Source organism: Mytilus californianus, unplaced genomic scaffold, assembly GCF_021869535.1.
Source record: "Mytilus californianus isolate M0D057914Y unplaced genomic scaffold, xbMytCali1.0.p SCAF_4, whole genome shotgun sequence".
Taxonomy (NCBI): Eukaryota; Metazoa; Mollusca; class Bivalvia; order Mytilida; family Mytilidae; genus Mytilus; species Mytilus californianus.
This window is the reverse complement of record NW_026262690.1, coordinates 121,700,652-121,844,830: the sequence shown is the minus strand read 5'-3', so window position 1 is coordinate 121,844,830 and position 144,179 is coordinate 121,700,652. Positions and strand designations below refer to the sequence as shown.

General features: G+C 32.0%; 5 protein-coding genes and 1 long non-coding RNA gene across 21 annotated transcripts; 3 read left to right on the top strand and 3 right to left on the bottom strand.

The window, feature by feature from the left end:
- Positions 1 to 32,051: 32,051 nt before the first annotated feature.
- Positions 32,052 to 45,923, bottom strand: LOC127739280 (cold-inducible RNA-binding protein-like). 3 transcript variants are annotated; one of them, XM_052250940.1, is made up of 6 exons: positions 45,773 to 45,923; positions 43,869 to 43,995; positions 43,245 to 43,328; positions 36,980 to 37,026; positions 35,603 to 35,968; positions 32,052 to 34,061 (listed from the first exon to the last, which is right to left on the bottom strand). In XM_052250940.1, the coding sequence occupies exons 2-6, from the start codon at positions 43,986 to 43,988 to the stop codon at positions 33,902 to 33,904; spliced, it is 777 nt and encodes a 258-aa protein (XP_052106900.1). In that variant the 5' UTR covers positions 43,989 to 43,995; positions 45,773 to 45,923; the 3' UTR covers positions 32,052 to 33,901. The 3 variants fall into 3 exon arrangements, with proteins under 3 accessions (XP_052106900.1, XP_052106899.1, XP_052106898.1); XM_052250939.1 differs by having other exon boundaries at positions 45,778 to 45,923; XM_052250938.1 differs by lacking the exon at positions 45,773 to 45,923 and adding an exon at positions 45,157 to 45,766.
- An 8,113-nt stretch (positions 45,924 to 54,036) lies between these two features.
- On the top strand, positions 54,037 to 78,828 carry LOC127739277 (U3 small nucleolar RNA-associated protein 25 homolog). Its single transcript, XM_052250932.1, has 21 exons — positions 54,037 to 54,178; positions 57,825 to 57,858; positions 58,363 to 58,435; positions 61,313 to 61,612; positions 62,178 to 62,266; positions 63,489 to 63,575; positions 64,774 to 64,834; positions 65,360 to 65,412; positions 66,107 to 66,192; positions 66,703 to 66,762; positions 67,772 to 67,886; positions 68,320 to 68,398; positions 69,119 to 69,275; positions 70,522 to 70,618; positions 70,958 to 71,043; positions 73,173 to 73,255; positions 74,848 to 74,924; positions 76,050 to 76,121; positions 76,341 to 76,465; positions 77,228 to 77,326; positions 78,580 to 78,828. Exons 1-21 carry the CDS (start codon positions 54,054 to 54,056, stop codon positions 78,809 to 78,811), a joined length of 2,190 nt encoding a protein of 729 aa, XP_052106892.1. The 5' UTR covers positions 54,037 to 54,053; the 3' UTR covers positions 78,812 to 78,828.
- Positions 78,829 to 80,238: 1,410 nt separating this feature from the next.
- LOC127739268 (solute carrier family 35 member F6-like) lies at positions 80,239 to 97,128 on the bottom strand. Of its 2 annotated transcripts, none has more exons than XM_052250925.1 (13): positions 96,831 to 96,937; positions 92,607 to 92,698; positions 90,688 to 90,755; positions 89,107 to 89,153; positions 88,647 to 88,708; positions 88,199 to 88,278; positions 87,058 to 87,193; positions 86,365 to 86,459; positions 85,741 to 85,785; positions 84,901 to 85,081; positions 83,519 to 83,601; positions 82,553 to 82,595; positions 80,239 to 81,704 (listed from the first exon to the last, which is right to left on the bottom strand). In XM_052250925.1, exons 1-13 carry the CDS (start codon positions 96,923 to 96,925, stop codon positions 81,511 to 81,513), a joined length of 1,221 nt encoding a protein of 406 aa, XP_052106885.1. In that variant the 5' UTR covers positions 96,926 to 96,937; the 3' UTR covers positions 80,239 to 81,510. The 2 variants fall into 2 exon arrangements, with proteins under 2 accessions (XP_052106885.1, XP_052106886.1); XM_052250926.1 differs by lacking the exon at positions 96,831 to 96,937 and adding an exon at positions 96,986 to 97,128 and having other exon boundaries at positions 80,240 to 81,704.
- On the top strand, positions 96,990 to 131,161 carry LOC127739267 (pleckstrin homology domain-containing family D member 1-like). 4 transcript variants are annotated; one of them, XM_052250922.1, is made up of 16 exons: positions 96,990 to 97,213; positions 98,831 to 98,924; positions 99,374 to 99,463; positions 100,936 to 101,012; positions 103,330 to 103,421; positions 104,092 to 104,144; positions 105,169 to 105,263; positions 106,780 to 106,873; positions 107,294 to 107,466; positions 112,715 to 112,805; positions 113,272 to 113,313; positions 113,771 to 113,921; positions 115,015 to 115,149; positions 118,208 to 118,255; positions 118,740 to 118,754; positions 125,347 to 125,454. In XM_052250922.1, exons 1-14 carry the CDS (start codon positions 97,038 to 97,040, stop codon positions 118,252 to 118,254), a joined length of 1,410 nt encoding a protein of 469 aa, XP_052106882.1. In that variant the 5' UTR covers positions 96,990 to 97,037; the 3' UTR covers position 118,255; positions 118,740 to 118,754; positions 125,347 to 125,454. The 4 variants fall into 4 exon arrangements, with proteins under 4 accessions (XP_052106882.1, XP_052106883.1, XP_052106884.1 ...); XM_052250923.1 differs by lacking the exon at positions 118,740 to 118,754 and having other exon boundaries at positions 125,347 to 125,485; XM_052250924.1 differs by lacking the exon at positions 118,208 to 118,255 and having other exon boundaries at positions 125,347 to 125,428.
- Positions 115,704 to 117,484, bottom strand: LOC127739274 (uncharacterized). Of its 10 annotated transcripts, XR_008000376.1 has the most exons (8): positions 117,466 to 117,484; positions 117,326 to 117,409; positions 116,999 to 117,138; positions 116,644 to 116,671; positions 116,504 to 116,531; positions 116,280 to 116,307; positions 116,140 to 116,195; positions 115,704 to 115,999 (listed from the first exon to the last, which is right to left on the bottom strand). It is a non-coding gene; the product is annotated as an uncharacterized LOC127739274 (long non-coding RNA). The 10 variants fall into 10 exon arrangements; XR_008000373.1 differs by having other exon boundaries at positions 116,168 to 116,195; positions 116,504 to 116,671; XR_008000374.1 differs by lacking the exon at positions 116,504 to 116,531 and having other exon boundaries at positions 116,280 to 116,335.
- A 3,713-nt stretch (positions 131,162 to 134,874) lies between the features above and the next one.
- LOC127739271 (barrier-to-autointegration factor-like) lies at positions 134,875 to 139,282 on the top strand. Its single transcript, XM_052250930.1, has 3 exons — positions 134,875 to 135,012; positions 136,060 to 136,189; positions 136,988 to 139,282. Exons 2-3 carry the CDS (start codon positions 136,064 to 136,066, stop codon positions 137,132 to 137,134), a joined length of 273 nt encoding a protein of 90 aa, XP_052106890.1. The 5' UTR covers positions 134,875 to 135,012; positions 136,060 to 136,063; the 3' UTR covers positions 137,135 to 139,282.
- The last annotated feature ends 4,897 nt before the right edge of the window (positions 139,283 to 144,179 follow it).

The following is a 144,179-nucleotide window of genomic DNA, read 5'->3' as shown; positions in this document are numbered from 1 at the left end:
GAACTTTATACCTTCTAATAAAAAAATTTGACAAAATGGTTCTATTTCTCCCTTTTTTACATCAACAAACGATGAACGATGTCTTTGGTCGTCGCTTGTGTAAATGTTTATTAAATAAATATTATTGTATTTGATAAAGTTTATATGTTTTTAAAGACTATATTTTTTAACACCGAAATTTTGAAAATGTCATGTTTTAAATACTATCATTCAATACACTAAATATAGTTGACCTATTGCTGATAAATTCTAAAAAACAGACTTATTGCATATAGTATTAGTAAAATTAAAAAAGAAAACATTATATTGTGCATTCGTCGACTTTGAAAAAGCGTTTGACACGATTTGGCGAGACGCAATGCTTTTGAATAATATGAATGGATGTATGTATACTGTTATTGTAAATATGTATCAAGGTACTAAGTCATGTATGTATTTCATATAACAATTCCGTGTCTGATTTTTCTCCATGTAATAACGGGGTTAGACAAGGCGAAAATTTATCGCCTTTTCTTTTTTCTGTATTTTTGAATGATCTTGATTCATTTTTCCAAACCTGTAATATAGAGGGTCTAAAATCAGTCTCAACAGAGCTTGAAGAAAAACTTGACATATTTTTAAAACTTTTTATTATTCTGTATGCTGATGATACTGTGTTGATGGCCGAATCCGCAACTGAACTCCAAAAACTATTAGATTGTTTTCTAGATTACTAATACACAGATGTATGGAGGCTAAAAGTAAAAGTTGATAAAACAAAAGTCGTGGTTTTTTCAAAGAGACGACCATCATGTAATTTTCAATGTTTCTTTAATGAAAAAAAACTGGATATCGTTGATGAATTTAACTATTTGGGCATAATTCTAACAAATACAGGTAATTTTAATAAAACGAAGCAATCAATGTAGAAAAGGCTACTAAGGCTTTTTACGAAGTGTTAAGACTAGGTCGTCTACATAATCTTTCTATATGTAGTCAGTTGGACTTATTTGATAAAATGGTGAAATCAATATTACTGTACGGTTGTGAATTATGGGGTATTGGAAATAATGAGATAATTGAAAAAGTACAACTAAAATTTTGTAAATTATTATTAGGTCTGAAAACATCAACACCCTCTTACATGATTTATGGGGAGCTTGGAAGATATCCTATAGACTTGGACATAAAAACTAGATTGATCTCATTTTGGGGGGAATTAAATTCTGGTAAAGAGACAAAACTATCATATACCCTATATGAATTATGTTATCACATGTCTATTAATGACAATGTGCATTTTTCATGGTTAAACAGAGTAAAGACTATTTTAAATGAATGTGGTATCCCCAATGTGTGGGAAACGCAATCTTTTACGAATTGTAAATGGTTAGTTTCATTCATCAAGGTCAGACTTAAAGATCAGTTTGTACAAGTCTGGCATTCTTTGCTTGAAAACTCACCAAAAGCACTTAATTATAAACTTTTTAAAGATTTTTTTGGAAAAGAAGATTATTTTGAAATTCTTGGGAACAAACTGTCTATTGATTTTTGTAGATTTAGGACCACAAATCACAAGCTCCCTATTGAACAGGGTAGATGGAATAATATAGTTAGAAGTAATAGATTGTGTCTTCTATGTAATAAAAATAACATTGGTGATGAATTTCATTACATATTAGAATGCAAATACTTTGAAGAAAACAGGAAACATTGTATGTCACATTATTATTTTAAAAATGCAAATACTGTTAAATACAAGCAGATTATGTCTTCAAAACACAAATCAGAACTGATTTAAACTTTGTAAATTTATAAAGATCATCAACACAGGTATATGTGCTCCTGGCTAAAATGTACTTCATATATTGTCTGAGCAATAGTTCTGTTTGTTCTGTCTTATTGTAAATATTGTACATAAATGTCTTCTCTATACCTATGTACATGTATATAGTTTATTGAGAATAAAGAAAAAGTATGAGAAAAAAAGACCAAAACTCAGAAACTTAATTTTGACAACTGAACCATGAAAATGAGGCCAAGGTTAGATGACACCTGCAAGCTAGACATGTACACCTTACAATCATTCCATACACCAAATATAGTCGACATCTTGCATACAGTATAAGAAAAACAGACCAAAACACAAAAACTTATCTATAACCACTGAACCATGAAAATGAGGTCAAGGTCACATGACACCTACCAGTTGGACATGTTCACCTTACAGTCCTTCCATATACCGAATATACTTGACCTATTGATTATAGTATCTGAGATATAGACTTGACCACCAAAACTTAACCTTGTTCACTGATCCATGAAATGAGGTCGAGGTCAAGTGAAAACTGTCTGACGGACATGAGGACCTTACAAGGTACGCAAATACAAAACATAGTTATCATGTTACTCATAATAAGAGAGAAATTATTATTACAAAAAATCTTAACTTTTTTTTCAAGTAGTCACTGAACCATGAAAATGAGGTAAAGGACAATGGACATGTGACAGACGGAAACTTCGTAACATGAGGCATCTATATACAAAGTTTGAAGCATCCAAGTCTTCCACCTTCTAAAATATAAAGCTTTTAAGAAGTTAGCTAACGGCCCCCTATGTCGAGCTTTCTGCGACAAAAGTCGCAGGCTCGACAAAAATCCAACTGGTTGTCTAAAAAGATAAGTCCTTCCTTAAATATATGCTAGTTTTCGAGTCAAAAGATATTATTAGAATAAAATATTTGAGAAAAAGATTGAACAGAAACCATAAGAATATAAATCTTTCAAAATTTCTTTTTCGTGCCTGAATTAAAATATTGTTTTGAACAGTCTCAAACAAACTTTTATTACTTTTTTCCTGTTATGTGAACATTAATTGGGGGCAGTTGTTATATATTAGCACTATAACAGGTAAAGCTTTGACAATCTTGTCACCTGTAATTACATTTACCTGTAAGAATAAAACGTTTTGGTTCAAGATTTAGAAACAGAACGAAGAGGTTTTCTCCTGTTTCTTAGCCACGGGTGTCATTCGGTTTATCGAGAGAAATGATAAAGAAAGAATATTTTACGGTGGTCAAGTATTGCGAGACGATCGTGGAATCTCTGGTACCGGATCGTGAATGTAATTAAATGTAAATTCTACTTCAGAATGTGTGAAAAAATCGCTGAATTTTCAAAATGCGGAACAAATCCGAACAAAAAAATATGTCTGTCAAAATGATTCAACTTCCTCAACATTACTGTGCAATAAGATAAAGAAAAGATGCAGTACTTTATGAAAAAACACAAAAGGCACAATGCATGTCTATGAGATTAATTAAAAAAACACGTTTTTTGTACCTATAATGGTCATATTTCAATATATCATGATATATTTGAAATTTAATCTTTGTTGTGTCCGAAAGTACAGTAAAATAAAAGTATGCTCTTCCCTTAAAATCGTTCATTTGTTTATGAAAACCTTGAATTTTGTTGATTTTTCATCAAACTTGATCGTGATAGATCAGGCAACGCATTATTTTGATCGTGAAAGATAATGCGTGACCAGACTTAATAATCAGAAATCAATATTTCTTTTACCATTTGATATACCTGCAACTGGTTGAAGCCAGTAACTTTTTTGATAAGAACGAACATGAAAGCTATCATTTGTCATTTGTTTTTTAAATTCAACACTTTACCTCTAAAGTTAAAAAAATTTAACTTAAAACGTGTCTAAATCAGTGTGAAAAATTCAGCTCTGAGAATCGGACTAGTACAAATCAGGCAGACCGCCATTATTTAGCCAATAATATGGGTATGCAACGTTCAAACCAAAAAGTTAACCATCAACCAAAATTATTTAGCAAAAACAGCATCTTTCATGAAAAATTTGAGATTGAACGATAACCAACATTTTGTTATATGTATCTTTGTATACAACGTAGCAGATGTGGATTGATTTCCAATGAGACAACTATATATTACAGAATAAAGTATACCAGAGCGCAAATGCTGAAATGTCTCGTCTGCTTTACTTATGATAGTATATTTGTTGAACTTCTGTAATATTAAGGGTTTTACTAGAAGTGTCACATACTCTTAAAATTGTCAATGATTCATAAAAAGAGGTCAAGGTCAGATGAACCATGACATACAGATCTCTACAAAAATCCAGTACACCAAATATAGGTGTTCCGATGCTTACAGTACCTTAGAAACTGACAAATGTCAAAGTTATGTTTGGCCAATTAATTCGGAACATGAGGTCGAAAGTATATGAACCCTGACCGACAGTCAGACACAGACATCTTACTATCATTCAATATATCAAATACAATTGACGTCATATATGAAACATGCAGACAGACATGTACACCATACACCAAATACCGTGGCCCTATAGCATACAGGTATGCAAGCTTTATAAATATAATGGGCATAAAGATGAGAATTCAAAGTTATAAATACAAAATAAAACATCTTAATGTATAAAAAAAAACAATACTTATGAAGGACGGACAAATGGACTGGTATTGATACAATTTACCAAGTCTGTGTGGTATTATAAGATATTAGATCCAATGGCATTGCACGATTATAGCCCTATTCACCAGCAAAAGAGACCCGGGTCAGTCATGCCAATCTAGTTTTTTTTAATACCAATAACAAACATTAATTATCATATAATTGAAGAATAATATGAACGTCTTCGTAGCATTAGATCTTTTACGATCCTTTTCACGATCTTCATAAACCAGTACGTGATCTTTCACGATCCGAAATATCAATTTTGTGTAAATATTTCTTTTTTACCAAGTTTCAGATTATGTTTATACAAAATAACTATGAGAACCATTTGATGCATTCAAATAGAATGCCCTTTTTCGAAGAAAAATTGTTTATTTTATTGGAATTTGTGAAAAAATCATGTTTGTTTACATTTTTGATGTCACTGAAATGTCGAGGAGCAATATGCCTTTTGTTGTTTTGTAAAAACTATGTACTTTAAAACTGGATTTTCTCACATACTGATCATAATGTTCGACCATTTTGACAGACAGTTTTATTTTGTTGTAAATTTGTCCGTGTAATTAATTAAATTAGATTATTTAATAACTTTGCATATGTCTTCTCGATTAAATTTCTTTCACGATCCGGTACCAGAGCTTTCACGATCGTCTCGCAATACTTGACCTCCGTTAGATATTCTTTCACGATCATTTCTCTCGATAAACCGAATGACACCCGTGTTAGCGAGTACACACACATTTTGTATTCAGACAATGTACATTTATTGTTTATATCCTACAATTAATAACTGGCGCTTTAAGGTTCGTGGCATATAAACTCTTATGTATTAAATTATTTTGAAAACAAAATGAAAATTATGTCTAATGAATAACCATGATGAAATAATTGTTTTTTCCATAATTGAATCGTGCATTTGTGTATTGGATTACTTAGTTGCCTTCTTTCTAGTGCTATTTATTTTGTTTACTGACAAATGACGAAATAACGCAATAGTTAAAATTAAATATTTACAAAACTTTGTCACGATTAAAAAATTAAAACCGACTGAATGAATTAAAATATGAGAATTCAATAATTATCGATGTCGAAATTAGCCGTCGGTAATAAACAGTCAGTTTGTGTAAAAGAAATAGCTACCAAATTTGTTTATTACGTATGTACAAAGTATATGTATATTGTATATAATCAGCCCTTCTGTATATTACTTGTTTTTATAATTGATTCAACAAATTTCGCTTGTCCAGGTGTCAATAACGGTGATGTTCACACCACGAGTAGTGGTAAATGACACAATAACAGCGATCGATCAGTAAAAATTGCGTGCCGTATGCTGAATGTCGCCCCTCCTCTGAAAAGGACGCTAATTTTTTTATAAAATCTCGCAAAATTATGACCCATATTTTGGCACATCCCCGTTCACCCAATAATAGGAAGTGAATTCGTCACCATCATGGTTTCAAAGAGAAAGTAAAACGTTAAACGCCGGATTCAGTGTCGTCCAATTAAAACACTCGTTACATTGTTCTTTTCTATATTTAGAATCCGAGATAAACCTAGATTTTCTCGAGAAATGAGATAATTCATTATCTGAAATTGAGAAAATTAATTATCTGGAGATAAATTAGGTTTATCTGAAAATCAATCAGAAAAACCTAGATTTTCTTAATATTTTGAGATAAATCAAGATTTTCTCCAGATAATGAATTTTCTGTATTTTCTGAGATAAACTAGGATTTTCTCGAATTTGAATTAAGCTGAGATAATCTTAGTTTATCTCAGATAAACTAGCATTATCTCACTATTTTACATTAAGCTCAGATAAACCGGGATTATCTCGATTTTTTTCAGATAATCCCGGTTTATCTCAGAATTTTAAGATAAACCGGGATTTTCTCGGCTTAATGCATATTTGAGATAATTCATTATATTCCTCACAAAATTAGATAAATAATTAACTGGAGAAAATCCGGGATTATCTGAAAATTCTGAGATAATCCGGGATTATCTGAGAATTTTGAGAAAATCGATTAACTGAAAAAAAGTAGCCAATAGAAAGCCACGACACATTGGAGGAAAATTTCATGGTCATAAGGGATAAGATATAGATACAATGGTGCATCTACACAGATAGAGAAGAATGAAAGATTACGCTCTTACGGGAAACGTTTTAGAGGTTTTAAATTTCCAAATTTGATAAAAATAACAATTGATTTATTCAGGATGTACATGTATGACAAGTGTATCGATAATAATGAAGATCAGAGGGATCTAGAATTTAGAAGGTTGTCTTGAGAGGTTTTTTTAAGAGAATTTGAATGTTATATCCGTATTTGTCTTTATGAAGATAGTGAAATATGTTACATAAATCTGGCATCCGCACAATTAACTAGGACAAATAACTAAAATGTTGAAATAAGTTAAGCAAAGTTGAAATACACCGTTTCGAAGTTCTAATTAGTTTCCTTTTAGAAAGTTATAATCTTTAAAAAAAAATATCACGCGCCGTTTTTCTTTCCTTAATTTTCCCTATTAAAAGAGTAAAATATGGTGCAGGAATTTATCATCTATTTATTGCAAAGTGTTACATTTTAGTACTTACTTGGTAAGTTGTATAAAGTGTTTGTTGTCAATTATATAATCTAATCATGATAATGACAAATGCCCAATACCTGAAATATTAAATACCTTACAACTCTATTATATTGTTAATCAGTTTGTTTTTTAACGACACGTGGCAAATGCATAATTAACCTTTAAACAAACGCTGTTAAAACAGGGTTTTGATCCCTGAAGGACGCCACACTTTGCAATGAATTAGATCTATATTTGTTAACGTTTTCAAATTAAAGAAACTGAATGGATTTCTTAGAATTCTCAAATGGCTTTAATATTATTACAAACAAAACGAAACGTTTATTTAACATTTTTTGCAACTTTTCTCTTTATTTTTGTTCGAAGAAAACCTTTCTTGCTTGGTTTACTAGTATGTGTTGATTACCTTCACTAATTACTAAAGATCAGACGACCTAATTAAGGATTTGTATAGACCTAATCAACATGATAATTGGTATCGAATATGATCATCGGTCATGCATGACATATTCCAAATAACGGCGCGTGTTAATAAACACTTCAATAACTTCTGAAATATTCAATTAATTTTATTCAAACAAAAATATTAAGATAGAAAAATAAATAATTTATCGGACGCATACCCTCAACGCCCACTAAAATATCTATTACATGTCCTGAGTGCCCTGATCGGTTTTAAAACGTACCGCAAAATTATTACTTAAAATAATTTTTGTTGACTGTTAAATGAAATACATTTCAATTCATGGAGTGTCAGTGAGTTATAATATATTTTACAAATGAGGGCCCAACTTTGGTAGTCCAACTTGAACACATTGAGCGACCGTATATATGCAATCAGGAACAGATGTATCCACGAAATTATATTAACATTTTATGAACTTGCATGCTTAAATAAATCATGTTTTAGTTATAACATACACTTTTAATGTACTATTATTTATAAATCAATGTTTAAAATTCACATATATGTGCTAAGATTAAAACTTCATGTAATATTTTAATACTTTTTTCTTGTAAAATTTTTCATTAATAAATACTGTTAAACTAAGATTAAAATTTCATGTGTCATACGGTCATTCCAAGTGTCATTCGGTCATTCGTGTTACGTATCTCCAGTACTTCTCTATGGATAAGAGCTAAAACTACCAAAAACAAGTTCACCAGAATTAATCGAAAACTTCCAGAAAAAGCTTATAATAAGCTTATACTCTCATTACCAACTTATGTAGCAGATCAGTGTTACTATCAACATCCTAAACGGAATACTACCAGTAGAAGCCCAACTACATATCCGAGTACTTGGACTATTGAACAACATCTGTAATCAGCCCGAAAAAAGCATAGATAAATTGCTAGCTGACGACAACTTAAACTGAAAAATAGCCAAAGTTCTAGTTGCGTGTCGCTATAAAACATATGCCCAAGAAGTACGATCTACAAATTTGTACATGGACAACACCGTCAAAAAAATATTATGGCCCTCCAACATCAAGAAAACAGTATAGAGCTACTAGTCTAAGAGTAACTTCAGTAAATAGCAACACTGTATTCTAGCTTCGAAGGCCGTACGGTGACCTATAGTTGTTAGTTTAAACATATTTTATTGTTCAAAAATGACAAATGGATTAGACACAAGTTTTTCAACTTAGTAACGTCTTCTCCTATTGTTGTCAATTTCTGTGTCATTTGGTCTCTTGTGGAGAGTTGTCTCATTGGCAATCATACCACATCTTCTTTTTAATTTCCAAAACGACGAGTGTAAAAAAAAAGCAAATATGTTAACATACAGACAGATTTATATTTACAACAAAAACAAAATGAAATACAGGAACAAAGACTCAATGAAACAATATGTCATGACGGAGGAAGGCACATGCAATTATTGAAGGGGCTAAAAAAAGGTCTCGTGCCAAACCATACCTTAAACTGAAACTGTACACATGGGATAAGACCGAAGTCAGAACTTAAAGTAAAAATTTGTTGAAAAAGGTCCAGGGTACCGTTTCACAAAGCCTTCGTAAGTCTACGTGTCATCGTACGTTCATCGTAAATAAATCGTAGGTTTAACAGCCGTTTCACAAAGCCGTCGTAAGTTAAGATGAGCGTAAATAATACGTAAATCCTGGCGTAACTTACTACAGCTATACCCAGTCGTATCTCGATCGTAGTTTTTCCGCGAATATGAATTAAACCATATCTAAGATGGCTTTATTCTCGATCAAGATGCCGCAAATGTTAAAAGACGAAGAAAAATCTTCAATATTAGAACCACACTTTCTTCGTTTGATCATTTTGAAAATGAAATAGATATTATATCCAGATACAGACTGGATAGACACAGTATCAATGAAATAACATTGGCAACTCCAGATATAAAACATGATACAAATAGGTCCCATGCACTTACTCCTGAAACGCAGGTTTTGTTAGCTATGCGCTACTCACTGGTTCTCCGGTAAAGCGCACATTTTTTGACGCTGATTTGTCCCACCGTAACAAAGCAAAACTAACGACTTCGAGTTATATACCCGTAGCTTGTTATACTTATATCTGAGATTTTTATATTTCTTTATTATCTATATTTTTAATTTTTATAAAGTTTAGTACGTAATGCACAACGATATACCGGCCGTCATAATGTTTTCTTCGTTAACCTGTAATTCCCGTTAACGGATAGAAGACCAAGCAAGACTTAATATTTAGCACAACATAGAGTGTGATATGAGTTAAATTTGATTATAAGGTTAGGGGACGACCATTTGATATTCTGGGGGGGGGGGGGGGGGGGGGGCAGGAGGATTTGTTGTGGATCGGTTATTTATTTTTGTAAACTAAGAGGACAGATTATCTATTTTCTGCACTATTGAAGCAAGATTTTTCATTTTCATTAAAGCTAGGGACTGATTATTTATTTTCACAACTATATTTATAATATTCGAAAACATACAATTTTTAAATTATTTGTTTATTATAAATAATTCATGTATAGTCAAGTCATTATGTACCATTTAATCAGAATTAATTATTATCCTCTGCAGAAATGAATCTTTTTATATCCCCCAATGCATATACATGTATTGCATACATACACAGTATTAAAGTTTGGTTGAAACTAAGGCTCTTCTAAAAGTATTGGCAAATGTGTTTCGCCGAGCGGAACGAGGCAAAATTTTTTTTGAAGGGTTTTTGAACCGCTGAAGGCCCAAGAAGCTATAGAACAAATGATGCAAAATCATGCCTTCTGGGTGTTCCCCAGACCCTTTCTTAAACTGAAAATGCAAGTTCTGTTTTAATAATTTTATGACAATATTTTGGTCTCAAAGCAAAATCACGTTATAGATTCAGTGTAAGACTTAAGTTTCTAGGAACAACATCAAAAGACAAATATGCATGATATTAAAAGCAAAAATGTAATTCACATAGTTAAGTCTGTGGCTGCTGTGTTTTTTTAAACTCATGATCAAGTTAATAATAAAATTACTAAATTACAAAATGAATGCAACACTAACATAATACAGAAGGGCAATCAATGAACAAAAGACAAATAAATAAGAAATATTGATCCCGAAAAATCAGGGGCTACGTCTGAGGGAGAACAGAACTTGCTTCTTGCAAGGCACTCACGGTGAACACAATTTGATATGGAGACAAGCGTTTGGTTTTGAAATTTCCTACATGAGGCATTTGTCTCAATGTAGTTACGGCCCTGATTTAATAAAAGTGAGGTAAGTGTTCCTGAGACAATTAACCTCAAGTTAAATGAAACCAATTTTCTGACATTTCAAGTATATTTAAATAATATTTATACTTTTATTATTAAAAGATATGGGAAGTGTTTCCCGATTTTTTTTTTTGGAAAAAAGATTAATTTATGAAGAATCTGGTGCCATCTCATACTTTCGATTAGACCTGCTGAGTTATTTATTTTCAATACATTGCAAGTCAGGTCATTTATTTTCAAACTACCACAGAACAAACCATTTATTTTTGTGATTATCAAGGCTGAGTTATTTATTTCTCAGCCTTGATAATCCCCCCCCCAGAATATCAAATGGTCGTCCCCTTACCATAAATAATTTTGTTAAATCGTCATTTATTCCAAATCATATCAGTCTTGAAAACTATAAAACAAAGTTGAAAACTGCAGAGATTTGTAAAGCATGTAATCTCCGTGGAATGGTATATCCTAAACAAACACCTATTTTGAAAATAAATTCTTCATCCAACAGATCGATATCGGTGTCAACATTCAATTTTAATACAGATCTTCAGATTCGCGTATTATGTTTTATGAATGACGAAATCATCGAAATGTAAACTCCGTGGAATGTAATCTCCGTTCACGTTTTTGTGAAGAGTGTTTTCTTTCACGTCCGTACTTCTATCGCCCACTTCTATCGAGTATGGCATGCCAAATAAACATTTTAGATAATAATTACGGATGGCGAATATATAAATTACAGATCAATAACTTACATTGTAATTCAGACGACATAAGAAGACACCATGTGACAATTTTAATTAGTCAATTGTTTTAGTGTAACAGAGTTGCTCTTTTTCTTAGATCTACCAAAAAAAAAAAAAAAAAAGAACTGGATGTTTTTATATCAATATTAATGCAAGTAAATAATTTTAACCCGTTTTCAACATTAAAGATCTGAAACTTTTATTATTAATATAAATTTGATACAGAATTTAATACGATTAAACAATTATGCAAGTAGTCATAAAAACTGCTCTGCCTAATGAGTTTAATAAATCATATTGCACAGCGAGAGAAGCTTTTAAATACTTTCTTTCATTAAAAATGAAATTACGACGTCGGCTGAGAGGGCATGGTATATATTGTCCGTTACATTTATTAACAACGCCTTGTACAAATATTCTTTTCGAAAATAAAAACAGTTAAATAGAACAAACAAAACTATCCGTCACAATGATATATGAGGGTCTGGATTAGGGGGGGGGGGGGTTTACATTTCTGTATTCTGTAATTCTTTTGGCCATTTTTCTCTATTCAGTAAGAAATATGCTTATTCTGTAAATTCTTGTGTTCAGACCGTGCATATGAAAATTTTCTGTTGTATCATGATTTTGACATGATAAGATCTTTTTGTCTGTATCAACGACATAAAAATATTTGAATCTACATTTTAAATTGATACAAAAAAATCAAAATTCTCTGATCTATAGATTTTCATAAATGGAGTTTTAAATATATCCAAAATAAATGCACTGTATCAAATGCATATATGAGAACAACTACTTATAAACTGCTACGCGTCGCATACTATGTATAGAGACATGCATCATAAATCTAAGTTAAAAGACAAATTATGAAGGAATTCTAAAAGCTTTCTTTGACAAATTTTATACTAACTTCATTTTAACAAGTTTAAATTACATTTTCTAAAATAGAGCTAAGAACTGTTTGTAATGTTGTAAATTTAATTCGTTTGAAATTTTTATTCAAATACGCTGTTGAAGATTACTAAGCGCCTATAGAATACAATAATTTTGTATTTTATAAATTAGTGTCTTCGAACAGTCTCATTATCATGTCGGTATTCGAAATGACTCGTTTCATTGTTATTACAAAAAATAGGTCATAATAACATGACAGAGTTTTGTTTGCTTCAGAATGTTCTAGATAAATATACAAAAAGCAAAGTTTAGACAATGTACCCTCATAAGCCTGGAAGTGGCTAGTCACATATAGTTAACAGCGTTTTTCTCACAATGATGTTCTACCTCCATAAGCCTGGAAATGTCGTGGCGGGTCACATATAATCAATCCTTCTGACTTCATAAATTTTGTTAGAGAGTCGGCTGAATTAAGACGTTATATGATGAAAATTAATTAATTTCCTTCCGTGAAAATGCATCGCATGTACAATAGAAATGAATCGCCCCTACAGTGAAAATTAAAGTCTGGTATCATTATTCGACAGTTAACATGAATCGCATAACGAAAACAGCATAGTGGAATTTAATTCAATATCAACAAGCTGAATAACAAAACCTGTTTTAAGTTATACAACATTGATAATTATGTTAAAAGGTACATTTTTCTGCAAATGAAACTTAACTGCTGCTTTAAATCTCTTGCACGCTCTGTTCGTGAACTATTCTTAATGTTTATCTATTTGTGTATCAATTTTACACCTGGATGGCTGTAGGCGCGATGAAAACCCGTCCGCATCTCATACCAATATCATGAATTTATAAAAACAGTACACATTATATCTTATTTCTTATTCTATTCAAAAATCATGAATTTGTCGTCTGTTTATTTATCATTCTACATTAAAAATTCATAACGGATAGAGTGAAAATGGTATTTCAGGATTCGCACATTATATACACTGGTTTTGTTTATTTTTATTGGGCTTTCTTTTAATTCTTTTTCAACGACAACGCATGCAACTTCTTATTTCTTGTTTGAAAATTCTTCTCTTGCTCATAAATATGCATGAAATATTTGCCACTGTACGTTCAGAAAACAGCAATCAATCAATCATATCTCCTCTAAAATTGCAGTACTAAAATAACTTTAGACATCAAATAATTGTTAAAGAATTCGTTTAATTCTTTGATCAGATATAAACACGTCTCGTCACTCACCTATTATTTCAAATTTCCGATACAAAGAAAAAAAGTATTATTGAAAATAAAAGGAAGTAACCCATCAAAGATACAAGGCTTGTGTTTCGTCTACAAATGAAAAACATACGAACACACCCACTCACTTGATTCGCTCGTCCTCACAAATATAAAAATTAAAAATATAAAAACAATTATATACAAAATAAAGGATAAGGTCACCCCGGATGCCGCAAAAATGAAAAGGCAACGAACGAGAAACCGGAAAGGACATACTTGGATACCAAACCGATACCGCTAAATGCCCAGCTGTATTCCTGGTAGAGGAAAGCCGAAAATCCTACAAAAAAGCATCTCGGAAAGAAACTACCGATCCATTAGAGGAACAACAGCTAAAACCCTCAGATATCAAATAGATTGGTCTGATAGTTTCCCACATGGAAACTACTAATGGATTCCATCTGACCACATGTCTCAAACAAACCTGAAAATATCTGCAGAAACTTTCCTCAACAAAAAAATATAATCCAAAATATAAAATATAAGATGTAAGGATTCTCTCTGCAAACATTTTTACGTCCGCTCTCATCGGCATGCTCGACTCATCGATCTGTGAAAGAAGAGTGTGCCATATTCCGATGTAAATAAACTACGATTCACACCTCCTGTTTACAGCTAGAGTTCCGTTTTACGATACACTTACGATGATACACAGTGCGTAACTTGCGATCAACTTAGTAGTCCTTTACGATGCCTGTGTGAAACACACGTAACGGGAACGTAGAACCACACGTAAACGGATCGTAAAATGATACGGTGATCGTAAGTTAAGAAGGCTTTGTGAAACGGTGGCCAGATCAACACAATACAGACAAAAAAAAATATACCAATAAATAGGACACAAAAGAACGATCTGATAGTACTAGCATTTTATAACCTAGTTCAACATGTTCAAAGTCAGTATACTTTGATAGATCATACAGAGTGGTGATAGATATGCAGAGTGGTAGTAGATGTAAAGAATGGTGATATATAAACGAAGTGGTGATAGATATACAGAAAGGTAGTAGCCATACAGAGTGTTGATAGATATAAAGAGTGGTGGTAGATATACAGAGTGGTGATAGATATACAGAGTGGTGATAGATATACATAGTGGAGATAGATATGCAGAAAGGTGGTAGATAAACAGAGTGGTGATATCTATACAAAGTGGTGATAGATATACAGAATGGTGATATATAAACGAAGTTGTGATAGATATACAGAATGGTGATAGATATACAGAGTGGTGATATATATATACAGGGTGGTGGTAGATAAACAGAGTTGAGATAGATATGCAGAGTGGTGATAGATATACAGAGTGGTGATAGATATACAGAGTGGGGGTAGATATACAGAGTGGTGGTAGATATACAAAATGGTGATAGATATATGAATTGGTGATAGATATGCAGAGTGGTGGTAGATATACAGAGTGGTGGTAGATATACAGAGTGTTGAAAGATATACAGAGTGGTGATATATATACAGAGTAGTGATAGATATACAGAGTGGTGATAGATATGCAGAGTGGTGGTAGATATAGAGTGGTGATAGATATACATAGTGGTGATAGATATACAGAGTGGTGATAGATAAACAAAATTGTGATAGATATATAAAATTGTGATAGATATGCAGAGTGGTGGTAGATATACAGAGTGGTGGTAGATATATAGAGGGGTGATAGATATACAGAGTAGTGATAGATATACAGAGTGGTGATAGATATGCAGAGTGGAGATATATAACGTGGTGAGAGATATGCAGAGTGGTGGTAGATATACATAGTGGTGGTAGATATAAAGAGGGATGGTAAATATATAGAGTGGTGATAGATATACAAAGTGGTGATAGATATACAGAGTGGAGATAGATATGCAGAGTGGTGGTATATATACAGAGTGGTGATAGATATACAGAGTGGTGATAGATATACAGAGTGGTGATATATAAACAAAGTGGTGATAGATATACAGAATGGTGATAGATATACAGAGTGGTAGTAGATATACAGAGTGTTGATAGATATACAGAGTGGTAGTAGAAATACAGAGTGGTGATAGATATACAAAGTGGTGATAGATATACAGAGTGAAGATAGATATGCAGAGTGGTGATAGATTTACAGAATGGTGATATATAAACAAAGTGGTGATAGATATACAGAATGGTGATAGATATACAGAGTGGTTGAAGATATACAGAGTGTTGATAGATATACAGCGTGGTGGTAGATATACAGAGTGTTGATAGATATACAGAGTGGTGGTAGATATACAGAGTGGTGATAGATATACAAAGTGGTGATAGATATACAGAGTGAAGAAAGATATGATGAGTGGTGATAGATATACAGAGTGGTGATATATATACAGAGTGGTGATAGATATACAAAGTGGTGATAGATATACAGAGTGGTGATAGATATACAGAATGTTGGTAGATATACAGGGTAGGGACAGATATACAGATTGGTGGTAGATATACAAAGTGAGGATAGATATACAAAGTGGTGATAGATATACAGAGTGTGGATAGATATACAGAGTGGTGGTAGATTAACAGAGTGGCGATATATATACAGAGTATTGATAGATATACAAACGAGAGATAGATACAGTGTAGGTAGATATACAGAGTGATGGAAGATATATACAGATTGGTGATAGATATGCAGAGTGGTGATAGATATACAGAGTGGTGATAGATATACAGAATGGTGATAGATATACAGAGTGGTGATCGATATACAGAGTAGTGATAGATATACAGAGTGGTGATAGATATACAGAATAGTAATAGTTATAGTAGGAACTTGTTGAATGTCTTATAGTGATGGCAAATACATGTTGAATGTCCTATATCTAAAGCAGGTACTTGTTGAATATCCTATTGGTATAGTAGGTACTTGTTGAATGTTCTATATAGTAGTATATAACAGGTACGTGTTGAATTCCTATTGTTATACTAGAAACTTGTTGAATGTCCTATAGTTATAGCAGTTCCTTGGTGAATGTCCCAAAGCTATAGCAGTTACTTGTTGAATGTCCTATAGTCATAGATGGTACTCGATGAATGTCCTATTGATTTCCCGTGTAGGTTATGGTTACCAGAAGTAGAGGTATGCATGGTATCTAAAATTACCCATAGCACTAGACCAGTAAACATTTTGAAGCAATAAGGTAGAAGGTGTCTGGTTTGTCACAACGACCACCTGAACTATTACCGGCTGTTGGCTATGATAGTAGGTAGAGATAGAGTTAGGCATTGACCTCTAAAATGGACCAAATCATTTATACATTTAAAAATTATAAACCAAATTCATGAAAGAATCCCACACAGTGATTTTTTTTCTGAGACTTATTTTTCGACATTCCAATACACTATGACAGCATGTTTTTTTGGTCTCGTAAACACCACAAAGAACCTACTTTGAGCACAAAAAAACACAATGTAACAGAAAGGACCACAAAGGAGTTTAAGAGCACAAAGGACCTTATAATCACTGTTTTGAAAGGAAATAGTATTTTTTTAAATCTGTATTTCAGAAATGTCAATATATGCTTTGCTTTATCAAATTTTATTTTGGACAAAAACAAAGAATCTACAGAAATGTTCTTACTTTATGAATCTTAATTTGCTGTGAGGAACAAAAAGTGCACATGGTGCAATAAAAAAAAGGTGCAATAAAAAAAGGATTGCACAGCTGTCTTTTGGGTATATGTTTCGTTGGGCTGTTTGATGAAATAGATAATATACCTGTCTAGATAACCTCGATATGTAATTGCAATAAAAGTATATCATCATTCCGTGAAATATATGGCCGTGAAGAATATATTTATGAAAACTCTCTGAACTTTATACCTTCTAATAAAAAATTTGACAAAATGGTTCCTATTTCTCCCTTATTTACATCAACAAACGATGAACGATGTCTTTGGTCGTCGCTTGTGTAAATGTTTATTAAATAAATATTATTGTATTTGATAAATTTTATATGTTTTTTAACACCGAAATTTTGAAAATGTCATATTTTAAATACTGTCATTCAATACACTAAATATAGTTGACCTATTGCTGATAAATTCTAAAAAACAGACTTATTGCATATAGTATTAGTAAAGTTAAAAAAGAAAACATTATTTTGTGCATTCGTCGACTTTGAAAAAGCGTTTGACACGATTTGGCGAGACGTAATGCTTTTGTATAATATGAATGGATGTATGTATAATGTTATTGTAAATATGTATCAAGGTACTAAGTAATGTATGTATTTCATATTACAATTCCGTGTCTGATTTTTTTCCCATGTAATAACGGGGTTAGACAAGGCGAAAATTTATCGCCTTTTCTTTTTTCTCTAGTTTTGAATGATCTTGATTCATTTTTTCAAACCTGTAATATAGAGGGCCTAAAATCAGTCTCAACAGAGCTTGAAGAAAAACTTGACATATTTTTAAAACTTTTTATTATTCTGTATGCTGATGATACTGTGTTGATGGCCGAATCCGCAACTGAACTCCAAAAACTATTAGATTGTTTTCTAGATAACTAATACACAGATGTATGGAGGCTAAAAGTAAATGTTGATAAAACAAATAGCTAACTCCCCCCTATGTCGAGCTTTCTGCGACAAAAGTCGCAGGCTCGACAAAAATCATACTAAAAAGATAAGTCCTTCCTTAAATATAATCAAAGAGACAGTTTTTTTATCACTGGATTGTGCTTTTATGTCTTGTGTTAAAATATACTAGTTTTCGAGTCAAAAGATATTATTAGAATAAAATATTAGAGAAAAAGATTGAACAGAAACCATAAGAATATAAATTTTTCAAAATTTCTTTTTCGTGCATGAATTAAAATATTGTTTTGAACAGTCTTAAACAAACTTTTATTACTTTTTTCCTGTTATGTGAACATTTATTGGGGCAGTTGTTATATATTAGCACTATAACAGGTAAAGCTTTGACAATCTTGGCACCTGTAATTACATTTACCTGTAAGAATAAAACGTTTTGGTTCAAGATTTAGAAACAGAACGAAGAGGTTTTCTCCTGTTTCTTAGCCACGGGTGTCATTCGGTTTATCGAGAGAAATGATAGTGAAAGAATATCTTACGGTGGTCAAGTATTGCGAGACGATCGTAAAAGCTCTGGTACCGGATCGTTAATGTAATTAAATGTAAATTCTACTTCAGAATGTGTGAAAAAAATCGCTGAATTTTCAAAATGCGGAACAAATCCGAACAAAAAAATATGTCTGTCAAAATGATTCAACTTCCTCAACATTACTGTGCAATAAGATAAAGAAAATATGCAGTACTTTATGAAAAAACACAAAAGGCACAATGCATGTCTATGGGATTATTTAAAAAACACGTTTTTTTTGTACCTATAATGGTCATATTTCAATATATCATGATATATTTGAAATTTAATCTTTGTTGTGTCCGAAAGAACAGTAAAATAAAAGTATGCTCTTCCCTTAAAATCGTTCATTTGTTTATGAAAACCTTGAATTTTGTTGATTTTTTCATCAAACTTGATCGTGATAGATCAGGCAACGCATTATTTTGATCGTGAAAGATAATGCGTGACCAGACTTAATAATCAGAAATCAATATTTCTTTTACCATTTGATATACCTGCAACTGGTTGAAGCCTGTAACTTTTTTTATAAGAACGAACATGAAAGCTATCATTTGTTTTTTAAATTCAACACTTTTATACCTCTAAAGTTAAAACAATTTAACTTAAAACGTGTCTAAATCAGTGTGAAAAATTCAGCTCTGAGAATCGGACTAGTACAAATCAGGCAGACCGCCATTATTTAACCAATAATATGGGTATGCAACGTTTAAACTAAAAAGTTAACCATCAACCAAAAACTTATAGCAAAAACAGCATCTTTCATGAAAAATTTGAGATTGAACGATAACCAACATTTTGTTATATGTATCTTTGTACACAACGTAGCAGATGTGGATTGACTTCCAATGAGATAACTATATATTACAGAATAAAGAATACCAGAGCGCAAATGCTGAAATGTCTCGTCTGCTTTACTTATGATAGTATATTTGTTGAACTTCTGTAATATTAAGGGTTTTACTAGAATTGTCACATACTCTTAAAATTGTCAATGATTCATAAAAAGAGGTCAAGGTCAGATGAACCATGATATACAGATCTCTACAAAAATCCCGTACACCAAATATAGGTGTTCCGATGCTTACAGTACCTTAGAAACTGACAAATGTAAAAGTTATGTTTGGCCAATTAATTCGGAACATGAGGTCGAAAGTATATGAACCCTGATCGACAGTCAGACAGACATCTTACTATCATTCAATATATCAAATACAATTGACGTCATATATGAAACATGCAGACAGACATGTACACCATACACCAAATACCGTGGCCCTATAGCATACAGGTATGTAAGCTTTATAAATATAATGGGCATACAAATGAGAATTCAAAGTTATAAATACAAAATAAAACATCTTAATGTATAAATAAAACAATACTTATGAAGGACGGACAAATGGACTGGTATTGATACAATTTACCAAGTCTGTGTGGTATTATAAGATATTAGATCCAATGGCATTGCACGATTATAGTCCTATTCACCAGCAAACGAGACCCGGGTCAGTCATGCCAATCTAGTTTTTTTTAATACCAATAACAAATATTAATTATCATATAATCGAAGAATAATATGAACGTCTTCGTAGCATTAGATCTTTCACGATCCTTTTCACGATCTTCAAAAACCGGTACGTGATCTTTCACGATCCGAAATATCAATTTCGTGTAAATATTTCTTTTTTTACCAAGTTTCAGATTATGTTTATACAAAATAACTATGAGAACCATTTGATGCATTCAAATAGAATGCCCTTTTTCGAAGAAAAATAGTTTATTTTATTGGAATTTGTGAAAAAATCATGTTTGTTTACATTTTTGATGTCACTGAAATGTCGAGGAGCAATATGCCTTTTGTTGTTTTGTAAAAACTATGTACTTTTAGAACTGGATTTTCTCACATACTGATCATAATGTTCAACCATTTTGACAGACACCCTTACTGAAAAATCAGCCTTCTGGCGAACTGTTGTTGCCGCAAACACTGCGGTAAGGTTGCTGCAAATAGTTTGCGGCAACTTCACCGCGACTTTTTACCATGCAAATGAAGGTTGCGGCAGACTTGCCGCAAAGTTTGATAGCCTTATATAGTTTGTGGTGAACTTCTGGCGACTATTTGTGGTGAATATCTGGCGAACTTTGATAGCCTTATATAGTTTGTGGCGAACTTCTGGCAATTTTTGTGGTGAACTTCAGGCAAACTTTCTAAGCCTTATATAGTTTGCGGTGAACTTCTGGCAAATCAAATGCTAATGATACCCTATGACTTCCTTCCTGTTAATTCTTTTTCAAAACTGTACGTCTCATTCAAAGCATGCACATATGGATCAAAATTTAAATTGTATTAATTATTATGATCAATAATTGTTATTTACCTGCTCACCTGCTGATCAAAATTTCATTTGTAAAGAAATGTGAAAGAGAGAAATAGAAACTGTGACCACAAAAAAACAGCATAGGTACATGTATATCTATTTATTTACTCGGTGCAGAATTCAGAATGAGCTAGCTGATTAATTCCTTAACAAATATGTATGAAAAAAATCAAGAACAGATCTGTTTTTATAAGGCCAATTAAAAAGAACTGGGACTACGGCATGACAACATTTATACTGTATTAAGCATAAAATTATATCTAAAATATTAATCAAATGTGATTTAACAATATTTAGCATTACAAATCATTTGAACATAAGAAGACCATTCCTGCAAAACATCATTATCCACAAAGTTTAAGTTTATAACTGTAATGATATTTCTCTAAGGGCAGTATAACACTATTGTTATTTTCAAAATGGGGGTTCTTTGACATAAATTTTGAACCAATAATACCAAATTAACATGAAAAAAATGTCTAAAATGACTTACAAAGAGATGATCAATGGTGCATTGCCTGTTCCAGGAACTAATTGAATCATATATAACTCAGACATCTATCATATTTATAACATCCTTTTACTTTTTACATGAAAACGCCAACATTAAAACTTCCCTCCTATTTCAAATTTAAAGAAGCAGAAAGTCTGATTTCAGTGCAGGGAGCATGCTCAGTATGCTATAAAGTTTGCGGCGAAGTTCCAGCAAACTTTAGGACTGCTGTAAAGTTTGTTTACAAAGTTCCTTCAATTTTAAGAAAGTTAAGAGTTTGCGGCAAACTTGCGGCACACTTTTACATCTGTTTGCCGAAAGGTCGCTGCTAGTGGCGAACACTGGTGAACAACTTTTAGGCCTTCTGGCGAACTAAAAAGATTGCCGCAAGTTTGCTGCAACCTTACCGCAAGGTTGCAGCAAAGTTTCTCTTTTCATAAGGGCAGTTTTATTTTGTTGTAAATTTGTCCGTGTAATTAATTAAATTAGATTATTTAATGACTTTTCATATGTCTTCTCGATTAAATTTCTTTCACGATCCGGTACCAGAGCTTTCACGATCGTCTCGCAATACTTGACCTCCGTTAGATATTCTTTCACGATCATTTCTCTCGATAAACCGAATGACACCCGTGTAAGCGAGTGCACACACATTTTGTATTCAGACAATGTACATTTATTGTTTATATCCTACAATTAATAACTGGCGCTTTAAGGTTCGTGGCATATAAACTCTCATGTATTTAATTATTTTGAAAACAAAATGAAAATTATGTCTAATGAATAACCATTATGAAATAATTGTTTTTCCATAATTGAATCGTGCATTATGTGTATTGGATTACTTAGTTGCCTTCTTTCTAGTGCTATCTATTTTGTTTACTGACAAATGACGAAATAATGCAATAGTTAAAATTAAATATTTTACAAAACTTTGTCACGATTAAAAAATTAAAACCGACTGAATGAATTAAAATATGAGAATTCAATTATCATCGATGTCGAAATTAGCCGTCGGTAATAAACAGTCAGTTTGTGTAAAAGAAATAGCTACCAAATTTGTTTATTATGTATGTAAAAAGTATATGTCTATTGTATATAATCAGCCCTTCTGTATATTACTTGTTTTTATAATTGATTCAACAAATTTCGCTTGTCCAGGTGTCAATAACGGTGATGTTCACACCACCAGTAGTGATAAATGACACAATAACACAGCGATCGATCAATAATATAAATAAAAATTGCGTGCAATATAATTGAATTCTCATATTTTAATTCATTCAGTCGGTTTTAATTTTTTAATCGTGACAAAGTTTTGTAAAATATTTAATTTTAACTATTGCATTATTTCGTCATTTGTCAGTAAACAAAATAGATAGCACTAGAAAGAAGGCAACTAAGTAATCCAATACACATAATGCACGATTCAATTATGGAAAAACAATTATTTCATAATGGTTATTCATTAGACATAATTTTCATTTTGTTTTCAAAATAATTAAATACATGAGAGTTTATATGATATGCTGAATGTCGCCCCTCCTCTACAAAAGCCGCTAATTTTTATATAAAATCTCGCAAAATTATGACCCATATTTTGGCACATCCCCGTTCACCCAATAATAGGAAGTGAATTCGTCACCATCATGGTTTCAAAGAGAAAGTAAAACGTTAAACGCCGGATTGTCGTCCAATTAAAACACTCGTTACACTGTTCTTTTGTATATTTAGAATCCGAGATAAACCTAGATTTTCTCGAGAAATGAGATAATTCATTATCTGAAATTGAGAACATTAATTATCTGGAGATAAATTAGGATTATCTGAAAATCGATCAGAAAAACCTAGATTTTCTTAATATTTTGAGATAAACCGGGATTTTCTCTAGATAATGAATTTTCTGTATTTTCTGAGATAAACTTGGATTTTCTCGAATTTGAATTAAGCTGAGATAATCTTAGTTTATCTGAGATAAACCGGGATTATCTGAGATAATCCTAGTTTATCTGAGATAATCCTAGTTTATCTGAGATAATCTAAGATTAATTAATAAAAGTGGTTCAGGCGTGCCATACATGTGCATGTAAAATTTTAAACTTTAATCTTAACAGTCACGTCGAAATATTGAATTCAACTGTCTCCTCTCAATTGGTTCTGGATTAAGGGAGCTTCCATTTTATTTTGATTGGGGGTGGGGGACTTGGATGAAACATTTTGTCCTGCATTTTTTTTTAGTTGTTATCTCTGTCCTGTCTTTCTATTTTTCAGTCTGTTAAGTCCTGACTATATTTATTAGTTTATCCTGATTTTTTTTACATAAATCGTCATCCTGCCTTTTTTTGGTCAAGTTGCTCACCCTGCCTTATCTTTTATTCAATGGACTTGATGAATTAACGTTGTACTTGAAATGAAACCGTACTTAACTACAAAAATAACCAAATTACATACTAAAGATATTGCTCGATTTTTATAGTAAATGGGTTTGTGTTATAAACTGTCATGTTCATTATTCATATTCTTTCACAAGTTTTAGGATAGTGTGATTTTTTTTCTGATTTAGTTTATTTTTTGAAAAAAAAATCCCGAAATTCTAAGTAAATTCAAAACATGTAACCAGCCATGCTTTGTTTAGAGAAAAAATGGAGATGGCAAACCATGGCACAGTGGAAGGGAATGTACTTTATAAACTCCAGCGATATACTTTCTTAATTTATAATTAACTGTTTTGCTATCCTCGGTTGAAAATTATATATTGTAAATATTTAAATAGTTGCATAGAAAACAATCAGTTTTAAACAGTGTGGTTATTCACTAAATGTATTGATAAAAGGTGACTTCATTTTTGTACATACTTTTACAGTAGTCATCCTTAATTTCTTAATATTTCGTTTATAAGTTTATCATACATGTATGATTTTGTAATCTTTTTAAATACGCACGCATGCCACACGTTACTTTGGTGGATAGTTCAACAATGTTATGCAAAGCTCTATTCTTACGGTATGAATTTCAGAAATTAAAGGAAACATTTTCAACCAATTAAAATCGAAAACAGTACATTTATATAGTTCCTTATAAACTACGACATTTCTCACAAGTATTTATTTTTTTTTTAGTTCCACACATGCAAAAATAAAATCTTCGCCGATGAAACATTTCAAACCTTTTTACACCAACATGCCTTCACTGAATTCATTTGAATTTCGTGGTGACCATGATAGTACATTGCATAGTACATCTATATTCACGTGCACACATGATACGATCTTTCGGGGACAATTTGCTCGTTTATGACACGTTATTTCTGAATGACCAAACGCTTAGCTACTTTATTTTCGTTTTATAGCATGAAAACAATAAAAGAGGAATGTGCAACCCATCATAAATTTGAAATGGATCAGTATTATGAGATCCTTATTATAAGTAACTACGACCAGGCGGAAACCCAGTTGAAATAGAACAAAAGAATCGAAGCTCTTTGTTAGAGAAGGCGATAAATGCTTACTGTAATGTTTACTATAGTAACAAAATTTTTAAAAGTTAATAGAAACAAATAAAATGACAGTTTTCGGCTAAATTACGAAGTATTTTATCATAAAAACACAATTTGCATAAGTTTTCAATTTATCTATTACATAATTAAGCAGAACAATTAGATATCAAGTTGACGACATGGGTGTCTATTCAGTTGGATCTAAAAAATGCATAACCTCCGATTTTTATTTTTTTTTTACCACGGACGGAGAACATATCAATCTTTTTGTTCCTAGATTTTTGTTCCTGCCCTTCCATTATGTAACTCAAGAAAAAATTCAAAAAAATGGGTAACAATTGCATCGATAAGATAAAATCGAGTGCACCTTTTTATGTTAGGGCGTGTTTGAGTTAAATATTTTGTCTTGAAAACGTATAATGCAAGAGTATTTGATACATCATCTCGCTTCAGATTCTATTATTTTTATATATCAAGGCTACAGGTTGACTTTATAACATCGAAAGTTCACAGTACTAAAAAATTAAATATATGGGTCAAGTGAAATACTTTTCTAATGAATCACAAAAACAGTGTAGGTGTGTTCGAATAGAAAATTTTTACTAAAAGTACTTGACGACTGACTTTTAAGTTGGATCTTAAAAATGCATATCTTCGAAAAAACTTCATTTTTTGTGTGTGACAATTAGGGTTTATAGTCTTCAACCACTGAAAATTTTTAGTCTGCCCTTCCACGAAATATTTAATTAGAATGTTTTTAAATGTTTATGAATTTCCGAAATTTCCACCTGACAACCGATCCGACAAAAGTTTTAAGTTGACTGAATGCAGACAAGTACATTAACTGATGCTCATTAGCTAGTAGATACATTTGTCTTTTAAAATACACCTGGCATATAAGGATCGTAATGGTGCTATGTGGATAAATTTATCGGTTTTCAAGAGCTAAATTGGAAACGCGTCATCGCTACAATGGCTTCCATTTTTACGATTGTAAAAATAACCTGGCGTAATGGGGAGATAATTTTGACGAAGTAGAACCCTGACTGCGACATTGTCAGGATAATAACCTAGCGTCAATATGAAAGAAATTGAAGTGGTTCATACATTCATCCGTATAAAAGCGGCACATGTATTTTATTTTATCCTTATATTTTTCATAGTACGGTACAAGTGCTGCATGCATAAAGAATATTACTTAACACAAATTATTAGTATAATATTTCGACCCCACTATTTGAAATTCACAAAATACTTATTTAATTATTTCGACTAAAAATCATTGTTTTTTACGTTCGTAGTAACGTCGTAGTACATTCCATTGTCGGTCACCTGTGTCAATTCACGTGCACACTACAATTGTTGTTGTATTTAAATCTTTCGGCCAATGAAATGAGACGTTACAAGTTGTTTGTTTGTGATACGCCAGAATGTTATCAATGAATTATCAATCGCTAAACTTGACTGCATTTCACTGTATGAGAATTAAGACCAAACCACAAAACTAAAAATTGTTCAATGAACCATGAAAATGACGTCAAGGGAAGATGAAACCTGCCAGGCAGATGTGTACATACGACAATCATTCTGTACACCAAATATAGTGGCCCTATTGCTTACAGTATGAGAAATAGACCAAACCACAAATAAACTGTTATCACAGAGATATGTGTCGCCTTTTTGTAATTTTGATAATGCAAATGTTGAAATTAAAATAGCAATACTTTAACATGCAAGTTATGCAAATATTCAAAGTCGATGAACCATGACTGAAGGTACATGGCTAAACAATCTCCATGGAATGAGATGTGCCAATGCTAATACAACTACATACCAAATACCACTTATTATAAGTCGTTCCCTTTAAACAAACCTATCCACAAACATTAACTTGTAAACTATGTAAAAGTTTCAAAGTCAATGAACCATGATCAGGGGTGGGGCTATATAATCTCCATGGAAACAATACTTGCAAATGCCAATAAATTTGCATACCAAATATCATTGACTTAACATTAGCAGTTCATCTTAAACTGATTTAATCACAAACTAATACATGTAAACTAAGCAAAAGTTTCAAAGTAAATAGACCATGACTGAGGGGGCGAGGCCAAATATTCTCCATGGAAATGAGATGTGCTAATGATAATACAACTGAATACCAATTAACATTGGCCTACCACTAATGGTTCCCCTTGAACTGACCTAATCACAAACTAATACATGTTAACTTATCAAAATTTTCAAAGTCTAGACCATGAATAAGGGGGCAGCGCCAAATAATCTACATGGAAATGAGATATGCCAATGCTTATACAACTGCATACCAAATATCACTGACCTACCACTAGTGGTTCCCCATAAATTGACCTAATCACAAACTAATACATGTAAACTTATGAAAAGTTTCAAAGTCAATAGACCTTGACTTAGGGGGTGGGCCCAAATAATCTCCATGGTAATGAGATGTGCCAATGCTTATAGAACTGCATACCAAATATCATTGACCTACCACTAGTGGTTCACCATGAACTAGACCTAATCACAAACTAATACATTGTTGACGCCGCCGCCGCTGCCGGAAACAGCATACCTATGTCTCGTTTTTTGACTCCGTCAAGGCGAGACAAAAATTAAACATCCATGGAATAAGGTCGAGGTCAGGAGAACTCTACCTGACAGGCATGTAGAAGCTTCAAGGAACCCATATACCAAATACAGTTATTCTATTACTCATAATAAGCGAGTATATCATCTAACAATAAACTGCTTCGCTGAGCGCAGCTAGATACGCCCGCAGAGGTCCAACCCTGAACAGTTTGGGCAAAAATGGACACAATATTCAAGCTTGATTCAGGTCTGAATTTGGATTGTAATTAAATATTTGACATATTATAGGTTTCTGAGTAAATGTAGTCAAAGATCTTGAAATTGGTTATATGAATTGAATTTATATTCAATTAAAGATTTCTTGCTGTTGTGCAATACTTTGTAAATCTGTTGTCAGACTATAAACAAATAAAGTTCAATTTATTCTCTATGTCATATTAGAAATTTATGAAAATAATAAAAGGCTCCGCAGGGCGCAGCTTGATACGACCGCAGAGGTCGAACCCTGAACAGTTGGGGCAAGTATGGACACAACATTCAAGCTTGATACAGCTCTGAATTTGGATTGTGATTAAATATTTGACACAGCATAGGTTTCTCACACAGAATGAATGTGGTCTAAGAACTTAAAAATTTTAAATTGGACATTCACCTATTATGGTCCAATATCCAAAATCTAAATACATGGTTAGATTCAGCATATCAAAGAACCCCAAGAATTCAATTTTTGCTAAAATCAAACTAAGTTTAATTTTGGACCCTTTGGACCTTAATGTAGACCAATTTAAAAAACGGGACTTAAAATTAAAAATCTAAATACACGGTTAGATTTGGAATATCAAAGAACCCCAATAATTCAATTTTTGATGAAATCAAACAAAGTTTAATTTTGGACCCTTTTGACCTCAATATGAACCAATTTGATAGCGGGGCCCACAAATAAAAAATCTAAATTCATGGTTAGATTCAGCATATCAAAGAACCCCATATATTCAATTTTTGTTGAAATCAAAAAAAGTTTAATTTTGGACCCCAACTTGGACAAACTTGAAAACTGGGCCCATAATCAAAAATCTAAACACATGTTTAGATTCAGCATATCAAAGAACCCCAAGAATTTAATTTTTGCTAAAATCAAACTAAGTTTAATTTTGGACCCTTTTGACCTCAATGTGGACAAAGTTGATAACAGGGCCCAAAAATAAAAAATCTAAATACATGGTTAGATTCAGCATATCAAAGAACCCAATATATTCAATTTTTGTTGAAATCAAACAAAGTTTAATTTTGGACCCCGATTTGGACCAACTTGAAAACTGGGCCCATAATCAAAAATCTAAATACATGTTTAGATTCAGCATATCAAAGAACCCTAAAAATTCAATTTTTGTTAAAATCAAACTAAGTTTAATTTTGGACCCTTTGGACCTTAATGTAGACCAATTTGAAAACGGAACCAAAAATTAAGAATCTAAATACACGGTTAGATTCGGCATATCAAAGAACCCCAATAATTCAATTTTTGATGAAATCAAACAAAGTTAAATTTTGGACCCTTTGGACCTCAATGTGGACCAATTTAAAAACAGGGCCCAAAATCCAAAAACTTAATACACGGTTAGATTCAGCATATTAAAGAACCCCAAGAATTCAAGAATAAAACTCATTGAAATTGATCAAGAAATAAGCAATTTATACGAAGTATCTTCTTTTGCACAAACAATACTGTGCAATTGAATATTTCTTGCTATTGCGCAATATTGTACAATTGACAATTTCTTGCTATTGCGCAATATTGTGCCAATGGATATTTCTTGCTATTGCGCAATACTGTGCAATTGAAGATTTCTTGCTATTGCGCAATACTGTGCAATTGAAGATTTCTTGCTATTGTGCAATACTGTGCAATACTGTGCAATTGAAAATTTCTTGCTATTGCACAATACTTATTATATAATAATTTACACATCCTGTTTGGTGTTTATCTCCTACCATATCATTAATTTTTGCTTTTAAATATAAATCAGAAATAACCAACTTAAAATGGAAAATTTTAAAAGAAAAAAAAAGGAAAAAAAGAAAAAAAAAAATCCCCCCCCCAAATTTTTTGAACCCCCTTATGATTCATCACCCCCAAACTCAATCCCAGCCTTCCCTTTGTGGTATGGTACCTTGCAGTACAATTTCAGAGAGATCCATACACTTGAACACAAGTTATTGTCTGGAAACTAGAAAAATGCTTATTTTTGGCCCCTTTTTGGCCCCCAATTCCTAAACGTTTCGGGCAATTACCCCCAAACTCAATTCCAGCTTTCCCTTTGTGATATGGAACCTTGTAGTACAATTTCAGATATATCCAAACACTTACACACAGGTTATTGTCATGAAACTAGAAAAATGCTTGTTTTTTGCCCCCTAATTCCTAAAATTTTGAGGCAATTACCCCCAAAATCAATTACAGCCTTCCTTTTGTGATATAGAACCTTGTGGTACAATGTCAGAGAGATCCATACACTTACACACAAGTTATTGTCTGGAAGTTACAAAAATGCTTATTTTTGGCCCCTAATTCCTTAACTGTTGGTACCATAACCCCCAAAATCAATCCCAACCTTCCTTTTGTGGTATTGAACCTTATGGTAAAATTTCATGGAGATCCATTCACTTAAACTAAAGTTAGAGTGCGAAAACCAATGTGTCTTCGGACGACGCCGGACGACGCCAACGTCATACCAATATACGACCAAAAAATTTTTTAATTTTTGCGGTCGTATAAAAAGGGAGCTTACATCAATAGATATAAACAATTCACTCAAGTTTCATGAGAATTGGTGACAGCATTTTTGAGTTATTGTCCGAAAACTGGAAAACCACCCCTTTTTTTAATGAATAAAACCCCACAACTCAGAAATGTAAAATTTATAAAATTCAAAAGGGAGCTTACATCAATACATACAAACAATTCACCAAAGTTTCATAAGAATTGCTGAAAGCATTTTTGAGTTTTTGTCCGAAAAACTGAAAAATTCACCCTTTTTTTATGAATAAAACCCTGCAACTCGGAAACGTAAAATCTAAAATTTATAAAAATCGAAAGGGAGCTCATGTCAATAGATATAAACAATTCACCACAATTTCTTGCAAGTTGGTGAATGCATTCTTGACTTGTCCAAAAACTGGAAAATCCCCTGTTTTTTAATGAATAAAACCCCATTACTCGGAAACATAAAATCAAAATTTTATAAAAAATGAAAGGGAGCTCACGTCAATAGATAAAAACAATTCACCAAAGTTTCATGCAAATTGGTTAAAGCATATTTGAGTTAATGTCCTACATGTTGACGACGGACAGACGGACAACGGTATACCATAATACGTCCCGTAAACGGGCGTGTAAAAAAACTGATTTTTTTCATGCAGTCACTAAACCGTGAATATGAGGTCAAGGACAATGACGGAAACTTCATAACATAAGGTATCTGCATACAAGGTATGAAGCATCCAGGTCTTCTACCTTCGAAAAATATAACGCTTTTAACAAATAGTTTAACTGTCGCTGGATTGTTGTACTGTCTAGCATACTGCGACTCTTTGCAGGCGAGACAAAAGTGACACGAATAAAGTTTAACCATTCTTTTTCTTACTCTAACAAATTAAGCTTACTGATTTTGTCATAATTGTCAGGATTTCTTTTTTGTTTAACCATGACCTGAATTTTTTTGCTTTAAAATATTGCAAAAAGTGGCATGAAAACTTTTTTTCTCTTTTGAATTGTACACATATCTCAAGTCTGGGCTTTAATAGCTGACCATAAGCATGGGTTTTATCATTGTATAAGGCTTTAATACAGTTACCAATAGTTACTTGTATCCCCGTCATTTGAACATGATCAGAAAGCTGTCTCATGTGGCAATCATACCACAACACATTATTTATATATGAAAAATGTCAGGGTATGACTAGCACATCTCTAACTTTGGTTTATAGTAGAATTGCAATTCTTACTTTCCTGAAACCATTGGAAAAAATGTTGGTTCTTCTGCTTTTACACCACTGTACTGGGTTAGGAAAGTTTTCAGTGAACAACAGACGACGAAGGACAAGTGATGAGATAATCTCATCTGGCACACACTAAAAAGAATAGACTACTTAGGACACTACCAATGGCGATTACTAAAAGTAACAAACAATTTCATACAAGTTTATTTTTATTTTATAACACTGTTGTCATGTTATTGGTGTGCAGACAACCAGATCATTTTATATCAAATCTTCTCGCAGTTCTCTCTGATAGTATACTGTCATTTGCAGCGAGTCCTTAGAAACAATAATGACAATGTGGACAAACTAAATGGATTTCTAATAAACTCAATGTGTTGATATATAATGAAATAAACACTCATTTAACTTGCTGCAATGTTTATTCTAAGGGAAAACTTGATATACTGCATTTGTAAAATATATCTAAATAGAATCACATTTCATGTGTTTCATTTAAAGATTGTGTAGTTCTTTGGTCTGTCTTAAACATGTACAATATATACACAATATACTGTTGTAAAAAATAAAATTCTCCAGATTAAAAGCAACCCCAGTTAAAAATACCATCATGTTTCCCCCTTCTTCTATCCCAGTTAACTTAAATTTGTATCTAGAATTTCTTGGGCTAATTTTTGTATTCAAGATTTATTGTGAGGCAGTCTGCACCAATATCTTTTCCAACTACTAGTCCAAAGAACAACATTCTGAATTTTTTTCCTGTGTCTAAAAGTTTTGCATACTTACTAGTCTGAATAAAATTTGACTAGTCTTGGGCATTGGACTAGTGACTAACATTGCAGACTGCTGAGATATGTACTTTGTATTCATTTACTTTTTGCAAGTATCAATGTTTGTGGATGAAGCATTGATTGTTGTTTGCTTAACATCAAGTCCTTTAGGTGGAGGAAAAATTGTCCACAACTTCTTCATACATCATGTACAGGCCTTTACTAAATTTGTAATGGACTCCCTTATACACATGAAAATAAGTATCCCAAGAATAATGAATTCAAAGTACACAAGTCTTAACATTTAATACTGGTTAATCACAAGGCATAAATTAAGTGAACTAGAGAATTACTTTATTCAAAACTATTTTTTCTTCTTCTTTGCTGACAACTTATAACAGTAGGGACCATTTCATTGTATCGATATGAAATCTATCCAAACATTTCATTTAGAATGAAATGAACAAATCATGGTAGAGACAAATGGACTTCAAATCATTTGATTGGTTAAAAAAGAAATCTGCTCTAGTCAAGTTAAAATCTTTTGGGAGACAATGTTTACAAAAACGGTCCCTTATCTCTTTTTGTCAATTCACTGGTGTTCAGTGGGGACTGTTTTCTCAGTTGAAAAATTAAATAAATATATCACCCAGCTAACTACTGAGTAAATTTAAACCTAGATCCAATAGGTATCCTTGGCCTCATTATCAACAGCGAGATATAAATATACATTATCCAAGGGGAACAACTCACATGCCTTATATAGATGTTTGACCTTTAAATTCTTCAGATTACAAAAGATTCTGCACTGTGATATTGATACAAAGGTTAAAGGTTAAAAATGTATTCAAAATCCTTTAAAGAAATGATAGTGAAATAATCATTCAAATATTGAACAATCATTAAGGGTCTACAAGCTGTAGCTAAGAAAAATAAAAATAAAATGAGATTATCTACTTCTTACACCTCAAAAGATTTAATAAAAGAGCACATGTAAGTACCTCACTTACAACCCTGTAACACTCAACTGACAGAACAATGTAAATAGCTCATACATATACACAAAATTCATGATATAAAAAAAGTTATGACAATTATACACTATGATTCATGTATGACAACAATGAACATATACAAAAAAATTGTTTAAGTACTTTGATCTCAAACAAACTAACAGGATAAACAAAACGAATATAAAAATGCCTTGGTCTGGTGGAAATTGGTTCCATGATTTGACGGAATAACAACACAAAATGATATGACTGGCTAAAAATAGTATGGTTCACTCTGTAAGAATCCTTGTGAAACTGATTTTTGTGTCTGTGGTGGCGGTGCGGGTTTCTTGTAAAATCTGTCATAATAATTATCAGCATCATGTCCATTTGAATATCCTGTTAGTCTGTCATCTTCTGGTCCTGGAGGAGGTCTACAAAGACAGTGAACCAGAATTAGTTACATGTCTATAAATAAACATTACTTAGATCCTTCAGATATTTGGCATTCCAATTTAATCATTTGAACTGCAATTTTATTTAATTTGAACTAAAGCTTGCTAAGTCAAAAAAGAAGTACAGCTTAAAATATAATTGTCAATTACTATTGAAATAATACAATCAATTTTTTTTCAGAAATCTTACTTTTACTCAAATTTGAAACTAAAAGCAAAAAATTTTCCATAATGCAAGTTAACATTTGTATCTATTATATCAAATCATGTATGTGCTAATTAGAAACACTTATTTTAACCAGCCATTTTACTAAAGTGCACCAGTCACCAGATACATGTACAATGTGTGACAATATCTTTCCCACACTATCTGATGCATTTGTCGTTTAGTTACTTGTCATTATACATAAGGTTCCAAGTTTTATAAATGCTCATGATGTTGTTAAATACTTAATAAAATAACATACTTCTAAAAGAAAAATATATTTCGAGTTAAAAACCTGAATTACTTTTTCATATTTCTGTGGACACTCTGAACTATTTAACTACAAGATAATTTAAGGGAAGTTCAATTTTGATTATTTAACTGGGCAATTGTTTATTCTTGAATTATAGCCTTTTTAGGAAACTCATTTCAAGAATCAAGAATTTCACTTTAAAATTATCAAAAATATGTCATTTCCCATGCCTAAAAGTAGCTCAATGAAGAATCAACAGTTCTCTTTAATTACTGCCTTCTTATTTTAAGAACAAATTTGGTTTTTAAATTGGATTAAAAATTATTTTCATATGGTATTCTGTCTTCCAACATACTTGTAATAAAATTTGATAATAAAGCTTCAATGTTTGTAAATAAAAGTAAAACATTGTTTTCTACTTTATTTCTCAGCCTTGTTCTGCACTGCAGCCAACAAGTATTTATACAAGTATACTTCCCAACAAGGCAAATAAGTTGTATTCAATTGTTATTTCAAAATCAGATTCTGGCTTTCAGAAGTGAGTTTCTACAAAGTCCTATGCAAGAATATAAATTTTTAATTAAAGACTCACCACTGATTAACATTGAATTAAAGTGTTGTGTGATAAAATGTCTATCAGTTACCCTTGTCTAGATAAACACTCAATTTCATATTATCAATTACCAGGCAAAAAGTCCTTCTTAATTGGTGAATGTACAATATAAAGACATAAAATTCATTTTAATAATTTGGTATGCCATTGCTTAGACACATTTGAGTCCATTACAACTTTATTTCCCTAAAACAATATTCTTGCAACAATAAATATAAATTATTTTTTTTAATAAAATATCAAAGCAAGAAATGAAATAAATGAAAAAGTTGAGGATGTTATGTATAAAAAGTAGGAGAATGCTCAATGCAAAGCAATGAAAAATAAACCAAACTAACAGTTCCAAATTCAAAGAGTTTTAAAGATAAACTTAGTGCCCTTGTTCTAATGCTAAAGATTTAGATAATAAAATCAAGCAAAAATAATAATAAAAAAGAATACTTACTTACCTTCTGTTGTAGTACTCGGGTGGGGGACGGGCAGCGGCACCACGGTCACTGTAGTATGGATCTCTTGCAGGGGGTCGGTCATACCTGTCATACTCACTACGGCGAGCGTCATAACTTCCATAGCCACCATAACCTCTGTCTCTATAGTCATCCATTGGTGGTGGCCGTCTGTCATAAGAATCATACCCTCTGCTAATAGGCATTCTGTCCCTTGATCCACCCCCATATCTGTCATAAGAATCTCTTCCACCACCACCACCGCCGCCATAAGGTGGTGGACGTCTGTATGGATCACCATATCCACCCCCACCACCACCGCCATATCTGTCTCCCCCTCTACCTCCACCACGGCCACCTCTCATTTTTCTACAAACAAAATTCGTCACTTTACATATTTTTTCTATTAAGATTCAGAGATACATGTATCATGCTTTATCTATTAAGACTAAGATCAGAAAAACTTTTTTCCCTGGTGGTCCTCGCTATTGAAAAATACCAAACTTCCGTCTGTATTTTGCAAAGTTTGGTGGTAAAAACTTTCTGACCACCACTTTTAGAGAACTTTGGACTATGACATACATTTTTATTATGCATCACAGATTTGTCTATGTGTGGTGATAAGTACCAAATAAACTGTCATGGTATTTTATAATGGTATGCCACCATTTATGTATGTATGTACCTATCTGCCACTATATGAAGTAACTGGCCACTATGAACCAATAACACTTTTCATTGATAACATTGAAACATCCTATTTTTCTACAATGATCTGCACAACTCAGGTCTTTTATGAATATGATTCTCATTTTGTTTTCTAAAACTAATAGTTTGGAATAAGCATTATGAATTTTCTGGTTCCAGATGTAAAAGTATACTAAAACTAAACATTTTTTTAGCTATTGCTTACTAATGTTAACCCCCGCTATAAGTTTTCATTTTATAAATGGCCATCATGCATAAAAATATACAAGTTTTCAGTAAGCAGGAAGTTGATGAGCATTGGATGAGAAAATGCATCATGGTAAAGCATTATATCTTAGGCCTGGGGAGAGTTCTAAAAATATACAAGTATTCAGTAAACAGTAAGTTGATGAGCATTGGATGAGAAAATGCATCATGGTAAAGCATTATATCTTAGGCCTGGGGAGAATTCTAAAATATACAAGTATTCAGTAAACAGTAAGTTGATGAGCATTGGATGAGAAAATGCATCATGGTAAAGCATTTTATCTTAGGCCTGGGGAGAATTCTAAAATATACAAGTATTCAGTAAACAGCAAGTTGATGAGCATTGGATGAGAAAATGCATCATGGTAAAGCATTATATCTTAGGCCTGGGGAGAATTCTGCAGATTGAACTGTCAAATAGCTTACCCTCCACCACCTCTGCCACCTCCTCTTGAAGACTTTCCTGTTGATTTCTGTAAAATAAACATTTAAATCTAAATAAATTGCTTTTACAATATGAAACACACAATATTAGGGAGAAGTTACGTATTTTTTTTTTATCTAAAAATATTTTTCACAACTATATCATGTATATACATGTGTAAAACAGAAAATAAAATATGTTATTCTTATTATTAAAGTAATTAAATAAAATGCTCCGCAGGGCGCAGCTTGATACGACCGCAGAGGTCGAACCCTGAACAGTTGGGGTAAGTATGGACACAACATTCAAGCTTGATACAGCTCTGAATTTGGATTGTGATTAAATATTTGACACAGCATAGGTTTCTGACACAGAATGAATGTGGTCTAAGAACTTAAAAATTTTAAATTGGACATTCACCTATTATGGTCCAATATCCAAAATCTAAATACATGGTTAGATTCAGCATATCAAAGAACCCCAAGAATTCAATTTTCGATGAAATCAAACAAAGTTTAATTTTGGACCCTTTTGACCTCAATGTGGACAAAGTTGATAACGGGGCTCAAAAATCAAAAATCTAAATACATGGTTAGATTCAGCATATCAAAGAACCCCATATATTTAATTTTTGTTGAAATCAAACAAAGTTTAATTTTGGACCCAGATTTGGACCAACTTAAAAACTGGGCCCATAATCAAAAATCTAAATACATGTTTAGATTCAGCATATCAAAGAACCCTAAGAATTCAATTTTTGTTAAAATCAAACTTAGTTTAATTTTGGACCCTTTGGACCTTAATGTAGACCAATTTGAAAACGGAACCAAAAATTAAGAATCTAAATACACGGTTAGATTCGGCATATCAAAGAACCCCAATAATTCAATTTTTGATGAAATCAAACAAAGTTTAATTTTGGACCCTTTGGACCTCAATGTGGACCAATTTAAAAACGGGGCCCAAAATCCAAAAACTTAATACACGGTTAGATTCAGCATATTAAAGAATTCAAGAATAAAACCCCATTGAAATTGGTCAAGAAATAAGCAATTTATACGAAGTATCTTCTTTTGCACAATACTGTGCAATTAAATATTTCTTGCTATTGCGCAATACTGCACAATTGACAATTTCTTGCTATTGCGCAATATTGTGCTATTGGATATTTCTTGCTATTGCGCAATACTGTGCAATTGAAGATTTCTTGCTATTGCGCAATACTGTGCAATTGAAGATTTCTTGCTATTGTGCAATACTGTGCAATTGAAAATTTCTTGCTATTGCACAATACTTATTATATAATAATTTACACATCCTGTTTGGTGTGTATCTCCTACCATATCATTATTATTTGCTATTAAATATAAATCAGAAATAACCAACTTAACATGGAAAATTTTAAAAGAAAAAAATTCGTAAGGGTTCCGCGGAACCCAGTGTCTCGCCTACTTTTTGCTGTTAATCACAGGCTCAACAATAAACTGCTTCGCTGAGCGCAGCTGGATACGCCCGCAGAGGTCCAACCCTGAACAGTTGGGGCAAAAATGGACACAATATTCAAGCTTGATACAGGTCTGAATTTGGATTGTAATTAAATATTTGACATATTACAGGTTTCTGAATAAATGTAGTCAAAGAACTTGAAATTGGTTATATGAATTGAATTTATATTCAATTAAAGATTTCTTGCTGTTGTGCAATACACTGTGCTGTTGCGCAATACTTAGTAAATCTGTTTTCAGACTATAAACAAATAAAGGTCAATTAATTCTCAATGTCATATTAGAAATTTATGAAAATCAAAAGGGAGCTTACATCAATAGATATAAACAATTCACCAAAGTTTCATGAGAATTGCTGACAGCATTTTTGAGTTATTGTCCGAAAACTGGAAAATCCCCCCTTTTTTAATGAATAAAACCCCATAACTCATAAATGTAAAATGTAAAATTTATAAAATTCTAAAGGGGGCTTACTTAAATAGATATAAACAATTCACCATAGTTTCATAAGAACTGCTGAAAGCATTTTTGAGTTTTTGTCAGAAAACTGGAAAATCCCCCTTTTTTATAAATAAAACCCTGTAACTGGGAAACGTAAAATCTAAAATTTATAAAAATCAAAAGGGAGCTCATGTCAATAGATATAAACAATCCACCACAATTTCTTGCAAGTTGGTGAAAGCATTCTTGAGTTATTGTCCGAAAACTGGAAAATCCCCCTTTTTTTAATGAATAAAACCCCATAACTCAGAAATGTAAAATTCAAAATTTATAAAAAACGAAAGGGAGCTCACATCAATAGATATAAACAATTCACCAAAGTTTTATGCAAATTGGTTAAAGCGTTTTTGAGTTAATGTCCGACATGTTGACGACGGACGGACAGACGGACGGACGGACGGACGGACAGACGGACAACGGTATACCATAATACGTCCCGTAAACGGGCGTATAAAAATGAGGAAAAAAATTAATAAAAATATTCCTCTCTATACTATCTTTTGATTGTAAGTAGCTTCTGTCCAAGTTTGGTAAAAATCCAGGATAGTTAATGAATCTAATAAATGTTTTAAAAACTTAAACTGCAGACTGTATGTAATGTTAACTGGAAGAAAAACTAAGTCCATTTATAAGTAAAATACGGAAAAAATGGAACAAAATTTCCTTCTAAATACTAGCTTTTAATCATAAACAAGCTTCTGTCCAAGTTTGGTACAAATCCAGGATAGTTTAAGAAAGTTGTTAAAATTTTAAAAACTTTAACCACAGAGTGAATGTAATGTTTCCTGGCAGAAAAACTAAGTCCATTTATAAGTAAAATACTGAAAAAATGGATTTTTTTTTTTACAAAATTTACTTTTGAATATCATCTTATGATCATAAAAAAGCTTCTGTCCAAGTTTGGTAGAAATCCAGGATAGTTTATGAAAGTTATTAAAATTTCAAAAACTTTAACCACAGAGTGAATGTAATGTTTCCTGGCAGAAAAACTAAGTCCATTTATAAGTAAAATACTGAAAAAATGGAATTTTTTTTTTACAAAATTTACTTTTGAATATTATCTTATGATCATAAACAAGCTTCTGTCCAAGTTTGGTAGAAATCCAGGATAGTTTAAGAAAGTTATTAAAATTTCAAAAACTTTAACCACAGAGTGAATATTTGTGGACGCCGCCGCCGCCGACGAAATGTAGGATCGCTATGTCTCGCTTTTTCAACAAAAGTCGAAGGCTCGACAAAAAAAAGGAAAAGAAGAAAAATAAAATGCTCCGCAGGGCGCAGCTTGATACGACCGCAGAGGTCGAACCCTGAACAGTTGGGGCAAGTATGGACACAACATTCAAGCTTGATACAGCTCTGAATTTGGATTGTGATTAAATATTTGACACAGCATAGGTTTCTGACACAGAATGAATGTGGTCTAAGAACTTAAAAATTTTAAATTGGACATTCACCTATTATGGTCCAATATCCAAAATCTAAATACATGGTTAGATTCAGCATATCAAAGAACCCCAAGAATTCAATTTTTGATGAAATCAAACAAAGTTTTATTTTGGACCCCGATTTGGACCAACTTGAAAACTGGGCCCATAATCAAAAATCTAAATACATGTTTAGATTCAGCATATCAAAGAACCCTAAAAATTCAATTTTTGTTAAAATCAAACTAAGTTTAATTTTGGACCCTTTGGACCTTAATGTAGACCAATTTGAAAACGGAACCAAAAATTAAGAATCTAAATACACGGTTAGATTCGGCATATCAAAGAACCCCAATAATTCAATTTTTGATGAAATCAAACAAAGTTAAATTTTGGACCCTTTTGACCTCAATGTGGACAAAGTTGATAACAGGGCCCAAAAATCAAAAATCTAAATACATGGTTAGATTCAGCATATCAAAGAACCCCATATATTCAATTTTTGTTGAAATCAAACAAAGTTTAATTTTGGACCCCGATTTGGACCAACTTGAAAACTGGGCCCATAATCAAAAATCTAAATACATGTTTAGATTCAGCATATCAAAGAACCCTAAAAATTCAATTTTTGTTAAAATCAAACTAAGTTTAATTTTGGACCCTTTGGACCTTAATGTAGACCAATTTGAAAACGGAACCAAAAATTAAGAATCTAAATACACGGTTAGATTCGGCATATCAAAGAACCCCAATAATTCAATTTTTGATGAAATCAAACAAAGTTAAATTTTGGACCCTTTGGACCTCAATGTGGACCAATTTAAAAACAGGGCCCAAAATCCAAAAACTTAATACACGGTTAGATTCAGCATATTAAAGAACCCCAAGAATTCAAGAATAAAACCCCATTGAAATTGATCAAGAAATAAGCAATTGATACAAAGTATCTTCTTTTGCACAATACTGTGCAATTGAATATTTCTTGCTATTGCGCAATACTGTACAATTGACAATTTCTTGCTATTGCGCAATATTGTGCTATTGGATATTTCTTGCTATTGCGCAATACTGTGCAATTGAAGATTTCTTGCTATTGCGCAATACTGTGCAATTGAAGATTTCTTGCTATTGTGCAATACTGTGCAATTGAAAATTTCTTGCTATTGCACAATACTTATTAGATAATAATTTACACATCCTGTTTGGTGTGTATCTCCTACCATATCATTATTATTTGCTTTTAAATATTAATCAGAAATAACCAACTTAAAATGGAAAATTTTAAAAGAAAAAAAAAAGGAAAAAAAGAAAAAAAAAGAAAAAAAAAAAATCCCCCCCCAAATTTTTTGAACCCCCTTATGATTCATCACCCCCAAACTCAATCCCAGCCTTCCCTTTGTGGTATGGTACCTTGCAGTACAATTTCAGAGAGATCCATACACTTGAACACAAGTTATTGTCTGGAAACTAGAAAAATGCTTATTTTTGGCCCCTTTTTGGCCCCCAATTCCTAAACGTTTCGGGCAATTACCCCCAAACTCAATTCCAGCTTTCCCTTTGTGATATGGAACCTTGTAGTACAATTTCAGAAATATCCAAACACTTACACACAAGTTATTGTCATGAAACTAGAAAAATGCTTGTTTTTTGCCCCTTTTTTGGCCCCTAATTCCTAAAATTTTGAGGCAATTACCTCCAAAATCAATTACAGCCTTTCCTTTGTGATATGGAACCTTGTGGTACAATGTCAGAGAGATCCATACACTTACACACAAGTTATTGTCTGGAAGTTACAAAAATGCTTATTTTTGGCCCCTTTTTGGCCCCTAATTCCTTAACTGTTGGTACCATAACCCCCAAAATCAATCCCAACCTTCCTTTCGTGGTATTGAACCTTATGGTAAAATTTCATGGAGATCCATTCACTTAAACTAAAGTTAGAGTGCGAAAACCAATGCGTCTTCGGACGACGCCGACGACGACGCCGCCGGACGACGACGACGCCAACGTCATACCAATATACGACCAAAAAATTTTTAATTTTTGCGGTCGTATAAAAAGGAAAAAAAATAAAAATCTCCCCCCCCCCCCCCAAGTTTTTTGAACCCCCTTATGATTCATCACCCCCAAACTCAATCCCAGCCTTCCCTTTGTGGTATGGTACCTTGCAGTACAATTTCAGAGAGATCCATACACTTGAACACAAGTTATTGTCTGGAAACTAGAAAAATGCTTATTTTTGGCCCTTTTTTGGCCCCTTATTCCTAAACGTTTAGGGCAATTACCCCCAAACTCAATTCCAGCTTCTCCTTTGAGATATGGAACCTTGTAGTACAATTTCAGAAAGATTCATACACTTTCACACAAGTTATTGTCATGAAACTAGAAAAATGCTTGTTTTTTGCCCCTTTTTTGGCCCCTAATTCCTAATATTTTGAGGCAATTACCCCCAAAATCAATCCCAGCATTCCCTTTGTGATATGGAACCTTGTGGTACAATGTCAGAGAGATCCATACACTAACACACAAGTTATGTCTGGAAGTTACAAAAATGCTTATTTTTGGCCCCTAATTCATTTACTGTTGGTACCATAACCCCCAAAATCAATCCCAACCTTCCTTTTGTGGTATTGAACCTTATGGTAAAATTTCATAGAGATCCATTCACTTAAACTAAAGTTAGAGTGCGAAAACCAATGTGTCTTCGGACGACGCCAGACGACGACGTCATACCAATATACGACCGCAAAAATTTTTGCGGTCGTATAAAAACAACATCTTTGCCATCAAAAACCAAACTAACGGAATTTAAAAATATATATCAATTTGGAATATACCTCCACTCTCATTCTGCTGCCTTTAACTGATGCTCCATCCAGTTCCTGAATAGCTTTTTCTGCCTCATCTGAACTTGCCATGTGCTGAAATACAATTTTTTCTGTTTACTAATTGATAACTTATTTTTCAATCAAAGGTCATGTATCTAACCATATGTTGAAATTATAACTGTAACAAATGACCAATTCAACAAATACAATTTCTATTTGACTGGAAACTACAGGTATACATGAAAATCCACATGTAAAGCTACATGTAATGTTAAGAATTCCTGATAGCTTGATAGGCTATGAAAAATTCCATTGGTCTTTCCAAAGTTGAAACATTAAACTAAATCTCTTAACCAGATATAATGCATAAGATAATATTTAATTAGCCCTATTGCCTATCTTCTCTTCTAATTTACTTTTCACACTTGAGCTGATCTGTAATCTAAAAGTATTACTGCATGATGATGTACAGATCCTACCCTTGGGTTTTTATGTTTGTTTTTAGGGGAAGTTTTGGCATTTAACATTAAATATATGAGCCTCATAAATGTATTATTGAAAAAAAATCATCAAATTTATTTACACTACTTCCATAACAAGTTTTTTAAAAGACGAGACTGACAATGAACTTACCACAAATCCATAGTTTTTCAATACATCACATTCTGTAACTTTTCCATATTTTTCAAACATCATCTGTATATCTTCCCTCGCCGTAGACTGGCTCAAGTTTCCCACAAATATCTTCACCATTTTCCAGCTAAAAAATAGAATCAGACCATGAGTATTCCGCATGTTTAAGCATTTGAAACCATTGTCCATCATTTTGAACATTTACCCAAGTATTTTAGTACTGTAATTTGAAATCTTTTAAGAACTGCATTGTTATTACATATATCAGTATATATACTACTTGTTACTTACATGACTTCTGACTTTATTTCAAAGAACAATTATTTTAATTTTAGCTTTCATCAAAAGTAATCTGAAACTACAATTACGTGTTTTTAAAAATAATAAACCAACACATAATTATCTTTTTAATTGGGTTGGAATTTTATAGTTATGTAAAAATTAAAACGGCACCACTTTTTTTCCAGCTTGAATTAAAGATGCAGAAGTTAACCTCTATTCATATGCAAGATTTGTAAAATTTTGTCAGAAGAGGATACATTGCACTTTTCCTTAAATCCTGAAAAAGTGTCTTCAGACTAAGTTTTTTCAGTAATAACTGAACTATTGCAAACACGTGTATCTTTTAAAACACTTTTCAATATACATTTACTTACGCTTATAGTTATTTTCCTGTGAATAAAATGAAGGAATTAAGGAATATGACACAACCTTCATTGTATAATGGACTGTATCTAGAACTTCAAATTCTAAATCAAAGTAGACATATTAAAGTTTCTAAAGTTCTTAGGATTCGATCTGTCCATCAAAACTGCCAAGTCTTGAAGATCAACAACTAACTATATTTGAGTTTCGTTTTTTTGTTGTTGCTAAAATGTTTAATAACTGATAAAAAAATTCAAAACAAATTTGAAGTTCTATCCATAGTGTTTGCAGATCAAACAAGCCGTATGCATTTTCCAGGATGTAAAAGCAAATATAAGGAAGCTAATTAGCCTACAGGATCAAGTATATAATTTATCTGTCAAGAAATTCTTATATTAAAAGAGTGAAATTTTAAAGTAAATTATGACTCATATTTTTTTACTTTTAAAACTGGTACACATTAGCTTCTATAAAGAAATCACAATCAAAACCACTGCATGCATACTTTCAATGTTAAGGGCAAGTCATGCTTGTATTTGCAAATTGAAATTATTGAAGATTTTCTTGACAGATAGAAATAGCAACATTCTTCCAGATGGTTTGTAGGACCTAAAATAGACCAAAATCAAAAGAAATGAATTACCATTGCATCTGTACTATGTTGGTGCAGCAAATTCATCATCTAATTAAATTTAAATAACTGTTGGCACTCAGAATGGTGTAACACTGGGCTACATCATGCTCAGAAGATATAAACGCATAATTGGTGGTCCCATAAGACAGCCAGTCACCAAATGAAAACTTTCGACAAATCAAGAAACGAATTTATGGGCAAAACTGCTGGAAAAATTTCATTATCGCTTCGCACATGTGCTGGACGACAGGAAGAGCCAGAAATCATTTATTCGGTTTTTATTCATACCAAATGTGATACCACTGAAGGTGTGATCGAAAACGGGACATTTAGGCAAAAGTATATCGGATCGAGTTTTCTTTGTTTGAACAGGTCCCAGTGTTGCCCAAAGCATTTAGAACAAAGCGATAACTGCTTCTGCAATTTGTCGAATATTTCTTTATTACAACAGTGAAACATATTTCGTGCAATCATAACGAGATAAATAAATTCTCCAATAGTGTAAAACAAAAATAATGAAAGTTCATGTATGACTCATTGGCCGAGACGAATTAAAATGGACGCCGGGCATAAATTAGAGAGGCGGCAAGGCTACTACAACTGATATCGACACAAAACAATATACATTACGGTGTTATCGAAAGCTTAACGATGCTTCTTGCTTCGGTAACTTCGGACGGTCCTCCTGTTTATCAAAGGCGTTCGGTTTCGGCTTGATCTTGTCGCATGTGTTATTGCAGTGATGGCGGCGTGCGGCTGGTATAGCTTGGTGTTGGAGAAAGGACAGATTTTGTTTAATTATTAGTATGTTAATTAGCTATATATCAATGGCATATAATACGTACTTGGCTGATTTTTGGGTTTAAATAGTTAAAATATTTTTAAAATGGGATATATCACATTTGCTTCATCTAAAAATCTCATATCTTAACTCAAATTAAAAATAGTTGTTTGGCTTGCAGCTTTCTTTCTTTCTACAGGTATGAATCGCCGTTCTATATCGGCGCACTCCTACATAGTAGGATGGCTAATGCGCTATATACAAATATACACCCGCACCCACTATAAACTCATATCAACACACAAAAGAACGTGCAACTAATCCACCAATTCATGCATATATCGGTAACGATAAAAGCGTGCTATACAAATACTTTGTTGTCATTTACATGTTTATACATCGTGCATTACAGTGCAATCGGTTAAGACGGACGAAAAGTTATGCGCTTAATGATCATCATTGCTCCATGCCTAAAATACTAGTTGCTATTATATGCTAGGTGTGCGGATATATACATTAACGTTATAGCAGTCTATATAGGTAAGCACTATAGGTTAACGTCTTCTACTTCAAATATACTGTTAATATATTGGATATATGCGTTCAACTGCAGTTGATGTAGAATATGTTCAACATTTAGGGCACATTAAAGCAACATGCGGCCAATACGCAGGAAACTGAAGAAAAAAGTTAAAGCACTATGTAGTAAAATGTCCAAATAGATAATAGGTAAATAGCCTCTTAAGCACTATAGAGAGAGATATGTTCTATAAATTTATATAAGGATTTCTCAAGCGGATTGTCGTTATTTTGGAAAAGATAAAATGCTTCTAGATATGCTTTACTACGCCCTCGCGCCTACCCTGCCATCTGTCTCCTTCTACTGGAATGCATTTAAATGTGACGTCACATTGTACGTCGATTTCTTCGGCTAACATATAATACGTTGTTCGGCTGTGCCTTTTTTATGTGCTGATTTATAGGTTGTTTTACGCATTCGTTTTTATTCTGTAGTTAGTCACCACATCGGTGTTAACATGTACATCTATTATATAGTCATTTTTTTAAATTTACTGTTTGCAAAAGTATGAATTATTCTAAATACGAAGGATTTTCTTATCCCAGGCATATAACCTTAGCCGTATTAATTTGGCACAACTTTTTGGAACTTTTGGTCCTCAATGCTCTTCAACTTTGTACTTGTTTTGGCTTTCGAACTTTTTTGATCTGAGCGTCACTGATGGGTCTTATGTAGACGAAACGCGCGTCTGGCGTATTAAATTATAAGCCTGCCGGGTACCTTTTGATAGCTATTATTTGCGTGTGTCTCTATCCTGTATGTTCTCCCATTTATTTGTATTGTAGTCCTGTCATGTAATCTTGTCATTTTAATGTTATAGTTAACATTGCCATAAAAGCGGGAGGCTTGGCTAGCCTGACAAAACCAGGTTGAACCCACCATTTTTTCTTAAAATGTCCTGTATCAAGTCAGGAAAATGGCCATTGTTATATTATAGTTCGTTTCTGTGTGTGTTGTATTTAAGTGTTGAATTTCTGTTGTGTTGTTGTTCTCCTCTTATATTTGATGTGTTTCCCTCACTGGTTTAGTTTGTAACCCGGATTTGTTTTTTTCTCAATCGATTTATGAATTTCGATTAGCGGTATACTACTGTTGCCTTTATTATGCATATCGTAGCAGAACAGCAGTGTGATGATAAGTTCTATGTATTGTTGTTGTTTCATATGGAATCCATAGTTAATGCTTTTGTGAGAACAGTCCAAAATATAAGCATGTCACTGCATGTCAACCAAGTTCTGATAGAGCCCATTCTTTAAGTTTTCCAGGTATGATTTTATTTTCTGGAGGTGCCTTTCACGTGTATGCTTATTTCTACTGCATGAGAGTATGCAGTGTTTAAGGTCTTCATCTGCTGTATTACACAATGTACGCAAGGATAGTGGCCATTCCTACTTTCAGTTTTTCATCAATATCAATTGTATTTTTTTCATTTCTGGTAATACCTAGATGTTTGGCAGTTGTACTTCTACCTATCTGAGAGATGCCAATGTTAACTACTCTCTCCTGCTTGGTATTACAAAAACAATGTATAGCATACAAGGTCCGATTTCTGTGGGTTGATTTTGACTAGGTCTCTCTGTGTATGGTGGTATACAATGTCCATAATGCCCTGCACTTCACTTTCAGAGTTTGCTAGTACTAATATCTGATCTGCACATGTTGGTGTAGCAATACCTATTGTCCCCATATGGCTTCCTAATTCACTTTCTGTTACACTATCTAGAATGGAATTATTAACGAATTTGTATAAGGAGGTTGAGAGTTTGCTCTTTGCTGAATTCCTTGGTTGACAGATATTTTGTCGGAAACAAGATCGTCCCATTTAATTATAATGCTAATTTCTCTATACATATAGAATCCACACGTCGCCGTCAATGCCATAGTGATATACCTTGCTGAATAATATTTTATGTTCCAGTTTATCAAAAGCCTTTTCTGCATCCAAACATAGTAGCAGGATTTCCTGTTCATCTTCACAAAATTGTATTATAACTTCCGATGCCAGGAATGCGGCAAATATCATGGATATATATATATATATGCATGGCTTCAGTGAATCCCCATTGTAGTTGGTTTTGGATTTGGTGGATCTTTATATCTATTCTGGATTTTAATAGACTCTGTAGGATTTTAGTGAAGATTTTGGCACTGTTATTCCTCTATAGTTTCCCGGGTTTTGACGGTCCTTATTTTTCTTCAATACTGGTGTCATTATTCCTCTTTTCAGCATCTGTGGGATGTCAAGTTGTTCTATTACTGTATTGAGGATATGTAACATGAGCGGTAGATGCTCGGCCTAAGCGTTTTTGTAGTGCTCGGCTGAAATTCCATCGATATCTGAAGATTTTCAGTTTTTCATTTTTTACAGCATCATGTATTTCCTCCTCTTTTATTGGTTCAATTTTAACTTTCCCCTTTTCTATCTTTACGATTATGATATTTTGCAGGGATGAGATCTCATATTTTTCGTATTCAAAATCCTGCTTATAAAATAAAATTGAGAATGGAAATGGGGAATGTGTCAAAGAGACAACAACCCGACCAAAGAGCAAAAAATAGCCGAAGGACTGCAATATGTCTGGATTCGATAGCTCGTGGAAATAACTTGTCCACATTTGAAGAATGTCCTCGTTTGTTTCAGCAATTTGGTTACCCCTTCGTAGAGTCTTGGTAAATCGGTTACCATCTGACCTTTGTGTTCCTAGTAATTTGTGTAAAAGTTTATTGTGCGAAGAAGTTGCTGTCATTATCTGGTTTGCCAATTTTTCTCTTTACGATGCATATGCCTGTAATAGCCTTTTGGTTGCTATTAGTTGTGATTTTAGTGGATTATTTTTGTCTTTTGGCAGCCCCAGATAATCAGTCAAATTATACGTTTTAAAAAGATTAAGAAATTCTATTATATAGATACAGTACGTATGATCTGGGATTTTAACATCTATTAGTCCAAGGTACGATAATTTACTGTAGTTCTAAAAATGATGATAATAAAAAGGGTACTGCGGTATAGATGTAATAAGTTTAAATGTATTGAAGGTCACTTGAACGATAATAGAACATATGTATGCATGTGCATGGTCTTCAATACTTAACCTTTTTAAATTTCAATATTGTTGTTTTGCATAATTCTAAATCATTACGAGTACATAATTTTACGCATCTTAATTCAGTAGGTTACAGTATACCGTTTGTAATCATGGTTTTTACAGAAAGTTAGTCTGAATGGTTGTGTGTGTAGACGACGCCGCGGTGAAATAGCTAACGTTTTGACCAATAGTTATGAAATATATATCCATATGAAATTTTTTAGTTATAAAATAACTTGGTTTATTAAATTCAAAGCCGTCAGTGTAAACACGCACGTAAAATGTACACCCACTGGATTTGAAAGAGACAACGGAATTATTAACACTAGTTCTATCATCATCAAAAAATGAAAAAAACTGATGTAAAAGAGGAAAAGAAAAGTTGTCCCGATTACCATAAATTTGGATTAAGACTACTATAACACAGTATAGAAGTCTCAGCTTTGGGTATAAATATTATCATGAAAAATAATTATCAGACGTGTTGAAATATATATCAAGTTAAATTTATAACTATAGGAGTGAGTTGGGGTTGATAGCTGATTTCGCTTGTATTTTTTTAGAATAACCTGGTTAGCTTATCTAGAATGTACTGTCTAAATATCTGCAGGTATTGTTATAGGTCACTGAAGTAGTGTATAATTTGGTCTTTATGAATTTTAGAAGAAGTCTAGTAATGGATTTCTGATACAGCCATACATAAAAACCTCTAAAGAACTTTTACACTCTTTGTCACAATATTTGATCAAGAGTTATTTAAAGGTTATCATTTAAGAGCATTTATCAGAAGAATCGAAATATATGTAGTTGAAAAAATGTAGACTGATAATCGATTTTTTTTAGCTTTCCTGTCATATATTTCATGGTGAAAACCTTGTGGCGTTCAGGTTTTAGTTCAATAGTTGTTTAGCTCATTAATCTATTCAGCTATGATAGAAGCTGCATAAACGTACTGTTATTATAGAAAAACAAAGGATATGGGGTATGCATCCATGACACAAAATCAGTAAATGCACAACAAAAAACACACAAAAAGCAAAGTATTCATCTCAAAGCCACAGTGAGGTATATACTTTAAATATACGACAAACAACGACAATGTTATTAGATGCTTTGTCTGCGGATACAAACACAAAACTCTTTTCCGGAGTATTTGATTTGTTTTTTATGTCTTGATATCGTTTTGTCAAAAAACGATTTTGTTATAATTACTTTCGAAATGTTCAAAACGATTGTAAACAAGTCAGTGAAGCGATACCCTCATGACCTAGTTGATATATTACCACCCTCCGCTAGCTCAGTTGGTAGAGCGGTGTCAGGGATTCAGATTTCCCTCCGGCTAATAAAGTAGTGATATTGAAGGGACACTCGTGCTACTTATAACGCCCATTTACGCAAACGTCGCTTTAATTTGGAAATAGTAGCGGTTGCAGTCGTAATCCAGTTCCTACTCAGATATCTTCATGGAACTTCAATCTGAAGTCATACTATTTTCACTAAACTTGAAAAGCTAAATGATAAGAGGATAATTTGATAACAATGATCAAAATTATCAGTTATGAAGAGCACACTTTTAATTTTGAGGTTTATAAATTTTCTCTGAAACCAATTCAAAATATCACGGGGAAAGGCATAAACACAGAAAGCAGGATAAAGCATGAAACACTTAACACAAAAGGCAGGATAAAGCTTGAAACACTTGTTCATTATCTCATTGTATTTGTGGGATCAAACTCAAAATTTATAATATTTTTTTCCTGTGTTAAATAGGTTATCAACTGATAACTCGATATTTTTTTGTAATTTAAACAACAATGTAATGTCGTTTGGAAAATATAGCGAAAATCTTCTGTCGTTAGCAGTTGATTTATGATAATGACACACAATACAGCTAGTTCAGTACAGATATGCCTCATGTCTTGATTTACATCTAGAAATTGACAACGAGAGTTGTGAAGAAACTTTTACGACAAAAGATATGATTTCATCTTCCAAATTGTGTGGCCATTTCCTATGTATAGCAACATATTATAGCAGCGCCTGCATATAGAGTTTACATCTCCCAGTTGATACGATATTCCAGAGCTTGCATTTCCTATAACGATTTCCTTGATAGAGGGTTGCTGCTTACAAGGAAGCTATTTAACCAGGAGTTCCAAGTAGTGACGTTGAAATCATCCTTTCGATAATTTTAAGGACACCATCCGTGACGAGTTGGTTGACCGTTAAGATGACAACGGATATGTTCCAAAAAGTAAAATAACAAAAAACCCGAACTCCAAGGAAAATTCAAAACGGAAAGTTCCTTATTAAGTTCCAATTGTCATAACCCGTCCTCTTTACCTCGAATGTGCCCATCGAATTAGACTTATCACCGGGTTTGTACTTGCATGAATAACACGACGGGTGCCACATGTGGAGCAGGATCTGCTAACCATTCCGTTCAACCTAAGATCATGTTGCTCAGACTTTAGTTTTCTATTATGTGTGTTGTGTACTGTTGTTTAACTTTTCGTTTTTTGACATGGTATTGCCAGTTTGTTTTCGCTTTATGAGATTGAATATCCCGGCTTTAGCCTCTCTTTTAGAGGCAGGAGGTGAGGTGAGGAAGTCGCTAACGTAAAATCTTGTTTTTTGCATCGTCAAAATGTGACATATCTTGGAAAGATTTCTTTTTCAATGATTTTAAGCATAAGTTTGAAATCGAGTTCATCATGGACCCCTGATTAAAAAAGGCACTGGCTACGGTTACATGGAAATGTAACAATAATATGAAAATTATTGTTACATTGGAGACTAATTGCCGGAATGCAGGGTTGGGTAAGGAACCGATTAATTACGAATGTAACAATACTATTTGGGTCTACGGTTACATTGCGTTATTGTTACATTAACGCACTGCAATGTACGATTGGACTGGTAATAAATATGTATTAAAATAAAACTTGAAAACTTTTATTTGATATTTACAATATTGCATACAATATTTTGATTTTTTATTTGTGCAATGACAGTTTCTACAAATCCAGTATGTTGTTTTTGGAGCATGTTTTAGGTCGACGCATTTTCGGTGAAACCACTCTAAGCAGCCATCACAAAACAGTGATACGGCAATGTGCACGCTCTATATTGCATACCGTACAATTCCATTCTGCATTTTCCCTTTATGAAGTTTAAGAAACTTTCAATGTCTGAATGCCATGCTTCAGGTGAAAAATATTTTGTTACTCTTGCGATGTTTACATTTTCGTCCAATATTTTTTTGGAAGCATGTTAGGTTGTTTGAATACAAGTCAATTGTGAAAGCAATTAATGTTGACATTTAGACCGTTGGTTTTCCCGTTTGAATGGTTTTACACTAGTAATTTTTTGGGGCCCTTTATAGCTTACTGTTCGGTGTGAGCCAAGGCTCCGTGTTGAAGCCCGTACTGTGACCTATAATGGTTTACTTTTATAAATTTTGACTTGGATGGAGAGCTGTCTCATTGGAACTCATACCACATCTTCTTATATCTATTTGCCGACAGATTGAAATTGGTGGAAACAGTGTTTTCATTTTCAGAGTTCAGATATTTTGTGATCTTATCAGTCGTGACAGTACATGCTCCATTGAACAGTTCATTAAGTATTCATCAATTGTGATATTGAACTAAACTGTAGTAGTCATGATTTTTAACAACACCAAAACAATCAATACTTATTCGCTGAATAATATTATTATTATTCATATTATCTAGTACATATCGAAGAATTAAGCAACATAACTATAGAAGGTTTAAGTTTAATAAATCTATCATACATTGCAGTCTCTAATGTAACAATAACGCAATGTAACCGTAGACCCAAATATTATTGTTACATTCGTAATTAATCGGTTCCTTACCCAACTCTGCATTCCGGCAATTAGTCTCCAATGTAACAATAATTTTTATATTATTGTTACATTTCCATGTAACCGTAGCCAGTACCTTTAAAAAAAGGAAGACATTTGGCTTAATTATGTAGGATTACAATTTTTAAGGGGGGAAATCACTTACGAATTATTTTTATAATATAAAAAATTAGATAAATAGATGTTCAGCGAAACATTACGGTTTCTTTTCTGAAATCGTGAAAATTAAATAGACAGGAAACATTACAAAACACACTTTTAATGTATATATACTAATACTAATGTAAAGAAGATATTTCAAAATGTTTTTACATAAAAAAACGCTCATGTATTTCTATCCAAAATTCACAAGTGTATTAATCTAATTTTTATCTCTAAAAGTAATACGTTTACATATTTGAATTGACCAGGTAAATAAATAGCTTGTAATGCGAATTTATTATATTTCAAAATAAAATCCGTGCTTTATTCATATGCATTCTTTATCAAGATACAAATAATTTGATTTGTTTGCATCCAGCTAATCAGGAGGCGTCTTTCAACAATCGGTTCGGGTCAACGTACAAGATGGCTCCGAAAAAGCATGGTTTCGGAAAAAGAAAACGAAAATCACAACGAAGTGGAACAAATGGCGTGAAAAAAGGCAAATACGCCAAAAGCATCAACCCGCTTTCAACAGAAAAACCCGAAAAGTATTGAATTGTTTCTTGCAATCGGGGAGAATAAATAAAAATGAATTTATTTTTATTATGAATCGGTATCGGGTCTGTTCGCTCCCATAACACGTTCGCCCCCTGGGTTCGTTAGCACTCAATTTTCATTCAGATACAGTTTGAATTAATAGATTTTTCAAGATCATAGATGTGTATCCTACCGTAGTCTAATATGAGGCAGGCGTTATCTGTGAAAGGGGACGAAGTCTGTATGAATTATTTTTTTTTAATTCAAACATATTTTAACTTCAAAATCTGTTCAAAAAAGAAACGGAAATACCCTTACGTTTCCGATTTCGGTTCTGTTGTTCGGAATTTTAGTTGTGACGTTATTTATGTTATGACGTCATATTCAATGTAAACAAAGAAACGCTATCAGGTATCATTTTTTCATATCAAGCCATTCAAGGATTTATTAAAAATGGAATTGGTATTGCGTTCCTTCCTATATTTTACTAGACTGATAAATATATGTTTTACTCAAAGACTCATGCAAACGAGACCAGAAAAAGGAAGTAGATTTCTGCGCAAATGCGGGAAAATAAAAAAGTCTGAAAATAAAAAAGTTAACGATTTTGAGTTCATTAGTAGAATGAAAATTTCGGGAAATTTTCCCGATTTTTTTTATTTTTTTTTTTATTGATTTTTCTACTGTAATAGGGGACTTCGTCCCCTTATAAACGGTCATATTGTTGGTTCGTTCGGATTTTGTTATTGTACTTATCACACGGGAAAACTCCACATTGACGTCACTACGCTAATACCAGCGTACAAAATTAGTGCAGAATACATTTTTCTACTCTTATAAATAAACAAACATTTCTAAAGATATGTTTTCATTGATATTCTAAAGTATTGTACAAAAATGCCAATTTTCTAATGGCCGTTTCAAACATGACTTCCGAATGCCTATAAACATTCCAGAACTTCAGAAATCCCCTCTTCCGGCCTCCATTACTTTGTTTACATTCCATTTAGCGTCATCAATCTTAATGGCAGACCAAACAGGCCAAGCAAATCGTATTTTTAAGAATTTCAAAATGTTAAGCACCTTACGTCTTACGCGATTTTCCCGCGAAAAAAACCCCATACAAATTGAAAGAAAAACCTTGGGGAAACAAACGATAATCATGCCATATTTTTGTTCAGGAATATAGAGTAGGTTAATAAAAAACAATATACATATATTTTTCATTAAAAAAAAAAATGGTTCAATATAAAGAGATCGATATTCTGACCATAAGTAAATATTCATATAAAATTCCATTGATATCAAATTTTATGGCTAATAATGAGGTTTCCTATTGAATAAACCCCAAATTTATTGCAAACTATTTCAAAGCAATATCATACAAACACATAATATAATTGCCTTGTACTAAAAAATCACCTAATTGACAGTAGAGCAATTTGATTGGATATAACGATTCAATGTGTCACGTGGTTTTGAAGCCATTAGAATTTGAATGTAAACAAACCAGGTCAGCTGCTGCAGTATTGAACAACATCGTACATTCAGTGACCGAGAAACAATTATGAGTAACCAAGCTTAACAATACACAGTAATAAAAAAACAAAGCTAAGTCTACAGAAAAATAAAATAAAACATGGCCTTAAGTGCACGACTTACCACCATTGCGGGATATATATATAATATATATATAATTGATATTTACAGAGCTAATTAATTTGGTATTATTGTTACGAGTTTTAAAATCTGAATGGTTTTATAACTAGCTTTGGTGTACATGTTACATGTAGTAACTAAATATTTCAGTGCTCGTTTTTATTTGTGCATGATTTGAATGATTGTGTGAGCTGTTGATGTTGATGTCAATGCTTCAAGCTTCAATGTCATTGTGTCTTTTATGATGAGTTTCATATCTTCCTCCTTTTTTTTACAAGTCTTAGATGAGTGAACTTGGCCTTTAATCATCATGTCAATTTTTATTTTTCCTTTTCGTCAAAATAATTCTCAAAACTCCAAAAGAATACCGTTTATGTTTTAAGAATGTTACTTTATTTTAAAACAAAAAAATCTTATCTTTATTTTGAAGCAAAACCAGGATTAAAGAATTATTCAACAAATAACCTTAAAAAGGGTGCAAATGTGAAAGAGTACGAATGTGAATGGGAGTGAACATGATTTTGGGCGTTTCCTATTTATATCGATATTTATGTTTATATCAAGTTACATGACCGTCTGCGATCTTCAGAGGTCACCTCGATGGTTAATTAGATGGCATCTACACTGAAATACACAGTAATGCTGATACATATATATATGCATCTTAAATTGTTTATTTTAGACTTTTAAACTTTTTATTATTTGGATATATACGTTTTAGTATGTTATAAAATCAAATATGAGAATTTGAGTCAAATTCGATGAACATAAATTTGACAGCTAATGCCCCTTTAACATGCTTTCTGAAAAACATATTAAAAATGTATGGGTTAATATCAGTTTATATTGTCAAACTTATTATTGCTGGACAAATTATTGTTGGCTGCTTAATCTGCTCGCTTTTACATTTTTTCATGTAATATTCCTGGATCATTAAGACGTTTAAAAAATATCTGCTTTGAAATAATATTAAGCCGCAGGGATTGAACTTAAGACTTTGGCAATGGTAGCCCACAGCTTAAATTTTGTAGCCCACATATATAGTCCTATACAAGAAAGGCAGAAATTTAAGTAGCCCACACCAAATTTTGGGGCCATTGGCAAGTGGGCCCCTGCTAATTTCAAACCCTGCGTATTACAGATACATTCCTAATGTACATGTACCATTTTGTTGTTTCAACAGGTTTGGAACAACCCCCCCCCTAATGAGGGACTGTCCCTCAGACAAGGGGTTATTTTTGCTGTTGTAGAAAAGATATAAGAAAAACTTAGCCTTTTTAAGTTAAAAGGGGTAAAATTCATTATATTTGGAACAACAATTATAAAAGAGGGGTCCTCTTATTTAGTACTTAGAAGTGATTTTAAACAAAGAATGATTTTTATCAATTGAAATTTACACCTTTTAAAAGGGAAGGTCATTGCCTTTAGGGGTTATTTCTCATTTGAGGGGTTGTTCCCAACCTGCTCAATGCTAAACAGATGCTGATATGGAAATTTTATAGAAAATCCACAGCCTTTCCTCTTGTATTCTCATATTTGACATTTGAGTACTTAATAGATGAGGGATTACTGCATGCAGTTCTAGCAATGATTTCCCTAAAACAAACTTTTAAATTAAGATATTAGTTAAAACAAGAACAAATATCGACCTATTCAAGCACACCTTCTAGGGTGTGGTCAACTTTAGTGACTCAGCACAAGGATTTTTGGATTGTAAAGGTTACATGTATTTAGGACTTTTTTTAATAATAAATGCTAGCACAACATGGACAAACAAGTGAGTAATCAATGTTTAAAATGATGGATTTGATGTAAAAATCTTGGCTTGATTTGCCACAAAAATCCTCATTTTGTATTGAATGCAATGAACGAAGTTTCCCTTTTGTATATTAACAAAATGGCCAGTCTCTGGTATTGAATATTTTTGCAAATTGAAAATTTCCTAACAAACAGGCCATCAGAAGGGGTCATTAACTTTAATTTCTATTTTGTTTTCAGATCGGTTATAGAGACAGAAGACTATCCCAGTCAGGTTTGTTTCTTCCTTTTTCTTCAATTTTATGAAAATGCTATGCAATAGTAAAAGCAATTATACATTCCTGTTACATGTATTTTAAAGCAAAAAGTACTTCCTATCTCATATATCATACATAACAGGTATTAAACAGTCATCCAAGTGTGATATAAATTTATTGTACAAAAAAAAATTATTTTGGATTTTAGAGGAAATATTACAACATGCATGTACATGTACTAAGTGCAAAAGAATACAGAAAAGCCAACGACCTTTGGTTAGCAACTTTTCTGGACACCTGATTGGAAGAAGGTGGCTATCAATTTATCATATAATAAGTTTCTAAAAAAAATTGCTATAAATCAAAAGTTGGTTCTAGAATTTTCCTGCTAAAATAAAAAATAAAATGTTATAGCACTTATTTTATATCCTATTAGGGTGATTAAATCCCAAATGAGATTATAACATTCTGGCATTGATTTATATAACCTTTATATTAATGTTATTGTTACTTTCTTTCAGTCAGATGATAGTTCTTCAGAAGAGGAAGTTAACCCATACCAAGAATTAGTGTCATCTTTAAAACAGCATTCAGGTATTCATCAATCTGATTAGAATACAGATCCTGTTCTCATGCTTTGAAAACCATTTTCTATTCTGGAAATTTTTATTTCAGCCAATCAAATTGCTTCCTCAAAATTTTTATGGTGTGTATCATTAGGCCAAAAAAAGTAATACATGTGTTTTTCCGCTAACGTGCTGAAAAAAAATAGGGTAGGTAGGAAGGCAATATTATTTTATAGGGAATCAGTCTGACTTAAACAGTGCTTGTTCCAAAATGGCATAAAAAGTGTTAGGGTAGGCACTAAAAATTAGGGTAGGTAGGGTTAGCGGAAACACATGTATTATTTTTTTTGGCCTTATGATGAAATTGGAGGATCCCGAAAGGTCTTTAAGAACAGAAAGTAGAATGGAACTTTGTTACATCCTTGTAAGCAAAACGAGGAAACAGGATCTGTATTTCAATTGAATTGGGTATTCATGTACTTAATTTATGAAACAAAGGTACCACAAGGGTTGACTGGTATATACATTTCTCCTGGCAGTAAAACATGTAGGTCAATAGGTAGCCTGTTGCAAGGCAAAATTTCTACCCCTATCAAACATACTCTTATTCTCTAGTAGCAGTCAAAATTTCAAGCCCTTAATCCTAGTTGTCACACCTTTCATAACCTTCCTATTGTATTGATTGTTTTCTCTTCCTGTATATACATGAAATATTTGCCACTGGAAGTTAAGCAAACAACAATCATTACAACAAAGGTAACCTCAAACCTAAAAAGTTATCTCCAACTTTACATGGAATATTTAAAAAAAAAACTGCAAAGTACTACTGTGGATTTTATTTATTTTCGTTTCCAAGTTTTGTGGATTGTGGAAAACTTGCATTTTCGTGGATTTTTGATTTCTTTGTTTTGCCAAAGTTTGGATACAGGCCTGTAGAAAATTTGTAATTCGTTGAAATTTTAAAATTGTGGTTGGTCTGTACACATGAAATCCATAAAAAAATTGGTATCCCACAAATAATAATATTAAATCTACATTAATGTGGAAAATTATGAACCATCCCTTATTATACTTGTTGCATGGGGTATAATGTTTTTGACCCATCCCTCTGTCTGTCAGTCCTGTTCTTGTCATCACAACTCCTCTGAAATCACACAACATAATTTCATGAAACTTTGTAGATAATAAGGACATACTATGTAGATATGCATATCGACAGAAAATTATGGTTCATTTCTTATACGACCGCAAAAAAAATTTGTGGTCGTATATTGGTATGACGTTGGCATTGTCGTCGTCTTCGTCGTCCGAAGACACATTGGTTTTGGCACTCTAACTTTAGTTTAAGTGAATGGATCTCTATGAAATTTAACCATAAGGTTCAATATCACAAAAGGAAGGTTGGGATTGATTTTGAGGGTTATGGTACTAACAGTTAAGGAATTAGGGGCCAAAAAGGGGCCAAAAATAAGCATTTTTGTAACTTCCAGACATAACTTGTGTGTTAGTGTATGGATCTCTCTGAAATTGTACCACAAGGTTCCATATCACAAAAGGAATGCTTGGATTGATTTTGGGGGTAATTGCCTCAAAATTTTAGGAATTAGGGGCTAAAAAAGGGGAAAAAAACGAGCATTTTTCTAGTTTCATGACAATAACTTGTGTGTAAGTCTATGGATCTTTCTGAAATTGTACTACAAGGTTCCATATCACAAAGGGAAAGCTGGAATTGAGTTTGGGGGTAATTGCCCTAAATGTTTAAGAATAAGGGACCAAAAAGGGGCCAAAAATAAGCATTTTTCTAGTTTCCAGACAATAATTTGTGTTCAAGTGTATGGATCTCTCTGAAATTGTACTGCAAGGTTCCATATCACAAAGGGAAAGCTGGAATTGAGTTTGGGGGTAATTGATCTAAACGTTTAGGAATAAGGGGCCAAAAATAAGCATTTTTCTAGTTTCCAGACAATAACTTTTGTGTAAGTCGATGGATCTTTCTGAAACTGTACTGCAAGGTTCCATATCACAAAAGGAAAGCTGGGTTTGAGTTTGGGGGTAATTGACCTAAATGTTTAGGAATTTGGGGTCAAAAAGGGGCCAAAAAACAAGCATTTTTCTAGTTTCCGGACAATAACTTGTGTTCAAGTGTATGGATCTCTCTGAAATTGTACTGCAAGGTACTATACCACAAAGGGAAGGCTGGGATTGAGTTTGGGGGTGATGAATCATAAGGGTGTTCAAAAAATTGTTGGGGGGGGATTTTTTTTCTTTAAAATTTTCCATTTTAAATTGGTTTTTTGTGATTTATATATAAAAGCAAATAATAATGATATGGTTTGAAAAGGTAAAATAAAAATTTTTAAGTTCTTAGACCACATTCATTCTGTGTCAGAAACCTATGCTGTGTCAAATATTTAATCACAATCCAAATTCAGTGCTGTATCAAGCTTGAATGTTGTGTCCATACTTGCCCCAACTGTTCAGGGTTCGACCTCTGCGGTCGTATCAAGCTGCGCCCAGCGGAACATTTTATTTTTCTAGGAGTTGTGCCCTTCGAACTTAGAATTTTGGCCTTAATAAACTACTGGAACAGTATGTCATTGCATCTTCTCTAAAACCACACAACAGAATTTCATGAAACTTTATAGATATTAAGGACATAATATGTAGATGTGCATATTCACAAAAAAATTTTATCAATTGACTTATGTAGAAATTATGAGTCTTTGTTTGCCCAGTGACAATGGAGGGCCGTGTGGTATGTGAGCGTGCTCACAAATGTTCTTTAATATTTTCTAAGGGTGACATATGGTTTTCTGCTTGCAAGAGTTATCTCCGTTTTTACATAGGAATGTTTCACCATTGATTGATTTTTGTTAGCATTTGTATATTGTATATCTTATTACAGATAGTGATAAAAGTGAGAATGAAAGTGATAGTGATGACTTGGAAGACAGCAATGATGATGTAGATAATAATAGTGAAGATGAGGATAGCATTGAAGGCAGCAATGACAATATTGATGAAGAGGATGGTAAGAAGAACAGAAAGACACCAAACAAATTAGATGATTCTGAACATGCCGTGTCGGAGAATGAATCAGACAACTCTGAGACATCTGACAAGTTAGAGTTAGATGATAGCGAGGAAGAAATAGATGAATCAGAGACAGAACAAGATGATGACGATTTAGATGCAAAAAATTTAGGTTTGTAAATCAGCTTTATTGAATTAGGACATATAGTGACGATTTTGTCTGTTCATTCATTCATTTGTTTTAATGAAACTTGCACAGTATATTTTGCAAATAGACAATAAATCGTTTCTTCCAAAATATAAAAGTATATTGTTGAATGTAAATTATGAGTAATTTTAGTGGATTTTATGACAGTAAAGTTGCAGTAGTATTCAGTACAAGTTAATTTGAAATATTTATAAATTTTGATCTCTGAAAAAGTAATGGACCATATAATATTGAGTTTTACAATCGTAAAGTGTATTTAGCAAACTTGTTTGTTAAAAGATTGCGTTATAGAAAAAAAAATTGGGGGGGTGCAAAGGTAAGTGAGACAGCAACCCAAATACAGAATAGGAAAACAGATACGTGGAACAATGTATTTCCTTCATTTTTAAGTTTTACAACAAAAACTAGCTTAGATAAAACTTTTTTGGGGGGGAACTACAACTACATATTTCAGTGAAATGAATATTGACATTTGTGACATTCGTTTGTTTTTATTTGACTTTCATATTGATATTTAGATTATTTACAGATCCATTTCTGGAGCATTTTGAAAAGGAGATATCTGAAGAGGATGTGACCAAGTTGGGCCAATCACAGTGGACAAAATCAGAAATGAAAGTAAGTTGGGCCAATCACATTGAACAATATCAGAAATGAAAGTGAGTTGGGCCAATCACATTGAACAATATCAGAAATGAAAGTAAGTTGGGCCAATCACAATGAACAATATCAGAAATGAAAATAAAATGGCTATAAATTGCTATCATATATATTAATATGTCTGATTATTTCCCTTTCTTTGCTTCTCGTAGTTTTTGGAAAACCCATTTTGAACCATGTTAAAAAACTTATAATGACAACATATTACAAAATTAGATATGTTTTTCTTTTTTATTGAAAGAAGAGGTGAAAAAAGAATGTGTTTAAATGCTTGGTATTCACATATGTATCTGTAAAAGCTAAACAAATAAAGAACAGATGGCTGTTCCATTAAAATGGACATTGGTTGTTGGTCATTTATGGTTGTAAATTCATTTGATGTTTGCAAAACTACTTAAAGAAAGTATGTTAGTTGTACTGGGAATTTGGAAGTCCTTTCATTCCCTTTCATTTTGATGAAATAGCTCTATTGTATAGAATATTTTCAACATGCTTTCTGTCTCAGATTGGCAAAATGTTTTATTTTGACTTGGTATGTCAGCAAAAACTGTTAAGGTTCATCATAACAAATGGACAAAAATGGCTGTATTTCCACCTCAAAAACTACTCTGAGTACAGACTAACCTGTGCAGTTGGAAAAGTTTTGATGCCTGGCATCCACTAGATATATAAAAGTTAAATAAATTTTGAGTTTCAGAAAGATAAAATCTTTTTTGGATTTTGATGGGCATTTTTTTTCATTCCTGTGGAATGTGTAAAAATAAACTAAGTTGGGATACAACTTTGAGATGCTCCCTCTCAGGTAAAAAGTATTGATTGTCCTTGATTGACATAGACGATAGACAGACAATAGATATCTACACAACTATAGGTGAGTTAAAGGGTTTAAATGAGTGGACAGTATCAAAGCAATTCAGGTGTTTGTTTATTTTTACACCTTCTGCAGAAAGGAAAAAAAATGCCCATCAAAATCCAAAAAAGATTATATCTTTCTGAAACACAAAATGCATCTACCTTTTATATATCTAGTGGATGCCAGGCCTTAAAACTTTTCCAACTGGACAGGTAAGTCTGTACTCAGAGTAGTTTTTGGGGTGTAAATACGGCCATTTTTGTCCATTTGTTATGATGAACCTTAAGTGATGAAAAAAACTTATTCCATTATGGTATTTGTTTACAGATTGCACACCTAGGTAAATATACAGTCAGAACCATTAAAGGACAACCACAGAAACCAGACAACTCTACTGACCTAAAGAAAATGCATGTAAGTTTTTATTAAGAACATATACTTATATTTCCTTAATTATAATTTTTTTCTACAGTTGCTATGGCTGAAAAAAAATGAGAATGTTTTGCTATTTTAATTGTTAGTTTGCTGAAATGACTTGGGTGACACCAAAGGTCCACACATTTGATTTCTGTCATTTGTTTAGGACTTTGAACTTTCAAGATAAAAATCAAGACAATTTTCTTTAAATAGTCAAATTTATTTGAGTACAATGTATCATGACATGAACAAACCTGTATTAATGGTTTTGCTGCATGAAATTTGGTACCTGTTTTTTGTTAAAAAAGAATAATTTGTGGTATCCATAGTTTTAAAACTGCAATGATTTTAATGATTTACTGGAAAACTGCAAATCCTCAGTAATTAATTGTGCAATTTCATTTTTAGAAACCAGAAGCTATCAAATGAACTATTAATTATGAATGACATCAAAATTACAAAACAATTCATCTTCTAACTAACAAATGCCAGAAAATCAACGTCTTAAGATATGAAAGATAATCCTTTTACTCATGTAATTTTACAAGAAATTGATGCATATTTTACAATTAAGCATCTTATATTGTACTCGTCAAGAAGATGGTGACACGAATGTGGTATGTGTCAGAAATTCTAAATTTCTGATGAACAAATATGAGTTGTCCCTGTAAATCTATGAATCTGAAAAAGATAATACCACTGTGTCATTCCAATTAGAAATTTCTCCCAATGGCTTTTAAGTTGTCTTAAAAATTTATGAATTCAGAATAGGTCTTATTCTATTAACTGTTGTTGTGGAATCATATGTGTTTTAAATTTTTCACTTCATTTTGTTATTAATCATCCATTTTGAAGTCACTGGATTATTTACAGGCAAAGCATGTCTTAACATTTTTATGCCCCATATACGATAGTATATCTTCAGGTTAAAGTTTTTGGTCAAGTTAGTTTTTGATGAAGTTGAAGTTCAATCAACTTGAAACTTAGTACCCATGTTCCATATGATATGATCTTTCTAATTTTAATGCCAAATTAGAGTTTTGACCTCAATTTCACGGTCCACTGAAAATAGAAAATGATAGTGTGAGTGGGGCATCCGTGTACTATGAACACATTCTTGTTTTAACTTTGTTTTTTTAGATTATATTAATTATAAAAATATAGATATGTTCTGATTTTCTTTTTTTTTTTTTAGGTAAAACAAAGTTTATGCAATGAGGTCAACACAACTAACATTAAACACTGTTCAGACAAAGGTACATAATGACATTTAAGCAAAGATTAGGAATCAGAATAAACTCGGGTAGGACAACATGGGTTTCTGAGGACCATTTCTTTTACTAAAAAATATGGTTTTGTTGTGTTTCACTTGGCAACTGCTGTCATTAGTAAACTTTTTATATTTTCATCTTCATATCTAAAACACTTGACCAACTTTAATCAAACTTGGCAGGTATGATGTATGGAAGGGTTCTTTACAAACAATTCTCACCTGCTTTCAAATGTTAAACAGGTGGCATACATTACAGCATTTGTGGCACATAGTTTCTATTTAAACTTTATTGAAAATCACATTTTCATCTTTCTTGAAATCACTAAGTGCCCACTAAAAACTAAAATATTTATTATTTATTTAACAAATAACAAACATATGTTACTACAGATTAAGAAAATTTAAGGAATAAAGAGTAGACAACTCATGAAAGTATCTGTAATAACACATATATGATATTTTCTCTAATAATCCTATAGAGTTATACCCTTGACTGTTTAATTTTCAGGAGATTTAAGCCCACTACAGCTAATGGTATTTAAAATTCTTAACCAATATCAGGTAAGAAATCTAAAAATATAAGAAGAGGTAAAAAAAGTACTATTCAAATTTGGAGAGAACAGACATTACCATGACAAAAAGAAAGAAAAAGATGACAAAAAGATCAATGTTTTGCAAAGCGTTACACAGAAAATTAAAGGTCAATGACCACAAAACCCTATTAAAAACTGACTGAACTCAAGAATTAATTCATGCTCAACTACTGCCATCCTAGGTGGTTCCCAGGTAACTTAAAAAGTTGTTAAAAAGGATCTTAGCCTTCATGGATTAAGTTTTTGATAAGATATTTTATACTGTGACAAGTTACTGTAAATTCAGAAATTATTGCGAGGTTTTTATTAATGCGAATAATGCGACTTGGTGATCATCGCAATAATAAGAACTCTGCATTCTGATATCTGATACAAAAATCTGTATGCAGATTTTTCCTGAAATTGCAATAATAAATCTCACATTTTTGTCCATTCTTTAAAAATCGCAATAATAAATGCACGCAATAATTTCTGAATTTACAGTATTTGTTGAATTCCAACATTTAAATGATACAATTTACTGTGAACATAGTTAAAAGTATAGACATTATGTATGTAAGTTGAAACATTTTAACGATTCTTCCATGTGAATTATGATTCAAAATAGATAAAAAACTATTGAAAGAGGAATGAAAAATTAAATATGTAATCATCTTTTTTAGGACTTGTATTACCCATGTAGAACACAGGAAACAGGAGAGCATCTCAGACTGGTTTATTGTTTACATGCATTGAATCATGTACTGAAGTAAGTATCTTTAATTAAGTACCAAGTTAAACAACAAATCAATAAATACAAAGATATGTGGGGTATATAAATCAAGGAGACACCAATTAAATGACACAAATGATCAAAAGGGCATCTTAAGGTCAATATAACAGTTCAACAAAAGACAGGTGGATTTAAAATATGTTATACCCCAAGGGCTTACTGGGGTATGAAAATAATGCCAGTTGCAAGGCTAAATTTCTGTCCCTATCCAATATACCCTCATTTTAAGGTGGCATTCAAAAAATCTCGCCGATCATCATGGTCAACCCCCTTTGCAGGACCTACCTTTTTGATTAATTGTATGTTTTCGTCCTGAACATGCATGAAATAGTTGCCACTGGACACAAAGCAAGCATCAATTAATTAATACAATATGTTATTTAAGTTCCAAAGATAAAAAGTATATTTGATCTCACATCATCTTGCTTATGTTTGAAAAGAACTTTTTTTTTTGATATGTAGCTTTATATTTTTTTTTGTTTATAGAAACAGAAAGCGTGTCATTTCACACAATACCAAGATGAAAATTCCAGGCAATGAAGACAAGTAAGTAAGGATTTGTACTTATCAACTTTATTTTCTCTGTTGGACATTCCTGTATTTTACCATATAAATTTCAATTGATCAAATATGTGACAAGTAATTTATGCAGTAGGTTTTCACCTTAGAACCATTTTGTCATGTACCCTGATATTTTCAATTGATAATATTGAGTTCACAATAGTGCTATAAATTAAGAATCAAAATGCTACCAAAAAAAGTTGTCAAGTAGGTGGGGGTCAGTGGAGATATTGACCAGCAAAGTGATATAAATTAAGCCATAACCAAGGTCAAACCGTTGTCCTAGCTTGGACCAAGGTTAATCCTTATGTCAGGAAAAGGCTATCTAGACATGTTACTTTTATATTTATTTCATTGAACTAAGCTTGTCTGGGGCAGAGGATGTGTAAAAATTTTGCTTTTTTTTGGGCTTAAATAATGATATGATTGCATGAATTTTAAAATATAAGGTCTTTCAAATAATATTCATATAGAATACAAATTTTGATTTTTTTTTCCAAAACAAAAATTCAAAGGGCTTTTCAATTATTTGGTATCTTCTTATTATAACAACTGCTATTGTGTTGTCAAGGATACTTTACTACTACTTGTTTATTTTCAGTTAAATTTGTTTTATCTCAACTTTAATAAAGACATAAATGTCGATCTTAGATTGAACCAAGTAAGCCTTTTGCTCACCCTGTTCATTGTTTTAAGTTTGAAAAATTTGTTTAAATATAGAATACCCAAACACTCTGATTGGATAACAACATTGTGAACATTGGATATTCTGCCAATGAGATTAGATCATTTTCATGGTGGTGTAAGAACAAAGAAAGTACCCATAGTCTTTAGATCTGAAACCAGACATTTATTTAATGTAATGAAAGATTAGCTTTTATAGATGATTTTTTTTTTTAATATTTATTGCTTAAATCTTCAGTCAGCAAATTTTTAGTTTTTTTTTGTATGTGTTTTGTGAGTTACTAATTGCTTTGGTATATGCTTATTTCAGGGATTACAGAGATCAGGGACTAGCCCGACCTAAAGTGTTGATAGTAATACCATTCAGGGAAGCAGCCTTACGTATTGTTGATATTATGATTAGTCTACTGAAATCTGACGAAAAGGTTAGTTTCATTAAAGTTTCATTGAAGTGTTGATAGTATACCATTGACAACATAATAAAAAGTGTGCTGTGGGCTATTCCATTAAAATTGATGTGAGAGGGTACTAGAGGACTCCAAAAATCCAACACAACCAAAATATTTTCTTTCTTTTATTTTGCTCACATCAAATGGATAGAATACCATAAAAGGCCCACAGCCCATGTCCAGAAATAAAACTTTCCTTCCTACCATCCCACCTTTTTTAAATGGAATAGCCCTGAAATATAGCATGTCATTTTGACCCAATATGCATGAATTATTTTATATCAAATAATTTTTGTATGAGATTTATTTACTTAATTGAGAAGGAAACGAGCCTAACGATGTCTGAAACTTGGATGTTCTCTATAATGAATATTAAGAATGTTGTAAAACTTAGATTGTTTTGTTTTAGAGCATGGTGAGTAACAAAAAGAGATTTTACACAGAATATAAATTGGATAATACAGACCAGAGAAGAGGAGTTAAACCTGGTATGTTTAAAATATTAAATGGCGGGACAAGAAAAGCATTTTGTTAAAAAGTTAAACCTTAGAAATGTATACTGAATATGAAAGATGAAGCATTTAGATAAATATTTAATCAAATATAAAAGTAGGAAATATCAATTGAATAGTAATATGAAAAAAGAAACAAGGAATTTGTTAAAATAGACAAATTAAGTTATGCAGAATTTTATTATAATGTGTGTTTTCATTTACTTTATGAATTAAGTTAATTTGCAAAAAAGCTTTCTAAAGAACCTCTTAAATAGAATTCATTTCTATTAAGAGGGAAAATAACTGTAAGAATGTCTTGGTGTTTTCACTAAAGTACACTCTTATTATATGACCACATTTCCTTTACAGAAGAAAGTCCATTTAAATTAGTGACATTGAATTGGTTGTCCTATATTGAAAGAATGCACGTATCTATGAACATTTAAGATTCAGAGGAAGAAAAAAATCTTAAGGGGTTCATTTTTGACCTTACTTAAAATGCTACCAATGCCATAGTTCATCACGGTTCCTCTTGGTCAAGTTATTTTGACACCCTGCCTATTTTATTTATGTAATATTTATTTCATCCTGATAATGCAAGTAATATTTGCCACTGAACTTTGAGTAGACAACAATCATTTGAACTAGGCTGAGGGACTAGGACTGCTGTATTGATCTAGTTTATTTCATGTGGTTTTATAAATATTTTTCCAGAGGACTACGAGTCAATCTTTACAGGAAATACTGATGATCATTTTCGGATTGGATTGGGTGTGGCTAAAAAGACATTAAAATTATACACCAATTTCTATGCTTCTGATATAATATTAGCATCACCATTGGGTCTAAGGACTATTATTGGATCTGAAGGGTAAGGACCATTTATTGTGAAAATTTATCAGAAAAATTCCATTCCAAAAATTTCTTTTTTTGTATCAGTTAAGTTTATGAAAATCAACAGACTGATTCTGAAATGTTTACCCCTATATAATCATGTTAAGTTTATATAGTGCTTTGTAAACTTTTTTATGCCCCGCCGTAGCGGAGGGGGCATTAAGTTTTACCCTTGTCCGTCTGTACGTACGTACGTACGTCCCAAAATTGGTTTCCGTTCTCTAACTTTAGTTTGCCTCAACCAAATGTTATGAAACTTATACACAATGCTTATTACCACAAAACACAGATCAAGTTTGAATTTTGGTGGTGTCACTTTTTCCATTCTAGAGTGATGCCCCTTTAGAAATGGAAAAATTGTAAAATTTTAATTTTCTTCTAAATATCAAGTAATTTTTAAAATTGGAGTTATCTTCCTTTGTCCATGATTATAGTTGAATCAACTACAATCAATGCTTTATACAATGCAATGTTTAATTTTGACTTCCACTGATAAAACACACATCAGGTTGAATTTGGGTAGTGTCACTTTAATCATTATTGAGTTATGCCCCTTTATAAATCGAAAGATTGCAAAATTTTTAGTTTCCATTCTGTAACTTAAGTTTGCCCCAACCAAACATTATGAAACCTATACACAATATTCATAACCACAAAACTAAGATCAAGTACAAATTTTTTGTTTCTGTTTTCTAACTTTAGTTTGCCTCAACCAAATGTTATGAAACTTATACACAATGCTTATTACTACATAATACAGATTAAGTACGAAATTTGGTTGCAACACTTATACCATTCTTGAGTTATGTCCCTTTATAAACATAAAAATTGCTGAATTTTTCGTTTCCGTTCTCTTACTTTATTGTCTTTTATCTTTATTTTGTTTTTGCCGATTTTTTTCAGGCTTTCTCAGACTTATGATTTTGATTATCACTCTGGTATCTCCCACCTCTTTATTTTGTCTCTTCTATCGGATATATTTTATACATAAACTTTTAAATTTTGTTTTTATTTGAATAAATATTGTCATAAATACTGCCATGGAAACATTTTCTCCCAATTGTTTTCTTCTATTAATTACTTCTAAATGACTCTGCACAATTTCTTTATGGGAACAAAACTGCACTTCAGTTTAAGTAGAAAATATATACGACTACTATATTATACAATATATTAGTGCACAAGTTAAAATAAACCATGATTATGACTTATTTTCTTTTCAGAGACAAGGAGAGAGACTATGATTTTCTGAGTTCAATAGAGATGTTGATATTTGACCAAGCAGACATTTTAATGATGCAGAACTGGGATCATATTATTGTAAGATTTGATTAATTGTCTGTTTTGATAAATTCTAGATGCATTAAAAAACAAAACTCTGCTGTAGGGGAAAATATTTTGACCAGGCAAATCTTTAATTGGTGTGGTATACACTGTAAATTCAGAAGTGTTTGCGATATTTCTGATATTGCAAAAATTGCAAAGAGATTGGATTCACAGAGAAAAAAAATGCATTTTATATTTTGCTAGCATTATTTTGTATGCAGCATTTCCTGAAAGAGCAATAACTAATATCACTCTTTTAGTCAAATTTTTTAACAATCACAATAATAAATGACTGCAAAAATTTTAACTTTACAGTAATTTGTTATTTTTCAGCATTTGATGAAACATTTTCACTTACAACCAAAAGAATCTCATGGAACAGATTTCTCAAGAGTTAGGATGTGGACATTAAATGGTTGGTAAGTTTCAAAACGTATACCGTTAAATTCGTTAAATAAGCCGCAGGTTTTTTTCTCTGTCATTGTCCCTGCGTGTTATACTCAGGTGCGCTTTATGTATGTATTTTTTTCAGTTTCAGGGCAAGCGTGAAAAAAAATATATATCTGTATTTTTTTTTATGGAGACCGTCAGATTGTCAAGTGCTTGCAGTGACTTGATAAATTGTTCATGTGGCATATTTTGTTATGAATAAAAATATATATACTTTATCATTTGTTCTTTATTTCATTGTTGGCTTACGGAGTTGATAACCATGTGTTTATTACATAAACAAAGAAAGATAACCGTGTTTGAAAGAGGTACCATACAGGATATTAATTGTGTATTTACAATAAATATGTAATTGTTTGTTGTTGTAATGTGTTTTTAAATAAAATCTTCTTTAGAAATAATAAAGGAAGTGATTGTGTTTCTTTCCAATATTTCAAGTCTCTTTTAATGACGATGGTGATAACCATGTGCTGAAATGAACCCTTTAAAGTGTTTCATAAACAAAGAAAGATAAGCGTGTTTGAAAAGAGGTACCATACAGGATATACTATTGAGGAGTAACTGCTTGTTGTTTTATTGTTTCAAAATGAAATATCTTTATGAAATATTGTAGCCACATATTGGTGTAAGAAATAAAAAAAATGAATATTAATTTTCATAATTCAATATGATAAGACATTTATATATCGCCGTCTTATTTGAATTCCCCTTTCCGTGGCCCATCTCACTTTCAGTTAAAAATAGACAATGACTTGCAGAAACTGAATGGTTTTGTTGCAGTTTTCAACCAAGTTTAAATTGAAAAATGTTTGTTACTTATAAAACTTAAACTTTTATTTTATAAACAACAATAAAATTCTTTAGATTTAATTTAATAATTTTTTTCCTGACTTATGGGTGAACAGTTTTCACACGTGGGTACAGGTAATTAAGTAGGTCATAATCAAGGTAAACAATGGCAGTTTTATGGCTTGGGTAACTTTTAATGAATACCTTTTCAAGATTAATTAAAATCCTTGATTCCAATTCAAACAATAAATAAGCAATCAACACCGAACTAATTTTAATCAAAACAACAAGGTTCAATGGACACCCAAGCTGTCAACACATGGCCATTGTTGACAAAAAACAACTAATAAATCTGGCATGATTAAAACAATAAGAAAATTATAATAATTTTATTAACATTTATTTATTTTAATATGAAACAAATAAATATATACAAAATGTCTTTCAACTTTCTCAACAATCTGAAAATAAAAATGAAACATGTTACGGAGTGAGTTACAAGAAGGAGTGAACATTCATTACGCTAAGGTCAGTAGAATGCATGTACGTTTTCTTCAGGGTGCGCTTTATATGCAGGTGCGTTTTATGTAAGGAAAAAAACAATCCTCACCCCCAAAAACGGCCGTGCGCCTTATTTAGGGGTGCGCTTTTTAATCCGCAAAATACGGTAATCCTTTTGAGGGAAAATTTCTTCTGTTTCATGAAGGAAACAGCCACTTATTGAAGAACTCTTTTGAATACAAAATCATGTCAGCTATGTTGAAATGAAAGAACATTAAACACCAAATTTAAAACTGGAGGAATTTAAACAAGAGCTTTATAGAATTTATGCTAGGGAAGGTAAAGGAAAAGTAGCCAGTTTCCTTTTGTTATGCAGAAATAATTTAAAAGTAAATATTTACAGTGGGTTTCATTTTGTTCAATCTGTGTTACATTATTGACTTAAACATATGCCATGTGGAATGGTTACACGTTTTTGTAAGATAAATGGTTACCAATTTGAAGCATGTCCTATTATGGATACATTGTAAACAACAAGTAAGAGCTGTTGCATTAAAACATACATGGTACCCAGGAAAGCATTTTTAAAATAGAAGCAACATTTTGAATGTATCTTGCATATCCAATGTACAAAAAAGTAGTTGACACCCACCTATAGTTGCTATTATGAAGTGCCTTCTCTTGGTCCCATGTATGTTTTAAGAACAGCCTTGAATCTGCCCTAAATATAATTGGTGTAAATGATTATTGCCTCATAGGGCAGAAGGACAAGAAAGCATTTGATTGGTTGGTTGTTTGTCTTTTTCAGGAGTAAATATTACAGACAGAATATTGTACTGAGTTCAGTTAGTGATCCACAGCTTCTATCATTGTTTAACAAACATTGCTGCAGTATCCTTTGATTATCTTCACTCAACCATCATCAACTTAAAGATTATATTTCATTTTTACATGCTTTTTAATTGGGATGTTAGAATAGATTTTTATGCCCCCGCCGTGGAGGAGGGGGCATTAAGTTTTACTCTTGTCCGTCTGTACGTACATAAGTAAGTCCCAAAATTGGTTTCTGTTCTCTAACTTGAGTTTGCCTCAACCAAATGTTATAAAACTTATACACAATGCTAATTACCACAAAACACAGATTAAGTTTGAATTTTTATGGCATCACTTTAACCGTTCTAGAGTTATGCCCCTTTATAAATGGAAAAATTGCAAAATGTTTAATTTCCGTTCTCTAACTTAAGTTTGCCTTAACCAAATATTATGAAACTTATACACAATGCTTATTACCACGAAATACAGATCAAGTTTGAATTTTGGTAGCATCACTCTAACCATTCTAGAGTTATGCCCCAAATAAATGAAAAAATTACAAAATTTTTAGTTTCCAATCTCTAACTTAAGTTTGCCTCAACCAAATGTTATGAAACTTATACACCATGCTTATTACCACAAAACACAGATCAAGTTTGAATTTTGGTGGCGTCACTTAAACCGTTTTAGAGTTATGCCCCTTTATAAATGGAAAAATTGCAAAATTTTTAGTTTCCATTCTCTAACTTAAGTTTGCCTCAACCAAATGTTATGAAACTTATACACAATGCTTGTTACCACAAAACACAGATCAAGATTGAATTTTGGTAGCATCACCCTAACTGTTCTAGAGTTATGCCCCTTTATAAATGGAAAAAAATGCAAAAATATTTAGTTTTCGTTCTCTAACTTAAGTTGCCTCAACCAAATGTTATGAAACTTATATACAATGCTTTTTACCACAAAACACAGATCAAGTTGAATTTTGGTAGCGTCACTTTAATCATTATCGAGTTATGCCCCTTTATAAATCGAAAAATTGCAAAATGTTTAGTTTTAGTTCTGTAACTTAAGTTTGCCTCAACCAAACATTATGAAACCTATACACAATACTTAATACCTTAAAACTCAGATCAAGTACAAATTTGGGTAGCGTCACTTTTATCGTTCTTGAGTTATGTCCCTTTATAATGTTGTATGCAAGTGGGGGCATCATCTGTGTCCATGGGGACACATTCTCCATTTATTTTAAGTATGCATTGAATAAATGTCATACGATGCTTAGCAACCACCAATTAGTGAAATATATATATGAATCTATAATGATTTCAGAATTACAGAATTTTGTTAAAAATGGAAAAAAGACCCTTTTGTAATTGATGGGCAGACAGAAGGCACTTCGATTAAAATTTGATGGGTAATAGTTAGTTAAAAAGATAGCCTAGACAACTCTAGGAAATTTTCTGCATGGCAGGGTCAAGTAAACAGCATCTTCTGGTCCCCCATACATTTATTTCTGGATCAATCAAAAGCAATGTATCACATCCTCACCCTTGTAACGCAATATGCATCTTATCATTAGGTAGGTGTATCATTACAGCCAGTAACTCTGCTTTTTTTTTAATAAACAAATTGAGTTCACACATTTTAGTCTTTAACATGCCATTTAGATTACAATGGTAAAATAACTTTACACAGACCAGAAACAAAGGGATCCATATCACAAGTAGTGGTCCAGCTACCTCAGGTAAAATTACTTTATACAGACCAGAAACAAAGGGATCCATATCACAAGTAGGGGTCCAGCTACCTCAGGTAAAATAACTTTATACAGACCAGAAACAAAGGGATCTATATCATAAGTAGTGGTCCAGCTACTTCAGGTAAAATAACTTTATACAGACCAGAAACAAAGGGATCTATATTACAAGTAGTGGTCCAGCTACCTCAGGTAAAATTACTTCATACAGACCAGAAACAAAGGGGTCTATATTACAAGTAGTTCATCTTGTGATCATTAACCTGTCAACATTGAGTTTGAACCTACTTGTGGCAAGGTGCGTTCTACTCTGATCTTAATTAACTGAGATAAGTAATTTTCCTGTTGAAGGGATATGATTATCTCCAGGTACTTAGGCTTCCTCCATCAATAAAAACTGTTTGCCATGATATAGCCAAGTGTGCTGAAAGTGGCATTGAACACAAACAAGTGTGCTGAAAGTGGCATTGAACACTAACAAGTGTGTTGAAAGTGGCACTGAACACAAACAAGTGTGTTGAAAGTGGCACTGAACACAAACAAGTGTGCTGAAAGTGGCACTGAACACAAACAAGTGTGCTGAAAGTGGCACTGAACACAAACGTGTGCTGAAAGTGGCATTGAACACAAACAAGTGTGCTGAAAGTGGCATTGAACACAAGTGTGTTGAAAGTGGCATTGAACACAAGTGTGTTGAAAGTGGCATTGAACACAAACAAGTGTGCTGAAAGTGGCATTGAACACAAAAAATAAATCAATTAAGATGACATGAATTGTACTGGTTCAAGCCAAAATTAAAGTATTCTTTTTTTTGCCTTCTCACAACTAACATCCTGTAATTAAAAAAGCATGTTTTCAGAAAGCATAGAAAATTTAGCCAATAAAAAAGAAGTAGAGAAATTGAAGTTCTTTGTTGGATACCAATTTTCGTTTATTGCGTGTTCAAAAAATTGCAAATTTTATATAGGCTTTCATGCAGACTTTGGCAAAACCATGAAATATCCATGAAAATGTAAGTTTTCCTCAATCCATAAAAACTAGTGCCCATGAAAATAAATGGATCCACAGTATGTAATCTTTTGATAATTTAGTAAAATAAATCTTCTTTTTCAGGTTTATCACAAGTTGAGTTGCAGTAGCTACAGTCAGTTAGCAGATGACAGATTTAATTTCTTTATTCAAAAAGTGAGTAAAGAAGTTTTGCTTTAAATATTATTGAAAAAGACAATCAATATTTACAGTTGGGATAATCATTTTGTAAAAGCTATGAATTATTTCGATAAAGAGATATTTTCCAACACAGAAACTGGTTTTTTATTTATTTTATATTTTTGCCCAGTCCTTTTCAGTTCATAAGAAATTGTTATGTTTTACTTGCTGATATGACTGTTTTGTGGCTTTCAGATTTTACCAACACACAAAGACCCAGTGTTAGCACAGACATTAATATATGTTCCATCTTACTTTGACTTTGTTAGATTGAGGAATTACTTTGTCAGAGAAGATTTAAGCTTTGTTTATATTAGCGAGTAAGTATATAGTGTTGGGATTGGATTAGATATACGTTTGTCAATGAAGAGTAAAGTTTTGTATATATTAAAAATAAGTTTATTTTGTAAGCAAAACATAACATTGTTGTAAAATTGTAAAGGCATATCTAGTGATCACACCCTTTAATAAGAAGGTAAATTTTATAAGTCATGGTAAGTAGCAGCAAAAACTTCTAGGTTATATCATGGAGAATAGTTTGTAAATAAATTAAATTGATGAAAATACATAATTACTAGGTTTATTATTACTTATTGTTGGTTAAGGTCAGTAGAAATGAATAATGACATTTTCCCCTTTGGTTCCATAGATTCTAACACTGTATTGAGTGTGATACTATATTTCTCCATATTTCAAAAGCAACGGCATACAGAGACTTTCAATATTCAAAGTTAAACTGTTGCGAGTGGAGAAATATCCTATCGCACTAGCTTTGTTGGTGTAATCTGCTTCTCTAATAACTTTCAGACAATATGTAGGCAAACTAAATCTTTTATGTTCTATGGTCTTCTATGTGACGTCATCAGGCATGGTGTCTTGTTTTGGGTGACTTCTTAAAAGCAAATTGAGGTGAAAGCAAGAAAATTTGACATCATAATTGAATTTTTACCCGTTAACAGCTGAGTTCTAAAGCTGAAACTGATGAAATTTGTGTTTTTTTAGAAAAAATATAGTTTGCAAGTATTATGAATATGAATAAATATTAAATTTTCTAAATCTGTAATTGTTCTTGTATTTTACAGATATACTAAAGATAAAACTCTGTCAAGATCTAGGAACCAGTTTTTCCATGGAAATGCTCATTTTATGTTGTATACAGAAAGAGTTCATTTTTATAGAAGGTAAAGTCAAAATAGTTATATATCATTAATTATTTCTGATAATAATTTTCAAGTAATATTAGCATATCCATAGTATGAAAGCTTAACGTCTAGTAGCAAATATAAAAAGCCTATTCATAATTCAGGATGAGATATGATTATACCATACTTTGTACTACACCTATACGCTGAACCAGAATTTTAATTTGCTAAATCACAAGGTAAAGTCATATCTACCTACCTGGACCTATTATTCTTACTGGAGGACAATCAATTGTTGATCTTCCTCCTAAAATGGACATGCTTGGTGCATAAGCAGTAAATTTTGATAATAAATATAAAAATAAGAAGATGTGGTATAATTGCCAATGAGACAATTCTCCACCAGAGACCAAATGACATAGATTTTAACAACTATAGGTCACAGTATGTACGTATAGGTCAAAAGACTGGTTTACAATGATTAAAGCTATCATTGCAATATTAGGGGCCAAATGGTCCGAGTACACAGTTATCGTCCTTTGATTTTCGTTGTCCACACATATAGTCCCTAGTGTGGACAGTGTGTTACTTGCCAGTTTTTTTTATACCCCTTCCAATTTTATTTCTCCATGTTTTATGCCTCAAATAGCAAGTAGGGGGATGAAATTACACTGTAAAAAAATTTGGGTCATGAATTTTAAGGTAAAGTAGTGATTTGGTCCAGCTGAAAAAGGTTAAAAATTAGCACTTCGGAAGCTGTCAAAAGATTTCAAGACCCCCTTAACATAAAATTGTCCATATTTTGAGTTAGAGCCGATGAAGTTTTCTATAATTTTGATATAATTTGTCCCAAAAGTAGTACAACACACTGTAAAAATATTATTGAGAAAGTGCAGGTGGGATTTTTTTAATTTTCATTTATTGTCTAAAAGAAATGCACTAAGAAATAACTGTGTACTCGGACCAAATGATGGCTAGTTTAAATACAGTAAATCAAACCTTAATTCAAGGATACATTTTAGAGGTTAAGTCCGTTCTAACTGACTTACTACAATTTATTTTTTAGTGATTTTCTAACTTTGATGTATTGATATAAATAGATCAAATTTTGATTTACTCATGTTAGTAGTCAAAAGAAATTGTTCCCACTAATTAGTTGCTTTACTGTAATATAATATGTATAAATATATTGCTATTTTTTTTAGTAACCACATGTTAAAAGTAAATTGTAAAAATGTTATTGTCTTATCATTTTGTATTGACATTTAATTGATATCCTCTCTCTATTTCAGATTTAAGGTTCGAGGAATTAAACACATTATATTCTATGAGTTGCCATTGTTTCCACATTTCTACAGTGAACTATGTAATATGTTGATAGAGAACAGACAGGAGAATTCATCATGTGCTGTTATGTATTCACAATATGATGTACAAAAATTGACAGAAATTGTGGGATCTGATAGAGCGTCACACATGATTACATCATCTAAACACATTCATATGTTTGTAACAGGGGAATAAAAGCTGATAACATTTTAGTTTTTAATATTGATATTTTATTGTTGGGTAAATGTTTCTTTCACAATAGTGATGATATTGTAGATTTTTATCTAAATAATTAAGAATTCATGGGAGCAATTTATTAACAAAAAAAACTCAGTAAGTCATGAAATATTTCATGGATTATTGGTTCTCTAATCACAAAATTTAGAGAAGGCCTGCAATAGACCATCAATACTTTGCAGTGTATATTTATCAATAATTCTGGAGTCCCAGTAGATAATAATTGTCTCCCTTTTCATTTATATGCAGTATGTCTTCAGTATATATTCGCCGCGATATAGCCTTTATGTGCTGATGCGGCGTAAAGCAATCACCAATCAATCAATCTTCAGTATATAACACAGCATTGTCATCTCTGGAAACTTGAATAATTATCAACGAGCATGATCTACCTTGTAACAATTATTCTGTAGTCCAGTTTTTTTTAGCTCACCTGGCCCAAAGGGCCAAGTGAGCTTTTCTCATCACTTGGCGTCCGTCGTCCGTCGTCGTTAACTTTTACAAAAATCTTCTCCTCTGAAACTACTTGGCCAAATTAAACCAAACTTGGCCACAATCATCATTGGGGTATCTAGTTTAAAAAATGTGTCCCGTGACCCGGCCAACCAACCAAGATTGCCACCATAATAAATGCACGCAATAATTCTGAATTTACAGTAATTCTTGTCACAATAACTCTAATTGGTCTCAATCATTTTGGTTTGATTGTTGGTTGCTTAATGTCAAGTGGCAAATATCTCATGCATGTTCAAGACGATAATTTTGGAATCCTGAAGTGTTTTATCACAATTCCTAGTTTACTAATAAGAAGTAATTCCAAGGGTATTGTATCTAGAAGAATTATCACAGAGCATTATCTCCAAAATCACAATAATGGGGAAATGCTGTCATAGGCATACTGATCAATAATTCATGAATCATGGTATTTTACAATTAATTGTCTTTCATCATCATCTCAAGTAGTCTTGAGAGAACCACAGTGCATTATTTCCCTTGAATCTATGAGGCTTGCAGTATACTTTAGATAATTATTTCAACATTTATGGTGAAGTCTCGTATTTAGCTCACCTGGCCCAAAGTGATACTATAAGCAGTAGGTTAACCATATTTGGTGTTTTGAAAGATTGTACCGTGTACATGTCTGTCTGGCAGGGTTTATATGACATTGACCTTATCATATTTCATCGGTCACTAGTTTTCTCCATTTCACAGATATTCCCTTGACATTGACCTCATTTTCATGGATCAAGTTAATGTGATACTTGTAGTAAAACTTCTTAAAAGACTTTAAAATAAAGTAGGAAAGATATTCCAGCACGTGCACTCTTTTTTTTTTTTTTTGAATTTATGTACTACTACTTGAAACTTACTCTAAACAATACTTCAGATCCATGTGCAAAGTGGAAAACTCAAAACGTTTTTGTTTAAAATTTTATTGGAATAAATAAATATTAACAAAAATATTTCAAATATAATCATGAAATATCTTGTGTACAACCTTTCATATACAATGAACATAATGCCTGTTTTTTATTTACACAACTCATTAAGAGCAAAAGGAGATGTAAAGGTGGTAACCAAACACAACACAAAAACACAAAAACATGAAAGTATTGCCCACAGAGTACTTGAATATACAATTTAACATTAATACCTGCATTTGGGAAGTCTTAATAAATTTGAGATTTTTATCAATTATAAACATTACTTCAGAAATATGTTGAAAATTTCCTATAACTTTTTAATTAATACATAGCTGAGTGGTCTAAATAGATCTATTAATCTATCACTAGCCTGTCAACACTGAGGTTGTGAGTTCCAGCCCTGCAGGTGGCAGGTCCGTTCAACTACCATCTTAATTGACTAGGATCACCAGTTTTCCTGTAAAAGGTTAGTGGTTCTCTCCAGGCACTCCATCTTCCTTCACCAATAAAAACTGACTGCCATGAAATAGCCAACAGTGCTGAAAGTGGTGTTAAAACACCATAAAGCAATCATCAATCATAGCCATTTTATCATCTTACATTGTAAGCAGTAACTTAACAAAAAATAGTGGTCGGGTAAACATCAATGGGACAGAAACATTATAAAGTGATTAAACCAGAAAAAACATCTTGAGAACAAACATACAGTATTCAACAATAGCTAAGAGTCTACCATATGCCAAGCTCCAATTGTTAATAATATTAACAGAGCAGCTTGCTAAGTATCAAAAGGCAAACATAAAAGGAGATGTGGGTATATATATATGTACTCTTAAAAAACATCATCAAATCAATTTTACAAAAATATCAGTTTTATAAAGATAAAGTTCACATTGCATAAATATATTACAGAAAAAAATTCTAAATTTGAGTATTTTGTGTATGATACTTAGTACAACCATTAAGACTTAACTTCTAATGCTACATAAAAACTGACCACAACAAAATAGCACAATGAAAGTGACGTCAAACACCAATCAATCAATCTAATGCTATATGATCCTTTCTTTAATGCTGTCATATAAGAACCCTTTTTCCCTTAGATTTTTCAAGGTGGAGAATTTTCTTTTGTACAAAAATTATTAAAAAAATATACAAAGCTTACAATGTTATAACTTTCATGATACAATTTGTATATAATTTTTTGTTTGATGAATGCCATAAAGTTAACTTTTATTTTTTATCTTGTAATAATGGTCTTGTTATGTCATCATCTGAGTCACTAGCATATTGTATGTTGCCACGGTGAGGAGTTTCCACATCTACTTCCTGTATTGGTACTGGTTTCCTCAAACAAGGTATACAGGGAACCACCACAAGTTCATTATATAGAGCAGTGCCAATCAGCAGAAAGAGGAATCCATCAACTAAAATAAAATCAGTGTAATTGATCAAGTTACAAATGAGTCAATGAAATCTTTTACTTCTAGTAAAAAAAAATAATTAGCTGAGCAATATAATCATTATTGTTGGCAGCATATTGATATATAATTGATGTATTTGAAGGATAGATTTACAACAATTGACCCCCTGACACTCAACTTCAACAGTCATTTTAATATTATCATATGTTTATAGTAGAAACAGATGATCATATTTGTATAATGGTATACTGTAAATTCAGAAATTATTGCGTGCATTTATTATTGCGATTTTGTCATTTTAGACTAAAATGCGATTTTAATTTTTGCGATATTGAGAAAAATCCTGTTTAATTCATATAAGAAATTTCAAAATGCGAGTTTTAATTATTGCGATTATAACCCTGTCGCATTTTTCGCAATAATAAAAACATCGCAATATTTATTTGTATAGTAAATTGCTGAATGCAGAATTTAGAAATCCAATGATAAACAAAATTACTGTGATTCTTTGATGGCTGCTTAACATCCAGTGGCAAATCTTACAGGCATATTCGGGACAACAGGTCAATGATAGGACTATACCCTGCTTTTCACAACAGAATGACATAATAACCTACTCTGACATATTCTGACTTTGGCCCAACCAGTCTTTTCTCCTATTCTAACATGCATCTATGTCATTTTGGCTTTGGTGGAGAGTTGTCTCATTGGCAATCATACCACGTCTTCCAATTTTTATATTGTGCTCGACAGAGAAGCAGCAAATACCTGCTTTAAAGCCTGCAAAATTTTCCAAACCTGAGATTGAACTCAAAGACCTCCAGCATGAGATTACAGACCAGTAGCATTACCTTGAAGTAGTCCATATGTCTTGTCAAAAGGTTCTCCAAAATCCTGCAAACAGAATAAAATAAGTAATGCATGTACAATTTGTTACTATATTAATTTGCTGGATGAATATTTACACATTTCAAATTCAGATAAATGTAGATAAAAAGAGATGTAGAGTTTCCATTGATGGACTGCAACCAAACAACAACAAACCACCTAGAGGTCAATATACAACCTTCAACAATAGACAAATATCCACACAATATGCAAAGCTTTAAATTGCTTTGCGTTTACAAAAGGTTTGAAGGAATTTAACAAAACACTGTAAAAATCTGTCTTCAACAAAATGAACCTCAGTAAGTTTGAATGAGTCTTGTGTCATTCATGATTGCTGCTGAGTACATTAACAAACATACAAGACTCTTGTTTCGGAGTTGGCTGATGATTTTAATGTTTTGGAGTTGGCTGATGATTTTAATGTTTTGGAGTTGGTTGATGATTTTAATGTTTTGGAGTTGGCTGATGATTTTAATGTTTTGGATATGTGTTGTCTTTCTATGTCCTGTAGATTAACGCTATTCCCCTTTTTGATAAATTTAATGGTGAACTTTGTTATCTTGTGTCCTATTACAGGATTCCTGTAGATTTAAAAAACAAAGCTTATCAAAGATACCAGGCTTTTAATTTTTCTACGCCAGACAAGCGTTTCCTCTACAACAGACTCATCAGTGTTGCTCAAATAAAAAAATTTAAAAGGCTAAATCAAGTATGAAGTTGAAGAGCACTGATGACCTAAAAATTCCGAAAGGTTTTGCCAAATAAAGCTAAGGTAATCGTTTCATGAGGGTAGAAATTCAATGTATAATACCCCTTTTTGATACAAGTTACTTTAATGTTTAAGATTTTTGTTGTCTTGCTATGTCCTGTATATTAGAGTTGTTTCCCTTCATTGGTTAATGCAGTACTGGTACTTTGTTGATATTTACCTTGTCAAAAGCATAAAAGATAAGTAGATCTACAACCCAAACCAATATAGTTCTACAGGCATCAATTAATGTTCTGTGTACAGCTACAAAATAAACACCAATAATCAACCTATTACTATTAATAAATGGTCCAATTTCATATCTCAATAACTACATAATTGAATATTGTAAACTATTTTACTGGATTGCAGACCAGATTTCAGACAGAACTAGGTCACTGTGACTTATTTTTTTTAATGACTGGTTAAGTATGCATTGACTTGTTTTTGTTAATATGTCTTTTGATTGAGTTAAGCCATTTCAATTGATATTTTATAGTGTGTCTTTCTATGTTGTGATGTTACACTATTGTTTCAGGTAGGGTGAAGGTTGGCGCCTATTAAAACGTTTAAACCTGCTGCATTTTTTTGCACCTGTCCTAAGTCATGAACCTGATGTTCAGTGGTTTTCGTTTGTTGATGTGGTTCTTAAGTGTTTCTTGTTTCTCGTTTTTTATATAGATTAAACCGTTTGTTTTCCTGTTTGAATGGTTTTACACTAGTCATTTTTGGGGCCCTTTATAGCTTGCTGTTTGGTGTGAGCCAAGGCTCCGTGTTGAAGGCCGTACTTTGACCTATAATGGTTTACTTTTACAAATTGTGACTTGGATGTTAAGTTGTCTCATTGGCCCTCATACCATATCTTCTTATATCTATTGAGATCATTTAAGCAAGTGCTAACCATTAAAAAAGGAGTTTTGGATCACAATTTTAAATTTCTACTTCCCTAACATTATATCTTTTAAACATATTTTGCAGAACAAGAAAATTCGGTAATAGTACATTTTTGATATATAGTTTTACAATCAGTAGTAACAGATAACCTATGAGTTTCAATCAAATTTACCTACTGTATACCGAATTATAGCCATGAGACGATTGAAAATTTATGAAAATTACCGGTATCTTAACCATTATTAATGCTCCTTGTGAATATATTAAGTGGCAAACATAAAAGAATCACATAGAGGAGTTTCCTTCCAACTGACCTACTGTTTCATGATTTCTATATTGGTTGATGATCTTATTACCTAATTACAGCCATTTATAATAGTAATTTGATTTAAACAATCCAAGAAAATAACAGATTAAATATTAGTTTCACCTTCATTTCATTTCATTACATGAAAATTGCAATTTTTGTCTCTGTCATACTCATCATGGCAAGATTTTGTTTTCTTTGACATTTTGACTTAATCATTGGTAATGCATTTAACATTATAAATTTCCTGTTGTATATTTATTATTGGATACATGTGGTGATTGACAGAACTAATCTGAACCAGTTACCTACAATACCAAGTCACTAAGGCCCCTCCCATACAATTTACATATATTCCATACCTGTTAAAGATTTAGTTACAGCCAATCCAAAGTAGTTATAAAATGCTATAGATAATAAATATAGAAGACAGAACACTAAAAGTCTTGGTTCACTGAATATCTGGTATATAGCATCTAAACTGTTCTCATAACTGTTATTAACATCTGATCCTGGTATAAAATACATTACTGGTAAAACTACCTACAAGGTATGAATGAAAGAATTTATCATAATTTTCAATTTTTAATGCTCTTCAACTTCATATTTGATAAGGATATCCAACTGTTTTGATTCGAGCACCACTGATGAGACTTATGTTAATGAAACACACATCCTGGTGAACCAAATCATAAGCCTGGTATCTTGGATAAGTTATTAAACCAGAGTCTTTCATTTTTGTTTATTAGATATGACTCTTAATTTCAAACTAATAAATAAACTGGAAAAGAAGTTGTGGTGCATGTATAATAGCATAGATACTATAGAACTAGATGAACTGTGAGCTACTGATCACTAATAATACACCTACTAGAAGTATTTGGTAAACAGGAAGTTGATAATTGATGTATATGAAATAGAATCACAGGGTAGAGCATGCTCACAAGAAGCTTGATATCAAATTGAAGGGAAATAATTTCTGAGAAAAATGGAAGGAAAATTTCATTGGAGGGACGGACAGAGGTAAATCTTTACGTCTAAGTATAATGACACTGGCACTTGTATCTCTCTTAACTATTAATTCCTGTGAAGGGCTTAAGTGTTCTGCATTCATGGATCAAATGATAACAACTTTCTAACAACCCCAAAATTAGGATCACCTATAGCTAGGTCATATTTGTAAAAGAATAGGCCAGACTTACCGCTATCATAAGTAGAGCACCAAAACTTCCTTCTGTCCCAACTACCTGTGAAAGACAATATCAAAATTTTGATATTTTACTATTTTAAAATTAAATAAAAAAATTATTAATATCTGAAATCAATTACAATTGTGATCCCAGAGAGTTGTCCTCAGAATAAAATTTGCTAAACGATATTTACCTAATATTCTTTAAGAAATGCTAAAATTCACAAATTTTAATAAACATTTTGCAGCCCATTTTAAAGTAATGGGTGCCTGGGTGGTAAATAAGTCTTTCGTTTCAACTGTTCAAACAGTATAAGAACAAATGAATTATAAAGAGTTAATTTCTATTAATATGAAAGTCAAACTTTTATAACAATAATGTTCTTGATAATTTTTCCAAGCGTCATATTAAACAGAAATCTAAAATAGGAAATTGACGATAAGAATACTATCGTGATACTAAGTACAATCTTTCTCTAGAAATGGGTGAAACATTTTTCCGCAGTTGATCATTGTGAAGCAATTATTTCAAACATCCAAATTGGAAAGTATTTTGGCCCATTGGTATTTGAAGTAACACAGCCTGTTGTGTATTCATTATAAGATTGTCTGTAAAGTTTTTTTATCTGCCACAAACCTGTAATGGATGGAGACTTCTCTTTTTCAGAAACATTTCTTCTATAACCATCTGACTAGCACTGACAACTTGACTAGCAAGAATTAATATTATACCTGAAAACAAATTTGAAAGTACAAACTTCAGTTTTAATATAATTCCACCTTATACAAAAAATCTGCATTTTCATTGGATTATAGCAATTGTGTTTAGTAAAAAGTTAATAAATTTCATTTTACTAGTAACAAATCCCACAGAACAAATGTATATGTTACAAAGGAATTCTACCTGTAGTTTTAAATTCGTGAGAAAATTGAGGATTCCATTAAGTTTTTACTTTTCATTACTAATTTACAAGTCTGAAATTGTTAATGTATTCTGTAATGATAACATGATGGCTCAATTGAATTTTATTATTTCCAACTGTCCCATAGTTGTCATAGTGGCCAAAACTTTCAAATGATCGACTTGAAAATACCATTTCCTTTCTCCATCAAAGGAATTGAGCATACAATACTTGGAAAAATAAGTGAAGCTGTTATATTCTACGTTTTACAAAATCTTAGGTTAAAGTTTAAGGGGATGTAGTTTATAGTTGCCCATAGTTGGCAGTTGGAAATGAAAAAAATCAACCTGTGCTATAGTGTATGTACAGGTCAAAAGTTTGTTAAGCAGGACATAAAATGATTGACTTCTAATTATAATAATGTATACCTAGAATAGTTTTAGAACCTTCAGCAGTATGTTGAGATTTAAATACACTGGAACATCCTACAAGGACCAATCCAATCATTGTTACTAACATACCACACCAGTGTACTACTCGTAACTTTCTTTTCAAAAATATTTTCTAAAATCAAAAAAGAACATTTAGTTAACATTTCAACACATTTATATCTTGTTCAAAGAAATAACTATGTGAATTTTAGACATGAAAAGAGAAAATTCTACAGTAAATTTACTGTTTCTGAATTTAATGCATTCTGGGTAATATTTTCAAAAGTGTACACCAAAATTTCTGAATGGTTAACATTGTCCTTAACAATGCATAACCAATGAATGTTGTAATATCCTTTTCATTTCAGTGTACCATCAATGAAATTACCCACTAGCTTAGATTCTAAAAAGGGTAAATTCAAGTGGAAAAATATTTAACAATCTTACAAGTGCAGTAAAAACAGAAGTACATGTGTATCAAAGAAACTATTTACATCAAAATCAAGAAAACTTAACTCAAAATTATGAAATGGAAAAAATGCATGAATGGGAAAACCCAACAATGATTCTGATCAAAAAGTAAAATAAAAGGTGTGCAATAGCATTATGTCATGAAGAATCTGTAAAAGTTTGATTGAAATCAATTCACTGGTTTAGGACCATTGAGGAATGCGGGATGTTAACCCTATAATATGAAAGGGGAAAAACCATGCTTTTGTTTGGGGAACCCCAAAAATAAAAAAATAAAAATGGTGCACAATGTCATTATGTGGTGAAAAATCCATGAAAGTTGATTGATTTCCATTCACTGGTTTTGGAAAAGGGCAAAGTCCATGATTTGGAAAGAGAAACCCCAGAAATTGATCAGATCAAAACGATAAATAAGAAATGCACAAGTACATTATGTTATTAGGATTATCCGAAAGTTTAGTCGACATATTCATTAAGTTTAGAAGAAATTAGTGTCAAAATTACAAATTTGGGGCAATTTAGACCTTGACATATAGTAAAGACACTTTTGTTTGGGTGTTGAGTTGCTATCTCAGAGACATATAGTTTACCCAATTTCCTGTAATACATAGAAACAATGATCATTTAGTAATATTCCTAACATTGTATTCTTGTTACCTTAACTTACTGATAAAATTCCTGCAAATATGATGATCGATCCTCGTAACATCTGCCACACTGATGCATCAACATATATAAGTCCTATTCCTACAAAATATAAACCAATCAACCATAATATCTACTGGCAATCACATTTAAATCTTTTTCATTTATTGTAAAAAGACAAAGTTCATGTTTCACCTAAAAATTCATTTTGAAATAAAAAAAAATAAATTTAGAAGTGCACAATGCCATTAGATACATAAGATTCCCTTAATGTTCTACTTAAATCTAGTTACTGATTTAGGAAGAGTTGTAGATACAAGTACAAAGCGCAGGCGCAAACAAATTAAGTTCTGAACAAATTACTGAACAAAATAGACCAACAACCATCACTCTACCCATGCTTCAGTAAGTGAAGTATAACCAGTCTGGTATTGAGTACAGGGGACAAGGTTAATATACAAAAAACATACCAGCTACTGATGTACCAATTAAGTCACACATGGTAGGTACTGCTATAATTAACTGTACTATTCTGAAAATATAAAATTGATATGACATGACCCTCAAAACTGGTTAGGTAAGTAGATATAAGGATTTTGTTTCAAAAATATTGTATAAACATTATTTAAGAGGAAACAATGTGGAAACAACCTGACTTTAATATTATTCCACCAAAACTCAGTAAAATAGTTCAGGGTAGGTTTAAGCTTTAAACAGACATATAATTTGTTGACTTCTAGATTGAGAGTAATCCTGAATTCAAGTTATAAATGAAATAAAAAAATGTAAATATTACTTAGACAAAAGCAAAGAACAAAATTAGTAACAATACATCTTGAAGAAAAGTTTTTTTCTGAACACACAAAAAATAGTTAAAAAATCAGCTTTATTCATAATATGCTGTACATTATATTGGTACAACTAAATTACCTTGGTTGAGGAGGAATATCTGTCATATCTTTGTTTTGTTCAGCATACTATAAATATAACAAAATAGATTTTACTTTGCATTTAAGTTAAACGCAACACTGTTTAACTCAGCATCTAACTAAGCATAAAAAAAATTGTCATATCTTAATTTTTTTCCCTTTATTTGGACTTCAGGGTATTTGTCCTGCCTTTTTTTTAGTTGTAATCTCTGTCCTGCCTTTTTATTTTTCACTCTATTCGGTCCTGCCTTTTTTTTTATTAGTTTATCCTGACTTTTTTTACATAAATTGTCATCCTGCCTTTTTTTCCCCCCAGTTGCTCATCCTGCCTTTTTTTTTACTCAAAACTCCTGTCCTGCCTTTTTTTCAAATTTCATTCTACCCCCCCATAAAAATCAAATGGTAGCTCCCTTACAGACTGTTTGTAAAATTGCCTTCTAGATTTATTTTGGTTGTTTTTGTTGTTGGGTTAGTGTCTGATTGACGTCTTCTACTCCTGTCCTTTTATTCATATCAAATAAGCAGCCATATTGAGTATGTTGCTTATTTTATTTGTCTGTATTTAACCTATTTTTTTTGAAAATATTAAAATCTAAGCAGTCATCATTTATATTGTTTACTTGGAAATACAGTTTCATTAAACATCTAATCTTAAGCTATAGAAAAATACATGAACAACACACTTATTAATGAATCAAGAATCTTTGTTTGGCAAAAGTTTATGACATATACCCCACTTCTATTCTCAGAAGGTGCCATAGTGGCCCAGTAATCTAAATAGTTCATCTCCTGTATCACTAGCGTGTCAACTTTGAGATTGCGAATTCAAACCCTGCACGTGGCTGGTATGTATGACTTCAAACTTAATTGACTAGGATTGTCAGTTTTCCTGCTGAAAGTCAGTGGTTCCATAGGGCACTTCTGCTTTTTCCACCAATAAAAACTGACCGCCACAATATAGCCAATAGTGCTGAAAGTGATGGCCCTTTAAACACCGACAATCAATCAATTAATCTGTTCTTACAAAACAATCAAGATCACCAGATACCTCAGGATGACACTTACTTCCCACCTGCAGAACAGCAGAAAAAAATAAGGTAATCGACAAATAAAACCGAATAAGATCTGTAACTCACCATTATACACCAAATAACCAAAAATTAGCTCAATATCTAGAGGCATAACAGCAAAATCCAGACAACCTTACGATTTAAGAGATGGAATGGCAGACATTGGTAACACAATATGAGGGTCTGGATGGAATTTACAGAATAGAGAAAAACATGCAAAATGTGCAGAATTAAGGGGAAAAAATAAAGAATAGAGAAAAATAGGCCCAAGAAAATAAAGAATGGAGAATAGCTGGGTATTAAATATAAAGAATATGAGAATAATGGTCTACAATATTAAAAAATAAAGAAATGAGGGACCCCAAATCCAGACTCTTGTACATTCCCAATGAGTGGTGGGGAAGGGAGGCTTGGAAAAAATCATCCAAAAAATGTTTGGCGTTAGAGATTAAGGATATTTTAGCATATTTAAAGTAAACAGTTTAATCCATTGTTTTTTGTGAAAAAGTTACCTCTTTTCTCCTTTTATCTCTTTCTTTCTTCCTTACAATACAATAACCACCTAAACATATCATCTCTCCTGAAAATACAACTTACTTTACAATCAGCTAAACAAAAGAGGGGATTTTGATGGTACATACTCCATCACCAAGACGTTTCTTGAATTCAATGTTTTCAATGTCAGAGGTATTTGGGAACTCATATTGTATAGTATCATTCGTTTTTTTGTGACAAGACTAGAAGAGAATTTTTCTATTATAGAATCACAGTGCACTCAATCTTCATTTGATTTGTAAGTAAATAAATAAAACAGTAGTTGGACTCATTTCGGAATTGTGCTATAAGACAAACCTTCCCAAAACAGATTTAAATCAGAGAGATTTTCTACTATCTATGTTTCAAATCTTCTTGTAATAAATGTTTTCCATTTAATTTCTTTTATGACCTTTGCTTGTCTTTTCATTTTTTTCTTTTGTCCATGTTTTTGTCTGTCCTGCATTGAAATATTTTTTTTTGTAATTTATCTTTGTTATTTTCTTACTTTCTTTTACAATACAACAAATCAATTGAGAATACAGTTACTGTGAGTTCTTTTACTTTTATTCGCTGGTGTCAATTTTTTAATAGTTTGAAAAATATATGCCAATTTGAGGGTATCATGTATTTAATTTTGTGATTTAACCAAAATTAACAAAAATTTATATTTTGAAAAGTTTTTAATTTCATCGATTTCCTCCTACCAACAAAATCCACAAGACTATTATCCCTCTAGAAATATTAATAAATCCACAGTACAAAATTTAGTTGGATTTTTGTCATTTAATTCTATTTTAATAAGTTTTGACAAATCAATTGAATTCCAGTTAACAGCAATAATTGGTGAAAGGGGATGCACAGTGGGTTTGAAAAGTGGATACATGAACATGATGTACTTATGTTTTTTTAATACACTAGAACTGTTGTTCAGAGTATGGCATGCATTATCGAACCAAACATTTAACTCCCAATTTTGATGCAGGGTTATCCCTGATTTTTACTCTCATCAGATACGGAGATGGATTTACATGGCTTTCTTTTCTTGAAAAAGGTGCACATAGACTCAATATAAAATAAATGGGGAATGTGTCCATGGGACACAGATGATGCCCCCGCTTGCATATCATATAAAGTTATAAAGGGACATAACTGAAGAACGGTAAAAGTGACCCTACCCAAATTTGTACTGGATCTGTGTTTTGTGGTAATAAGTATTGTGTATAAGTTTCATAACATTTGGTTGAGGCAAATGAAAGTTAGAGAAAGGAAACGAAAAATTCAGCAAATTTTCCATTTGTATAGGGGCATAACTCTAGAACGGTTAAAGTGACACCACCAAAATTCAAACTTGATGTGTGTTTTGTGGTAATAAGCATTTTGTATAAGTTTCATAACATTTGGTTGAGGCAAACTAAAGTTAGAGAACGGAAACCAACTTTGGGACATACGGATGTACGTACAGACGTACGGACGGACGTACGGACGGACGTACGGACAGACTAGCAGACAGACAGGGTAAAACTTAATGCCCCCTCAGCTACGGCGGGGGCATAAAAAAGTGTTTCATTTTTCATGCCAAAGATGAACACTAAAATATTGTCAACAGGAAAGATGTGTATTTTTTTTATCTTTTAGTACTAAAAGCTTGAAATTCTTGGAATGGAAAATACATTTGTATGTCACAGAAGGTATTGTTATACTTCAGTAATGTTTTGACTGTTAAAGGGTTAAGTATATATTTAAATATTTGAAGTAAAGAAAAATGTGTAAGTTTGTTGCAAAAGCCATATCTGAATATTCAATTTCAGTCCAAATGGGAGATAACTATTAAAAGAAAATTTGATTAAGGTTACAGAATTTTGCCTGGTATACAAAATGGTCACAATGTACTTACCAAAGAACATAATCAGTGTTTGGAACCATGGATGGTTAAATTCATGGACTGTTCTGGTATTGTTAGCACTTCTGTCAGGATATCCTTCTACTCTGTAAGATTTTTAAAAAAAGTGCACACACTGAAATGTCTCGCCTGTTTTACTTATCATTGAATTCATGTTGAAAGTCTGTAATATGAAGGTTTTACTACAAGTATCACATAAACTTAACATTATCAATTTTCTATGAAAATGAGGTCACGGTAAGATGAACCATGCCAGACAGACATGTACACCTAACAATCATTCCATCACTGATAATACCTGAGAAACAGAATAAACCACAAAATCTTAACATTGACCAATGAACCATGAAAATGAGTTTGAGGTCAGATGAAACCTGCCAGTCAGACATGTACACCTTATAATCATTCGATATACTAAATATAGTGGCCCTATTGTTCATAGTATCTGAGAAATAGACCAAACCACAAAAACTAAACAGTGTCCAATGAACCATGAAATTGAGGTCAAGGTAAGATGAAACCTGCCAGTCAGACATATACACCTTACAATCATTCCATACCGAAATATAGTTGATCCTCTACTTACAGTATCTGAATTATTGACTTGATCACGTAACTTTAACCTTGATCACTGATTCATGGAATAAGGTTGAGGTCAGTGAACCCTACCTGACAGACATGAAGACTTTGCAAGGAACCCATATGCCAAATATAGTTATCCTCTTACTCATAATAAGTGAGTATTTCATTTTTCAAAAAAAACTGTTATTTTTTTCAAGCAGTTACTGAACCATGAAAATGAGGTCAAGAACAACAGACATATAACAGACAGAAACTTTGTAACATAAGGTATCTGCATACAAGGTATGAAGCATCAAGGTCTTCTAGCTCCTGAAATATAAATCTTTATACAAATAGTTTAAGCTGTCACTGTCAGTGCATTCGCCGCCGGATTGTAATACCTCCAAGCAGACAAAAATTAAGATGAAAATCCAAATAAAGATATATTTGTGTATAAAAATTTTCTCTTTCAAAATTATAAATAAGTATGGTAGAAAAATAAATATTTTGAATGACTACCAAATTTGTTGTGATTAATTGTATTATTCATCTTTACCATGTTTTAACTTTTGTATTATTCATCTTTACCATGTTTAAACTTGTGAAGAAATAATCAAATTAATTGAATACTGACATGATTGCCTTCAATGAGTATTGACCTATTGGTCTTTCTTATCATGGTGAACCTTGATGTACATTGGTGCAGTCCATTGTGCACATTACAGGATTATGAAACGTAAAATGTGTTTGCAATTCTTTTTAATAATTGTGTAACACAGGGGTTACAGGGTCATGATTTTATTTGTAAAATCATTACAAAAACAATGAAGTCTTGAAGTGACCAATGCCAGGAACTAGTTATTGCAGTTGACAAAGATCCAACACATTCAAGTTATATCATTTAATGCCAAGTCCAAGTACTAGTATAAAATAGTATAGACAATACGACTCCTACTGTAATAGTTCTATTATGTTCTATGTTCGTTCTTTCTTACTTCTGATCGTTCTGATTTTATATAGTTTACAACAAATATTTATACTGAATATTGAAAATAGACAATACTCAATTACATTGTAACATGGCAATACTCCAATGACATTTCATAACCTTTAGCCATGAGTGACAGCTTTCACATTAATTAATATAAAAGATAATTTTAATCACTAATATTCATATAATTTCATTCTTTCAATTTTCCTTTACATTATTTCACACCTTTAGTATGAATTTAGGATTGAAGTCTTTCATATTTAAATTTCAGTAACTTCACAAATAAATAAATCTGTCACAAATATTTAAACATTAAATGTCACAAATTAAGACAATAATTCATAGTTTGTTTTGACATGTAAATTGCTTAACTTCTAAAACCATATTTTTCTAAAAGTCCAATTTCTTAATAAAATGATAAAATTAAAATTAATTCCAAATTAGCCTGGTGACAATTGCCTGCATATACTTTTATACCTACAAAATCCAGGTCAATATAGCAAAATTATAATAAGAAAAAATAAATAAACAACTGTATAATATGACACAGTATGATGAAATAAAAAATAAATAAATAATATATATTTCATGTAAATAGTCTTAAAGAGCTATGCCTTATAAAAAAGACTATGGAAATCTTCAGGAAAATAGTCCAATGAACAGAAGGAGTTACATGTACAAAATGTATGTCTAATTCAAAAATAATCTTAGGAAATTTACAGCTTATGATGCAAGAAATACACAAATTAACATATTTTTAAATCGAAACTAACTTTTTGTCTGAATGTAATTAAATAAGTACAAACATTATATTCCTACTAGTATGCAGATCTGTTATTTTAACTTTATACCATTGAACTCTATTCCTTGGGGCCTCACTGGCAGATTGGTCTATATAGTTTATATACTGTATACTGTATAGCTACATTTTTGTAGTCTGTCAACACTGAGGTTGTGAGTTTGAATATGCCAATAGTGCTGAAAGTGGTGTTAAACACAAACAATCAAACTCTATCCCTATTTACATGTATCAACCCAATATAGATTGCACCTTATGTAGCAAATTTAGGTGCCTAAAATAAATGAGTATTGGTAATGTACTACCAAACAGCATAAATTAGTTCTTTTACATGAAATATTATAGACAATGTCCCCAATTGCAGTATCTTTATCTTTATTCTTGTAAACCAAAATATAATGGTATCGAAACATACACAAATAAATTAACATACATAGTATAAAATTTAAGTCCAAATGTAAAGTAGACTTTTGTTACCTATTCTGACATCAGACTCGGACTTCTTTTTAACTGAGTTTTACTGTGCGTATTGCTGTGTGTTTGTTTATTCTTCATTGGATAGAGGTATAGGGGGAGGGTTGAGATCTCACAAAACAGGCTCCGTGTTGAAGACCGTACTGTGACCTATAATGGTTTACTTTTATAAATTTTGACTTGGATGGAGAGTTGTCTCATTGGCACTCATACCACATCTTCTTATTTCTATTAACCCGCCGCATTTTTGCGCCTGTCCCAAGTCAGGAGCCTCTGGCCTTTGGTAGTCTTGTATGTTTTTTAATTTTAGTTCATTTATATGTTTTGGAGTTTATTATGACGTCCATTTTCACTGAACTAGTACACATTTTTGTTAAGGGGCCAGCATAAACCTGCCTCGGGGTGCTGGATTTTCTCGCTGTGTTGAAGACCCACTGGTGGCCTTCGGCTGTTTTCTGCTCTTTAGTCGGGTTGTTTTCTCTTTGACACATTCCCCATTTCCATTCTCAATATTAGATACATAAAGTGGTTACCCAGGAGATTCTAGGCATTTAATAATTATTCGTATAAATTTGCACAGCTTGTTTAGTTCAGATGGTGTTGCTATTCATAAGACCTTGAAATTGTAAAATATTTGGTCTGTTTACAAAATGATGTTTTAGCAGCATTTGTCTACTTTGGTCTATTGCCGAACATTCTAAAACTTAATGAAACTTGTCGCCAATATCACATAAAGTACAAATACAATTTTCTCTCTGAATATTTTGCCATCTACCAATTTTGATTGGAATTTTTGTGTTCAAAGTTAGAAAAGTAAGAACATCAATTAAATGAAGAAAAAATCAATATATTAAAGAACTCAAAATTGTTATCATTTTTTCTTCCCAACTTTTACAGTTCCCACATTTGCACAGGATATCATAAAGTATTCTAAAGATTTATTGACTTCGTCCCCTTTCACAGGTCACACCTGCCTCATATTATTAAGACCAGCTATGTTTTATCAAATAGATTTTATTTTCTTAAAAAAAAATATTGATTACAAATCTAGATACTATTTATATATTTAGACTATTGTGTCAATGTGCGACTTTTTTTTTATAGAATGTGTTAAATCTTAAATAATGTAATTGTTGTTAATTGATAATATCTTCAAAAGTGCTTGTTATCTGTTGGCTTAGGAGAAATCATACAAAGGAAAAATCAAATCATCTTTAGTGCCTATCTATATTCTTTCTGAAGTTTTTCCTAGTGACAGTAGCTGGGAACAGTATATATGTTCCTGACAGTAGTGACTTGTTTTATCATTGGCACATCCCTTGCTTTCTAAAATAGGATTTCCCAGCCCTTGTGATGAAATAAGGCGTTCACTTAAAACCTGAAATTTCCCTACTTGCAATCATTTTGTGCTTTTTTACTGATAGTATTTATGCTTCCAGTAACCAGCATTCCAACCATCAAAACAATCTGAAAACAGGAGAGCGCCATTTTTAAATAATGTGACACTTTGTACACCTGACACGTGATTTAAAAGGGGGAGATAATTACCCGTTGTCGGTAGCTCAAGGAAGAATGAAGTAAAAAGCCGAGTATCTGTGGAATGGGTTGCTTGACAGGATGTTTTCATTCTGAACAAGGAAGTTATCATGACAATAGACCAAAAAACATGACCAACAATCGATCGTCTGAGGTTTTGGACTGGTCGAACGTTTCTCAGTTTAGTGGATATCTTTATAAAAAGCCATTTGGACATCCGTCAAATAAATGGTCTAAAAGGTGATCACAGTGTATTAAACGTTCCGTTATCAGATGTGTTATTTTTAGCCTAAGGGGATATTTATGTACATGCATGTAATTCAATAGGATAAGATATCAATCATGTCAATAATGGTATGAAACAAATTACCTGAGATTAATCAGAGACATATATACACATATATATATGTGTATATATGTCTCTGGATTAATTGAGAGGAATATTTGATTATATTTCATTTATAAACATCTTCTGATCCAGTTTTTCACGTAAGGGGTTTATATTTAAAGGCTTTTTGCAAATTTCTACTTTAAGTTTGTGAATTTTAAATATATTTAACAGAATAGAGCTAAAATTTACAAGTGTCAATCACATTCTTTAAACTTGTTTCAATATTGATCCATTGTATATACTGTCAAGAGACTGTTTAAATTAAATAGCTTTGAGAAGACTAGCTGCATGTGTTGCCAGGCACAACACACAGGACTGCATACATTCAATATTGATCTTGGTTCCTTATTTGGAAGAAGAAACACATTTTATTTCAGAAAATTAATCTTGATACAATGTCAATGTAATAGCTGAAAGTACAGTGGTTGCTTATTTGAAAATTTACCTCGTTTGTCATAACCCTATCACCTTATTAATTTGTAAATAAGGATGTACGAATGCTACATTTACATACGATGCTGTCGGGTAAATCCACCGGGTTCCACCCACATAAGGCTTTGATCATATGTATTTCTGCTTAATTATATACAAATTGTATCAAATTTAATATAAATCGATTCGCTGACAAATCAATTTTGAGTAGTTTTTCTCATTTCCCAAAAAACATCTGAAATAAATTTTATATAATATAGTGATAAAAAGAAAAAAAAGATTTCGTCTACATGTTTGGTACTTGGTGCTACCAACTCACTTACGGTAAGGGTTCATCGTTATTCATGATCAAACACTTTGGCAAAATGGTTGTGTTTACACCACTACGTTTACTTTGTGAACACTCATACATGTGCAACTTATAAGCTTCAAAGCCTGGCATGACCTTGATATAAAGCTTGTAATTTGGAAATGTATCAAATGAAATTCAGGAGTTTGTGATTTTACCATCATCTGTTTTGAGGAGGATAATGCACATAAATTGCAAAATCCAGGAAAGTTATAACTAAAAAACAACTTAAAATATGAACCTTTTTATGTCTAAGTTCTTCCAAAGTGTTAAGATGAATCTTTAAGTTATATAGACATTTTCTGGATATAGAAAATAAGTCTGTAATGCTTTTTAAAACTTTTCATGTAAGTGGAGAAAAGTATCTGAAGCACTTAGCTAGGTGATTAGGTTGCACGATTAGGATTTTAGTCTAGCTGCCTACAATGTATAATTGAAATATTGTTTGTTTTTGCTCTCCATCTAATCACATTTTCTTATCTGGATAGTTGCAGATAGGGAGGGAAATAATATTATATTATTTTCTGTCACTTTTTGTTAATAAATGTTATTTTTTGCAAAAGAGACTCTAAAATACAAAATAAAAATATATCAGTGAGCCTATTTACCTATTTATTTAAGGGAGAAAATGAAATTTAAATATAAGCCTTAATAGTCAGCTTTTGTATCTTCATTTTTATTTCAGATTTTTTGTTGTGAAAGATGGCTACCTGTTTTATTATACTGAACAAGAAAGAAAAGATATGGAAAAAAGAAAATGCATCAGTATTCATCCTAAGGCATGTTTTAATTGATTACCGAACAAGGAAGTAAAATAAATGAAATGTAAAACAAAATAAAACAAAAAAGATTTGTATTGAAACATGAAAGAAAAGAATAAAAAAGAGATATGATATAATTGCCATGGAGGCGACTATCCACCAGAGATCAAAAGATGAGGATGTAAACAACTATAAGTCACTGTACGGCCTTCAACGATGAGCAAGTTACCCATGCCATATAAAAAGCTATATTAGGCCTCAGCTTGAAAAAATGGGAAACAATTCAAATGAGAAAACCAATGGCTTGATTTATGTTAAAAACAATTACAGCAGACATGTATGTGTGAAAAACCTCAATGAGACAGCAAGCAAATATTACAATTGATGAGACAGATTTATCGTATGCTCATGGAGTAGTTGTTACTAGTATATATAAAGTGTAATAAAATGATGTTATTTTATTTTAGGGATTCATTCCTTTGGGAGAATCTGTTATTAGTATACATAATGAAGAAACACAATATTCAGCTTTCACAATCTGCAGTACTGAACTTAATGTAAGTGTAAAATACTATTTAGAGGGGTCCTTGTAGCCAACTAGTCAAAGTACAAATGTACTTCGTCAAAAGTGGTCTCTTTCCTGTGATGTAAACCCTGGTTAAAGCAGTATTTGGCGAGGTTAATTTGACTCCTATCTTTATTGACCAGGAATAATCAAGAATGGACAGTTGTCCTGCCGAAGATCAGTGGTTCTCTCAGGAAACTCTTGCTTCTTCTGCCAAAAAAAATTGGCTGCCATGATAATGCCAAGGTTGCTGAAAATTGGGTAAACTTCAATAAACGATATTTTCAGCATTTACCATCTGCAGCACAGCCCTCAATGTAAACAAATATTAAGCACTATCTACAATGAAGAAACTGTTTATGAAACACAAAATTTATTACATCCATTATCATCAGTATTCACAATTTACGGTACAAAATTTAATGTAAGCTAAACAAAATGTTAAGTATTCATAATTTTAGTTCATTTATATGTTTTGGAGTTTAGTGTGACATCCATTTTCACTGAACTAGCACACAATTTTATTTAGGGGCCAGCTGAGGACATCCTCCGGGTGTGGGATTTTCTCGCTGCATTGAAGACCCATTGGTGGCCTTTGGCTGTTGTCTGCTCTTTGGTCGGGTTGTTGTCTCTGACATATTCCCCATTTCCATTCTCAATTTTATAATTCACAGTACAAATTTCAATGTAAGTTACAACAAAATGTGTATTACTCACAATTCTCAGCACAAATTTAATATAACTAAACAAAGTGCAGAAGTCAAGGTAAAAAGTTGATAACAAGATTTTGCCAATTAAATAACAGTCCATTAAAGGTCAAAGGTAAAGAAAAGGGCCACTATGTGTTACAGTACTGTTTTTAACAAAAAGTAAAAACTTTCACTGTATGATTAGCTGTTAAATAGCCTCTTAATAACAAATGGAGGAAACAATTCAAAAGAACCTCTTAATAACAAAATGAGGAAACAATTCAAAAGAGCCTCTTAATAACAAAATGAGGAAACAATTCAAAAGAGCCTCTTAATTACAAAATGAGGAAACAATTGAAAAGAGCTTCTAAATAACAAAATGAGGAAACAATTCAAAAGAGCCTCTTAATAACAAAATGAGGAAACAATTCAAAAGAGCCTATTAATAACAAAATGAGGAAACAATTCAAAAGAGCCTCTTAATAACAAAACAAGGAAACAATTCAAAAGAGCCTCTTAATAACAAAATGAGGAAACAATTCAAAAGAGATAGTTGAAAACCTAATTTAAGTCAAAAACAATTAAATAAACAAATATGGCAACCAGACGACAAAATGAAAATACAGGCAGACTCCAGGCTTGGATCAGTCTGTATTTAACATGGATTATCTCCCATATTAAAGAGATATATGGGTATTTGACTAGGAAGTGATGATACACAGAAAGTGTACCACAATATATATTTGTTTTTAAAAATTTTGAATATATTTTACAGATGACCTATTTGTTAGGTACAGAAAGTAATTATGATAGAACTAAATGGTTGGAACATTTAGAAAAGGCACAGAAAATGTAAGACTTTGAATGATTCAACCTTTTTGTAAGGGCTATTCCATTAAAATGTATGTGGGAGGGTAGGAAGGGACTTTCAAAATATCCCTACAACCAAGAACCATCTTTTTGGTAATTTTGCATAATGGTAATAGAGGCATACTGAAAAAAGACCCATGACCCACATTCAATAATTAAACTTCCCTTCCTACCCTCCCACATACATTTTAATGGAATAGCCATAAACAGAGATTGTCAGTTATGATTGTTAGCCGCTATAAAAGCAATGTAAATGAATAAGTGTGGCAATAGATAATAAAAGAAAAAGAAAGGATTGTCTAATTTTAAATTGTTAACAATTAACAATACCAGTTTGGCATTTTATATACAGTGGATTCATTATTACTCGTGGGAAAACGAATTTTCATGGATTTCATTTGTATAGGTAAACCACGAATTTAGATGTTCAATGAAGAACAAAGTTTGTATAGACATGTATGCATATTTTGCGTAACTAGGAAATCAAATACATGTATCCATGAAAATGCTAATTTTCCTCAATCCACAAAAATTAGTTTCAACGAAAATAAATGAATCCACAGTTGGTTACTCTTACCTGTTTCAATTACTCCCCATCCACCAAGAAGAGCCTTTTGACCCCAATCATACCTTTGCCTTATGTAATTTTATTGTCGAGCCTGCGACTTTTGTCGCAGAAAGCTCGACATAGGGATAGTGATCCGGCGGCGGCGGCGTTAGCTAACTTCTTAAAAGCTTTATATTTTAGAAGGTGGAAGGTCTGGATGCTTCATACTTTGTATATGGATGCCTCATGTTACGAAGTTTCCGTCAGTCACATGTCCAATGTCCTTGACCTCATTTTCATGGTTCAGTGACTACTTGAAAAAAAAGTTCAGATTTTTGTAATGTTAGATTCTCTCTTATTATAAGTAATAGGATAACTATATTTGGTATGTGCGTACCTTGCAAGGTCCTCATGCCCGTCAGACAGTTTTCACTTGACCTCAACCTCATTTCATGGATCAGTGAACAAGGTTAAGTTTTGGTGGTCAAGTCCATATCTCAGATACTATAAGCAATAGGTCTTGTATATTCGGTGTATGGAAGGACTGTAAGGTGTACATGTCCAACTGGCAGGTGTCATCTGACCTTGACCTCATTTTCATGGTTCAGTGGTTATAGTTAAGTTTTTGTGTTTTGGTCTGTTTTTCTTATACTGTATGCCATAGGTCTACTATATTTGGTGTATGGAATGATTGTAAGGTGTACATGTCTAGCGGGCAGGTGTCATCTGACCATGACCTCATTTTCATGGTTCAGTGGTCAAAGTTAAGTTTTTTGAGTTTTGGTCTTTTTTTCTAATACTATACGCAATAGTTCAACTATATTTGGTGTATGGAAATATTTTATGATCTATTTGGCAGTCACGCAGGTTTATTTGACCTTGACCTCATTTTCAAGGTTCATTGCTCAGTGTTAAGTTTTTGTGTTTTGGTCTGTTTTTCTTAAACTATAAGCAATAGGTCAACTATATTTGTTGTATGGAAGAATTGTTAGCTGTACATGCCTGCCTAGCATGGTTCATCTGACCTTGACCTCATTTTCATGGTTCATTGGTCAATGTTTAGTTTACTTGGTTAATGTTAAGTTTATGTGACAGTTGTAATAAAGCTTTATATTTAGGACTATCAACATAATATCAATGATTAGTAAAGAAGGCGAGACATTTCAGCGTGTGCACTCTTGTTTCAGTTGGCTTTAAAAAAAAATAAATGAAAAGGCTGATGAACAAATCCGTTTTTGTTTTGTTTAGATTTCATGTCTATGTTCATTTGCCACTGGAAGTTGAGCAACCAACAATCAATCAACCATGTCTATGTTCATTTGCCACTGGACGTTAAGCAACCAACAATCAATCAACCATGTCTATGTTCATTTGCCACTGGACGTTAAGCAACCAACAATCAATCAACCATGTCTATGTTCATTTGCCACTGGACGTTAAGCAACCAACAATCAATCAACCATGTCTATGTTCATTTGCCACTGGACATTAAGCAACCAACAATCAATCAACCATGTCTATGTTCATTTGCCACTGGACGTTAAGCAACCAACAATCAATCAATCATGTCTATGTTCTTCAGTACAGTTATATATTTTCAGTGGTGAAAAACTGTTCTTTGATTCCTACTTTAAACTTTCATATTTGTTATATTTGATTTGAAATAAATTAGTTATCAAAATGTAGGAATGATTATTTATAGATCTGGTACCCTGATCTTAAAATTGAAATGAAATGTGTATTGTATTACAGAACCTGGAAAAATGCTCAGTTGATGGATAATATGATCAAACAGTTAGAAGATCAGGGATTACAAATGGCAAAACAAAAACAGGTGTATTTTGGTAGGTCTTGATGAAATAGTAAAATAACTAAAAAAAAACCAAAGTAATATGTTTAATCTCAGTTAGGGTTGATCTATTAATACATACATAGAACTTAGGGAAGGCACTGTGAAAATGGGTAATCACCTACAGAGGCAATTTCAGAAATTCACTCATATTTTCACAGCACACAAAAAAGTATTTGACAGCCATCCGTAGTTATGATTCGTTGTGCTTCCCATGGGTACCATGTAAGATTTTATGGAACTGCCCTTAATGCATTATATATATAGAGGCCTCAGTGGCTGAGTGGTCTAAGTCGTTGAACTACTGTATCACTAGCCTGTCAATACTGAGCTTGTGAGTTTGAACCCCATATATGGCAGGTGCATTTAACTGCAATTTTAATTGAATAGGATTGTCAGTTTTCCTTCCTTGCCATGAAACTTTAAACTTGATTTAATCAAATTAAACAGAACGAAAAATGTTGCCATGAATGTTCAGTCTTTCTGTCCAATCATCATTGATGTTACATTGACAGATTGGGTATACCCTACTATTTCATAGGACCATTACCGCATGTGCATTCATGCCATAACCTATCCTTTGAAAGATTATTGGTGATTATGTTATGCAGGTGACAGTTTGGAATAATATTTGAACTAAAATATGTATATTTCTTTCATTCCAGATAAACTACAGTCAGAGATTTCAGCTTTATCTGATGAAAAACAGAAAACTGAGGTATTTCATTATAGAAAAGGTTGGGTTAAGACATCACTGAGGTATTCATTATAGAAAAGGTTGGGTTAGGACAGCAGGATAAGGAATTCCTAATATATGATAGCATTCAATGTCTACAGATAACAAACTGTTGGGTTGTCTGTAGCAAATGATGGGCAAAAGTAGAGAAAACATGTGAAAAGTTAACTTTCAAATTTTTGTAACACTATTGCATTAAACATCAACAGTTTAGTTAACTGTCCCATTCTCTTTTCCTTTATTGTGATATCACTGAATGAATCTAATCAGAAAACTTTTACTAACCATGAGAAAATGATAGGTGCCACATCTGGAGCAAGATCTGCTTACCCTTCCATAGCACCTGAGATCATTCATGTTTTTGGTGGAGTTCTGGTTGCTCAGTCTGCAGTTTTCTTTAAAATGTATTTAAGAACTGTTTGTCTTTTTGTCAGTTTTTCGTTTCTTGCTTTAGGTTTTTTGGTTTCTGTTCTACTTATGAATTATAATTGTCCCTTTGTTATTTTCTGGCTCTTTTTCTTCTTCCGCCAAATATCTAAAAATGGTTTAACTATGAAATATGTAAGTGAAGTTATGGACAAGGCTATTGGTTGATGGCTAGTTCTATCCCTACAATGGTGATGTTATAGCTTCTTTGATAGAGTTTTAAACCCTTATCCATATTTCTTAACTCAAGTTGTCTGAGTAATGTAATTTCAGAAATTATTGCAAGGTTTTTATTAATGCGAATAATTTGACTGGGTGAGTAGCACAATAATAAGAACTCACATTCTGATTTCTGATACATATACCTGTATGCAGATTTCCAGAAATCACAATAATTAATCTCATATTTTTGTCCATTCTTCAAAAATCACAATAATAAATAAACACAATAATTTCTGAATTTACAGTCAGTTAATTATAACATATATACATATATAAATAAGAAAGATTGCAACTGCAGAGGATATTTTATTGTGCTTCAGAAACAATACATATTGAAATTTTTTACATGTTTCAACAGGAATTAGAGCAAGTAAACAGTGAATTGGCAAAAGAGAAAGCAAAACTAGAACAGTACCATGAAGATCTGATGAAAGATTATGAACAAATGAAAGAGTGAGTAATTAGTGTGGAAAACACAGTCAATTCCAAATATGAAGTACTAAAAACTAATGACAATTTAATTGCTTGTACACCACCATGGAAATAATGTGACAACATTCATTTGTTATTTTCTGTTTAGTGTACTATTTACCAACTACATCTTGGGTAGAAGAAGGTCTTTAACTTGTTACAAAAGTATGTACTTTTATTACTGAAATATAGATATGGCCTCTGAGATCAACATTTTGTCATTTTCTTTAAGTTTTATTCTTAATATTATTATATCTAAATTAGGAATTCTATCAATAATCATATTTAAAAAAAAAAATCTGGTATTCACCTAACTTTTTTTAACATTGGAAGGAATGTACAGATTTTTGTCGAGCCTTCGACTTTAGTCGAAAAAGCGAGACATAGCGATCCTACATTCCGTCGGCGTCGTCGTCGTCGTTGTCGTCGGCGGCGTCCACAAATATTCACTCTTGGTTAAAGTTTTTGAAATTTGAATAACTTTCTTAAACTATCCTGGATTTCTACCAAACTTGGACAGAAGCTTGTTTATGATCATAAGATAGTATCCAGAAGTAAATTTTGTAAAAATAAATTTCCATTTTTTCCGTTTTTTACTTATAAATGGACTTAGTTTTTCTGCCGGGAAATACTACATTCACTCTGTGGTTAAAGTTTTTAAAATTTTAATAACTTTCTTAAACTATCCTGGGTTTGTACCAAACTTGGACAGAAGCTTGTTTATGATCATAAGATAGTATCTAGAAGTAAATTTTGTAAAAAAATAAATCCATTTTTTCCTTATTTTACTTTTAAATGGACTTAGATTTTCTGCCAGGAAACAACACATTCACTCTGTGGTTAAAGTTTTTAAAATTTTAATAACTTTCTTATACTATTTTGGATTTGTACCAAACTTGGACAGAAGCTTGTTTATGATTAAAAGCTAGTATCTAGAAGGAAATTTTGTAAAAAATAAATTCATTTTTTCCGTATTTTACTTTTAAATAGACTTAGATTTTCTGCCAGGAAACAACATATTCACTCTGTGGTTAAAGTTTTTAAAATTTTAATAACTTTCTTATACTATTTTGGATTTGTACCAAACTTGGACAGAAGCTTGTTTATGATCAAATGCTAGTATCTAGAAGGAAATTTTGTTTTCTTCCAGTTAACATTACATTCAGTCTGCAGTTAAAGTTTTTAAACATTTATTAGATTCATAAACTATCCTGGAATTTTACCAAACTTGGACAGAAGCTTCTTACAATCAAAAGATAGTATCAAGAGGAATATTTTTATTGATTTACTTCCTCATTTTTGTTGAGCCTGCGATTAACAGAAAAAGTAGGCGAGACACTGGGTTCCGTGGAACCCTTACGAATTTTTTTTAACTGTTTCCAGGTTGAAAAATTATTGTTTTTAATTTTAAATGACAATATAGGAAATTAAATGTAGGGGTTGAGAATCTCTGAACATTAAATAAAATGACTTTGACAAGTGTATATATATCTTACAGTGAGTTAGATAATACCATAGAAAGTATGAAGACATTAGAGGCTGACAGTGTAGAATTGTCACAGACATTACAGGAAAAAGATACAATGTTACAGGTAACACATTTTATAGCTCACCTTGTCAAATAGTAATTACTATGAGGACTGGATTATACAAAATGACTCTCAGTGTCGTCGGTCCAAGTAAAATCCTTTGATTTTGAGCGTGAAATCATTTTAGATATATTCTCAGAATGGCTATAGCTTCATTTACATAGCTACAGCATTTGGGTAATCATTTTTGGGAAAATAATTCATTTAATATTTGAAATAAAATAAGCTTTGATTTACCAAAGAGAGGCAAAATATTCCAACAGGATATATATTCAAACTCATAAGTCGAAAAACAAACTAACAATGTCATGCCTTAAACTACCAAAATACAAACACCAGTATACAAAACACAACATAGAAAACTAAAGACCTTTACATACCTGTAAAATAAAATTAAATTACCTTTGTACAAAAACTTTTCAGAGTTTAGCCAAAGACAAAGACAGAGTGTTAACGCAACTACAGGATAAAGAAAATCTTATAAATAGAGAATTTGAAGATTTGTCTCAGACCAGGGAGGAATTAAAACTGGCGTTAAAACAGATAGAAGATGACACACAGACTTTGTTAGACGATAAATCTGTAGCTGAAGACAAGTAGGTATTCAAAGTAACTGTTGTGGGATATTCATGAACATTTTTGTTATCAGTGGTAGGCAGTCAGTGAAAACTAAAATGCTGAAAAGTTAAAAGGTTTATTAAAAGTATTTTGCTGATCCAATAGGAAGAATTGAAATGAAACAGCTTGAAATTTGCATTTTAAAAGCAGACTGTTGAAATTGATACGTCAGTTTCCTTATTATACAGTTAGCACATTGTTACAAAATAAGATTTGTTGTAGAGTACAGACAGGATATAATGTCATTTTTAACTGATTTTTTTTTTACTTTTGATTAACAAATTATATGAAGGCTTGTTATAAGCTCTCTATCATTGAAGTAGTCCAAATAATTATGACGTCTTGCAAGGCTATTTTATTTTTTTTCTGTGACGCCTTCCTACGACGTCATAACGCTGGCATGACGTCGTAGGAAGGCGTCACAGAAAAAAAAATAAAATAGCCTTGCAAGACGTCATAATTATTTGGACTATCATTGCAAATGTCAAATTCCATTTTATTTCTTTTATTATGCTAATGTAAAAAAAGGTGACCATACCTTATGATATAAAACAGATAGAACATAATTTTTGTTGAGCCTGCAACTTCTGTCGCAGAAAGCTTGACATTGGGATAGTGATCCAGCGGCAGCAGCGGCTGCGTTAACTAACTACTTAAATGCTTAATATTTTAAAAGGTTGAAGACCTGGATGCTTCATACTTTGTATATAGATGCCTTATGTTATGAAGTTTCTGTCTGTCATATGTCCATTGTCCTTGACCTCATTTTCATGGTTCAGTGACTACTTGAAAAAAAAGTTAAGATTTTTTGTAATGTTAATTTCTCTCTTATAATAAGTAATAGGATAACTATATTTATTTTGTGCGTACCTTGCAAGGTCCTCATGCCTGTCAGACAGTTTTCATTTGACCTCGACCTCATTTCATGGATCAGTGAAAAAGGTGAATTTTTTGTGGTCAAGTCCTTATATCAGATACTATAAGCAATAGGTATACTATATTTAGTGTATGGAATGATTGTAAGGTGTACATGTCCAACTGTCAGGTGTCATCTGACGATGACCTCATTTTCATGGTTAATTGGTTAAAGTTAAGTTTTTGTGTTTTGGTCTTTTTTTTTAATACTATTTGCAATAGGCAGCGTATAGGTCAACTATATTTGGTGTATGAAAATATTTTACAATGTACATGTCAGTCTGGCAGGTTTTATTTGACCTTGACTTTATTTTCACGGTTCATTGCTCAGTGTTAAGTTTTTGTGTATTGGTCTGTTTTTCTTATACTATAAGCAATAGGTCAACTATGTTTGGTGTATGAAATGATTGTATGATGTATATGTCTGTCTGGCAGGTATCATCTGACCTTGACCTCATTTTCATGGTTCATTGGTCAATGTTAAATTTTCATGGTTAAGTTTGTTTCTTAGATACTTTAAGCAATAGGTCAACTGTATTTAATGCATAGACTGATTGTAAGGTGTACATGTCTGACAGGGTTTCAGCTAGGATTTTGAGGGCTTTAGTCACTTTTGCGGGAGATGAAATAATCTTAATTTGGGTAACAGCAAGGGACACTCTGACTATTGACTAGGATCTTTGGAGGCCTTAGGCATGCTACAAATGTAGGCAGTTATTGCAAGATTTGACTGATGTAATGCTTAAATATGAAGATAAGAACAAGGATCCGGAAATCTAGTTCACAATTTCACTTCAGTTATTTTCAGGGGACATTCCTGTTCAATAAAAGCTGGGTTCCTATAATCATTACCCTTGTAAAAACTTTAAAATCGATATTTGGAATTCATTTCTTTAAAGTTGGAAACAAGGATTTGTATCAATCCTTATTGGAACGATTCTAATGACTGTAAAATGTAAATTAATAGAGAATAGATCATGTTTACTTTCGATTTTTAAATGAACTGAAAACGGGAAGTGACAAGTGGATAATAAATTCAGAATGAATCCGGATTCATTTACGGATATTTTCGTGTTTAACAAAAGTCAGGAAATTATAATTTTTATACGACCGCAAAAAATTTTTGGGGTCGTATATTGGTATGACGTTGGCGTCGTCGTCGTACGAAGACATATTGGTTTTTCGCACTCTAACTTTAGTTTAAGTGAATGGATCTCTATGAAATTTTACCATAAGGTTCAATACCACAAAAGGAAGGTGGGGATTGATTTTCGGGGTTATGGTACCAACAGTTAAGGAATTAGGGGCCAAAAAGGGGCCAAAAATAAGCATTTTCTAGTTTCCAGACAATAACTTGTGGAATGGTGTATGGATCTCCCTGAAATTATACCACAAGTTTCCATACCACAAAGGGATGGTTAGGATTTGCTTTGGGGGGGTTATGGCTCAAACCGTTTAGGAATTAGGGGCAAAAAAGGGGGGAAAACAAGGTTGTCCTGGTTAATGATAAATACTTTAGTACAAACATAATTTAAAGCAGTGTAACGGAGATAAATCAAATACAATATATGAATTACCTCCCTTACACTGCTTTTAAATTATGTATAAAGTAATGGTTAATGAACAATTAAGACAATTTAAAACAATGTAAGGGAGGTAATCCAATTACAACGTTTTGATTACTTCCCTTTCCATATGAAAGATTTGACACCATATTTTAAATTCTATTATAAAATAGATTACCGGTAAGTTAGCACTATGGTAAATTTAAATGGTTAATTGGAAATTTGAATTGCGATTATGACCATATCTTGAGGGAAAGAATTTTTTGGGGGGAAAAGGGGGGGGGGGGGGGGGGGGGGGGGGGTGGGTAAAAAGAAATTGTTGGGGGTCAATTTTTTTCTCATTTCAGATTTCAGAAATTAAAAAGAATTATTCTTCAAATATTTTTTTTTTCAAATTTCAAATATTGAAAAATTTCAAGAAGTAATCTTTAATTGCACTGTATGGCGCATTAGATTTGTAAAATCTTTGACCACATTTAGTTATGCCGAATCTAACCGTGTATTTAGATTTTTTTAATTTTGGGTCCAGTTTTCAAATTGGTCTACATTAAGGTCCAAAGGGTCCAAAATTAAACTTAGTTTGATTTTAACAACAATTGAATATATGGGGTTCTTTGATATGCTGAATCTAAACATGTATTTAGATTTTTGATTTTGGGCCGAGTTTTCAAGTTGGTCCAAATTGGGGTCCAAAATTAAACTTTGTTTGATTTCAACAAAAATTGAATATATGAGGTTCTTTGATATGCTGAATCTAACCATGTATTTAGATTTTTTATTTGTGGGCCCGCTATCAAATTGGTTCATATTGAGGTCAAAAGGGTCCAAAATTAAACTTTGTTTTATTTCATCAAAAATTGAATTATTGGGGTTCTTTGATATGCCAAATCTAATCGTGTATTTAGATTTTTAATTTTGGGTCCCGTTTTTTAAATTGGTCTACATTAAGGTCCAAAGGGTTCAAAATTAAACTTAGTTTGATTTTAACAAAAATTGAATTCTCGGGGTTCTTTGATATGCTGAATCTAAACATGTGTTTAGATTTTTGATTATGGGCCCAGTTTTCAAGTTGGTCCAAAATGGGGTCCAAAATTAAACTTTGTTTGATTTCAACAAAAATTGAATATATGGGGTTCTTTGATATGCTGAATCTAACCATGTATTTTGTTTTTTGGGCCCTGTTATCAAATTGGTCCACATTGAGGTCAAAAGGGTCCAAAATTAAACTTTGTTTGATTTCATCAAAAATTGAATTCTTTGGATTTTTTGATGTGCTGAATCTAACCATGTATTTAGATTTTGGATATTGGACCATAATAGGTAAATTAAAAAAATTTAAGTTCTTAGACCACATTCATTCTGTGTCAGAAACCTATGCTGTGTCAAATATTTAATCACAATCCAAATTCAGAGCTGTATCAAGCTTGAATGTTGTGTCCATACTTGCCCCAACTGTTCAAGGTTCGACCTCTGCGGTCATATCAAGCTGCGCCCAGCGGAGCATTTTATTGAAATTAATTTGATCAGTTAGAATTATATTTATCTCTCTCTTTTAATTTGATACTCAATGATTTCGTCTTTTACGTTTTAGAATCTATACATTTGTATAAATACTTTCACGCATGCGCAGTACATAGTAAAAGGAAGCACCTGTTTGACATTGTGAAAATATTTCTGGACGTGTTGAATCAGGATATACTGTTCCCATGTTGAATAAACTTCTATCTTTTTAATCGAAATTGACGAAAGTTTTTGATGAAAAGTAATATCAAATATGATGAAAATACTTTCATATGACGAAACTGCTACAAACGAACTGCAAATTGTGATAGTTTTGAGGAATATTGAAATAAAAATGCAAACTGTCAGGGGAAAACAATTTTGTTCAAATGACGAAACTACGAATTGTTGTCGTTTAAGAACTTTTGAAATTGAAATGCCGAGACTGACTGATTTTACTGGGAAAAATAATTATGATAATCAATTATGAGTTTTTTTTTAATAATTAATGGATTAGTGACCCATCTGATGGCGATAATCGGATTACCTGTCATCACAAATTTTAACGCTCTTGTAAACGTTAATTAGCTGAGGGGTCATAAACTTGTCAGAAACATGAAGACATGTATAATTATAGTATTTTCATGCGAAAATATTTTTACACTTTCCAAATTTAAGTGACGAAATTGGTTTGAAATACTTTCGTCATTTTGAAAACCATTTCGTAAATGACGAAAATGACAAGCTCTAGCAAAATCACTGATGTAAGTCTGACATGGTTCATCTGACCTTGACCTCTTTTTCATGGTTCATTGGTCAATGTTAAATTTTCCTGGTTAAGTTTGTTTCTTAGAAACTATAAGCAATAGGTCAAATATTTGTGTACGGAATGATTGTAAGGTATACATGTATTTCCGGTTTTGTTTATTTGACCTTGGCCTCATTTTCTTGGATCATGTTAAGTTTATGTGATACTTGTAGTAAAGCTTTATATTTATGACTATCAACATAAAATCAATGATCAGTAAAGCAGGCGAGACATTTCAGCGTGTGCACTTTTGTTTTATTTATGTATTATTTTCCAATGAAACAGCAAGTGATGCTTTTGTTTTGGTGGTATTACACTACAGGGAACAAGGAGTTATCTCCCATACATTTTAGGTTAACAAGTTATATCCCTTTAACTTAACAGATATAGACGAACAAAATATATCATGCAATAATGAGATGTTGCCCTTTATTATAGGTTGCAGGAAAATGAGTCTATCATACAGCAGCTTGAAGAAGAGAAAAAATCTATATGTGATCAGGCCACTGAGTTGAAAGAAACTATAAGGGTATGCTATTTACAAATTTTGGGAATGTCTTGACTTTTTTTCTTATTACTTGTTAATTACTTGTTAATTTAAATATACCTGTAGGGTATGATAAGTTGAATATTAATGATAAAATTTCCCAAAAAAGGTCTAATTTATGGTACGTTATTTCCTGATGTAATAGTGTTTAGTAATGAAAATACATGTATAATGTTCTTTAAAATCTGCAAACACAGGCATATCAAACCAACTGAGAAATATACACTCCAGAAGGAGGAGTCTAACTATGGTGAATGTGGGAGGCTTATTTTTTTACTTGTCCATCAACAAGTTTTTAGCGATTCACCATTTCAGAATGATATGTCCATTGTATAGAATTTGTAATTTAATCACAATATTGTGGTGTATGCTTTTGAAAATATTAATATGATTGTTGAACTTCTTAGACTTTCAGAATAATAAACCAAACTTTTTTTTCTTTTTTCAGGATTTAAGAACACAGAAAGAAATGACTGAGGCAGAACTAAAGGTAATTAATTATCCCCTTTTAATAGCTCATTTGGCTCATGAAATAGACATATTTACATTTAGGGGTATTTAGCTGAATTTGCTCTGAATTACCCTAGGTCTGTCTCCGAAAATAATCTTCTGGCATCATGCAACAATCACTTTTTAATTATGACGCAAATTTTACGGGAACTTGTTTGACTTTATGTAATGGGGGAAAAATTTTCATTCAAGTGTGAATACATCTATATTTTATCCCCTTGGCCCTTGGAACATGTTGGGATCTAGTGTTAAGCTCTTATGTCTTAGTATTTCTAACATAATGCATATGCTTATTTCTCTTCAAGGTTTTGAAAATGGATCAGTGCTAAAATTATTATAAGAAAGTGAGCAATGCAGCATGAAAATGTATATTTAACTGTTGGGTTTAAGTTTTGGTTTTAAAGATGTATAATGCATTACATGTGCTCCTATTTTAGGAGGAAATTGTGGCAAGAATGGCAGCAGAGAAGAAGCTACGAGATGCTAATATATCATTAGATAGACTAGATACAGCCGTGTCATTACAGACGCCTAATATAAACCATGAAATCAAAGAAGAAATGAAAACAAATGTAAAAAATCTTAAACGTAAGTTTTACATTTCACTTAGGTTTGATATGTGTTAGGGCTGTGAAAATTATAAACACCAGCTTAAATGAATACAGAATACATACAATTGGTAAAGCCTTTAAGAAAATCTTTTTTGGGGCAAGAAGACTTATAAGTCTTCTGAAATCCTATACTGCTGGCTGTTTCAAAAATCATGAACCATTCTGAGGAGTGTTACCCTATCCCTTTATGGCATAACAATTTTATAACTTCCATGCCTCATTACAATACAAATTTGTACATATGATCAGTTGTAAGTTTGTAAAATAGGGTCTGCATCATTTTATGAAACAAAGACGGAGAAACAATGTACAGTTAGGCTTAAATGACAGTCACTTACTTTAGTTTTCTAGATTCTCATGTTTTAATATCTTCCTTTTTATTTACATTAATTTTTATATTCATCTTACTTATCTTCAAAGATCTTCAATCTTTCATTTTTCGAATTTTTCTTTTTACTGTAATCAGACGTTTTTTAAGTAGATTTGGTAGAATACATGCATTAATTAAATTTGAAAACACAGTGACATTTTGGCTAGACTTTTACTAGATTCTTTTTATATACATCTAATTGTACTGCTGAAATAGACAGCTTAAACAACGTAAAAAGAGACCATCTTTATCAGACATTTTCGATTTTTGGAAGAAACAATATGTCAATAGCAACAATGGCACAGAGTAGGCTGGTTTGGTGTGGTCTGCTTTCATTATAATTCAAGTTATTCTTATATGTATCTTCCTCCCATCAGAGCTATCAGCTCTTTGATTATTAATTCTAAAATTTATGACATGGTTCATTAGTTTTATAAAGTTTAATCATCAAATGAAAACTAATTTAAAAAAAACCCACATGATTTAAGTTCTATATTTTATTGATGTTGTAACCATACATTCTTCCAACTTAAAAACAGCAAATTAAAGGGAGAAGTGAATATCACTTTAAAACTGAAGGCCATATCAGTGTTCTTACCAGTATGTCCAATCAGTTGGAAGAAAAGTAGTTAACACATGTATGTTTTATGCTTAGAAATGTTTTGCTTTGTTTCAGAAGTAATTTTTTTTTCAATTTTAGTTTTCTTCGAAGACTTGGCAACAGAGGCAGCCATTGACTCAGATAAACCTGTGATAGTTAAGAATTCTATACATGCCAGAAAAACTATAGCCAGACGTGTTAAAACAATGAAATTAGATAGACGGAAATCAAATAGTAAGTGAAGATCAATTATTTTTAGTTGAGCTTTAAATGTAGTATTTCTCTGCAAGAATGGTTTAACAGATTTCAGTATAGTACATATTCATTTTGATAACAAGTTATGTGTTTTAACAACATTTTTTCTTTATAAAGTAAGGTCATGATTGCAAAATTGTTTGTTTACCTTTTTGGGACTCTGTTTTATTGGTTATGGGAAGGTTCAAAAGCAAGTAGGCAAGTGAATTTTTTTCTAGAAACTGACATTTCATTAAATGTTCGAACAGCTCATTTCAGGAAATATTTTTATTATGAAGAAGACAATATTTTTTTAGATGGGTGAATTTATCTGTGTGACACTTCTTTTCTAAATGATACTCAAATTATATGAATTCTTTTTTATCACATTTACTTTTTGCAGAATATTAATTTCTTCTGGTTAATAAATTTGATAAGGCCTTCCGATATAATCAGGTAAAAGCATGGCTTGTTATGTGTTGTTCAGGAATCTAAATGCATTTTGACCCATGTTAGGATGTTTTAAATTATCTGTGTCAGCTATTAAGAATAATTGTTTCAAATGCCTTGGCTTTTTGATATTATGAATTTCACATTATTCCGAGTTTTGTTTATTTATCAGTAGCAACCTAAATTAATTTGATGGTCATGTCAGCCATCTTGTTTTCCTTATTAGGAGCTACCCTGGTTTTTTTTTTTAAAAACATTATTAAATTTGACTCAGTAAGTGAGTAAACCTATTTTTTTCACTTCACACTTTCAATAAATACAGCTGAAGCTACATCCTACACAATCTGGTTAAATCCTTACATCCTACACAACCTGGTTAAATCCTTACATCCTACACAACCTGGTTGAATCCCTTCATCCTACACAACTTGGTTAAATCCTTACATTCTACACAACCTGGTTAAATCCTTACATCCTACACAGCCAGGTTAAATCCCTACATCCTACACAACCTGGTTAAATCCTAACTTCCTACACAACCTGGTTAAATCCCTACATCCTACACAACCTGGTTAAATCCCTACATCCTACACAACCTGGTTAAATGCTTACATCCTACACAACCAGGTTAAATCCCTACATCCTACACAACCTGGTTGAATCCTTACATCCTACACAACCTGGTTAAATCCCTACATCCTACACAACCTAGTTAAATCCTTACATCCTACACAACCTGGATAAATCCCTACATCCTACACAACCTGGTTAAATCCCTACATCCTACACAACCAGGTTAAATCCCTACATCCTACACAACCTGGTTAAATCCCTACATCCTACACAACCTGGTTAAATCCTTACATACTGCACAGCCTGGTTAAATCCTTACATCCTACACAACCTGGTTAAATCCTTACATCCTACACAACCTGGTTAAATTCCTACATCCTACACAACCTGGTTAAATCCTTACATCCTACACAACCAGGTTAAATACTTACATCCTACACAACCTGGTTAAATCCCTACGTCCTACACAACCTGGTTAAATCCTTACATCCTACACAACCTGGTTATATCCTTACGTCCTACACAACCAGGTTAAATCCTTACATCCTACACAACCTGATTAAATCCCTATGTCCTACAACCTGGTTAAATCCCTACGTCCTACACAACCTGGTTAAATCTCTATGTCCTACACCAGCTGGTTAAATCCCTACGTCCAACATAACCTGGTTAAATCCCTACGTCCTGCACAACCTGTTTAAATCCCTACATCCTGCACAACCTGGTTAAATCCCTACGTCCTGCACAACCTGGTTATATCCTTATGTCCTAAACCAGCTGGTTAAAATCCTACACAACCATGTTAAATCCCTACATCCTACACAACCAGGTTAAATCCCTACATCCTACACAACCTGGTTAAATCCCTACATCCTACACAACCTGGTTAACTCCTTACATCCTACACAACCTGGTTAACTCCTTACATCCTACACAACCTGGTTAAATCCCTACATCCTACACAACCTGGTTAAATCCCTATGTCCTACAACCTGGTTAAATCCCTACTTCCTGCACAACCTGGTTAAATCCCTACGTCCTGCACAACCTGGTTATATCCTTATGTCCTAAACCAGCTGGTTAAAATCCTACACAACCATGTTAAATCCCTACATCCTACACAACCAGGTTAAACCCCTTCATCCTACACAACCTGGTTAAATCCCTACATCCTACACAACCTGGTTAAATCCCTACATCCTACACAACCTGGTTAAATCCTTACATCCTACACAACCTGGTTAACTCCTTACATCCTACACAACCTGATTAAATCCCTACATCCTACACAACCAGGTTAAATCCCTACATCCTACACAACCTGGTTAAATCCTTACATCGTACACAACCTGGTTAACTCCTTACATCCTACACAACCTGGTTAAATCCTTACATCCTACACAACCTGGTTAAATCCCTACATCCTACACAACCTGGTTAAATCCTTACATCCATATTATTTCTTAAAAGAATCTGACAGTAAAACATCTCTATACAAACTTTATATATAAATAATCATGCGATTTATTTTCTGCTTTTTTTTAAATTCAAATTTATAAAATAAAAAAAACTCATATATTTGTCTGCATTCAAGTTAATTGTTTGGCAAATGTTTTCCAATATATTTCATCTGTATTGGAACCTAGTAATGGCGATCTGGATGGGGTTTACAGAATAGAGAATTATGGGCAATACATAGAAAATAATGGGCAAATAAAATAAAGAATAGAGAAATATGGACCAATTGATATTAGAGAATAATGGGGTAGAAATATATTAGAAAATATAGAATAATGGGCCAAATGAATTAGAGAAACATGTCCTACAAATTAAAAGATAAATGAAATGAAGACCCCCCCCTCCCCCCAACCCCATTCAGTCCCTCAGTTATTTTGAAACTCATTAGCAAACTTTCTTTGTTCTCTATAAAATATTAACAAGTGGAAACTGTATCATTATGTATACTAATCACAGTTGACAACTGAAGCTTTTTGTGGGTATGGCATTTTTTTACTATTTCTATATAAATCTACAGGGATGACAGCACAAGATTTGTTTAGTAGTATGAGCACAGCTTTTTGATGTAAGTTCTAACTCTTCATAAACACCAACTAACATTGGTAAACAGGTACTAGGCTCAGGTATTTTAAATACATGTTGGAATAGTTTGTTGATTTTTATTCATATTTTTTAGTATAAATATTGTACATGAATATAAAAATACATGTGGCATTACAAACATTAGTTTATAATTAATTTTCATAATAATTCTTCTTGCCCTAGACTGTTGATCATGGTAGTTACAAATTGGGTAAGACCCTTGATTAATTGTGGGTGGATACACCTGAAAATTAGCAAGTATTTATTGACATTCATTTAAGTTGAGTACAATTGTTATTCCGACTTAATTATGAAGTTCTAGTTAGAGAACTTTGATTAAATTTCATATTCTGCATGAAAAAGTTCAACTTTTGATACATATTGCGGTAAAACAGACCCTTTTGTTCTCTGAAAGTTTTAATTATTGAATTGACATTTTAATGAACACTTTTAATTCATTTTGACAGCATTTTAGGTTCAAGGTAAAAAAAAGTGCCTTAATTCAAACATAATTGCGTTTAATCATATGCACATGTATTGCAGTTACTCATCTTTTCCATCATGCATGTTTGAAGTTTTGAAATGATATTTTGTTTAAACTTTTTATAATGTTGGTTGGTGAAAGCATATGAAGAGACTCCTTCCCTGTATTTATGTTATTAAGTCTGCCAGTCAGTAACAGAAATCTTCATAGCCATTGGTTACCAGTAATCACATTTATTCATTTAGTAACCATTGTAACCAATTGTTCATTATAAGCTTGTATGCTTTACTATGAAATGTCAATATTAAATGAAATAAGCTTTGAATTAACAAACTTTAATGTAAAATTTCTATAGGAAGTGAAATAAGCTTTGAATTAACAAACTTTGCCATATACATGTGAAAATGAGATACTATTGCTTTAGCGAATAAAAACTAATAGTCATGCTCCAAAAATTAAAAAAAATTGTTTATTCCAGGTTCTTTAGAAGCATAATATAAGGAACTAATTCTCCTATTGGAGAAAACACAATAATCACTACTGATATGCTTTATATAAAGAAATAGCTTCTTTTGGGACTATTCTTGTTATTTTCATTTCCATAATTTAGAATTTTGAACAAGAAAACTTATCGAGATCATTTTAGTCAAAAAGGTAAGGAGGACCCTAAATGTATATTTTCTGTCGATTTTATACTTGACAATCCTAAACTAATATCAAATCTCCCTAGGAAGTGTTCCCTCCACACAAACAAACACACATTCTATTAGCTCCATCAGAATTCTGTTACTGATTGATGTTCCCCTTTCGTTTTAGTCAGTTTTTGCCATAAACAAAAATATGAATAGTTTTGATAAAGGGAGATTATCTAAAACTTTAGCCAGACAAATGTTGAAGAGTAAATGTTTTTGTTTATGGCAAATCATTTCATTGTTTAAGAGTACAAAATTTCGCAGATTTATGTTCTACTAAACTTTTGACATCATGTTTTATAATTTGTTCAGTTTTATTTGTGTATTTTCTTTTGAAAATATGGAATCAACATGTGGAAATTTTGTACTCTATGTTTATAGTACTAATACTTTTTTATCTGCTAGAAATTTATTAAAGAAGATAACTATTTCTGTAGGAGACTTCTATAAAGACATTTGAATAAATGACTTGAATGTTAATGTGTGTCTCCAGAGGGTGTGTTTACTAGTAACGTGTAATAAATATTCTAATGCAATAATTTTGTATCAATGGTTCTGATTGATGACAGTAAGCGTACAATTCTCTATCTCCTTGTCTGTAACTAAGGAAGCCGACATTTTGAATTCCGGAATGTATTGACATGTAATTTCTCCAATAATAAGCAAAAAAACTTACATTTTGCACCTTCAAATTTTCTTTTTTATCAAGTTTTATTCCATTCTGATGCGGACAAGAAGCCAGAAAATGCCTGGTGTTTACGTTTGATGCCGAAAGCTTACCTATGACGTCACATAGTTTAAGCGCCAAAGAAGATAACATCATTTCGCGGAATTTTTTTTAATGAAAATTTTACACTGAAATAATGACTAAAATTCAACGATTTGTTTAATTTGCATTAGAATAGAGATAACTGTATTGTATTTGAAGCTTTGCGGACATCCATCGGTAGTTTTACTGTCGCAAATATCCGTTTACCTGTCTCCGCTACGCGTCGCCAGGTAAACTCAATTTGCGACAGTAAAACTACCGATGGCAAAGCTTCAAATACAATACAGTTATCACTTAAATGCATAATCAAGAATTATTAAAGAAAAATGTCTCAGTGGTCTCATGGTAGTGTGATTGTTTCAAGTGAGAGGGGTTGGGGATTTGATCCCTGGCCATATCAAACATAAGACTTTAAAATTGCATTATTATTTTGGTGTAATGTGGATTCATTTATTTTCGTGGGTACCAATTTTCATGGATTAAGGAAAAATTGCATGTCTGATGGTATTTAATTTCGTGATTTTGCCGATCTCTGCATACAATCCTAAAGAAGATAAGTCATTTGTTGAACATTTAATTTCGTGGTTCACTTGTACCCACGAAATCCACGAAATTGGTATCCAACGAATAATAATGAATCTACAGTAAGAGCAAAGACTTGTCGGTTTAAAGTCAGAAGTCAGAATAATGAGTCCGGATGGGTTGACATGTCTTCCTTCAGACTTACACTTAAACTCAGCATGCTGATCTAGTACAAAAAATGTATTTTTGTTTATTTCATGATAGAAACAAGTGTTTTCTTTGTTTCACCAGCAAAATGGAAGATGACTTGATAAGTTCGGGTCAAACTTATCAACATCGGTTCATTCATTATGACGTTGGTGATATGTCCGGGTCAAAGTTATTAAGGCTGGGTCAATGTATTTGACGTCACAAAGCTGTGATATGCAATTTTATTAAGACCTGAGCAGAGTGATACAGACAGTGGGAGGACTGATAAACATGTAATATTTGCCACTGCATGTTAAACACCAATCCATCTATCCACCCATATTATGTTGTGTTTCAGGTATCTTATTGATACTATAGATCATAGAAATAAGAATTATCGGTTCCATTTTCTTGGGCTTTCCTTCTAGATATTGTAAGAAATGTGGGTCGTCTGATATACACGGAACAGTACAGACTAAAAATGAAATATTCAGGTTCTATTTCAGCTGAGTTATGATTCATGTAATGCAAGAATGACAATGCAATGAATGTTAAGGGTTGGTGAACTTTTACATAGAACTTTTTTTGCATTGAAATTTGCATCTGGATTTTAGCAAAAAGTAGAAGAAAAATTCTTGACCTATGGTAGCGATTTGCTGTTCCATTTCTGTGGTTGTCTTTTGTTATAGCTTAATGGTATGGATGGCAGATCTTTGATAGTGTAAATGCAGAAATTATTGCGAGGTTTTTATTATTGCGAATAATGCGACTGGGTGGGTATCGCAGTAATAAGAACTCGCATTCTGATATCTGATACGCATATCTGTAAGCCAATATTCCTGAACTCGCAAAAATTAATCTCGCATTTTTGTCTTTTCTTCAAAAATTGCAATAATAAATGCACACAATAATTTATGAATTTACAGTAGTCTCATTTCAACTTTTGATTTTGAGCTTGTCATATAGTATATACACTTGTCTATTGTTAAAGACTGTATTTACCTCTAGATGTCTTAAGAACTCAGAAGTCAGCAAAGGGGCTCAGTAAAGGAAAAGTTTAAGCATTCAATAACAGCCCAGGGGTCAAAAATTTACCGAAAATATTAGCTGTATATTCCAACTGGGTTTCATTAGCTCATGAATTCATTACAGATTCCAAGCTAATTTCTTGATGCATGTAATTTAGTTGAATGTTCTGAATAAGTAGAAATATGATAGTTATAGTTTGGTTACACAACCTGCCTATGTACAGAGGCTTGCATGTCAAATATTCCTGTAAACTTTAGTATTTTATAAGTATGTATTAGGCTAGATCAGACCTTATTTATTCTATTACAAATAATATATTAAGACATTAAATTCACTGGTACAAGGGAGATATCTATTTCCTTCTTTGTATCCTGACTTCCTCTGCATGAAATAGGACATGTGACCTTGGATATGATTTGGTCAGTCACAACTGTTTTATTTGTTTTGAAAAATGTCACATTTCAGTAGAAGTATGGCTGGTTATATAAATATAGTATATATGTAACACTCCCAAACGTGTCCATCCCCCCAAACGTGTCCGATTCCCCCAAACGTGTCCGTAAGATCATAAATCGCCCAAACGTGTCTGATTTCACATCCCCCAAGTATGTCCGATAATTGTTATTCGCCAAAACGTGTCTACTTTAAGACGCCTGAACGTCTCAAAACTTTTAGCGCTATTATGTCCTCAGTGTCGTCAATAACGTTTACGGCAATTCAATTTTACGATTGTAGATGTTGGGATCCTAAAAAGATTAAAGCAGCATTCAAAGGACATAAATGCTGAAGTTTTTTGGGCACAATTACCAGAAATTAAAAAAGGAACAGAGTTGAAAGAAGAACATCCAAAATTTATTAGCACTAATTTGTTCAACGCCGGTTGTTCATATTTAGCATAATTGCAAGTTTAATTTGAAACATATCAATTAACTCTTTACTGTTGATTGCTTAATGTCCAATGACAAATATTTCATGCATATTTAGAGCGAACATAAACAAATTGCAATTAATTAGTTTTTATACGCCCGTCAAATTTTTGACGGGACGTATTATGGTATACAAATGTCCGGCGTCCGTCCGTCTGTCTGTCCGTCTGTCTGTCCGTCTGTCTGTCCGGCGTAAACATGTCACACCGTAACTTGAGAATGACTTATCCAAATTTCATGAAACTTAACATAGTTGTTTCTTATGATGGTCAAACGATCTGTATACTTTTTGGTGAAAATTAGATTAAAACTTTTTGAGTTACGGGACTTAGTAACTAAAATAAGGTGTGTGTTTTTTTTCACATGTCGCGACGTATCTCAGAAACAATTTATGATTATTGCTTTAAACTTTACACACTTCTTAGTTATATTAATCTTAAGATCTGTATACTTTTTGGTGATGATTCAAAATTTTATTTTAGAGATATTGAGTATTTTGTTAAAAAAGGGGGAGGGGTTTTTCACATGTCGCGCCGTATCTCAAAAACAGTTTATGATTATTGCTTAAAACTTTACACACTTTTTAGTTATATTAATCTTAAGATCTGTATACTTTTTGGTGATGATTCAAAATTTTATTTTTGAGTTATTGAGTATTTTGTAAAAAAAGGGGAGGGGTTTTTCACATGTCGCGCCGTATCTCAAAAACGATTTATGATTATTGCTTAAAATTTTACACACTTCTTAGTTATATTAATCTAAAGATCTGTATACTTTTTGGTTTTGAATCAAAATTTTATTTTTGAGATATTGATTTTTTTTTTTTTAAAGGGGGGGTTTTCACATGTCGCGCTGTATCTCAAAAACGATTTATGATTATTGCTTAAAATTTTACACACTTCTTAGTTATATTAATCTAAAGATCTGGATACTTCTTGGTTTTGATTCAAAATTTTGTTTTAGAGATATTGAGTTTTTTGTAAAAAAAAAAGGGGGTTTTGGCATGTCACGCCGTATGTCAGAAACTATTTATGCTTATTGCATAAAAATTCACACACAAGACGACGGGCGATACGTATCATGCGCTCATGGCGCAGCTGTTTATTACAGTTAAATTCATCGTTTACTAGGTGAATTCTTTTGTACCAATATACTCCTGTGATGTCTTACTACATGAATATTAATGATGTTTGAGAATATTGCACTGATTTTTTTAATCAGCTCTTCAAAGTATGTACTGGTATTAAGTTTTTGGGTTCGATCATCACTAAAGAGACAAAAACAAGAGGAATAAATTTGCATGTATCATTAGCATCCCTGATACCAACCTTATAATTCATAACCGTTATTACCTAAAGGTATCGTTAAAATACGTTAAAAACTGTATTCGTAAATTCCAATATTAAATGTAAGTAATTTTGAATGTGCATCATCCTTTTAACTGTCACATTACGTTAAATCAATTGTGAAAGAGGTAATAATGGACTAGGAAAAAATAAAAGATTAACTGATTGTTGCTTGTGACAATTATTTCATGCATATCTAAGACAATAAATTGATTGATTGATGGTTGCTAAACGTCCAGTGGCAGATATTTTATGCATATTCAAGACTAGAACATATTAACAATAAATACATTAGGTAGGTCTATCTCTTCCTACACGAGGTTTCAGGTTTAACATCCCCATTCTGACTGGACGTGGCTACGTACTTATACATCCCACATAGCCAAACTGACGCCCAACTTTCACAAGGATTTAACTGTCGGTTGGAAGAAGACCTTATTAACCATATTTCTGTTCTCCAGTCACGCTTGGAGGTAGGACAATAGATGAAAGAGTAAATTAAAAGGAGAATACGTCAATAGAAGAACAATAACAAAATTATATATTTAATATTGGTGGACATTTTATTGTTACTTGAAGGCCAAAAATTAACTTAATTAAATGGAGCGTTTATGCTTTATATGGACACGTTTGGGCGTTCTTAAAAATGACAGGTTTTGGCGCCCTTTAGCACCTAGACATGTTTTGCAGTTCAGCGACGTCATGTGGACACATTTGGGGAAATCGGACACGTTTGGGGGGATGGACACGTTTCTGAGTGTTACATATATTCTTACACTTTATTGTATATGGATGTAGATACAAAAAACAAGACTAAGTTAATATGGCAGTGATGTAAGAAATTTTCCTAATGTTCAAACCATTTTGTACTTTTTACCCCACGAGTTTGAGGAATGAGTTTTACTTGATTGACAAGAATTTGTAGTCATAAAATTTTTGTTTACAGGGTATATAAATATATAAATGCATTTGAAAATAAAACTCAGCTAAAATCAATTTGTGCTGAATTGAATAGAGATTACATTTGATAATGGATGAGTGTGCACTAAATGTTTGAGTTAAGAACATTATATAAATTGTAATTTTTATTTTGAAACAATTTTATTATATTTTATAGGTATACGTATAAGATCAACCACAATAGAACAAGTGAAGATGAAATTACCCAGGCGAGCTGCAACTACTTATATGAAAGGACCAATCAGTGATTCAGATCTGCAAGAACTTATGAACCCTACATCACGTGTGTCTATTAGTCCTAATGCTTCGATAAAAACTAAAGTTGTATTTACTGAACATTTATGATAGAAAACTCATATATAAATACATATATCAGAAGTCTTTCATCTGTTACCATACTTCCTTGCAACTACTGTAAATTCAGAAATTATTACGTGTATTTATTATTGTGATTGTTAGACAATCAACACAATTGTGAGTTTTATTGTTGCGATTTCCAGAAATGCTGCATACAAAAAAGATATCAAAATTCAAATGTGAGTTTTTATTCTTGCGATGAATAATTTGTTGCAATTATTGCAATGATAAAGATATCGCAAAAAGTTTCTGAATTTACAGTATTTAATTCTATTTATTTTGTTATCAGAATCTATTGTAGAAATTGTTTGAATAAGTATTTATTATTATAAAAACTTGAAATAACAAATGACCTTAAAATGAGATAAATCATTAGCAAATTTGGTAACCTGTCATATTAAAGAGGCTCATAAGTAATAACAAAAAGTAAAAATATTTTATTATCAAATCAGTTTGAATATATGTTGTCATAAAATGTTGCATATTTTTAAGAATCTATATACATGATATATACAGTATATTACATATCTTGTCTCAAACTACTGTGGATTCATTATTATTCGTTGGATACCAATTTTCATGGGTTTCGTGGGTGAAGGTGAACCACGAATTCAAATATTCAACGAATAACATATTTCCAATAGGCTTTATATACAGATATTGGCAAAACCACAAAATCATATATCCACGAATGTGCAAGTTTTCAGCAATCCACGAAAATTGATACCAACGAAAATAAATGAATCCACAGTATAGTCAATAATTCTTACCTGCCAACTTTTCAAAATCTCCATGGGGGATTTTAAGAGCAAGAGTACTTAATGCTCCTCTTATATGTCATAAGTGCTTTTAATTCACTTCTATTTTGTTTGGATGAGTATGTATGTGTTTAAATACCCTTTTAACTCATTTGAATGCCTGTTTTGAGGTGTTCAGTTTGTTTAATAAAGAATTTCAAAATTCAGATCAATACCTCTCATGGGGGATATCCCCCATAAATCGGGATAGTTGGCAGGTCTGATAATTATCCTTTTAACCAGTTTCAGAATCTAGAAGATTATGGGTAATTTCATTATTCATACACTGAATGGAAATAAAGTAATGTCATTTGTTGATTTCCATTGGTTAAAACATTACCCCAAATGCTTCAGATTATGAAATGGCACTATGTCTCAATATAGGGATAGTTATTTACAAAATAATTGTTAATTCCATATTTATTCATTTGAATCATCAATTGTTGCCTGAAATAGGAAAATTTATAAATAATGAGACTCAGAGCTTTTATTTGAAATTCCTTTTCCAGAATAAACTGTTACTTTTTGAGGTGTTTTCTTTGTTTTATAAGAAGAAATGTTCAACGGAAGAAACATTTTGTTAGTGATTCACCTGGATACAATGTAGTAAGGATTTTACATCCCACCCTAGTAATTTTAGATGTCTAATTAGTACTGTAAATTCAGAAATTATTGCGTGCATTTATCATTGCGATTTTGTCATTTTAGACTAAAATGCGATTTTATTTTTTGCGATATTGAGAAAATCCTGCTTAATTCATATAAAAAAAATTCAAAATGCGAGTTTAAATTATTGCGATTATAACCCTGTCGCATTTTTAGCAATAATAAAAACATCGCAATAATTTCTGAATTTACAGTAACTGATATCTTGTTGTTCTATGTGATGATCCTATTTTTGTTGTCTTGTTGATTGTTATTTAGGGTTGTGCTTTTTTGTCCGTTTTGATATTAGTAGACTTTTTTAAGCTAGAAATTAGAATAATTATGTTATCATGAACATAGTAGTAATAGTAAAACATGGAACCCATGCTCGACATGCCATTCATATTATTTTACTTTGAAAGTTTTGTACAGTTAAACCTTTCCATATCTATTTGTTACAGTGAAGAAAAAATGAATTTTTAAATCTTTTTTTACAAAGTAGATATCAAAATTAGACAAACGCTGGAGTTGATGTACTTTAACAGTAGATATTCTTAAATTTAACATTACGCATATGTACATTCAATGTGTGATTTAATACGATGACGTCACTGTTTGTATTTTTAAGAAAAGTTTGGATAATAATTCTACTTTTAAATCAGAAATTTACAAAAGAAACTAATGTCATATTTTTTAGGACTGTACCAAAAAAGAAAAAGAAAAATTAAGATAAACGTTCTCATTTTCTAGATAATATTAAGAAAAGTATTAATTAGCTATAATATCTACTTTGAACATTTTTCTGCCGAGTTATCCCCCCCTGATGATTTGGTTCTTTAATTCAGATGTATTATAAAATAATTTTTAAAAAGGGAATATGAAGTTTTATGCAAAAGACTTTCAAGTATAATGACTTCCCATTTTCCTCTTTATAATTTTCAATTTAGAAACGATATGATATCCAGTTTTAAAATGAAATAAAAAAATGACAACCCAATAGATGATCATTAGAAGACGTAGATATACTGTGTAGTTTTGTCTTGTATGAGTTTTTAAAGATGCTCAATGAAAGATGAATGTGTATTATCAGGTGCTGAATTTAAACTTATTAATTGTTATTTTTTACCATTACATACTGTCTCTAGACTGAAAGACTGAAATCCTCTGCAAATTTTCCAGCTGATGTAAGTTATGTCGAAGTGAATCTCTTAGTTTAGACCATAATAAAGATATTCTAACATTTATAAACATTTCTCATTCTGATCTCAAATGCAACATATTAGTTTTTTGTCTCAATAATTGTTTGAAAAGATTTTTTTTTTTAAATCAGATAAATTTTAGAGATCTGTTAGTTGTATCATATACGATATACCAGTTTGTTTACAAACAACAATGTATAGTTTTTATATCTTACCAATGTGATAATCTTAAGTATCCCTGAACTTATTTCATCAATGTAAATACAGAGCTTAGATTTTTTTTGTAAGTATAACCAAGAATACCCTATGACCTAAGTTATAGAAATAATTGTCTTTCTTGTTATAGAAGTGCTTTACATGTAAATTAATTGTACTTGTATATTGTAAATATTGTATTTGTTATAGTTAACTGCAAATCAATTCGCTTTTTAAATGTTTTATGGGATTACCTCCCTTTGTTTTTGTTTTAAAACTTGTTGTTAATACATTTGTAGTAGATACCCACTGTAAATTTTAGATATCTTGGTTTTCCTTTGTTCCCTTAATTTCAGATATCTTTCTTACAAAATTTGATGTAAAAACATTTTCTATTTAATTGGCACTTTTATTTTCATATATCACATCATATAATTAATTTCGTTAAAATTTTCTTTAAACATTCCTAAAAAAAAACAAAATCAGGAGAGTGCAATAGATATTTACATATCAAGTGAAGATTATTATAATGGCTTTTAGAACTACTTTGATAAAATGTCTTAACATTCTTAACTGGAAGACATAACAGAGAGATCTGGTGCTATTAAACTACGCAATCTTACAGTGCAAAATTTTCCTACCAATGTGAAGGGACATTACTCTCAAAATCACTTGCATGTTTTTGTCAAACATTTTCATGAATATTCTGTAAGCTTCAAAGTAACACAGATTAATCTCATTCTGTTTCCAAAGTATTGGCAAAAAAAAAAGCATTGCTTTAATTAAGACTGTACGGTGGCCTATAGTTGCTTTCATCCACATCCTTTGGTGTGTGGTAGACAGTTGCCTTATTTGCAATCATACCACATTTCCTTATATTTTAAGGGATTACCTCCCTTTGTATTTATGAAAGTTTTGTCTCATTAATTCAAAATAAAAGAATATCTAAAAGGCCAATAGTTGAAAACATATGTGTACTATTAATACTTGTTGGATATACACAATATATGTATGTATGTATGTATTTTAAAGATAACATTATTGCTGTGGAGAAATATTAATTCATAAGTTTATTTATACATATTAATGAAATTTGTAAGTAGTAAAATGAACTTTGAGGAGGTCAATTTCATAGTTTTTCTAATAATTACACAAATTTCTCAAAAGAGAGCTATTGCCAGTTTAAAAGTATCTACTATTCAATATATAGTTTTATAATTTTTTGTCAAATAGTACAATAAATCTATTTACTGTAAACCAACTTTTTTCTCGAGCGATTTGTTTTCACGTCTTTCCCGAGTTGAAAAATAACACGAATATAAATCTTCACGAATTTGTTAAACTTTTATCTTCCTTTATATAAATACGTCAAAATAATTTTAAAATCATGAAAATAAATAGCTGCAAAGTTGGCTACGAAGGGCTAAACACGAAATAAAGTATCCGCGAAAATAAGTTGGTTTACAGTATATTTGATGATGGGATTAGCTTCTAAAACAAACTGAAATGTGTGTTTTTTTGCTGTGCATATACTGATTTTGTGTCATGAATGGATACCCCATATCCTTTGTTTTTCTATTGAAATAGGGCTATTTTGGGGAGGTTCTCCCAAGATATTAATGAATTATACAATTGTTATGATATCCACCTTTTAGTTCATTGTTAGCCAATTACAACATATTGGTTTACACTTTTGATAATTCTACCCAGAATGCATTGGAATTGAATTGTAAATATACTAAAGTCTCCTTGCATTTATATTCTTGTTTGTAATCTTTATATACTAGTATGCTGCTTTCTGTTTTATTTGGACCCTCAGACTCAGTACAACGTGCTAGGATAGACACTTAAATTAGGCTAGGTCAGGAAACTTGAAACAGATATGTAACAACTTATACATATTTATCTATGCCTGTTTCATAACCAGATGTTATTTTATAATATGAAGTTAAATATTAACATTACACGTTATTAGATCTCTGTAATGATAAATGAAGTTGATTTGTAAATTTTCCAATGTTTTATCACCTTACAGACTGAGATAGAGCAAAACTTTGTTATTAGATTCTGTAGAATAATTCTTATGGTCCTTTATAATGATTCATTGTCTCACCTGCAATGAATGTAGCAGAATGCATCCCATATGGGTGCTCATCCTGCAGGGGCAACAACATAAATTATTTATATGATAGAATTCATATCCCGTATATAGATCTTTTTCTTTTTTTTCAAATACATGAATTATTTTTTTCCTTGTGACAAGAGATCAAGATTTACTAATAACGGTAACTATTTCAAAAGCGATTTTTTTTTTTTTTTTTTAAATACTTGATAATAGATTTATTGCACTAAGGCTGTTAACAATGTATACAGATCTTGATGGTTCAAAGTTTCCATCTGGCATAAAATATTGTATAAACACTTGTCCTAGATCTCATTTTTAAAGTTCAGTTACTGCTAAAGATACTGTATGGTTTTTACACATGATTTTTTTTTCAGTTATTGTGAATAAATTGTCTGTCTGACAGGATTCATCTGACCTTTACTTCCTTTTATTGGATCATTAATGATTTAAATTTTTTATGATACCTGTTATGTGATAAAGAATCAGATATTGTATATAATAATATAAAGGACAGTTGTGGACCATAAGAGCTATTGCTACAATGATTTAGATGTAGTATTTCTAGAAAGGTGTCTTAATGCTGTGATACACATACACAATGTTAACATATATATGACGAAAGTCTCAAGAATTAATAAATTTTATCTTACCTACTGTCATATTATTATTTATTATCACTTGGCCAGCACCCACCTCATTTTTAAATCCACACTGTTTATCCATTTGTTCTAAATGTTAGATATATTGTGGTGTTTCCTCAATATGACTGACTTGGTGGTTTTTAACGACCTTGACTGGCTGTTAAAAACCCTCACATGATCGGTCCTCAATATCGACGACGAGGGGAGTTTTTAACGACCTTGACTACCCATGAGGGTCTTGCACTGTCGGAAAATATATCCCGTGAGGCGGATTCAAACCACCGACCTAGATATTACTAGATTCTATACCACTACAGTCTCCCGCTCTACCAACTGAGATATCACGGGCTGATAATACCACCAATAGACTTTGAATATATACCTGGATGTCGTTGGTTCAGTGAACATGGGATGGTGCAAGCATGGCAAAGTGTCCTATAGACAAATATTCTTGTTTTTTTTTGTTTTTTTTGTCCCCCGCATAACGCATTGCGGGGGACATGGAAACACCGGGCGTCTGTCCATCTGCGTGTCCGTCTGGTCTTGTTAGCGCTCTCACAGGTACAATTCATGCCAGATTTTTATAAAACTTATACTATAGGTTAATATCAGCAATATCTCAGACAAGTTCTATAATGGTGGACGATCTGAATTTTGGTGGCGTCACTTTAACCGTTCTAGAGTTATGCCCCTTTATAAATGGAAAAATTGCAAAATTTTTAGTTTCAGTTCTCTAACTTAAGTTTGCCTCAACCAAATGTTATGAAACTTATACACAATGCTTATTACCACAAAACACAGATCAAGTTTGAATTTTGGTGTCGTCACTTTAACCGTTCTAGAGTTATGCCCCTTTATAAATGGAAAAATTGTAAAATTTTTATTTTCTTCTAAATATCAAGTAATTTTTAAAATTGGAGTTATCTTCCTTTGTCCATGATTATAGTTGAAACAACTACAATCAATGCTTTATACAATGCAATGTTTAATTTTGACTTCCACTGATAAAACACAGATCAATTTGAATTTGGGTAGTGTCACTTTAACCATTATTGAGTTATGCCCCTTTATAAATAGAAAGATTGCAAAATTTTTAGTTTCCATTCTGTAACTTAAGTTTGACCCAACCAAAAATTATGAAACCTATACACAATATTCATTACCAAAAAACTAAGATCAAGTACAAATTTTTTGTTTCCGTTTTCTAACTTTAGTTTGCCTCAACCAAATGTTATGAAACTTATACACAATGCTTATTACTACATAATACAGATTAAGTACGACCCAACCAGTTTGATCAAATTCAAACTTGATCTGTGTTTTGTGGTTATAAGCATTATGTACAAGTTTCATAACATTTGGTTGAGGCAAACTAAAGTTAGAGAACGGAAACCAACTTTGGGACATACGGACAGACAAGGGTAAAAATTAATGCGCCCTGCGCTACGGCGGGGGCATAAAAATTCAGGATATGCCCTAAGTAAATATAAAGTTTCATAAAATCTTAGCTTTTTGATATTTTTTTATGTATTATGGAAGACATTTCAAATAAATGTGGATAGTGTCCACATGTGGACACAGATGATGCCCCCGCTTGCATATCATATAGTTATAAAGGGACATATGCTTGTTTCCAAATGGACAAATTGCTGAATTTTTCGTTTCCCTTCTCTTACTGAAATTAACCTCAACCAAATGTTATGAAACTTATACACAATGCTTATTACCACAAAACACAGATCAAGTTTGAATTTTGGTGGTGTTACATGTACTTTTACTGTTCTTGAGTTATGCCCCTTTACAAACGGAAAAATTGCTGAATTTTTCGTTTTCGACTTCTCTAACTTAAGTTTGCCTCAACCAAATGTTATGAAACTTATACACAATACTTATTACCACGGAACTCAGATCAAGAACAAATTTGGGTAGTGTCACTTTTATCGTTCTTCGGTTATGTCTCTTTATAACTTTATATGGTATGCAAGCGGGGGCATCATCTGTGTCCCATCAGTTTCCTACTTTTTGGTCTCCCCTGCGACGAATGTCAATGAATGAGAGACATAGAGATTACAATCTGGCGGCAGTGTAAACTATCTGTATTCTGTATTGAGCTTTAAATTTCAGAGGGTATACTACCTTGAGACTTCACACCTTGTATACATACAGATGCCTTTAATGTTAAGATTTTTCTGTCTGTCATATGTCTATTGTCCTTGTCCTCATTTTCATGGTTCAGTGACTGCTTCAAAAAAAGTTTAGTTTTTTTGTCTTGTGAATTTCTCATTATTTATAGTACCAGGTAATAGGATAACTTATATTTGGTATATGGGTTCCTTGTCTGGTCTTTGTACATGTCAGTTAGACAGGTTTCACCTGACCTCGACCTCATTCATGATCATTCATGGATCAGTGATTAGGTCCATTTCTCAAATACAATAAGCAGTAGGTGAACTATATTTGGTGCATGGAATGATTGTAAGGTGTAGATGTCTATCTGGCTTGGTTTAATTGACCTTGACCTCATTTTCATGAATCATTGATCATAATGTTAAGTTTATGTGATACTTGTAAAACTTTATCTTCAAACCCTGACTATCTACATAAAATCAATTATGGTTAGTAAAGCAGGCGAGACATTTCAGCATGATGTGCTTCTTGTCTCAACAACATACAGGAACAAGAAAAAGAATTGAAATCAATTTCCATATTTATGCCTTTTCCTATATTTTCATTGGAAACAAACTATTATCTTTAGTCTCCAGCAGAAAAAAAAATGTGTTCTCAAGAATATTAGAATCAATGGTCAAGGCCTTTTTTTTGTATGTGTCCACAATGTGAAAAAAAATTGATGAAAAATTATCCTGAATGTGATGAGTCAAAAAGATAGGCAAAAAACAAACAAAAACAATGTTTTAATTGATGATTGATATGTAGAATATAATTTTAAAGTCAAATTTGTTTTTTCTCATATTTTAGATTAAAAGTCTAAGCAACACATAATTTTGCAATTTTTCTTCACCTTTAATAATAAAAAAGAAACAAACTATTTTATTCACTTTCCTTCATAAACATTTTTTTTTCTCAAGAAAATTAGAATCTGACAAATTATTCCCAAAAAATCTATTTTTTTCTTCTTTATTAAAAGGCCTATACCAATCCTTGCCTATACCAACTACCAAGGATGTATAACTAACATACCAATATACATCCTTGCCTATACGTACAAACTATTTACTTTCAGTTACTAACAGGAACAAGATTTGTTTTTTTTTTTAAACTGAATGTTGAAATGTTTTTCCTTATTTAAAATAAATTAAGTTTCAGTGGAAACAAACTCTTTGTTTCACTTCTTTTCTGAAACCTGGGACATAATTATTGACATATATTGATTTATATTAAACTATTCCCAGCTGAAACAAATTATTATTTGTTTTTGAATTTTGATAGAATCAGAGACATACATATACATGAATCAAACTGTTTATATAAAAAAAACATGTCTTTCCATAAAAGATGAATGGATGGTGCCTTATGTTTTACTAATTTAAAAGAAACTCGAAATAAGACAGTTCAAATATTCATTCAAATTACCTAGAACATAATATATCCCAGATGTTTTAAAAAAGCTGCGAAAAAAATAATATTTATATTTTTTTACGGTTCTCCTATTTGAGGAGAACAGATAAATTGAAAAAGGACAAGTCTGAGTCTTTTATACGTTTGTGTATAGTCGGAAAGACACTTCTGATTCAAGTCACCTTTATACATTGTCTACTTGTGAAAGCGCCAATATTTCCTGAAAACGAAACTCGATAAAACAGTACATACAGATATTCATCTTTTATTTGAAAAATTCCAACACAAGTTAGTACATTTATATTCTTGTAAACGAAGGATGTAACTATGAGGCGATAAAACTAATGGCAAATATAGAGAAAGTACACAATAATGCATTCCGACAGAAGTTTGTCCACTTTCGTTTTCCCCAAACATTAGTCATTAGAGTTTATGATACATGTATCGTACCTTTCCTCATCATTAATAACTTATAAGTTGTGTCAGGTATATGTTGTTTGATTCCAAATTCTTAATTCGTTAATGAGAAAAGGCAATGAATGAACACCCCTGTGACTTTTCCATATGTTAATGTGAACAAAGGGCAAAAACTCTTACAGAGCTATTAGTTATATGTGTAATGTTCATGTAAACCCGACTTAAAATAAAATAAAACATTCTTTTCTATTCTTTAAAAGGGATAAATTGGTGAACATACATGGATGGTACCAAAGAGATTCAAACCCTCAACCTTTTGATCTAAATGTGCAGTCTCTAACTGGCCGACCCAAACATGAAACAATATCTTCCATAAAGCAGCTAAGTTATACTTCCTGAGGTTCTCCATTTATACAGTACTCTTCCCCTATTTCTTAAATGTTTTTTTTTTTATCTAGCTCTGTATTATTCATCCAAGCAGCTGACAGGTCCACTACTGAACAGCTTCCAAGTTCCCTACTTTGAAGCTATCTGGTTGGTTCTTTATATGTCACCCAGACATGTCATGGTCATCACTTATAACCTGGTCATACCTCATGACCATATTTATATTTAACTGCCAGGCACTTGCTTACAGACATTCATATGTAATAAGATTGGTTTGATCTTACTACAAAAATTGGAAAACAATAAACTTAAAATAATGGCAATCTCTTGGATGCAAAACACTTGAAATATGATTTAAAAGTGTTCATTTAAATTTTCTAAAGCTTTTTAAGAAATACCACCATGACCACAACTGTATGTCCTGAATGGACAAAAAAATATTGAGAAACCAGTGTTTTCATACATGTAGTATCATTTGTAGAAAGAACAGTATATGTCTATTAAATTTTATGAAATTTCTTTATTTTGTAGCAAAATGTCGTCAACTTCTCAAAAACATAGAAATTTTGTAATGGAGCCTATGGGTGATAAACCTGTAACAGAGCTCGCAGGGATTGGTGAAGTTCTTGGTGGTAGACTCTCAGAGTCAGGCTTTGATTGTGTAAGTTTTATCTGATGATCATATAATATGGAATTGTAAATTGAATGAATGCACAGAAAGGCTTTTGAGTCCAGAAAGCTTTTTATTTGATCCTGGAAATTGTTATTCTGTTGAGGTGTAAAAGCCATGAATATTGGCCTTCCATATTAAACTTTTAAATGAACTCATGATGAACACAAATGTAGTATTAGATTTGTGTTTTGTTTATTTATAACTTAATGTATTAGTATATCCCTGACAGCTACACAGATTTAAGATCTAATGACATGACATAAGTTAGTCACAAAAAAGTGTTAGCATTCACAAAAAAAAGAAATAGAATCCGTTGTAAATGACTCAAAATTTAAATATATATATATCTCTGAAAAGATTTTTGATAAGAAAATTAAAACATTTGAATCAGAAGGGATCAATGAATGGGTGTAGTTCAAATCATGTAGTGCTAACCACAGCAGCTGGATGTGTTGTTTTACTTGGGATGTATACATAACTAGCCTCATTTTTTGTAAATAATAAGTTTGCATGAATTTCCAGATTTAAGAATAATGCAAGCCTTGTTCAGTTTTAATTTGTATTGCTTTCAAGACTTTTTAATTTCAAATCAGCATAGATTGATAAAGACTCCATTTTACATTATACATGTATTGATGAAGGATATCTGTTATCCCAAATTTCTACTGATATTTGTATTTGTTTATTTTTTCACTTTTTTAAAGTATTGGTGATGTTGTACATCTTCCAGACATATATTTATTTTTTATGTATTGTTTTTCATAAGGAAGAAAACTCTTTTTTCAGGCCTATGTTGTCTTGGGGCAGTTTTTGGTGTTGAAAAAAGATGAAGATATGTTTAAAGATTGGCTGAAAGATTTGATTGGAGCCAATTCCAAACAACAGAATGACTGCTATCAATGTTTGAAAGAGTGGTGTGACCAATTCTTATGAACATATTATCTAAATAAAAATGTAAACATTTTATTATCCTATAAATGTGGAGCCTTTTATCATCTTGAAAGTGTTTTATTGATCAGCATTTAACATATCATTGCTAATCACATGAGGACATTTATTATATACAAATATTCTGATTTAACATGTTTAAGAATTGAAAATAATATGTAAATTTTTCAAAATGTTATTAATAATTCAATAACTCTATCTGAGTGACAAAGTAGTTTATAATATATGCATGTTTAATTTTTTCCATGAATTTTAGAAAAACATCATATTCACTTTAGAGACATCAGGCCTGCAAGAAAGACTACAGTTCAAGTCAATGTCAAATGTGTTTGTGATGATCTTAGCTTAGTCAATGAATAAGTATGAATAAAAAAAATGTCAAATATGTTTGGTTTTGTTAAGCTAAACCTTCAAAGTAAGATAATTTGTAACAAAGTCCTTCAAATTTTGAGCTTTTTATTTATAAAAGGATGTAGCCTTGTGCGTCCTCATGTCTAAAACGGTTGTCTTGAATCTACAATGTAGCTGATCTATTTGTTTTATGTAAAAGTAGCTTTCAAAATATATACACTAATTGTTTCATTTTCATCAAATAATTTATTAATGTTTATACAACAATGTAGCCACACTTGGAACAAAACAACCCTATGTTATTTATACAACACAAGTGTGAAGAATTTGATTTGAATTTATTGTTGTAACTATTGCATTACTATGGATTCATTATTATCCATAGGATACCAATTTTCGTGGATTAAGGTGAACCAATAATTTAAATGTTCAATGAAGTACAAAATTAAATAGACTTGCATGCAAGATTTGGCAAAACCACAAAATTAAATATCAATGAAAATACAGTTCTTCCTCAATCCACGGAAACAAATGAATCCATGGAAATAAATGAATCCACAGAAATAAATGAATCCACAGTATTTCATTTTAGAAGGGATGGCAAGTTTTAGTGGTGGTAGGAAGCATCCTAAAGATATTGTTAACTGTGTTATTTATTATATTCATTTTGCCTTAGGCCAAATAAATGAAAATAAGCTTCTCAGTGCCTCCCTCGGCTACTCAAAACCTGCTTCATGTCTGGTTTTATTTTGGAAGAAAGAGTTAAGTGGTGATTGAAACTTGCTGGTCGAACTTTCAGTTTTATGAATGAAATTTAGAAAATGTACTTTAAAATTTTCAAATTTGGCCTAAGCAGCTAATTAAACATTTATTTATACACGTATAGCAATGTTTTTATGTCCTTATATCATGTATATAATTGAAATGTATACACAAGAATTCCACCAGTTATACATATTAGCTTACATTTATAAATGTGCAAGTTTGGTTGTTTTTTCTTTTTTTTTGACATTGTTACTTTTTCAAAATGTGAATACAATGATGTATGTTTTTCCAAGTCTAATTGTTGAAAACTTAAAAAAAAAAAATAATAAAGTCACAAAGTAATGTACCAAGTGTGACTTTTAAATACTAAAACTTTATCTGCTAAGGAGGAAGTGCCAATTTCCCTTCTATTTGTTCCATTCACAGACAGGCTCAAAACCTTAAAGCTGTAAAACCAAATGGTATCAGAGTTTATATAATATTCATAGATTAAATGTATTTTGTTATACAATGTAATGATGTTGTACAGAAAAAAATATTCAAAGTATTTTATTTGTTTATTTTGCAATCTTTTTGTTGTTAACGTAGGTGTAATTCTTACCTTTAGTAGTTGTTACCTTTTTTTAATTTTTGGTGCACAAAATGACTTTTAATTGATAAAAAAATATACATATGCAACTTTGTACTTGCCTAACAATGTGCCCAGTTCAAAAGTTCTATTGTTTTAGTGTATTAATGTCATTTGTAATTCTTTTAAGCCAATTACCCCAAATATAATGTAAATTAAAGAATTGATGCATCCAACTATTCAGGGGAAATGTCAAAGTAAACTGAAGTTAATTAAATTAGTTCAGAAAGACAACAGTGCAAAGATGCTGAAGTTAGATAAAATTATTAGTTTGAATAACTTGATCTGAACTCGGTCACATTTGTGACATTGTAATTACCAGTACCCAATGGTGATGAGATTATATGTAGTTGTAATTTATTAGATAAATAAAAGCTTTGTTTTATCTATTTTCTGTTATTAAATTCCTCTGCCATGTTTCCTTTGTTAGGATATTATAAAATGTTGATTGGTATGTCAAGTTCAGTGCATATTTCTTTGAAACTACACTGCCAAATTTCTCAAACATACTTTATTTTTCTCACAATTTTCATGGGCATGAGGTTTTAAGTAAAATTCTTTTGAATTTTTATATGAAATTCAGTTGTTGTAAATATCTGTCACACCAATTCAAGTATGTCTTGATACATTAACCTCAAACTTGAACAAACTATTATGCTCCCCTGCTTCCTTGATCCTGGTTGAATGGACTCAAGGTCAGATGAACCCTGCTTGACAGATATATATGGCTTACAATCATTCCACACACCCAACTAAGTTTACCCATTGCTTATAGTATCAGAGGAAAGGTCCTTATCTCAACTAAAAATTGTCCAATTAATCATGAAAATGAGGTCAAGGTCAGTTAAGCCCTGCCAGACATCCATGCACACCTTACAATCATTCCGTACACCAAATGAGTTATTGCTTAAATACCTGAGAAACGGGCTTAACCACAAAAACTAAACATTGAACAATGAACCATTAAAATGATGTCAAGATCACATGAACACTGCAAGACGGAAATGTACACATTACAATCATATAATATAGTTGACCTTTTGCTTATGGACCTTACCATAAAAGTATTGACCCATGAACCATGAAATAAGGTCAAGATCAGATAAACTCATCCAAATGGACATGTAGATTCCATAAAACCAAATATTGTTGACCTAATGCTTGTACTAAAGGCAATATGGAAGACCACACATACTTAACCTTGATTACTGATCCACAAAATGAGGCCATGGTCAGATGAACCTTGTCGAACACATGAAGACCTTGCAAGGATCCAGTATACCAAATATAGTTATCCTATTACTCATAAGCTAGAAATTCATGATAATTTTTTTAAGCAGTTGCTGAACCCTGAAAATTGGGTCAAGCACAATGGACATATGCCCAACTTTGCAAGATAAGAACCTGTTACACAAGGTATGGAGTATCTGGGTTATTTAGTCCCCTACCGACAAAGTCGAAGGAGACTTTAGGTTTGCACTCCGTCCATTTGTCTGTCCATCCATCAGTCCGGCAAATCAGTTTTCCACACTTTTTTTCTTCATGCTTGAAGATATTGATTTGATATTTGGTCTAATGAATTTGTCAAGAGTTATGGTCCTTTGACTTTGAAAATTCACTAAAATAATCATTTTTCTGCACTTTTTTTTGTCATTCTTGAATATATTGATTTGACAATTGTTATATAGTTTTATGATGACAAGTTACAGTTCAACTTTGAATATTGTTCCAGTCTGATGATTTTGTGCAGAGTTATGGTCCTTGGACTTAGAAAATTCACTTATATAGTCAGTTTTCAATATGCTTGACGATATTGACTTGATATTTGTTATATAGTTTACACCATGACAAGTTATAGATCAATTAAGAATTTTGTTCCAATACAATGAATTTTTAACCGGTAGTGGACTATGTATTGCCATGCAATACTCACAGAATGCTTTACCTTATAAAATATAAAGCTTTAAGCAAATGATTTAAGAGGCCTTCTGATTAGCATCCTTTTATCTCACATTCTGTGCGACACAAAAAACCATGGTTACTAAAATTTAGTGTTGCTTCATTATTAATAGCATGCATACCTTAGGTGCAGAATATTGTGCGATTGATCCTGGCTGTGTTAAATCAAAGGCTACAACTTTTTTTGCTCACTATGCTGTGCACTTAAAATAAGCAGGGGTCGACTAAAAGCACTGGCCCGAGGCCAGTAGAATTTCGATAGGGCCAGTTGAACATAAAGACTACTGGCCCCATTGGCCAGTACATTTGACTATATTTTCACTTATATAGCATTGAGAGGGCAAATTTTATTTTGAGTAGGGCCAGTAAATTTATGCTCTAACTGGTCCTATAGGCCATACTTTTAAATTTTGTTAAGTCCACCTCTGATAAGACGTCTAATAACATGCAAGAATCATAATCATATAGCAATAACATGTTCTTGTCCTGAATTAATAACTACCTATTGGTATTGAATGCGAAACAGTTGTCCATCACAAGAGTTGTTAAACTGTTACATATTATTTTAGCAAATAACAGTAGAGATACAAAAGTATATGATGTTTGGACAAAATGAATCAAATCATTAATCAAAGTGCTTGTAACCACTGAAGGGTTAAAATGATAGATTTTTTGGGGACATTTTGCACATGGGTGTAACACTTCAAGACAATGTGTTGAGTTCCATGGAAGTTGACCTGGTAGAGGGGGGTACAAAAATGGCTGAAGTGAAGTATACAGATAATTGTCAAAACCACAACTAGTGAAGAAAGCCTGAATGAATTATACTGGTCATTGTGATAATTACATTGACCATTCATGATCTTTTGATGACAAGAAAAGTAAACACACAAAAAGATTTATCAGTTTAATTAGAGGTACAACATCATATATAACAAATATCTAATAAAAATCTCTCACACTCTGTCCTGAGGTATTTCATTCTAATTCATGATTTATACACCTCGGCTGATATGGTAACAAAAGAATGCTAAAGTAAATACTTATTTAGAAACATACTGCTATATTTTACACCCCTGTTAATAATACTATATTTTTTAAACTTTTTATTTTTAATTCAAAAGTAATGGTTGTAAATTTGCATTAACAGACATGTCAAACAGGATATTATTGCATCCTGAAAACTTAAATACTGTGTAATACTATCTCAATATGTATACAAACAGTTTTTGTGAAGACTATTCCATATGAATGGAGGTGGGGAGGTAGGAAGGAAAGTTTTATGTTTGGAAATGGGGTTGTGGATCATTTATGGATGTATGCAAAATGACGCAAAGGACTGTGGATTCATATATTTTCATGGGTACCGATTTTTGTGGATTGAGGAAAATATACAATTTTGTTGATATTTGATTTCATGGATTTGCCAAAGTCTGCATACAAGCCTCTTGAAAATTTGTAAATCATTCAACCATTAAATTTGTGGTTCACCTGTACCGACAAACTCCACGAAAACTGGTATCCCACGAATAATAATGAATCCACAGTAGGTTGATTGTTGGGTGAATCTGGGAAGTTTGTTTATACCCTCGAACATTCATTTAAATGGAACAGTCCTTAAAATGCATAATCAAACAGAAACATGTTAAGTATGCTACCAATTCATAGATTAAAATATCATTTTAGACATTAAAAAAACGCAACAAAATCTTTCAAAAATCTACCTCTATAAAACCTACTTTCATATTGTGAACTCATTGTAAAAAAAAATCACTACATCAACACATATACACTTCATAGAAGTACTGATGTTCCTTTGACAAAACATTGCATGTTATGGTCACACATGGTTAGTTTTTAAAACATATTAAATAATGTTAACCTTTGTAAGTTTAAAACTAGATTGATTGTTGTTTGCTTAACCTCTAGTGGCAAATATTCCATGCATACCTAGAATGAGTTAAACTAGAAGTACTGTGAATACAGTTCACAAAATTATACCACATACGATCAAAGATATTAGATTTACAATCTTGACACATTTTAATTTAAAATTTGTAAGATCACAATAACCTCCCTTTATTCACATATATTTCATTGCATTGTTTCCTTTTGTTTAAACCCATTCTATCAACCCAAAGTGAAATTAACTGATGATGGAATTCCTATATAACCCCTATACTTTATCCATGGTTTAATATAATTTGAAGATAATAGGACATACTTACGATAGATTTTAATTTCTCTCATTGTATTTTTTTTAAACTTTTGGCAAAATGGTTAGAAATAATTTAAAATAAGTTTGCCCATATTTCAGGTAGAGTCATTTGTAGGTACATGAATTGCATATTAAGAAAATTTTGTACTGTTTAAATTATGCATTGTCAAATGTAACTTTATACTTCTTGTCAGCAATCCATACACTAAATATTGAAAAAGATCAAGGGCCAAAATTCATTAAAGGTCTGCTTTTATCAGATATTTATGAGTGGGTCCAGTAAGTCTATCCTTAGCAATTTCATCTAGCAGGTTTTTTTTATTTAAAATTGCCACAGGAAAGGTTTCACTGAAACAAAAATTGTATTTTGATAGCATTATTTGTATGCTACATTTCCTGGAATTGCAATAATTAATCTCATTTTTTCCCATTGTTCAACCGTCCCATTTATAAAGCACACAAAAATTTCTAAATTTACAGTTATTTATTATGACTTCATGTTATAAAAGCTGCATTTGTAACATAATTACTTTCTCTGTCTTAAGTTACAATATTTCTCCACTTTTGATAATTATAGTTCAGATCTTGAACTGCTTACTAAGGCTTGCACGTTGAAAATCTAACCTATGATGATCTTAATTGAAGAAATGTTGTAAACAACTGGAAACAAAATATATATTAACTGTTAAAACAAACATGCATCTCATTTTACATGATGAAAACATATTAATATTCAATTTCCAGGTACCTTTCTCTTTTATTTCACCTTAAATACAATTTATATCTGACCGTTCGAGACCCTCATGGGTAGTCACCGACTTAAACACCCCCCTTGTCGTTGTTTTATTTATATATTTACATATCACTGCATACTGAAATCCATTGGGGAAAAATGTACATGTAAATTTGAGCTTTTATTTGACACTACATTGTAAAACAATCTAATAAGAAAATGTTTAGGGTAAGAGTGTGTCAAGGATAAAAGGAACAAATCAGTAACGGAACATAAACAGTGTGGGGGTACCCAGCCAAACACTTATATAAAAAAAATTTTTACCTAGAGATTACATAATTTATTATGTTACTATCACCGGACGCTGTGCATCTTT

Excerpts from the sequence above, each read along its gene's own strand:
- LOC127739280 (XM_052250938.1), bottom strand. Across the intron at positions 37,027-43,244 it reads GCAGCAGAATGAGAGTGGAG|AAATCAACAGGAAAGTCTTC; the intron begins GTATATTCCAAA and ends TTTATTTTACAG. Across the intron at positions 34,062-35,602 it reads CCCGAGTACTACAACAGAAG|ACCTCCTCCAGGACCAGAAG; the intron begins GTAAGTAAGTAT and ends CTGTCTTTGTAG.
- LOC127739277 (XM_052250932.1), top strand. The coding sequence starts at position 54,054 with ATGGCTCCGAAAAAGCATGGTTTCGGAAAAAGAAAACGAAAATCACAA. Across the intron at positions 62,267-63,488 it reads GGACAAAATCAGAAATGAAA|ATTGCACACCTAGGTAAATA; the intron begins GTAAGTTGGGCC and ends ATTTGTTTACAG. Across the intron at positions 65,413-66,106 it reads AAATTCTTAACCAATATCAG|GACTTGTATTACCCATGTAG; the intron begins GTAAGAAATCTA and ends CATCTTTTTTAG.
- LOC127739268 (XM_052250925.1), bottom strand. The coding sequence starts at position 96,925 with ATGGCGCTCTCCTGTTTTCAGATTGTTTTGATGGTTGGAATGCTGGTT. Across the intron at positions 92,699-96,830 it reads AAAGCACAAAATGATTGCAA|AGTAGAAGGATATCCTGACA; the intron begins GTAGGGAAATTT and ends AAAATCTTACAG. Across the intron at positions 85,082-85,740 it reads GTGCTCTACTTATGATAGCG|GTAGTTTTACCAGTAATGTA; the intron begins GTAAGTCTGGCC and ends CATACCTTGTAG.
- LOC127739267 (XM_052250921.1), top strand. The coding sequence starts at position 97,038 with ATGGGTTGCTTGACAGGATGTTTTCATTCTGAACAAGGAAGTTATCAT. Across the intron at positions 98,925-99,373 it reads GCATCAGTATTCATCCTAAG|GGATTCATTCCTTTGGGAGA; the intron begins GCATGTTTTAAT and ends ATTTTATTTTAG. Across the intron at positions 101,013-103,329 it reads TTAGAAAAGGCACAGAAAAT|AACCTGGAAAAATGCTCAGT; the intron begins GTAAGACTTTGA and ends ATTGTATTACAG.
- LOC127739271 (XM_052250930.1), top strand. The coding sequence starts at position 136,064 with ATGTCGTCAACTTCTCAAAAACATAGAAATTTTGTAATGGAGCCTATG. Across the intron at positions 136,190-136,987 it reads CAGAGTCAGGCTTTGATTGT|GCCTATGTTGTCTTGGGGCA; the intron begins GTAAGTTTTATC and ends CTCTTTTTTCAG.